Below are 127,109 nucleotides of genomic sequence, written 5' to 3' on the forward strand. Positions count from 1 at the left end.
AATGAGGGAGTTGAGAGGGGTATTCTTGTGGTAAATAACTCTGGAATGAGCAACACAGGCTGTAACTTTACTGAAAAATCATGAGATTACTGAAAGGGAAGTCTGAAAGGGAAGAGAAGCTTCTTTACTGCCTTTCAATAGGTTAAAGAGCCAAAATCATTGCTGTATATATGATGAACGATGCAGTGCAATAGCCACTGAATACTCCCAAGCTTGCATGATGTAGTACAGCTCAGGAAGGCACTCATGCTCAGTTGCCTTCCATGTTTTCCTTCTCTTTCTCTGCAGACAGGACAATATAGATCCCTCACTCTTTGTACCTGTTAGTGACATCAGTACACTGTGCAGATGAACTGATGTCAGCCAGGCAAAGGACAAAATATCTGAAGTGCTGCTGTGGTTTCCTATTTGACAAGACATTTTAACGTAACAGCCTCGTGCTGTTAGGTTGGAAAGCACGCAATTGTTTTACACTTGCTCTTTGTAAAAATCCTGGGTGGAAGTTGTCAATTTTAGAATTGATTGTCTGGGTCTAGGTGGGATGAATAATGGATAATATTGTTAGAGCTTTTCAATATCAGCCAAAATTGATCTTATCATCTTATCGAGTGTGCTGATCTGCTTGAAATGTGGTTTTGGGTGCAGCCTGTGTGCTTCTAAATCTGTATCCGTGTCACCACTGTCATCCACCACTGCCGCAAGAAAGTGCTGGCGGAACTGGAACTGCATTTTCACTGCAATGTGTTGGATCAAAATTGAGAGAGAACAGCAAACCTGCACGAACTGTCAACCTCCATGTTGTTCTTTGATCTCAGAGGACACTTCACCAATACTTTTCACCCTGGCTAAAGAAACTGCAGTACAATGGAAACAGCACTTACAAACCTGGCACATTGTTGAAAAGAAGAGGGAAGCATTATTGCAAAGCTGATATAAAAACTGGAATAAAATGGGAAATTTGACAGAACCATGATGGAACTAAAACAATGTTGAGCCCTTGTGTAACTAGGAAGTTTTCAGGAGAGCTTTAATGTTCGCTGGTTGTTTCCATAACATATTCACAGCCCCAGCAGGGCTCGTGTTTTAGAATTATCAGCAGTCCGGAGATGAGGGCGCTGCTGTCTGAGCTCATGGAGTTGTTATTTCATGTTTCTGAAAGGACCCCTGAAAATTCTGTTTGGACTCCTTTTATTTCCATGAGAAGACTGTATAATGAGTATCCATTGTGATCTTTACGTTAAAGAGAAATGCAATGTAAAATGTAGAAAGGTAGTGAATTCTTCTCAACAAGAAGCCACACTGACCCCCAGATCAATGGCAGACACTTATGAGTATACCTAGCTCAGGTTACCAAATCTTTTCCTTTTTTCCTTTGGCTTTTCTCCTCTTTATTCAACGAAAATAATTGGCTACACCACGCGTGCATGACAGAGGCCTGCCAAACCAGGCAGGGCTGAAGGCAACTCCAGTTTAACTAATCCTGATTAGGAGATTTATGGTAAACACCTTGGAAGTATTTAAGATCTTTCTATTAGAGGGGTGTATATCTGCTACACTATTAAAGAGGCTGCTGAAACAGCTTCTAGCTTGTGAACTCATGTCTCTGGTTAAAATGGTCGCTTTATCATACGATTATGTTACAGCCATAGTGTCCCTTAGAAATACAACCTGCTTTTATGCACAGCTTGTGGAGAAAACTTGCATCAACGTGTACTAAACTCTCAGAAAATGTACTCAACCTCACAAGAAATGTTCAGCATGTGAAGATAAATTCCTTTGCCATTCATCACCTGTTCCTGTATTCATGATATATAAGTGTGGAAACCGAGACAAAGCTTGTAAGTTTGGGTAAACCAGATGTGACTTTTATTCAATGTGCAGTTTTCCCAGACACTCTGAAAAAGCATCACATGGATAAAATCTCCTGTGGCCAACTCAAAACTCTTTTTTTTTCACTTGAGAGGTACAAATAAGGCAACTTCTGACGATACAGAGATAAGACTAAAACCAAACACCTAAGTTTGGTGTCCGAGAAAGCTGAGAGGTGACATGTTTTTAACATGCTAATACATAGCGCACCAGGAAGCAATCAGTGCACAGAGGTGGCGATGCCTCACAGCTCTGCTCATAGGGGCTGTCTCACTGACACGATTCATATAACTCTGTAAATAGAAATTCAAGAAATGCACATTAAACTTAAAGAAATGGATCTGGTTAGTCCATTTTTTATTTTTTTTTACTGCCTTCAACATCAAAACAAGGCAGGTTGGAATCTTATAATCTAAGTGTTGCACCATAAATCTTGCTGTAGTTTGATCCCTGAAAGGTACACACTCTCCAGTATCTCTGTGAGTGTAGTACCATTTTAAGATGTGCAGATGAAATCTCTTCAACAAATAGCCCTGTGACAAGCAGTATCACTTGTAAGCAGCAGGAGCCTGAGATTACATCAAGCACAGTAAGAAGTGAGCTTACTTGAGCTGTTTAAGGAAGGGACAAGGAAAGGTATGAGGAAGTGTTTCTTATTGGAACTGAAATTGGAAATGCTCAATCATTGCCTTTAATCTCTGTTTTTATGTGTTTTACATTAGCAGAGGCTTCTGAGTTTGTTTTGTTGCTTTTGTCACGTGTTCTTGCTGTAAAGTACAGCAGATTGTATCCCCCACCATTGACACTGGTTGGGTGGGTAGGATTTTGAGTAGTTTGCTTCAAGATTTGGCAGGGGAGAGGTAAGAATGAAGCCTTCTGGATGGCACAAAACAACTAGACCAATTTTTGCTGATTAAAAGAAAACTGATTCCTTAACTGATTCATTTTGCTGAAGACCACTTTGTTAGCTGCCAGTCTGAGCAATGCAAGTGTAAAATGCAATGGGCACGAGAGAAAACATTAATGATCCTCCATCTCCTTATGCTGGAGTGCATTTATACATGGTAGATGAAGGCACATGACTAGCAGCTGAGTGAGGAGCCTATCCTTGCCTCTGGTACCCACATCAGACCTCTGCTCTAGGGCTGCCAGCATACACCTCTGTGTCCCCATAGCCAGGGCTGGGTATGGCCACACAGCAAAAACCAGCTTGGCAAAACGCTATCTTAGAAGATAAAGCCAAAGCAACTGCTTTAATTCTTTAGCAGAGGACTAAATGAATGGAAATTAGCTGCAGCAAGTGGGATGCTACCCTGCGTACCCATAATTCAAGCACTGCTGAGCCTGGTGCAAGGCAGGCTGGTGGAGCTCCAGTGGCTGGGTAACCACCTGTGGCTTTCCCAAGACAGCATTTGCTTAATTCCTGTTGGGATAAATGTTGAACTTGATTATCTTAAAGGATTTTTCCAACTCAGTTGAATCTATGATTCTGTGAATTAAAGTGGCTTGCAGTGGCAATAGTAGGAATGAGGCCTTTGTCTCTCAGGTGTGGTCCTAAAACAAATATGGTCTCTCTGAAGCTTTCAGGTGACAGAGGGAGGGAGTCAAAAGGAAGAAGAATAAAGAACAAGACTTGTCTTGAAGCGCTACAGCATAAAGCCCTTAGGGGAAATAATTTGCAATTAAAAATAAACTTACCAGTAAATCTGGTAAATCTTCTTACAGATTTCCAGCTTTTTGAAGCACATTTTGCAGAGACAGTCAAGTGATAGGAGGCTTTAAATCCTTTTTATACAACTAGTGTGATCGTCATGTACCATTTATTTGTGTACCCTTACTCTCAGCAGCATTACCTCTATCAGAAATAAATTTGAAGTGCTTATGATAATATGAAGCCCTCAGCAGATGGCAGCATACATCAAATTTTTGTCTGCATCCTCTGTTTTAGAAAACCCCAAACTGAACAGTTCATACCTCAGCCATTACAAGCAGGTAATGAGAACATGGTTATGGTCCCTATCACACTCTTGGCTGTTCAAGGAAAGGTTACTGGAGAGATAAAACTCCCTGATCAGAGCAGGGGACTCTCAGGCACCTGGGAGCATGGTGAGAGCATCCACAAGCCTCCTCATGTCTCTGGTGAGTGCTGGCCCTGGCTTCCCTAACTGTGTAGCTCTGCTGTCTGCTAGTGCTGCTGGGTCCTCATGCTATAGGATGCCCTGGAAATCACAGCCTTAGGCCTTCTCATGTTGTGATATTTTTAAATTATTTGATATTTTAAAATAATTTAATGTTTTTAAATTATTAAAAAGTTACAGTGGAATAGCAGTAAGATGTTAACTGCAGAGCTGATCTAGAGAAGTCTGTTGTACAGAATACTATCCATATCTCCAACAACTTGGCTATTCTCAGCTGAGACTAAAACTGTGACTAAATAACAGTGAAAAAAAAACCTTTTCCCTGCAAATTAGTTTGTGTCACTCACCAGTGGCAGGAAGAAAAAAGTTTATTTAGAGGTGTAGTAACCTTCCTTTTTACTAGCACTTTTACTAGGACCAGGACGGCATCACAACTTTACCAGCCTCAGGGCAAAAATATCACTGCCACATAACAATATTTCTGTGCAGGTACCCTGTGCTGGACGCTTACAGCCATGTACAGATACCCATCGGCTTAATTTTAAGAAACCCTTAAAGCCAGTAGGAAAATGGAAGCTAAGCTTCTCCAGAATCAAAGGACTTTATCGCACTGTGGCTGCCGTGAAAGTAAAAGGAAAGTTGTTTAAGATTTCCTTCACCTTTTTCTGCTGCTTCTGCCTGCGGGAGGAGTAAAGGCACGGAATGTGCCCTCTGGAGCCGCAGCCAGGCTCTGCATTCTTGCTCCTCCATGGGTCTGTGTCCCCACATCCACACACACCAGAATGATCCCTGCTTTTTATAGTGCAATGCCCCTAGATCCTCTCCACCTCTCAAGACCTCTTTCTTTTAAGCCTTTTGCTGTCTCCACCCCCCCTGTGTCCCTAAATACCCGTCTTCCCTCCCCTGGCTGCCCCTCATGTCCCCTAACCATGACATCTGTCTGGGCAGGAGGCAGGACAAGCAGAGCCAGCCAGTCAGCCCAGCATCTGATGTGCTGATGGCACACCAAATCCTGAAACCTCCCTGCTTCTCCTTCAGTCGGAACAGTCAGTCAGATCGTTTTCTTCCTCCCAGCTTTATCTTTATTGCTGGCAACCCTGCCTGCTGTCTAATGCCAGATATACTGCATGTGCGCTACACTGGGATCAGCATTTCCCACCTTTCTGAATCTGAGGGCTATGGAATCATTTTAAACAAAGCTAGGGACCATCTGGCACCATGCAGCCAAACTGATTTTACACTTACAAGTAGAGATGCTTCTTTATTTATGCTGGTTTCTTTTCCTGTTTATCCACTTGCTTGCTTGGGCATGTGCTCATATTTATGACTTCCCCTCCTTTCTCTTTTGGCAGTTGCTGGTGCAGTTCAGCCTCCGATCACTAACAGGCTGGGACTGGAGACTCAGGAACACTGCTCCAAATGATGAATTAATTCCCCTTCATGCTGCAGTAAGACAGTAAGGAAATGCTGACCACTGACTCTTCTGGGACCTGAAGCTCCTCATCCCTGCCCAAGACATGAATGAGCTGGAAGGGAGAGCAGTGACTGCTGTTTTCAGCAGCCCTCTGAGTGCTGTGAGCATCCCTTTGTGAGACACCAGGGATAACAGGTATCTACCTGACACAGTTAGAAGAAAGGAGAGGTAATAAAAAGCCCCTCTGCAAATCCATTTGCATTTGGCTCTATGCTTATATGCCTCACTAAAGAAGAAATCTTATTTGTTGCTTTTTTTCCCAACACTTCCAGCCTCTGCTCATTTTGCCCCTGGACTGAGCATTTTTTGAAGGCTCCCCATTACTTACATAATTTAAGAAGCAAGTAAAAAATATTGCTGAACACACACACATAAAGGCGTTGATTTGGTGATTCACCATACTGCAGATAAGTTATTTAGCAACTGGCAGAACACACACCCAGTGATGCGCGGCAGTACTGTACAAAACATGGAGAAACAGTTCCCGCTGAGGGTCTTAGAGCCCAGGCAGGGTGCAACAACTGTCGTGACTCAGACATTCTGGCCCAACCTCTAGCACCTGGGGCATCCTCAGCGAGGTGCCTGCAGCAGAGCATTTCCAGTAGATGGAGGGGGAAAGGCCTGTTTTTGCATCAGAGGGGTCTGAAGGCAGGCACCCCAGCGATCAACCCCATCATCACCGCTGCACTAGAGCTGAGACTTTTTGTGTGAGCCCCCTTTGCTTTTCACATGGACCCTCGCTGACACATTGCTCACAGTTTCAGGGGCATTGCTCTCATCACAGTTAAGTCATACCCTGCTTCATGTTTACACCTAACAAGTTCTTAACACCAGGTGTTTACAACCTGTCACCACTGCCAGCAGTCTGTTTCCACAAGGAAGCAGAGCAGCACAGTGTCACCCCCTCAGAGGCTCCTTGGGGTGACATTTAGAGGCAGACCAGTCTGCACAGCAACATTATGGTCATACACACAGATAGGTGCCAGGGACTAGTGTGGAGAGACCATTAAACTAGGAAGATTAGCATACTCCAATTCTGGTAGCTGGCCAAGACTAGATCCTGCTTCACTAAGTAGCCCTTTGCTTAGAATATTGACCTACGTTGGGCCTATTTGTAGTAGAAGGCACTGAGTTCACAGCTATTTTTGATATTTGACCAAGCAGATCAAATATCACAGGCAACCCTTGAGTGGCTGCACTGATTAGTTAGGAAAAATATTTCTATTAACTCTATGCTTTTACATATTCTTATATAAATATATGTATTTATGTGTATGCATATGTTTGTGTGGCATATTGGTATATTTACATGTTATTTACCTTATCCTGTGCTTTAGATAGACTGTAAGTACTATGGTGTGCACCCAAAAGCAAGGGAAAATCACAGGCTTCTGGGCATCACAGAATCATCACAATGCTTAAAATTGATGTGTTGCTCTGAGCCAACCATCTCAGATGTGCCCTGGTACTTCAAACCTGTCTCCAGGCAGTCAGCATTCACCAGAAGCCTGCCAGATGTCCTCAGTTTTTAATGACAGGCCTTCCTGTTGTGGGTTTCTCCCAGAGCTGTGCTATGCTGAGGGCTCAGCACTGATGATCTGCATTTTAAGATCAATGCTGGACCTTACAGAATGGATCTCAGGTCAACTAAACATCATACCACCTGCAGCTGTTGCTCTCTGGCTGGTGGCACAATGCCACAGTTTGAAGGAAAGCAGTATGCGGTGTAGGAACACGGTTTAGTGGTGGACTTGGCAGTGTTAGGTTTATGGTCGGATGAGGGGGGCCTTTTTCCAGCTCAAAAGATTCTGTGACCCTATGATATATCTACATGGCTACCTGCCTATGTGCACATTAGCGAGGGCAGGTATGGCCCTCCCTGACATGAATGGGGGGCCAAGGAGAGGCTGCTCCTTCCCCTGTGCTGATGCTGGGCCCCTGTGACATGCAACTTTCAGGTCCTGCCAAGGCGACAGCCTGTGATGTGGTGCAACCTCAGTGCTTTATCTACCAGGCTTGCAGCGTGGGAGGAGGCACTTGGGAGGCAAATCCCACTGTGTACTCCAAGCAAGTACAACTGAGGAGCAGGAACAAGTGCTGGGAGGAACTCAGGGTTATCCATGTACTGACCCAAGCCAAAGGGAACCAGTGCTACCTTGAGCCCATGAAGTATACAAACTAACCAGAAACAATTGATTTCTTTCTCTTGCAGCAAGTGGTGTGGCTCAGGCAGGGCTGTGCTCAGTGGGTGGTGGAGGGAGGGAGGGAAAGGGAAGAACAGGAGGATGGTCCTTCAGGACCCTGATATCTGGATTATGGGAACCATTTAAACAAGCAGCATTGTGTGCAAGAACACATGACAGGGAAGAGGCAGATTGGGTTGCTCACACCTGGGTATTGGGTGCCCGACAACAAGCACCCCAGGTCCTGTGTGATACCGGCCATCATCAAGGAGTGTTGAAGATGCCATGGGGTAGTGCAGCTGGCACCAGTGGTGCAGACAACCAAACTGAGCCCTAATACAAGGCTCTCAGAGACTGTAGCATGCCCAAACTCACAAGCAAGTACTATCAGGGTCATTTCCACAGCACAACCCACGTAGTAGTGGGGTTTCTGCTTCAGGAGACACCCCACTGGGGTCCGCGCCTATGCAGCTGGAGCAGGAGTTTCCTCTCAAAAGAGGCAAGTAGTTTGCCTTACAGAGAGGAGTCAAAGCCCCTTTGGGTGGGTGAGGATGGCTGGGGAGAGCTGGGGCCAAAAGGGGCTCAGAGCAGACAGGGCTCCCCATTGCCAATACCTGCAAACAGCTAGCAGCCCTTCTGCAGGGGACCACTGCCACTGTCCCTCCCCTTCCTCCCTCTGCACAGCTAGTCCATATGCCAGAAGAGGGAATACAAAGCCAACTCACAAGCAGGGCTCCGTGCTTTGGATGATCAGTGCTTCCTAGATTCAAATGTGCTCAATTTATAAAGACCTCTATCTCTGGTAAGTAATCCTTTCATATTTCCTGTTCCAATATCGCTGACAAAGAAAAAGCAGGAGGAAAACATGGGGTTTGCAATTACCAGCCATTCCCATGGAACCCTGAAGTGCCAGCCTTCAGGGTTCCATGGGCAGGAGCAGCTCTCTGGAGCTGCAGCAGCTCTCCCGGACCATGGATGGCCCCGAGTCCAGGGCTGCAGGCAGGCAGGCAGGCAGGCAGGGCTGTGGGCAGGGAGGTCAAGCTACGGCTGGGGAAGCTTCTGCCCTCCCTGTGTCTCAGTTAAAGCTGAACTGCTGCTGCCTTATCCCTGCACTCTTGTTTTCAGGGGAAGGGGGGCAAAAACACTTAGACAGCACATGGAGAAGACAGATCTGCTGACATCCCCAAAAGCTGGGAGCCTGTGGTCCTGGCTGTGCTCTCTTCAGGCAGCAAGGCATTGGAGCGGGCAAAGACTGGGGCAGCAGAGCCATGTGCTGGATGCAGGGTTAAACCTGCTAAATGCAAATACTGTGACCCCATCTCTCTCCATCTCTTGCAAGGATCTTGCATTTCAGAGAGGGTTTACTCTTATGACTTCAACTCTGAATAATTAACCCTACGCTACAGCCTGTGGAAGAGGATTTCACAAACAGTTTTGCTAACTTTTAGGCTCAGGAGGCTTGTTTCAGATGACTGGAGAAGAAAGACATCTTCTATGTTTAACTGAATGGGAGGGGTCTGAGGTAAAAGACCTGCTGAAATCCACTATTCTTGTGCTCCTTTCTTGCAGAGGGAGCTCGCTGTCTATGCCCTCTGAGCACACTGGGCTATGCAAGACCTCAGGGGAAAAGCTAGCACCCAAAGCTCAGGGCAGAGGCCTGATCCAGCAACTGCAACCTTGGTCATTCAGAAGCGAGCATTGACTCAGTGTGAATGAAGGGTCTTGAGACACTGCTGCTGCCCCTGGTTTGTGAAGGCAGGTGAGAAGGTGACTGCCCATCTAAGCCTGAGGTTATGGTTGCCTTTCCCTGGACACTAGTCCAGGGTGCATCAGATGGAAAGCCACCAGCCCAAGCAGGAATGAGCCAGCAGTATTAGCACAAGCCTTCTGCTGGGCTGTTTGAATTGAGATATTGGCAGAATTTCTTCCTACTGCTAATGTAAATTTACTAAGTAAAAGTACTTTAAAGGGGCAAAGGGACTGACCCAGGAATTTACCTCCAGTCCAGGACAGAGGAGAGAATGAGGGGAAAACCCCCAACCATAAAACCATCAGGTGAAAGCATCTGGCTGGGGCTCCCAGCTTCCAAGGCTTTGTTCTGACTCATGTAGTTCCCCTCTCAATTTTTCCCCTTGCAGCTGGCCCTCCTTAAGGCAAACAATTAAATGGGCATTAGGTGAGAGTGGCTGATCCTATTGCCTAATGAGAAAGGCATTTGGCAGGAAGGTGACAGCACCTGGCTTGTTCAGAAATCAGGCACTTTCTTATAAGGGCCTCATGTTCTCCACATTTCTAAAGTTCTCCTTTGTTATCAAAGAAACAAATAAAAAGGTTTTGAACCTCTACAAACAAAGTTCAGCCAGCCTGAGACTAAAACCCAGAAACAGTGCATGTAGAACAGAGTAACAGTGGGTTCCAGCAACCAGAATTTCACTGTCCAGTTTATATGTAGTTGAATCTCACTGGCCCTCTCATCAGCAATGAGTGCTGCCATTGCAAAGGCGTCAGCTGCAAAGGGCTGAGTGCCTGTGCTCTGCACTTGTAACTGGTTCAGGATGCGGCACAGTGGGACTCTAAGGGTGTGGATTGGGACATCTGCCGCCAAGGAAATGTTTTCAGTGGGGCGGGACTGGTGAGAGGTCTGGGCTGCTTTCCGTTATCTGCCTGGTGTGAACATGCCTGTAATGGCTGGGCAAGAGCCTGTTGCCTCTTTGAGAAAACTGATTTCACTTTGGGAGAAAAGCAGTCTTTGATCTCTGGATGGTGAGATGGGAAATGCCATGGGCTCAGCCTGAAGTCCCTTGGGATTGCATAAATTTCGTCAATGAAAAGCCTGTCCTCAGTGCACATGTTCCTTCACAGAATTTGTTGCCTAAATAAGCCATCCAGAAGCCTCAGTAGCTGTTGACAACAGTCACTGGATCTCAGCAGCGCTTCTTGTCTAACCTGGATGTGGTTAATGTGCATTAGCCTATGAGTAAGATGCAGCTGAGAGCTATAATGCAGATACTGCAGGTCCTTCGGATCAACAGGAAAAGGTTGGGGATGGATGGGTTTCTGCACAGAGCTGATTGCAGGAGCACTGTCCACATCACCCGCAATGATGTCCTCCTTCAGCCCAGGGTGAATGTGACTCCCAGCAACCACATTTCATGGTATAGCCTTGGGGAAGCTGCAGCCCCTGAACTCCCCAGAAGCCTTCTACAGAGCCTGAGCTGAGCCAGGCTGCAGCATGGGCTGTCAGGAAACAGCTACATGTTGGGTGACTGCCTGGGCAGCCAAATGTCCCTGGAGGTAAAAGGGAGCCCACACGGTCTGGGGCTCTGTTTCAGTACTTATCATCACCTTTCAAGAGGGATCTGTGATGTTACTGGACAGTGATGCTCAGTGGGGTGGTTTCCTGCCCTTTTAGTTCACCAAAAGCACAGACGCAGTCCCTCCCTTTCGGAAAGGTAAAAGCCCACAGGACATCTCTGATTATCCCACCAAAAACTCTTCCGGAGCAGCATTTGTTAGCACTGACACCAGCATACCCCCAGCCCTCTTCCCTCCTCAGCCTCCCTGCACACCAGCATCCAGCTGTCTGAAACAGTGCCCAGCCTACTGCCTTTTTCCTTTTTCTCTCTCTATTCTTACTTGTAGTCCCTTCATCATTAGTTCCCAGAGGACTATCAATAGCGTATGTGTCTGACACAGACATTTTCACTGCTATAAATTCTCCACAGATCATTGAATAGAGACTTTTTAATTAGGTTTTAGAATTTTTCCATTAGCAGAAAGACATTGAGATTTCTGGTCTCACTTCTGAAAAGCAAAATATGATAGGCAGGGAAGCTGCTTGATTTATTGCAACATTAACATTTTCCTTCCTGTATTTATGGGCATGAATCAATTGCTGTTTTGCCACTGTGGACATGAATGTGTTTGGCAATTTATTTTACTGTGCAACAAAAGAGAGATTTAACCTAGTGAGCTTTCTTGGGCTGCTGTATTGTCTGTATAACATATACAGAAAAGATGAACAATGTATTTTATCATCAAAACACGACTGTTTTCCGATTTGCACCAAAATGTCTATATGTTCTCGCTATTAAAGGGTTTTTCTGGCTTTAGCTCTCAATTTTCCTCACAGATCTGAGATAGGGCTCTATATGAAAGTAGAAAACATTGAGTTGGTGCCACCTCCTCTACGAGTATGAAAGAGCAAAGCTGTGCTGCCTTTGGCCCTAGACACCAGCCTCCATGATCACGAGGAGAGGGCAGACATTTTTTCCTAGTATATTCCAGGTGGCTGAGGATTCCAGAGTGAGGGAATTCATGAACCAACTGTGATATTTTGGGGTTTTTAAAAAGCCTGGGTGGATTTTTCCCTTCCAAGAACTGTTGCAGATGTCTTTGTATTGAGCTGAGAGATAACTCTCTTGTTTACTGTCTGTCCCATCCAAAACCACCTTCAGAGTGTGAAGAACTGTCATGGCATTGTTTTGCCAATGAAACCCTTGCAGGCATCAAGGTTTTATTTCGATCTACTCATCCTGACAAAACTTTATGTTTTCAAAAAATCCCAGCCAACTCTAACGAGCAATGCTTTGATCCTGACGAATACATCTCATCCAGTTCTTGCACCTGTTCTATAGACCAGTGTGTTGCATCATCTTTTGTTGGGTTATACTGGGTAAGAAAGAGGCAGCAAGGGCAGCCTCAGGTGTCGTTTCATCTACTGTGGCATCCTTCCTCCCAGCTGGAGACCACCAACATGCTCGCCTGGGCCTGAGCTAAAGAACTTTGTGGCTTCTGCAATGCTCTCACATGCAGTAACAAATGATAAAAAACACGGTAAAGAAAATGTTCTTATTGAGATTTTACAGTTTCAAGAAGAGCAATTTTTTTTTCCCTTTTCTGATTCTTGACCAAACTTTATTTCATATGCTCACTCACTCTCTTTACAATCCTTAAAAGGAAAGCTTTGAAGGAATTTTATAACTAGCCTTCTTTTATTTTTTCTTCTGAAATTTCTACTTTTTCTGTCTGCTTTTAGATTTCATTATTTTGTTAACTCCTTTAGAGAATTTAAGTATATAGACATTTTTCCTCTGAAGTAGCACTCCCGTTAATCCTCATATACACTGTCCAGCATTAGAGCTTACTATTTCTCCCTCTAGTTTTAACCGCATATAATTGGTGTAGGAGAAACACTTCCTGACCTCCACTCACTGTCATCAATGGAAAAAACAACAACTGAAACTTGCTAAAAGCAGCAATTGCCTTAACTCCTCTCTGCCACCACTGCAGGCAGTTTTTCCTAGCAGCTCAGCTGAGCCAGACTGCATCGCTTCCTGCCCTCTGTTTTTTTCACAGACCCTGACACACTGTACCTGCCTCTAAGCCTTCTCCAGTCCTCACCGTTATTCACCGGAGACAGCGGTTTAGGCAGTATCTTCTTGCTACCCATTTCTGAAACAGCTAGGGTGAAACTCCTCTGAAATGGCCGTTTCCTCCCCCACGGTGTCTTAAGCCTCGCTTATTATTTTCCAAGTTTCCTGCTACTCCTATTTCAGGAATTTCTTATTTGCATTTATCTCTTTAACTGTTTGTGCCAGAAATAACCTAACAGCCCTTTCCATGTGTCGCCTGGTTTTCAAAGTTTTGATCACTCAAAGTTCCCATGGGAGAAAATGAGAACTATGGATTACTTTCTTTTCCTCATATGTCCTGAATGATATTCAGTCCTTGACATGTAAAGTGAAAACCAGACTTCACAGTCTGCTTTAAGAGTCTCGAGAAAACGGGGAGCATTTACCTTTAGCTTTGCAGGATTAATGGCTGCTAACTCCTGCAGTCTCCTGTTTATGTTACTACTTGCTCTGACATTAATGAATTAATTATGCTAAAGTGGTACAATATTTATCAGCTGTTCCATGCCATTGCCCTCAGCACGTCAGTGTTTGGAGCTCTCTTGATGCCTCCCCAGACCTTGTGCAAGTGAGAGCTGTTGGCCTGCTCATATGCCTTTGCTATCTGCATCACAGGCAGTGCACTTTCACTGCACCTCTGAGCATCCCTCCCTCCTGCCAGTCACCACGGAAGGAAGCCAACCCAGAGACCCTCCCCACTTCACACGTAGTGCTAGATTTGGGGCTTTCTTCTGGTAATCACAATCAATTCACAGGTGTGGGTTTACTTTGGGGTTTAGTGAGTTTCAGAAGCATCTGTAAACCTCCACCTATCCCAGCAGTCCCCATTTCTCCAAACTGGGACATTTCTACCAGATTCAGTATTAAAACCAAACTAGATTACCTTGGGTTTAGGCTTGAAACTTTCACCAGGTGATTCAACTCATCAGTTCAGGAGAGTTTGAAAAGGTGCTCCTGAAAAAAATGATGAAAATCAAAACATGCAATGGTAAAATCATAGGACAGGCCACAGTAAGCTAAATCCATCTCTACCCCAGTTCCCCATGCCATGCATAGCCACTTACAGATGCTTACAAGAAAACTTCAAGAAAAAGCAGAGAGAATACAGTCATACACCATATTCTCCTCATTTACAACACCTGCCTTATCATTTTATGGAATTTGTTTTATTCTGAGAAATTATGAGTAACATTAACTAAAGCCCCACAGCCACAGGCAGTGATACTTGCACAGGTTATTCTTCCAGTCTCCAGTGATTTGCAGCTTAGACATCTCCTGAGATAGATGTGTAGTTTGGGGGTTTAATAGCCCCAGTTTTTCTTCAATGGGTTCATGCAACTGTTTTTCAGGCCTGTGTGACACCTTAGCATCCACAATGTCCTGCAGAAGGGATCTCCACAGAGGAACTGCATTGTACCCACATGCTCAGCAAAGAACCCTCTTTCTTTGTGTGTTCCTAACCCACCACTCAGACTTTATGTTAGATGAGACAAGGACCCCTGCCTCCTGTGGCTTGTATAGAGGTCATGATCTGAAGAGACCTAGTGTATGTGGTCATTCCTGGTGTGGATGCTGTCCCACACTGCCATCTCCATCATGGGACCTTTTACGGGCTGGAGATTGAGAACACTGCAAGAAAAAGTGGCTGTACTGTGAGTTTATAAGATGGTATAACAGTGTGAATCTGTGTGAGTCTCTGTCCCTTGCCTAACAACTGTTAACCTGTCACTTGCTTTTCTTGTGGTTGCTAAGCACTGAGCTGGTATTTTCATAAAGCTGTCTGTTACCCGCCATATGCTCCTGTCATATTACATTGCACTCACGTGTACCTGAATGATCATACTCAGCTCAGGGCCCACAATTTTATTTGAAAAGGTAAGATTGCTCCTTTCCCAGGTGTGCATCACTTCATGTTTAAGGACATTAAGTATCACCTGCCTCTTATTCTGCAGTCATTCAGATTTGCACAACCCATCTGAGCAATTTACTACCACAAAAATATGTTGCTAACAAATCTTACCCTCTTACCTCTTCTTCCAGATGGTTTATGAGTTTGTAAATCTGCAAACATCCCACCATAACACTCTGCCTATTACCCCTTATTTATCCAGGAGAAAATAGCTCCTGGGACAACTTAGTCCCTAAGATCTTTACACTCTACAAGATCTTTCTTTGTAGCTCATTTCCTGATCCTGGGACAACTTAGTCCCTAAGATCTTTACACTCTACAAGATCTTTCTTTGTAGCTCATTTCTCCTGTGAGCCAGAGGGCTTTTCTCAGCATCTCTTCTAATTACACCTTCTCCTTTTTAATTTGGTGTGACTGGGACACCACAGAGTGATATAGGCACGGGAGTAGCAGGGATTGCCAGAGAATCAAAATGATGTTTGCCACTTTGTACCGAGTCCCTTTCCTAACAACTACTAAAACTCAAGTTGCCTTTTTGACACTTTGAATATTCAGTTGGCATATCTACAGCAATGCAGAGCTATGTGAGTGACAATAGCTAATTTACAGCCCCTCTTTGTGTTTGTATAATTAGGTTACTCTTCCTCCATGCACTTCACTTGGCACTTACCCACAATACCTTTCATTTGCCATTTATCACCCAGTCCTTAAAGATATTTCTCCAACTGTTCAGTTACCTGCACTTTTGAAAAATATGAAAAATAATTATGAATCATCAGCATATTCATCACTTTATTATTCCACCAAGCTTTCCTGATCATTTCTGAACAACAGAAATCCTCTCCTCTCCCTTGTGATCGCTAACCTTTGTCTCTTACCTTAAGAGAAGTTATTTATTTACCTTGTTATGATATTACTTACCTTTGGTCACATTTTTTTTTTGTTTTCTGTTTTGTTTATTTGGCTTTGGAAAAAAGTCTTTCTTCTATAGCTTCCTTTCCTCTCCCATTTAATTTTGCTGGGTCTATATGTGTGCCTGAGGACATTCTTTTCATATTCTTTATTTGATGGTAAATATTTACACTGAATCATTCTTATTGTGTCTTTAAATAGCACCCTGCTGTTTGTGAACATTTCACCCATTTTACTCTTCCTTGAAGTTACATTTAATAAGTCTCCTTGATTTCTATGTTTCCCTTTTTAGAAGGTAATAGATCAGGAGTTGGTCTCTCTTATTGCTTGGGGCATGGTAAACTGAAATGCATCACAACCACTATCATAAAGAGACCTTTCAATGGCCATGTCTTCAACCAGATCTGCATTTCTCGTACGGAAGTCTCTTCCTCTCTCTGGGTCATTGCAAAACTGATAGAGTACAGAAAAGAAACAAAATGCATCTTTCCCTGCCTTACTTTATTTGTCTTTATTTCATTTTTTCTAGGTTTTAAAAGGAAGCTCATCTCTGTACCATGCCTTGGAAAGGACAAGCAGCATGTGGGAATGTGCCTATTGAAAACACAAGGCTCCACAGAACAGTAGCTGGAAGAGACCAGTGCCCCTAATTCCAGCCACACCATCTTGTCCAGACATGTACATTGAGATGAGTGTCCCTATGTCAGGAGCGCAGACCCTGCCCAGAGATGCAGCATCTACCTGATCTACCTGTGGGTACCCTGAGTGTACACACACATAGGTGGTTTGTGTTGGTGCCCTACATGTACCACCCATATAACTTGTCTTGGTAGAACAGACCCACAACATGGCTCCACAGGCCCTGTGGGAAGTACACCCTGAGAAATACACCCTTTAAACACTTTGGTGAAACAAGTCATACCTGTGCTGCCTGTTCCCCACATCAATCCCCATGTACCTCCGAAAGGAATGGAGGAAATGAGATATAGCGGGGCATCAGAGGCTGTCGTGAAGCAAGCAAACAGTAAGCCTGAACAATAATGATAAGGGAGGAGAGTACTACTTATTTCTATGGCTTCTGGAAACACTCATAAAACGCAGTATTACAGGGAATGAGCGGCATGTAGTGAGGTTGACCTAAGAGGTGTTGTCAGACTATCCCTGCTCCTGAGCCTGTCCTCCTGCTGAGTGCCCCTCACACAGATGGAAGGCGCGAAGATTCCCCCTTCCTTTGTTTCTGATTTTTTTCTCTTTTATGATGGCTTAATTTAGGGAACCCTCAAAACTTGGGATTTAATTTGTGAGCTCACAAGTAGTGTTGTTGGTCCAGTGACAGATTTCTCAGGTCAGCACTTATATTGTTACCGAGCAAGGAAATTCCCTTTAGGACAAAGAACACCCTTTGGGATGTAAAACTAAGTTGTACTATTGGTTGCTAGTTCTTTGTTTTTAAGTTAAAGAAAAACAAAAAACCAAATCCCTTAAAAGTTCTGCACTATCAGAATAAAAATTTGTAGCCTGTTACTGGCCCACAGCAAGAAGGTCCATACCAGCCATGGTGATTTCTTCATTTCCTTGCTGGAAAAGAAATGAGAGAAAGCCCTGTGGGACTGGAGGACGGTGGTGAACATGTGGGACATGGAAGCTGAAGAAGAGGAAGGAGCCCTCCAAACCCCCTCTGGCCATAGGAACTTGCCCTGTGGGCATCCTATGCTGAGTTACTAAAAGATCTAAGTAGGTGCCGGCCTCAGGGAAGGAAATACATTTGCAGGGAAACCCCAGATACTTTTCAAGGCTTTGCTATATAAACATATTAAAAATCTGAAAGTAATCCGCTGGCAGATAGCAAGAAGCTTATTTCTGTCGATGTATTTGTCTTAAGATAACAATCAAATGCTCTTTCCGCAGCAAAAAGTCAGTGCTGGATTTGTTTTCGTGCATGCAGTTGGGATCCCGCCCAAGAGGTGACAGCTGACAGATAAGACTTAATTAATGTCCAGTAAGAAGCAGGAGGGATGAATGTTATCAGCAGTTCCACCTGACTCATATGATGTGCTGATAATCTATTGAGAACTCCATGGAGGTCTGAAAGCAGTGGGTCCCCTCCTTGGGATCATAGAATCATAGAATGGTTTGGGTTGGAAAAGACCTTAAGATCATCTACTTACAGCCCCCCTGCCATGGGTAGGGACACCTTCAGCTGACTGCTTTCCTAGCATGCACAGGCAGTGTTTCAGCCAGTCTCACCCCCTGCACCATGAGAAGAAAGCTGATGGAAAAATTAGTAATGACTTGGCTGGATCAGAGATCAAGGTGGGCCTTTAGGAGAGCTGTCAATTTTGCACATAAAGAGAAAACCAGGCTTTTAACTTGTAAGTTCGATGTTTTCTCCCAGTGATGGAGATAAAAGCCATGACATGAACTGCTGGAACACAGTCCTCTTCTGCAGCTTGGATTGTGTGAAATGAAGGATACACAAAATGTCTGGTTTACAAATCGTACTTTCCATGAGAAGTGCCATCAACATATTGAATAGGGATGAACGTAAATGAAGTCCATAAAGTATTAAGTAAGTTAAACAGTAGGAAAATGAGCTCTATTGTATTTTCCCCTCAGACCAAAATTCCTAAATCCTCCCACAGGGTTCAAAATACTTTTCAACAGATGAATTACCTTAAAAACACAACCATAGAACTTCAAAGTTCTCACTTTGAACTTTGTCAAGGAAAGAGGCACAAATCAAATTTGTACAAAAAAAAAATCAAAGGCATGAAGAGACACTATCACAGATTAAAAAAAAATGCATTTAATCCCTGTTTTGGTGATAAACAGGAAGAATTCCATAGTGGTTTTCCCATGGGAAAAGGGACACTGCAGAGCACCACGGGGGCTGCAGCTGGCCCTACCAGCTCTGCAGGTACCTCCTCTGTGGAGGGTGTGGAGGTGTTCCATCCCACTGCTCATCTCCCCTTCCCTGGAACTGCTTTGCTTGTGTTCAAGCATTGGGAAGTAGTTAAAAGTTTTCCTATTCCAAACTGGTGTAAATTGCCACATGTGTGGAAACAAACAACAGCTTCAGCCAGGCTCAGTACTTCATAGTCACACCTTCCACTTTCTGTGTTTCTGTATTTCTTCAGGTGCATGGTTTGCCCTGTGGTCTCCTGGAGTTTCACACCTCCAGATCTCCTGCCTTACCTATCTCACATTAAGCATAACCAAAATCTTAAGGCCAGGAAAAAATTGAAGCAGAATAGATATACTTGGGTAGGAAATAACTCTATGGATATTTCAGTAGTAGCAACCATTTAGCACTGTCCAGAGGTCTGAAACACTTTAATGGCAATGAAATCATCTGGGGTTGCCAGAGGCACCTAGCAGCACCGATTTAATAGGTTATGGCATCATGTAATAGATACGTATCTATAGGTACGTAATAGATATGTAACCAGCAGCTCATGAAAGCCCCAAAATTTATCTCAGATATATCAAAATAAGCATGGCAGGATTTCCTAATTAAGCAAAAGAAAAGCAAGCCTCTGTGTGAAGTGTTGGATGGAACAATGTTATCAGACCTCTCTGGGCAAACACAAAGATCGTATAAAATAGGCTGTTCCCAGGGAAAGCAGCACGTCTCCTCCACCCGCCTTCCAAGAGCAATGGATCTCAAAGTGACCTGTGTGCTTTCTGTTGTTCTCATCATAGCCCTCAGCACCTTGGCAGGTGCTGTACCAAGTAAGTACATTCATCTGCTGTAACCTTCACAGGTGTGTATGTGGGCCTCATCCTATAACTGCGACAAGAGCATGGTTCCAGTTTACCTATCAGACAGTGAATGTCTCGCTCTGGTGAACATCCAGCTTTGCCAAAGCTGGAGTCTACTTTATAATTTTTTAGAGAGCTCTATGGCAAAACAAAAAGGCTGCAGGTGAACTATTGTGTTGCTGGAATAACCACAAAGGCAGAGGAACAGACATCCCCAGGAGATTGCCAGGACTAGAACAGCAACTAGCTTTGTCTACAGTCTGCCGACATTTATTTTATGCTACTTTGCCACGTTAGTGCAATTGCAAAAGAATCTATCAGCCTCCTTAGTGAAAGACAAGTCCTTTAGGCAACTTAAGAAAGCGAGTAACTATGACAGACACCTAGGATATCGCTAGAATTTCTTGGTTGTGGATGACTGTGCAGCAGACTTAAAATGTTTAAAGTATAGTGCAACTATTTGCATGTAAACCTATGTTTTTATAGACACCTGAGGAGAATGCAGATATTTTCTGTCTTTACACGCAAGAGAAGCTGTGGATGCATCATCCTTGGAAGTGTTCAAGGCCAAGCTGGATGTGGCTTTGAGCAACCTGCTCTAGTGGAAGGTGTCCCTGCCTCAGCTAATGGTTGTGCAGACTGACAATCAGTAACTTGCTACTTTTGTCCTGAACAGCAAGATGCCAGTGTAAAATGGAGCCCAAGGAGCGGAGCAACTGTGGCTACCCAGGAATCACAGCAGAGCAATGCAGAAAAGCTGGGTGCTGCTTCAACTCTTCAGTCCCTGGCGTTCCCTGGTGCTTTTCTCCTAAAGCAAAGAAAGGTAGTGCCTCTGACTGTGTGAAAACGTGTATAACTGCGGAGCAGCTCTGCTTTTCTCTTCAGGCCAATGAAATGGCCACAAACCTCTACTAGAAGGCCACCGGCAGTAGAATGCAAAGTCAAACCTTGCTTACACATGAGTCTTCCGTCTCATCCTCTTCACTTAATATATTTTGTCTTCCTTCAGTTACCAAATGTTATCTCTTCTCTTTCTTCTATTTGTCAAATAACCCATGCTGATTATTCAAAACCTTTTTACTGCCATCTGTGTTCTTGTTCATCATTAGAGCAGGGGATCCTCAGCACTTATTTAAACGGGTTTTCTATGTAGCTGAGGAGGACTTTAGCACTACGTGTCAAAGTCCTGAGTATGTGAGTCCCTCTGTAGTCTTTTGACGCCTGTACAAAAGACCACAGGCATCCTGTAACTTCTGGGTTTCTTGCTCTTTTCTCCAGCCTGTTTTGATAATTGCTACTTCTTCCTCTCTTCCTGTTTCCCAGCCCAAGTTAACTTGGTGGTTCTTTTTTTTCTCTCCCATTTTTGCTCACCGTTTTAGTTCAATGAAATCTCAAAAATACCCCTTGGGAAATCTTTCTCTCCATTAGATTTTTCCTTATGAAGCTTCTTAAGTCCTGCTACTGGTTTTTGCCTTTGTTTTCTCAGAGGGTAAGAGCTGCTCTCGAGTCCTTCAAGGAGTGGGTGTATGTTTTACATTATGCTGAATGGAAGCCACATTTGCTGGGCTGACTGCGTGACTTTTTCTTAGGAGAACTTCAGGGCAATCTCAGCAGCTGCACAGGTGAAAGGAAAGGAAGTGAGAGTGCAAAGGCAACATTACCCAATGGAAGAACTTGATATGAATCAAGATTGGTCAACAGGGCTCAGAATTGTTGGAGGAAAAATTAATTGTGCTTTTGAACACTGTTTGCATTTAATGAAAGAAATGAAAACCAAATGGCAGCCCTTACAGTACCATTTTGTAGACTTGCTTTTCCGAGCAGAACTGTTTCAGGAGAGGAAAACTGAATTATTCAGTCCAGATAGTATAACCTCTTTACTTGTGATTTTACTTTAAATGGCCTGGATGAGCTGTGACTTCCTCCTAAATGACCCACATCCTCAACTTGGTATGCTGAGGAGGCTGGTTTTCCTCTCCCCATACTAGTCAGGCTGCTCTGAGGTTAGCATTGGGTCAGATCATGAATACAGCCTGGTCTGAGGCCAGCGTCTGTGGCACCATTATGGAAGACATATGGCTTTTCACCCCATTGCTGGATCTAGGAAAGGTAAAGTTGGGTCAGTGCCTACCAGACACTTCTGGGGGAAATTTTGCACTCTCTAGCCCCACACTGGCAAATCCACACCCCTTGGTATTTAGTTTTGCCTATTAGGCACGGTAAGGATTTGGGTGAACCTGCTGGCTGAAACTGGTACGGGGAAGTTCATCACGACTGTCATGCTTGCTCACTGACCTCACCTTTGTGAGTTATGCCACCAGGTAAACAGAACATAAAGTAACACTGCCTCCTTTCTTCCTTGGTGTTGGCTTTATGCAGTTAGGAAAGTATGTCCCGCTGATTCTCGCGCCAGGATAAACTGCGGCTTCCCTGGCATCACGGCGAAGGAGTGCGAAAAGAAGGGGTGCTGCTTCAGGTCACATCCCGCTGGTGTCCCCTGGTGCTTCTACCACCGCGTGGTGGAGGAAGGTAACATCCTGCATGAGACATTGTCCCCACATCCCTTTGGATCATGATGGCTCCTGGCAGGGTCCATGCTGAGCCCAGTCATGGTGTGCTCTGCCAGTCTGGTGCGGCAGGAGGGAGCAAGAAGGGGTGTCCCACTCTTCCCAATGTGGCTGCAAGAGCTTCCTCACTTAGAGCATGAGTGGGAAAGAGGTGGCTAAACTCTAAAAAGCCTGGCTTTGCACAGAGGGGTGGGTGTTGCCAATGCATCTGAGTCAGGGACTTGTGGCCAATGTGGCTAGATAGGTAGTCCGGGATCATATGTGAGCTCAAGCCCTCAGCGAGAGCAATGATAGAGGTGCAGCTACCAAACTCACACCTACTTTATCACAAGAGATAAAAAGCTTTGCTTTAGAAATGTGGAATGGAGCACACAGAAACGTCTGATCCCCTACTTCTATTTTTTTAACTGGGATTGACTTTTCATCATATGTAACATAGATGACCAATAGCCTCAGCCAATTCCAACCCACCCCACAGTGCATTTTGAGGAAGTGTATTCTGGGTAAGCCATCACTAAAAAATCGACATTTTGGTGTCCTGCACCTAGGCAAAACACTTCTGAGCACCCTGTGTAATTTGTGGAGAAAACATGTCTCTTAATCTGCTTCTCCTCTTTACCTCCCCAGCTTGTTAAGAGAAACTTTCATCAAGAACCCTGTGATAACTGGACCTTCTCTAAAGGGAAATAACAGCTGGAGGTCCCAACTCAAACTTTATAGTTTGCAACAGTTATGTTTTCTACATATTTTTACCTTGGATTGACTCCTTTCTGACAAAAAGTTACTTGCAGCTTTTATTCTTTTAGTAGGCTAGTACCATGCAGGTTTTCACTGTAATAAAAGAACTATGATGTAATTTCTTTGTTCTCTGCCATCTTTATTTTTAAGCAGTGTATTTCTCTGTTTCCCAGGACATTTGGCACCTTAGCAACACGCCAGTGACAGAGTAGTCACTAACACTTCCAAAAGGAACATGGCACTCGGCTTTCTGTGTTAGCTATACTTCACACTCGCAAGTGACTGCTTGCATTTGTTAGCTGATATGTGGCTTTGCATGGGTGCTTGCTCTTCTGAATACTGACAACATTCAGTGTTCCCTTTATACAACTATAGCTGTGGGTTTGGACTTTTTTTCCCCTAGAGACACAGGGAAGAATGCCTTTGTTATCTGACAACTGAGCTGGTCTGACTCAGATGCCTCCTGCTCCTCTGCATCACCATGTTTCTGGTGCTGCCAAGCTCTTGGTGCTGTTACCAGTAGGACACGGAATAGCTCAGGAAGGCAGGTACCCACCAGGTACCCTACCCAACCCAACATAAGCCCTGGCTGCTGGTGCAACATGCAGCTGAATCACTGTGCACTCTCACTGTTAAGCAGTATCTCCACAAGTGGGTCTCATAGGTCATGCTCAGGGAAGGACTCTGCAACACTAAGATCAAGACACAGGTCCCCCTGGCCCTGACCTATACCTGAAATAGAGCCTGCTGTGTCCCACCAGACACAGGAGAAGCTCCTGGTCTCCAGGCCAGTGTGGCTGCTTTCTCCTGGGTGTCTTTATTGGTCAGCACAGCAGCTTGAATGCTTTCCTGGTTCAGCTGAGTGAGAGCACAGTGAAGAGTCTCTTAAGAGCACCAGTGGGAACCGAACGGGTATCATGAGGCTGCCACAGCAGCAAGCCGTGCTTGGGGCTTAGCAGGAAAGAACAGTTGTGCAGGGTTGTGCTGCAAGGAGGGAGAAAAAGGATGGAGACATGTGCCTCCTTCAAGATTTTGCCAAGTATGTTTTTGTGATAAATAAGTTTATCCAAGCGGTAAAAATCAATCATTCATAAAACTTCATTATCTCGTACTTAAAATAGTTTCTATACTATGATATGAATATGGTAGGATATTGGGTATAATTTAAGTGATAAACTGGTAAGTCTACCGAAGGCCTTTGAAGGTCTTTGCTGAGGAAGGTTTGGTGCTGTAGCCTGGGTGAATTTGGAAGGCGTATGCACAGTGTAATCACTGTAATACTGTGCTGCAAAATCTAGTGCCACAATTGAGTGCATTCACCAAGTTAACAGGAGTCTCACTGAGACAAAGAATGAAAACACAGCCACACTGACAAGGGTAACCCTAACTAGTGCTGTGGGAAACCATCTGCAGGGACTGAATTTAGGCTGCCAGTTAGTGCTTTTCAAGGGCAAAGCTCTCACTGAGCCACACGCACTCACCAGAAGGCCTTTCCTTCCACAGAGGCACTGACACTATGTGCAAGAGAGTGTAAGGGGGCATGCAGGGACTTCAGAGGGAGAGGCTCAGATGAGTAACTGCTCCCTACTCTTGTCTCACCCTCACAGATCTCTCTGCTGGGACTGTGGCAGCGAAGCAGGTGGAGGTCAATGGTCTTGCTGAGATTCACAGCATTCTGGGGCTGTATTTGGCTTTGCAAGAAAAACTATGAACAGAAATGTTTTAGTAAGGGGGGTGGTGGGCACTGTGGTGTCTTCCACTGCAAAATCTGATGGGGAAACTCAGCCTGGCAAGGCACAGCAGCTGAAACTCCTGGGAACTGCTTGAGCCCCTCTGTTGAAATGGTCTGTGTGTTGGTATGGAGAAAACAAGCACTGACTGTTCAGGAAAGCCATGCTGATAGCAATCTGACCCCAAAGGGGTGAAGCATGAAGGGCTCAATTTGCTCACTTGCTGTCCCTGAGCATGGTGTCCCCTGCAAAACCCATTAATTGCTATGTGGTGAGCATCAAATCACTACCAGCATGCTCAGCCAAGGACACTGTGTCATGCAGGTGCTCCAGACATTTGAAGTTAAAAAACAGAGTTAATTGTTTATAGCACAAAAAAATTATGACCTAAGAATCTGTCATCATCAGTAAGTGCTAAGGGATGATGGCTACTCTGGGAAGTTAACTTAAGGAAGTGCTTGAGGTCTCTCTATGTAGACTTTTATTCACACCCACCCAAACGCACTTGAAAAGACTGCCTAGAATTCTTAAAATTAACATTTTTGGTGAGAAAACAAGCTGACAAAACAGATTAGAAGACACAGCTGCTGAGGATTTGAAGATGACAAGCAGAGCGAAGGTAGAGCAAAGTGAGATCCCAAAACAGGCATGCACACCAAAAATGAGTGTGCAGAATGTGATTCTTGCTTTCCTAGCCAACCTGGTGGCAGATGCCCAAGAAAGAGAAAACACTGCATGGTAACAGAGGCATCCTGGCTGCTGGTAACTGACTGCCTTTTGGAGGTCACAGTCTGGCCAGCAAGTAGACACAAGTAGATACGTGCAGTTCATTCATTTATTTTGCATTAATAGATTGACAATCTTCACTATCTAGCATGATTGAGATAGCTTCAATTCATTGGATTGTGCAAAGTCTATCCTTTCCTGTCCCTTCTCCGTCTTCTTTTTCCATTCTTTTTGCTTGTACTTAGCTTTATCTGGCACTAGGAAGAGAAATTAAAAAAGAAACTTTAAAACTGTTTTTTTAGTGTTTCAGGCAGCCTGTTTTCAGGCTGACTACTCTACCTACTTGATCTGTGTAATGGAAAGAAATCTGAGTGTATCCTCAGTGCCTTGAGACTGATGAGTGACCACACTGGGTCATTTCAGATGTCCATCTGGCCCTTCATCCATCACTGACCAAAAAGGTTGCCTAGGGAGAGGTGGAGTATAAGCATATAACAAGGCTTCTTTTCTAACAAAATGCAGAACTGTCACAAATGTGAATCAGTTTTAACAAGCAAACGTGAGAAGCCCAAATGAAGACTTACCCTTTGTAGCTCTGCAATTCTACTTGCACAGCCACATCACTGTAAGGTGAGTGAATAAGCATATAAAGTTCTGAATATTTTCCTGGGGGGGAGGAATAAAAAGTAGGCCAGCTTCATGGTTTTTTTTATCAACAAAGGTACCATTGGAATAGGAATCAATCTCTGTGACACAAAGCATTTGTGATGAGGAGGCTATTAACAGATAGTGAATGATGTTTAAAATCACAAATGACTGGTAGTCCTAAACTGACTGCAACCATGACAGCTCTGTGCAACCAATGCTTCACTCCTAATAAAGGCTGAATAGAAAATGTTTGCTATTGCACATTGGTTGCCTCTGTGGTTCTGCAGTGTGTGAGGATATTCTACTGCTTTTTAAAAGCAATTGTAGCCAAGAAAAAGGTCTTGGAAATCATTCATTTTGAAGCAATGTAGGAAAGTTGTGTTTGGCTGACACGGAGAATTAACAGGGGAGAAAACTAGGACAGACAAGGAGCACAGAGCAGGTGGGTGCTAGGAACAAAGAACAAACCTGTAGCAATGTGAAAAAAGGGATGTAACTGAAAACACCTCCAAAATGGTATATTTTCACGTGCCCACTCACTCAGGAGCCCATTCCCAGATGTCTCTGCAAATGGTATGCTTTCTGCATAGTATCTGCAAGTATCACACACCTCCTCTGGGAAAGCTCCTGCTCAAAAGGAATGTTTCAGAGAGGGTGCTAAACCCAAGTAAAAAAGAATACAGAAACTGAAATCTTCCTCTGTTGAGAGCAGCTAAATTGTGTGGTTCTGTCACAAGTCTCTAACGAGCTACTTGTTTCACTAAAGCTTGAAAACTTGACTATGATGCCCTCAAGCAGCTTGAAAAGCAGAAGGTAAAACACAAGAAACAAATCTGATTTCCCGTGTTAAAACCAGGCAGAATGATGAACTCAGGACCCAGATTCAGTTACTGGGATGTTGCCCTTGCTTCCAGGCTGAGTCCAACAAAGGCGAATGCACTGCTCTGAGGTGCAGGTTGCAAAACCTTGCTTGTGAGCAAAGCTCAGGTGAGTTTCAGAAGCTCTCAGGTGACAAGTTTCCCAAGCAGCTCTCTACTGGAAACAGAAGTCATCTTTAGGCAGATCAGCCCATTACTACTCTGTAGACTTCTCTCCTCTGAGCCTTCTTCTAAGGCATTTGAAAACTGACAGTGTCAGTATACAAAACAATGAACTGCCTGACTACCTAAGACAGCATGCATGGTCACTGTTCTGGTACACCCTGTCGGGTATGCAGTGGGAGGATAAGACTACAAATGTGATCTCATTACTGGAAAACAATGGCCAAACAGACAAGACTTTGCTTAAAATGTGTATGCTGCAATGCGTAATTCATTCAAGTGCTAGAACTAATGGGTAGAGCTTGTAGATGCTATAGAAGAGGATGCTGCTTTGTTCAAGTGTTTGCAGTCATTTGGTGCTACAGCCCTTGCTAGTGAATGGTAAAACTTCTGTGTGCCTATCAGAGGTGAGCCATGGGAAAAAATAAAGTACTCTTCTGCTGGAAGAGTGGGGGGAGATCAAGTACTGACTTCCTTCTCAGCCCTCCTATGTGTGTGTGGGCAAAGACACAGAACCAAAATATCAGGTATCCAGCAATGCTGTTGCACAAAGTTAATACTACACAAAAAATGCACAATGTTGAAAATATCTTCAAACCGAAAACATAAAAGAAACTAAATAAGGCTACAAAACTGAAAATAAAGAAATTGATGCAATTAGTACCAATTTGACTAATCCATCCCTTGACGGCCCTTCTGCCCTAAACAGAGACTTTAACATACACTTCCCTGCCGAGCCCTTTATTAAGGCTCTCCTAAGTCGTCAGTGCCAGCACCTGACAGCATGACAGTTGCTCATTGCTCACCTGGGCACTGCACAGGTCCTTATATCTTCCCATGCTGAAAAACGTGATCATTCTTACCATAGCAGCTTTTCTGGTTGCCAATGGCTTTCAACCTGCCTTATGAAGCAGGTTTTAAATGGATAGCTATTAGAAAATACAGTATAAATTGTCCTGTATTTTCAAAGACTCTTTTAGTGTGAATCCATTTGGAGTACACAGTGGATGGTAATGGCATGTGAGGTATATGAATTTTTGTGGCATTCCTAATGAGTAGTTTATGGTTGGCTTATTTCACAGCATTGGCTGTAATATAAAACACTTAAAAGTAATTTGAGTTGCTACTCAGGCTATGAAGGACTCCTGTTCCTTCTTTTCTCCTCCTGTTGGCATGGGGAGGCATCTAATTCCTGGGACTGTAATTCCTTCAGTCTAATAAAAACCACAGCATAAAGTATGATCTTTGTTATCACGAGAAAAATGTCTAGACATTACTTTAGAAAATGCAAGCCTATTGGATCTTTAGGATAGTTTATCTCTTAAGCATCACTGCCCACATCATTTAGGACTGGGCAATTACCTAACTTGTAAAATTTAGGGCTTTTATCCTTGAACCGTGGTGACCACCCCAGGCAGTGTTACTGTGGTGGTCAGGAGGGGTGGCACAAGGACAGTGATGTCATCCAGGTGCTGTGCAACACAGACCTTTGCTCTGAGCCAGTGTGACTGCACTTAACATTTTAAGAATTCTCACTGCGTATTTCTGTCACCCGCCTGCATTAGGGGTTACCTGAAACCACCACAAGGTACATCTGAAACAGGCAAATCGATGTCCTTGCTGGCTGCCAGAACCTAGGAGCAGGCAGAGAAAACATGTCCCTACAAACTCACCTGCCACTTTCCCTTGAGAGAACAGGGACAAAGGCATCTGTCTGAAAATAATAACACTTTATTTGATTTTATTTTTTTTGTTACATTATCATAAATGTTCTCTAGTCTCAGAAAACAAATCCCTAGTTTGGAAAATAATGCACATACAAATCTCTTCTTACGGGTATTAAGTATACAGAAATATACAAAGATTTCTCTATTATTGTAATATATCATCAGAATGCCCACATCCCACATGTTTACTCAGGTCAACTGTACCAGTAAGCATAAACTACAAAGGTAACAAGCAACCTGAAAAAGACATGGTTTAGATAATATAATTATATATATGTATATATATATCTACAACAGTGCAAATATATCACAGCGTGCAGGCAGCAACAGTCTCTAAAGAAGCATAATAAAATTGATTCATAGTAATGCAAATGCATTACAGAAACGAGAGACAACAATGACATATTAGATATACAGAATATGCACACTTTAGCACGCTGATTTAAAATGATGCCTTGCATTGACTCTTGCTTTAAAAACAGAACAGATGTTAAATAATTCAATGACAGATTCGAGGGCAGTATCTCACAACAAAGTCAAATGACTCAGATAAGGTATTTCACAAATCTTTACTGACACAGGTAAAGGCTTGGCTACACTGCAGGACTTGTCTTCTTTTTAGATTTATCAATGTAATATTTCCCTTAAATTTAATTTACTATTACCATAATTTAAGAGCATTTTTTCCCACTTTTTTTTTTTTTTAAATTGCTCACAACTGACTCATATTTGTGAAGTTTGGTACAATTATCACAGGAAAGCTGGTTCTTGGAAGTAATAGAAAGGAGTCTGTGTAATGATTACCCTAAATGGGCTACTAAAATAAGCTACAATGGGGTCAAAAAACCCCCAAACCATTACAGATGCCACAGAAGTAAAACAACCCCATCAACCTTAAAAGCCAAGACTTCCATGTTGCCTTGCAATCTGCTTAAAAAGACATTCTAGATTTTCTTCTTCTTCGAAGAGTAAAGCACACCCATAGATCCAGCACATTATGCATTCAGTAGCTCAAAGAAGCCTAGAAGTTACGCCTCCACCTCTAACTACCTCGCACAGTTCCCAAACAGCCAATTTTGACACCCCACGTGGACAGCAACAATGAATATCTAGCAATAAGGACACAAGCAATTGGTAAGAATGGCCTGAGCCGCATAGAGGACCCAGAAAGAAAATGGGTTGACAATATCTTGATGTATCTCAAAGGCACGAACAATGCTGCCAGAATGCAGGCTTGCAGGCTGAGTCATGGGGATTTCTTGTGCCAAAGGACACGGATTTTGACTGGTCACCTTTTGTTTTACTGTGCTGGCAACAGGTCTCCACAGAAATCTAGATCTCTTACAGGAAGGTTCTGTGGTTGACAACTGCATGAAGTTATGGTTCATTATAAGATTCCAAAACAATAAAAGCACTGACGCTAGATTCCGTGCTCTGCAGTACCATTTCTCCTTCACAAACTCCACATGAAATCCATACAGAAACACACTAACAAACACACAGAATTAAAGGAAACTTGTTATGCCTGCAGGCTCAACCTGCAAGTTTTGGGTATGTAATATGCAGAATGACATCTGGGGTTTTAAAAACCACTCAGTGGGATTCGTTACAACAACCTCTTTTTGTATTATGAAAACAGGCATTTAAGAACAGGACAGTAGCAGTTGATCCCTGAAAATGCTGCTGCCCCTGTCCACAAACAGCAGAGCTCATGATCAACCTCAGTGACACTCAGCACTTAATTTATGACTCATTAGTGCTGTGTGGCAGTGTCATGGGCACAGCAATGCTCAGCCTGTTATAAACTGTTAGGGAGGACATGACACGGTGTCATTTTCTGCCTACTTCTCATTCCCAGCAGCTTTTCAAATTGTCATACTTCATAAATGGCTTTCCACAGGGAACTAAAGGAAAGAAATTCCTGAGCAATTGCACCCTATCAGCCTGATCTGGTAGGAAAACGGGCATGCATGAGATCATTTTCTGAAAGAAAAAAACTACGTAGGACAGTGTTTCTGCAGCTACCACTCAGATCCCCTCTGCAGAAATACAGGCCCCAGTCAACCTGCTCTAGCGGAGCCTAAGGCTAGCTACTGCCACAGCCATCCTCGATGTTTTCTAATATTCCTGCCTTTAGCATGGATCTTTGCTGCCCTGTGTGAATGTTAAAGCGAACAACAATCCTAACACTTGAGAGCTCAGGGTGAAGTCCAGACCTTTTCTAACCTACAACAGGGCTACAGAAACAAGGTAACTTCAAGAAACTCATCTACTTGTTAACTATGCTCTCGTATCCACAATGCAAGGCCGGATTTAACAAGTTTTCCTTTCCTCGTGACATCCTTGTAGTTCCCCTGAGTTGGCTGCCCCTTCTTCCAAAGGTCATAAACTCAATTTTTTGTCCTGAGTTCTAGGTAAATCTCTCTGTTCAGACAAGCAGGTCTTCTTCCCCGCTGGCTTGTCTCTTGGCAGATGGGGATGGCCTTCAAGATTTCCTTCTTGAAGCATGTCCAGCCTTCCTGGTCTGCTTTGCCCTTCAAGACTGCCTCCCAAGGGACTCCATCAACCAGGCTCCTCAACAGGCCAAAGTCTACCCTCCAAAAATCCAAGGTAGCAGTTTCTGCTGAATCCCTCCTTACTTCTCTAAGAATCAAAACCTCTATCATATAGCGATTACTATGGCCAAGATGGCCTCCAGCCACCACATCACCCACAAGTCCTTCTCTGTTTGCAAACAGCAGGTCCAGTGGGCTGCCTTCCCTTGCTGTCTCACTCACCACTCTTGTCAGTATGTTATCATCTTCTGCACACTCTAGGAACCTCCTGGACTGTTTTCCTCTCTGATGTGGTGTATTTCCAGGAGTCATCTGGTAAGTTGAAGGAGTAGCCCTCAAGAAGCAGAAGCTTTCTCTTCACAGCTTTAACCTGGACCCTCAGTCAGCAAAGCACTTAAGCCTAGACTTTAAAGACATTAGTTGTTCCTTTGATTCACATGAGACAATACAGATGTGAGACGTTATTAACATTAGGCACTTTGTTGGAACAGAGCTTCAAAGGATCCCATCAGGGCCACAAACATCTATATAGTGTTGAATAAATAGGACAGGGCCTCCTCTGTAAGGATCACAGGGGTGGTACAAGTCTGCATGTACTACACTTCTTTCCAGAAACAAATGTTTAATGGAACATTTGCTTCTGTTGACAACATAGACTTTAATACAAAAGAGTAGATTTAAATGCCAGTCACCTGATACATCATAGAATCACAGAATGGTTTGGGTTGGAAGGGACTTTAAAGCTCATCTAGTTCCAACCCCTCTGCTATGGGCAGGGACACCTTCCACTAGACCAGGTTGCCTAAAGCTCCATCCAACCTGGCCTTAAACACTGCCATGGATGGGGCAGCCACAGCTTCTCTGGGCAACCTGTTCCAGTGCCTCACCACCCTCAGAGTACAGAGACCAGTACATCCAGTAGTTGGACTCAACTGTTTATTACCTTCCACTCATATAACCAGCCCTCCCTATTACGTGTGCATCTTTATTCCTCTCTTTTAACGAAAAAAAAAGATATTTTGGGCATCAGATACTAAGAAGTAAACAGGATTTTAGCACCAGATAATCTTCTGTTACTCCCTTTGATCTGTAAAGATGAAAATTTCTCAATTTCTTAAGTGAGTAGAATCTGTTTTCCAAATCTTTTATTTAATGTTAAACAATGATTTAAATACTTTTGAAAAACTTTCAGTGTTTTTCAGATTATATGCAGGTTTCTGTGAAGAAAACCGACAAAAATACATATTAAAGCACCTAAAATCTTAGCTGATGCAAACAGTAACCAAAGCAACATGTCAAAAATAAGTTGAAATAACACAAGGAGGCCTACAGAACACTGATGTCTTCCTGCAATCCCAACAGAAATCGTACATTCAGTTTTCAAGAGACCTTTAAAAACCTTTAGCCTCTTAAATAAATCTTAACCAGATTGTGACTGGTTCAAATAGTAGCAATGGCATTGATTTAAATCAGTTTATGGCTATTAATATATGGCTATATAAACTGAGGATTTGAAGTCTTTAGAATCTTGGTGACCTCATTATTCTTCCACATGAAGCCTCCAGAGCTTCACAATGTGATTGCTGAACATTACAGCACATGCATGCTTAGTCCATTAACCTAGGAATGTGTTTTATAGCAGCCTGCTAGAATTTATTTCCACATAAACAGAAAAAAGCCAAGCAGAGACTATGCTAAAAATCTTTGAAGTGTAAAAGCATAATTGGGATGGACTTTAAACACTTCTGTTCCACAGTAGTGAGAAAAGAGTTATCACTGTTTGATTTCAGAGCTAAGGAGGGGAAGAATTATTATCTCATCTATGTGTAGCACTGTCTTTCAAGAAAATTCATTTATTTATTTACTAGGATACTAGAGTCTGTAAGTGTTCCTTAGAACAGTAACTTTCAGCTAAATGCTACCAGTAGATGGATGGGAAAAAGGCTATCTAACAAATAAGGGAGTGATAAAAATATTCCAGAGCATGTATTTTCTTAGGAACACCCATGGAGGACCAGACCTTTTGCTACCACAATACAATACAAGGTTATGGTACAGGAGGACATATTGCAGACTTGAGAGGTAAAATCTACAAGGTAAAGTCTACAGAGGAATAGGCACAGATAATAAGATAGTATCAGAGGAACTCATACCGCTAAACTGGTCTGGATGGGAAAATGTGAGCAGAGTTACTTCATTTAATACACTGCAATGGATTTTCAATGCTGTATTTGGTAAATGGTGCTGGTAAACACAAAACATGAACCCTGAAGGTATTTAACGCACTGGACATCAAACTCTTTCACATTCAGCTAGCCTACAGCTCGACCAGCAGTATGCAACACAAGTACTATGGCAAATGTAGTCTTTTGCCTGCTTGCAATCAGCATTTGAACTGTCTGTAACATTAACAAATATTTTGAGAGTCTTGAAATAATCAAGGCATGCTGTGCCAAGGGATTTCAGCTTGTGCCTTATTTAGAAGCACTTCATAGTTACAAGTATTATTTAGAATAACCAAATTCTTAATTTCTCATACCTGACAGCCACATAGGTCCACATCTGCTTGTGGTTATGCCTGGAAAAGCTGCAGAACTGCATAAAAGCTTTTTGTGAAAAAAAGCAACAAAACTATGCAAAGAGGTTGTGTGAGGATTTTTCTGTTTCCTCCTACAGTAAAAGCTGACTTTGCTTTCACAGGTGAATCTCAGTTTCAAGGAAAGTTCAGCTAACCTTCCTAGAACACGTGACTTGCCTTAAAGTCTTCCAGAACACAGGCTTAAATTCAAATGTCCTGAGTTTAACCGATACACATGCCCTGCGTCTGTACTGGCAAATTAAACAGAGCCCAGGCATGCGCCAGGAAAACTGGGAAACAGTTGTCTTCACTGCTAAATGACAGAGCTGCAGCCCAGCACAGCCAGAGCTTTTCCAGCTATGTTTGGGCTCTATTTAGGAGTTAGCATAGTACAGGGACCATTCCTGCTAGTCCCAGTTGTCTGAGGACTAACAGGGCTGGCCCTGGCACTATTTAGCATGAGTAGTGCAGAAGGGGTAATTTCATTTAACTGTAAGTCGTATTTGTGTTTCAGAATAGAAAATGTGTCTCAAGAGACAGATTCCTGGGTGGCACAAGCTGCCAGAAGGTCCCCAGCTGCTACAAGGGCTGTCCCCCCTTTCTTCCCTCCTTGCGAGCCATGCCATCTTGTCCTGGCAGTGACAGTCCTGCAGCCCATGCAGGTAGAAATAAGCCCTTTTTGTTCTTAATTTCCCAGGTACGGTTTCCAGGTGGATGGGCTTGAGCTATGTTTGGGCTCTATTTAGGAGTTAGCATAGTACAGGGACCATTCCTGCTAGTCCCAGTTGTCTGAGGACTAACAGGGCTGGCCCCGGCATTATTTAGTTTAGTAGCCATGGAGTCTTCAAAAACAGTCTGTGGATTGTGACTGTGTGTGGTGGCCAGCAGATGCACAAGATCTACTTTACTGCCACAAGCTGATGAATGTTTTGCTGACATTGAGCTGCTTCCAAACTAGAAGACATCAGCATCCTGATACACATTTACAGAATGCACTGGTCTGACTCAGAGGTCTGTGACACTAAGGTGAATACACAGTAAGAGCAGAAGGTAGTGGAATTTACACAGAAGTTGGCCAAGGTGTCCCACATGAGTATGGGCTCTCCATAATTTCATTTTGGGTTGAAAATCCAAACCATGAAAATCAGTGACATGAGTCACATCAACTTGGAACCAGAATTCCCCCTGCCTAGTTCACAACGGTGAAACATGCAAAACAAATGCATGTTTCTTTTAATGGTTTCATTGGTGTTTAGATATATTAACTACTAATTCCCACGTCACACATGTAGACTTCAGGATGAGAACAAAACTGCTTGGCATAATTCGACTTGTAGTATTACAAGATCATTTGTGTATTTTGAGGAGAGTTCTAAGTGTAATGTGTTGCAGATACAATAAACACTGCCAGGTGAGGCAGTCACAAGTGTTTTAACACAATACCCCAAGCTTTGAGCTGTGGATAGCTCTCGAGCTCCATCAGGCTTTAACAAGCTCTCAGGCTTCAGGGATAGATTCTGCTTTCACAATTTAAGAAAAAACGAGCCTTGGAGAGCTTTGATATTTTTCATTCACAGGAGGTAGATCAAACAGACTGTGAGCAGAGATATTTTAAATATCACAAATATTGATTTAAAAGACACTGCAAAAGAACGTTTTTTTCATTCATTCAGCAACAGCTTGAATATGTCTGACTGCCTGTGCTATCTACAGGCCACAGGTTTAGTGCAGACTCTGAATCTGCCTTTTCCTCCCATCTTTACAGTTTTCAGATATGAGACCAGCTCAACAGGTAAAGCACCAGAATCCTAAATTTAGACAGAAACAAAAATGATGACTTGAATCGCTTGAGGTTTGTTTTTAAAAAAAAGTGCCCATATTAAAAAGGTATCTTTAACTAATTAATTAATACATTTGGAGACTTTTGACCAGAAGGGGTAATTCTGTGGAAAAGAATTGCAAAATAATACATAGAAAACTGCAAAGATGAAACTCTGAATTTAAAAAGATGAGAGAATCCTATTTTCTTTGCATTTCCCATTTAGCATCTCATTACCTTGTCAACTATAGACGACATTATACTCTTCTGGCTACCAGGACTAGTATCTTAGCGACCTTAACCCAAAATTGGTTTTCATAAGGAAAGTTCCTGCAGGCAGATTTTTTGTTACAGTTACACTGCCTCGGTTTTGATATTCTGTGGTGTAAAATTCCCTTCTATTTCTTCTTCCTAGTTAAAGCTAGAAAGTGTAATGAAAACATGACCCAACCCAACTGGACTGATTGGCTTAACACTGTATGTCCACTATCCCATTGTGGTTCTCTATGGGCTAGGTCATAACAGCATCTAGCTGGGCACTGGAGACTGGCCTGCCACAGTGAGACAATGTCAAGTGCCCTCTATTGCATGTCTAAAGATCTTCCTACTGCATTGTTTTAGCTGGTTTTCCTTTACCTCTCTGCTCGGATTTTGTATCTGAGAACAAAATAGGCAATTAGGCGCAGAGAGAAGAAGAAAATTCCAAGAACAATGAAATCCAGGTAAAGTTTGGCATTTTCTACATCCAGTTCTCTCAGAATGGCCTCTGATTTTTGAAAATGGCAAGTTTCATCTTTATCACAATGCAGGTCTTCTCGATCCAGTCCATAGATGGAGAGAATAACTCCTTCAAACCCGTATCTAGAAAGAAGAAAGATGGATTACAAGGAAAAGTCCTGATGATCTGTTTAGAGGTACTCCACCAGCAATAAAATCCCTATGAGAGCTCGGCTGAAACACTGAACTACTGAGTAGTTCAGTATTGCTCTGACATGTGTCTCAGGGCAAGTTCTACCCCTGTTACAATCAAGCAAATCACGTCACTGGTATTTTATGTAAGATTGAAAAGGACAGGAGTTTTGCCTTTAACTGCTTCCAGCTAGTATATAATGCAATTTCTCCAAAGAAAATGTTAAAACAGAGGGCAGACTAATTTCAGCTCTTATTCAGAAATTCCCCTTTTAGAAGTGACATAATTAATTCATTTTCCTCTTAAATAAGCAAAACCAGGAACACAATTATGGTTTGAAGTCAGAAACACATTCAAACAGGCATCAGTCTAGAATGCTGCTTCTCTTTCCTTCCATGCTCTATAGTTTCACTAACAATGCACAGTTCCCACATGTCCCCTGGCACGGGCTGCACTTACCATTTGAGTTTGTGAGCAGAGTGAAGAGAGGGCTTCAGGAGACCCCACATGGGCTGGACAATGGCTTACGGCCTCATCTTGAAGTCTAGCTACTAATTCAGGGTCTCATTATCTCTTGTAAGTCCCTGTATAAGACCTCACTTGCTAAATGAGAGATTACTTTAGCTTGGGCTTTCTCAGTAATAGTGCAGCTTGGGCAGGGTGAAGGAGGATGAGAAAATTCTCCTCACCTAATTTCAGCTATAAATATTTAAGTGTCTTGTCTAAACTAACCCTCCATGCCAGCCTCCAGAGGTTTCCTCATGGCAATCATCCTATCTAAAGATAGCTGTCTCAGACTACAACAAAGACTGACACAGATGGGATATAAGGTGCCTATGGTTCTTAAAACACTAGTTTAGATTAGAGATGACACAAATCCCACACCTCTTGTGGTAGTGCTACCACAGGTCTTTATCCCACAAGTCTACCTACAATATTGTCTTTCAATATAAGATGCTGGCATCAAATTCTCAGTTCGGCATACGGTCCCTATTATTTCAGATATCCACTACTGCAGAATCTAGGCAGATCTGCATGCTGTGCAATCTCACTGAATTCAAGGAGACTGACATGGACTTATAGCCAATAATTTTGGCTACAAATACTAAATGCTCCTATTTATTTCATGTCATATACAACATAAAATGCAGTGAGAAAATGTGTCATGCATCACATGTGAATTTATACTCTAAAAGAATGTGCTGTGAACATACCCAAAATAACCAACCAAGCAAGCAAAGGTAAACATACAGCATTTCCAGATGGGAGGTTAATGGCCTCCCTAGCAGTACCTGACATAGGAAATGTAGGACATCCATTGGAGGTATGTTGGGATGGTATCAAAGCTAACAAAAAACCCAGAGAACAGAAGCACCGGGATTGCAGTAACTGGGCCCACAAAAGTGGCCACCTGTGAAGAGAAGGAACAGACAAATCTCTTGTCAGACAGCCACAGAAAACTTCCTCTTTCATCTGATGTCCTGGCCTTCAGTGAGGAAACTAGCCTTTGACAGAACAGTCTTTCATTATGGCAAATCCTCTGTTCTGTGCCAAAACCAAACAGGCAGTGCAAACTTACTTTTTAAGCAGTGGGGACTGAAGCCATTCAAGTCCTTCTTACAATGCAACTTCCCAAAATTATCACAGTTCCAAATACTAGGAAATTACTGACTTATTTATTTACGCAGACAAGATTTCTTGTGAGGGGAAGGGTAGATGCTGTTAATGGAGAAAAAGGAGTTACTCTCGTCTTCCTAAACCCTTTACTAGTTGACAAAGCTGCTGTGCTGGGATCTGTCCTTTGAAGGACTTGAACCCATCAAGAAGTTTACAGAGTAAGATGTGCACTCTGACTCACTTGCTCCTCTGGGTTTGAGACCCCTCTTTCTAAATATTATCCTTTATCACTTCCCACTGAGGACACACAGACCTCCCTCCTCATTAACCCCACATGAACAGTAGCTTCAACCAATTGGTCCTAAAATGTTGCGAAGAGGATAAGGAGCATCTCCAGCTGGGTGGCTTTGGTGGGGAAGATAGATCTTGACCAAACTCCAACCTGTCCTCTCTATATCCCCTCCAGGGTAAAGGTACAGGTATCTGGGGAGAGCAGAAACACACAGATTGCACAACAGGGCTATGGTGGTCTCCACAGGGTGGCACAGAGAGGGAATCAAATATTCTGCTGCAGAAACAGCACCAATGGTAGCATCAATGTATGTTAATGTCAGCATCACCTGTTATTATAAGCACTACAAAACGGTTCTGCTGTGGAATGGTCACCACAGCACATCTGCTGCCAGGAAGCAGAATGAAGCTACATGGCCAGCTTCCAGTGTGACAGTCCTACCAACAGCTGCTTCTCTCCCTCCTTCTGGAGAAGCTGAGTATCTTGGTCAAGCTTTTTCTTATCTTGCCTCCTGCAATCTTTTTGTGTGTGTATGGAAGAACCCTCTCCCAAGCTCCCGATTCTCATGGCTTACCTCCACTTTGTAGATGCATAGAAATGCACCAGTCCCACAGTTCTAGGACCTACTCAGCGTGGGATGAATAGCGAATGACAACCTACTCAAGGAGGGACAGGCACAGCCCCACTCAAATGGGGAAAGGAGCCTCATATCCAGTGCGTATATATGCTGTTTAAGCTGATGCCAGTGGAAAGCATCAAGCAGCTGTACCAGACCAAGACAACATTTTGCCTGTCATCTCTCAACGAATGTCTTGGGGACACAGCAGCAGTCATAGCAACCAGTGTTAGGAGACAGCGGGGTTCCTGTGAAACCACAAAACACTATCAGTACCTGGAGGGATGTAGAGGCTGCCCCTATGAGAAGACCCAGTGACTGAGCCACCAGGGATGTCATGGTTCCCAAGGCTGCGAAGAGGACAAATCGGAGTGCATCAGATGGCTGTGAAGTCATCCAGTACACAATACTGCAGTAAGCCACAGGAAACATGATCTGCAAGGAGATACCCTTGGAGTTAGTCTATTAAAGCCAAATATTTGCTGTTACTATGACTAATAACAACATGGGGATTTCTAATGAATCCACATCTCTAAGCCTTTCCATTACATGACGCGAATGGCTGAGAAAAATACATATATCTGCCAGAGACTGTGATACCTATTGTATTACTTAGGCAATAGAAAACAGATCCCATTTGCTTATAACCCTCTCCAATTCCCCTTCTGCAAAAAAGAAGATACTAATCTGTTTATTAAAATAATTGGGTCAGGTCTAGGTTTTTGTGAGGGTGCTTCTGATTTGGGCCTGAAGCTTCAGCACACACATATGGACAGTTTCTCCACCATTCAGATGAATAAAGTAGCAGTACTAATCTTTTTGGCAAGTTGACTTGCCATGAACTTCAATGGTTCTTGTTTTATTGAAGAGTAGAGCATATACCTGAAAAGGAACATCAGCCATGGTTTTGGCGAGATAGTAGGCTTTCAGGCTGTACCAGTAGTTCAGATGCTCTCTAAGAAATACTCCCATCTCAAGAGGAACTACAGAGAACACAAATTAGTAAATTAGGTCGTCAGTATGCAATATTGTTGCACATAATAACATAGTTTATCCCTATCTAACCCTGACTGCTGCAGTCCCATAGTGGGACTGGAACTCTGAGGCCTTTGACAGACCAGCAATAGTTTCAATGGTCTGTAATGAAATATGAGAGGTCAGGTACTCACATGTAAGGACAGTTGGCATCAGCGCAGCAAACATAAGAAACAACATGGAAAAAAAGAGGAAGCCAGAGTTGCTGAGGACTTTCTTAGCTTCATTGCCAATGCCTAAGTAAAGCAAGCCGATGAGCAGCCCAATACCAATGTGTGAGGTGATACGCAAGTGCGTCAGGACCTACGAGCAAGGGAAGAGTAGTATTTCTGATCAGAAAGTCTAAACTCAAAAAACAATGGTAATATGACTGAAATCAGATATACAGATTGCAGAAAAGGAGTATTTACGTCCAGAAGAGCTTATACAGAAATTACAGAATCACAGAATCATAGAACAGTTAGGGTTGGAAACAACTTTAAGATCATCAAGTTCCAACCCCCTGCCACAGGCAGGGACACCCCACAAGAGACCATGTTGCCCAAGGCTCTGTCCAACCTGGTGCTGAACACCGCCACAGATGGAGCATTCGCACTACTCATTTCCTTCTGGCAAACTATGCTTCAGCTAAGGAAAACTTACTGTAATGAGCTTCCCAGTGTCAATCAGACACCTCAGTATTAGAGTTCAGAAAATTTCTTCCTGTAAACTCAGGCAGAAACTGCAAATGATGCAACCTGAAACCTTCCTGACAATGTCATGGAGCCACTGGCCCTCATTCATCAGGAGGAGGCTTTCTCTCTAACTAAAAGATAACCTTCCTAGAGGAGAAGAGAGGCAGAAAAGGTATTTCAGGCTTATCTAGACCAAACTAACTTAATCAGGCATAAAATATCCTTCTGTGCCTTCTCTGCAATACAGCATTCCTACAAGAAGTATGGAAAAAAAACCAACAAAACAACATTTGGAACAACTGCAAGCCTTTACAGTTGAACAGAAAAAAAAAATAAATAAAACCAGCACTGTTCTTCAATGTCTGCATCAGAAAATAAATTACAATTTCCCCTTGATGGGGATGAGGACAGGACCATATGATCCATGGTCAGCGCTTGCACACCTATGAGATATGCTTTTCAAGTGTACCAGAGACTCATCAGCTCATTGAACCACGTGGAGAATGTGAAGCTGTATGTTCGCTTTGGATTACAAAATCCCTCCCACAGGCACATGTCAATTTATTTTTGACCAGTTGCTCACAACGAAGATGGTACAGTTAAAAGCAAGACTGAAAGATGAGTCTCTTTCTTTTGAAATTCTGTGATGATCTTCATGTATGGACTGTTGAACAGGACCTTTAAGGTGTATTATACTACCTCAAAACCAACTGAACAGACCTTCTGGATACAAAAGATATTATAAAGGCAGTCTTACCGAATCCCTCATGATGGTGAGAAAAGTTCTTTTGAAGAGGATACAGAACTGGGTTAGGCAGCTGGCAGAGAAGCTGTGGCAGCCTTCTGTGGAGGAGGAATCCTGTAGAAACACATAAACTTCTTTCTTTGCAGTATCTTGCTTAGTTTTCATTCACAAAACCCTACTCCTATCAGTTACGTGTGCCCAGAAGCCTCCCCCACTGATCAAGGATTTAAACTCTCTCCCCCTCCCAGCTTCAAGCCATGCCCATTAGTTGTGGTATATAAAATACCTCTTCAGAAGGCCTGTGCCAGAGGAAGGGATTCAACTCATTCTCACCACCAACATCTCTCTTGTAGTCTGTGTCACATATCCTTTCCCGTACTGCCCTTACCAGCCGGCCATTCTGGTCTCCATATTCACCAGATGCTACTTCCATAACTACAAAAAAATAGAAAGCAAGTGATTGATTTACACTACCGACTAGTTACAAGCCTCATTATTAGATCCCCATGATTCAGCAGCATTGACAGAAAGTTTTGTCTAGAACAGGCTCTAAAATGCCACACAAGTTCATACATATAAGCACATATTGTAAATGTGTCTTTCTATAAATCTTCAAGTTTTCATTCTGGAAGTTAAATGAACCATTTTAGGGGAAAGGCAGTGAACATGGGACAGTCTTGGTAACAGCAAATGACAAAAGCCTATTCTTATGGTCCTTACTGATTCTTTGGAATTAAGAAACAACAGTCAGAAAACCTCACAATGCTATTAGCTGTACAATACTACAGCAGTATTGCTCAAGATGAAAAAAAAAACCCAGAATACTGGAGCCACTTTGAAACCACTAAGATTAATTACTAAGAATTTATCTTTAGTTTCCTGGACTTGAGAGAAATACTGACTAAACTTTGCCACTAGATGGCATTCGAATTACTTAGAAAAAAACTAAGATTTTGAATATTTTGAATTTTGGTACATATATGTATGTATAAATGAATGTATGTATACACACATATATACACATATGTATACATGTACCAAAGTATAAAACACACCATGGACCCTATTACCCTGAAGGTGTTAATCAAATACAAAATATATACTATTCAAATTGTTCTTACCAAAATCTGCTGGATTGTGGTAGGTTGGGCAATTCAGACCCAAATCTCTCAAGTAAGGGACAAGGTTTACTACTTTCCCACGGTAAATGCATTGGCCTTGACTTAAAACATAGAGCTGGAAAACAAGGCAAAGAAAAAGATAAAACCCCATGTAATAGTATGCAAATATTTGAACCTGCTACCTGTATGACAGCAATCCATTAACATAGTGACCTCTTCCTGTCCCTCTGATAAGAAGACCTCGTGAAGATCTGTCACCACTTGGAACTACCTTTGCGTAGAATTATAACTAATGGGAAATTACACGCTTAAGGTTTGACTTTTGCAAACATTCCCTTCAGGACTTAAAGCATATTAACACAGAAACAGACTAATTGCAGACAGACACATGCTGAAAATATGCAAGAAATACATTATGGATATTTTGCGCTGGAAGACCAGGCTGGTGAATGCAAGAATGGAAGGAACAGCACAGCAATGGGAAACAGCTTGATTATTCTTACTTTTAGCCACACTATTGACTTTCAATAAATTTAACCTAAGCACATGTGGTCCACATCCTGTTGTTGGGTTGGAGAAAAGATCTCCAACTGACTTCACTTCAACTATTATTATCTCACGTGAATAAACTCTTTTGAATTTACACCTGTGTAGCTAGGATGAGAATGTGTATCAGCAACATTGCAGACACTGGCACTAAAGCTCCCTTGCTCTTAAATTAATCTAATTTACTCCACTGGCATCCCTGTGCCCAGGAGCAGTTGTGGGTGAAGGGGTAAAAAACACAAGTGTAATAATCATAATTTGGGAAACGTACCAGCCAGATTCTTTACAAACGTTACATGTAAATAATGGAAATGGGTACAGAAGAAGAAAAAAACATGATCAAAAAGTATATTTTGCTCTTATTTAACTTCTTGATTTGATTTGAACCACAGACTAGAATTATCCATGATTTTACCTGAAGAGTGAAGCCTTGAAAATACAACCTATCTAAACCACACATAAAGAGTCTGAAAACAATACCTGATCGAACAACTCGAACAGTTTAGCACTGGGCTGGTGAATCGTGCAGATGATGGACCTGCCACCCTGAGCTAAAGCCTTCATCAGAGAGACCACCTGAAAACACGATGCGCTATCCAAACCACTGAATAAAAAGAAATGTTTGTTATCCACAAGTCCACAGGCACCATTCAAAGCTAGCGCACGTATTTGCTACCTCTGCCTCTCACTATTATCCTTTTATAAATTTTCTCTGTAGCAGTTTAATTTTATCATATACCAACCTTATGCTTTTATTTCTCCATCAGTCTTTTAATTAAGCTGGAAGCATGCCTGAGAATGAAAAATAGACTATTCTCAAAGCTGCCTTAAGGGACTTCTACATTTTAGGATTGAAGATTTAAATGCTCCCAACTTTAATGAACAGATACGTATTCATAGCTCTCCCAGCCTTTCCAGACTGGGATCACAGACTTTGATTCTAAATATGCCACATTCATTATTAAAAGTCACACTTTAAAATGCTTATATTCAAGCTATCTTTTCTTGAAAAAAAAGAAGAAAACTCATGCCACAATCTGGAAATATTTTCCTCTCTCCCTTCCTGTTTCAGTTTGTGTCTCCCTTAAAAATCATTTGTTGCATGATCTGGCAGTTACAGCAGTGACCCAAGGCACTAAGCACCTAAATCAAATTACTTCTTGTGGCATCACTCAGTTCTTACAGGCAACACAAAATGAGCCTTTTCCAAGGACTTAAGAGGTCAATAACCTTTCTGCAGCACTGTTCTACCATATAAAGCAGTATTTGCCTATCTTTAATTTTTGGCAATGAAGTACCTGGTTGGTTCATCAAAAAACATGACAGGAGGATTGTTCACCAGCTCCAAAGCAATGGCAAGACGCTTTCTCTGGCCTCCAGAAAGACTCCCAGTCCTTGTATTGGCACATGTCAGCAAACCAAGGGCTGTCAATATTTCCTTTACCTAGAGGAAACACAACAATGCATCATCTAAATTTGTTACACAGAAGAAAAGCCTCTTTACTGATTTTCATGGAGTATGTAAACTAGCTCATGACTTTGTTTCACAATCCATATACCAAAGACTTTTTCCACCTAATGTAGGATTTATTAGATTCAGTGGGGCTTAACAATCTACCGTTTACTATTTTGACCCAAATTCTACTTGTTTGCCCTATATGACCTGTCTCAGTAAGGAAACTCTGGCTGTGAAAATGAGAGGAAATCAGTTCTTCTGCATCATCCCCTGGATATGCTGGATATGGCACAGATATCAAAACAGCTCTGCAGCATGTGAGAAGTTACTATATAGTGAAACCAAGAAGCTTTTTCAATAGAACTTCTAGGCTCTATGTACATGGGACTGGAGAACTTTGTAACAAAAACAGTGGCTTCTATGGAGCAATGACTTGCTCTTATCCCATCTGTTCTTCACAGACTACTCTTTAAAAGGCAGACACTGATTTTAAGTGTTTCATTCTCCTCAGAGCCAGTTCAGTTATCACACAGGCTTTCAGACGTTTGGGATTTCCTCAAGGCACAGCCCCAGGAAGGGCACAGCTTGTCCCAGGATCTCAGGAGCAAAAGAAGAACAATCCCAGCTGCTATGAATTTCTGGTTTCAATGATTGTAGATCTGGCCTGGTAGATCCATATGAGGAAAATAGCTCTTTGGCATCAGTAAAAACATGAACATAAAAGTGAGCAAATCCAAGCCACCTTGCTCATGCAATTAAAAACTCTACCACTTAAAAGGTAGAAAGAAAGCCCAGATATTTAACACTTCACTGAAGTATGGGAAGAGGAGCCTGTCATTTTTTTGAAGTAATGTTGTTTGGATGGAGGGAGTTTTCAAAAAAGGGTGGCTGACATGGTAAAAAAAATCATTAGACCAAGTAGGGCCTGACCCTGCATTTGTCCTGATTTTCATTTCTAGGAGCTTTCAGTGATAGGGAGTGAAAAAAAGAACAAGCCCTACTAGCCCTCGTCCTCAGAGGGAGGATCCAAATGACATCCTTCCCTTTATCTCTAGGAAAGATGCTAAGGGACATGAGCAGCACTAGCTAGGTCAACTAGAAACATAAACTATGGTTCAGTGGAAGATTTTTCACTTGTCTCTATTTCAAACAAGCATCTGTAATGGTGATAACACAAGTGCAAAAATTCGTAATATTTATCTATGGTAAACATTTACTTTACAATTTACAACAATAAAATGAATGATGTAGTCCAGCACAGGCCAGTAACACTAACCAGAAAATGACTGCCCTTCTCGTATGTCTTGAATAAAGGCATACAGCAAAGATTTTTCCTCAAAGAGTTCTTTGTAAATACAGTAACAGAGTGGACAAGTGAATTGACCTGCTTGGCCTAGCTTACTAAAGTGTAAATGAATTAAGACTTTCAAAGTACAAATAAAATTAACAGCTGTTTCTAGACAGATGTATTTTCCAATGAGAAAAAAACAAAATCTGTGGTTAGCTTATGAAAAAAATAACAATAAAACTTGAGAGAATCGAAGCAATCTTAAACTGCCAAAGATACGTTGATTCTTTTAAGTTTCCCTCTCTGGAGCTCTTTCTGGTTCTTAAGGGTCTCTGAGACTGAAGAAATGCCAAATGTTCCAATTTGGAAATAAATATATTTGAGGTTATGATTTATTCTACCATTACAAGTCCACTGCAATTCAATATTAGATAAAAATATCTGCTTTACAGATCTCACTTCATGGACTTCTCTGACATCCCCAGAAATGCTCTGTTTGATGGACACTATACATACCATTTCTCTCCTGCCTTCATCCTTCTCTTGAAGTTTCAGATGAGCAGATACCTGCAATGCAACACAACGGAATTTGATTTTTAACTGGTCTGAAGCACAGCAACCAGTTAAAGCAGATGTCTCAGGCACAACATCCCAACGTACTGTTGAAACAACTTTCAACCCAGTCAAGAAAGTTTAAGTTGAACTATAATGTTCAAATTACAAGAATCACATATGCCTGTGCACTAGGTAACTGAGTATAATCTGATTTAAGCAACCACTCAAGCATCTGACAAAAAACATATTAGAAAGAAAGGCCATTCTGCAAGTCAAAGAGCTTGGGAGGAAGATGAGGGAGTCATGTCTTTTGCATAGCCACTGACTTCCCAGGCAATGCTAGAATCACAGTTTATTGGTGCTCTATCCATATTCTAAGGATAACCAAACTGCCATTCTCCAGCATGTGAACAAATAAGTACAGAAATAAATAATCTTGTAAAAGATGTCATTGGCTATCCTAAGAGGCAGCTCCACAAAACATTATGACTAACCCTTATTAGAAGCAAATAAACTGTTAACTAATTTATTTTTTGTCAGAGCCCTGACTGATTAATTTAGACAGCAAGTATCATCTGGGACCAATTCTACAAAAGTGGTCCTATGGGATTCTGACTAGAATGTTCACATAAACAAAAGAGAAGAAAAATTTCCTCACAGAGAAGAGCCTTTGCAGAAGATTAGCCATATAAAAATTACTGTGATTTCTTCTGGCCTTAAAACTTGTGAGCTGATGCTAGCATACAGTATGAGCAAGCTTAGACTTATTTTGATAACACCCTCTGAGAAAAACTGCCTCATTCTCTCAAACTGATCAAAAGGCAATTCTAGACTGCTTGGTCAAGCCAGCAATTAGTAAACTTCTTAATGCTACGAAAAGCAGTAAGAAGAATTTATGTTCCCTGTAAATCTTGAGATTATTCTGTTCCTGTTGGCTTCCTGCGAAGAACCAGGAGAGATTTTATACAATACCTTTATTTTAAAATGGGCCCAGAGGAGTAGAAGTAGCAGAGAGACCATGCTCAAGTCAAAATAGCAGTCAGAACATAGAAGGTGGGGAGACAGAGAGAGACAAGGATACTCATCCACCACACTAAAAAGCCTCATTCTGTGCAGCATTTCAGGTTCCACTCTCTAGAAGGTCTAAGGAGTAGAGCTGTAGATCTTTCAAATCCTACTGCTGGTCACAAATTGAAAATGGTAAAGCTAAGGAAGCTCAGACAACCCCCCTAGGAGGATGAGCCTTAAATGGAATTCAAGGCATCATCAAAGTCCAAGCACTTTCATTGAGTGGGATTAGACAGAGATAACAGCTCGTGCCATTACCAGGCATAAGAACATAGGCACAGGACACAAAGATTTTTCCATTTTCTCCATCCTGAATGAATGAAAAAGCTCACCATCATAGCTTCCTGGACAGTCAGATGAGGAAGGAGCATGTCATCTTGCATGATGTAGCAGGAGACTTTGCGAAAAGAGCGTAAGTCACGAGGCTGTCCATTGATGAGAATTTCTCCTTTCATTCCTGTCTCTCTGAAAGGAGCCAAGAAAACAAACAGGGGTGAATTTTGCCTTCGCTTGTGCTGTTACAGGCCTCGCTTCAAGTGTGTATAAAATGTGATTTAAAAAATAGCACAAATGTAAGACATTGAGTCAGATTTGTTACACAGCTAGAAAGGACATTGTTTTTGTGTGTGTTTTGGACTTTAAATTGCTTCTCATCATTGGATCAGACCTGTTAACAGATATATCTAAAGTGACCAGAACAGGACAAAAAGAAAAGATATAAGCAGTAAGAATCTCATTCAAAATCTGTGAAATACATGTTTTCACCATACACTGGGGTAAGATTTCTTCTGCTGTTTTCCCCAGGGAGCCATGAGGCTAGCTGATCTTATTTGGGATTTTCATTGTTACTGACCTGTATCCTGCCAGAATGTTCATGAGTGTTGACTTCCCAGCTCCTGAAGGACCCATAATTGCAACAAGTTCTCCACTGCTGAATTTCCCTGAAATTCCTTTCAAAAGGGTCTTATAGCCTGAAAGAAGAAATAAAAGTTTCCTGAACCCTTCACAATCATGTTTGGGGAACAATGAAAGTTCATTTCCACTAAACAATGATGACAAACAGGCATTAGCAGATACCTACTGAGAGGTTGATGCTAAGATCAACACACTGCAATAACTATCAAAAGCCAAATTCTGAGTGGCAGCAGCAGCCTCCTCCTGCTACACAAGGATCATGTTAAGATTCCGGGATCACACACTCTTGATTCACTCTAGGAAAATTTTCTAACAGGGCTAAGAAGCCTTGCTGCCATTTTATAAGTATCTTCTCAGACTATTTTACTAGGAGGTTGGCATTTCCATTAAAATACCTAGAACCTCAAAGGTAACATTAACTCCACAGCCTTGGAGTAGACTGCCCTCCAATCACTGCAGTTTCAAAGCCAAAATTCTGCCCTCTCATCAATACAACTACTTCTTGGAAAGTAATAGCCACAATCTCAAAGGCAAAGCCCTACGTTTTTCTTCATTCCCCCCTAAAAGAGGTATGACAAGAAACACAGCAAAAAGAGACATACAGATGGACCATAAGGACTCTCTTACCAGAGGAACTGTAAAGGCTTGTCTAGACAGGGAGACTGATCACAATAACTCTGTAAAAATAATTCCTAGGGAAATACTTACTCCAGATTAAGAACATGCAAGGTTTTTTCTCATTTAGATTAATCCACCTCAGAAGGTCATGCCACAATAATAATGTCCCAGGCAAAGCTGCTCCAGAATAACCAAATCCAAATATCTCACCTTATTCCTGACTAAATTACCTTTGTCAACAAACCTTAATTTAAACCCCAAACTCCCTGTTGCTCTAGGTGTAAGCAAACTGGACTCCAATGAGAATTCTAGATTTGGACTTAGTTGCTTTCATCTTGTCCTGTATGATTCCCATTTGATGGCATAAGCACACTGGGGAGGGTGGAAAGAACCCTGACTGGCATCTAAATTCTTAAGGATCTCTTTCCCTTTTATTTTTTTTGCTTGCTTACTTTAATTACCAGTGTTTTTATTTAAAACATTTAATAATAAATAAGTTAAATAAGGTGTCACAAACCAATCTCATATTAAAACCAAAAAGAGTAGAAGATTCATTTCAACTCAGTGTTGTGATCTGGCAATCCATTTTGCATACACAGGCAACATTTATATTCCACATGTAAACCTCTCCCAGTCCTGCAATTATCATTAGCATAGGTTGTATCTGGATATTGAAATGCTGTAAAAAAAGAAAATCACATTGTCTGCAAGCTCCTAGAAAATGAATGGTGGATTATATTCTTTTGATTTCTCTTTCTTCCCAACTCCACAATTTCTTGCTTTCCTTTCATCCTCTCTTAGCACTCTTTATTCTTTCTCTAGTCTCAGTTCACTCTTTCAATGGCACAGTAAGCAAACTTTTGCACCAAAACCATTAATGTTATACTGCCATGAAGCCTCCCAAATCCACAGCAAATAATTCTTGAGTATTCCCCAGCCCAGGGGCAAAGCAGCAGCCACAAAAACTCTGTCTAGAAATATCTGATCCTATTATTTTCACAGCAAATGTCCTAGAAAATGTGACTGACCAAATCTCTCAAAGTAACCAGTTTTTTAAGTGCCTTTTTTAAAAACAGTAATTTTTCATTCTAAAATCCTGTCCTGGACCTGAACAAAACTACTTGTTTGGAAGCTATGCGATATTAGGGATATGTAAACAGCAGCGTAGTCACACTGCCTGTTAATGGCACAAGTCCTAGGAACAAAAGCAAAGGTGATCTATCAAAAGGAACAGCTATTTTGAAGAGAGAAATCCAAGAGAACTTATCCCTCATGCCAATGTCACCACCCAAACCAGCATCTGAAGGAAAAGTGCAAGGAAGAGATGAGACATTTCAAACATGACAATATTTATTAAATAAATTTTACAGGGGCATGTGGTGACAGGACAAAGAAGTGTGGTTGTAGGCTGACAAGGGGGGGAAATTGGATTAGATGCTGGGAAAAAGGTCTTTACTATCAGGGTGGTGAGACACTGGCACAGGTTGCCCAGAGAATTCGTGGCTGCTCCATCGCTTTCAAGGTCAGGTTGGATGGGGCTTTGAGCAACCTAGACCAGTGGAAGGTGTCCCTGCCAATGGCAGGGGGCTGGAACTGGGTAAGCTTTAAGGTCCCTTCTGACCTAAACCATTCTATGATTCTATGATAAATGTGACCTACAGAGACAAAGTCCTTTATACTATCCCTTAAGTGTAATGACAACCAGTTACCTCCCAAGCCTATTAAATTTGTAAGGGACACAAACACTAGACTGTACCACCAATTATTTGTATGATGCACCCACCACATGAACAAGTTATGTACAGCTGGGAAACTCTCACACTGGTCAAAAGCTGGCCAGGTTGGCCTGTCATTAACTTCCACTGGGATAGGGTTTCTTTCACTAGGTCCCACATGTAGTGCACAGGGTAAAGCAGACACTGGTGTCCATCTCTGGTCCCTGTCTGCCCTGCAAAGCAGTTCAACAGGATAGAATATCCCATGGCAACTCCATTACAATTTCTATTATATGGAAATCTGACCCAGATCACCAGGGTAAAGACTTCTTGTCAGTTTCATAATAGTCAACTCATGGCGAGTTTCACTATCACGACAGTAAATATTGCTCAAACTTATAGGGGAGCATAAAGAATGCATATTGCCATGAACACTGAGGGAAGTACAACCTAAAATACACCTCACTGTCTGAAAACATGTATCAACATGCATACCATTACCTAAAACTGAAGCCTTTCCTCTCACTACATATGAGATTTAACATTACATTCATTAAAGTCACTTTTCCAAACATAATTTCACAAATGATAACCAGTTTACCTTTAACTGCAGTATCTTCCCCCTCATTGCCTGCACTTGTTTCTGCCCCTCTGGTGTAATTTTAAGTATCCTACACACAATGTTAAATCAGAGAAGGACAAATCTCAGCAACTCATTTGCAAAACAGCAGAGGAAGATGATTTATGAAGAAACAGAAAACACTTATGAATTTTAGATCAGGATCCCAATCACTGGCATTTTAACTTACTACAAACTCAAAACCATCTCTTCTTTTGACTGGAAGCACGTAAGAAGCCTTTCCATTACAAAGGTTAATTTAGCAAACCGACAAAAGGATTTGACATTGTAGCTGCAGTGTAGTGCCCAGTATAATCCTTTATAAGGAATTAGTCCATAAGTAACTACAGCCTTCTCTTTCAGAATATCGAGGCTAATCTTTAACTGAATCAGTTGACCTAAAACTTCTACATCAGCCACATGTCTTTCACGAGAAACAGATTATGCATTCAGAGGGGATTGTATTCTTACAGTATAGGGACTGTTTTATAGCCATCTGCCGTATATTAGGAATTTCTGACAACCTTCAATCCCAGTTTACCTGACCTACCTCGTTTTCCTTAGGCCACCAGTACATGATCTGTGCAGTAAGTTTTGGTACCCCAGAGTTTAATGAGAGGCTGAACCTCAAAGCACACTCCCCCCAAGATAAATGCATATTACAGGCCGTTCAGTTTGAGCACCACAGTGGCTGTATCCTTTTGGACTGGACTTACATCAAGACCAAGTTTAGCATCATGACTTTCAGTAACTTCTCAAAAACCTGTTTTAAATTACAACGCAAAAGAGCTTGGATGCTTTCAGTTTTCCAGAATTCCCTCCCAGAGTTACAGCGACCTCATCCTCAAAACTGTATTTAGGGACTGAGGTGTAAGAGAATCCAAATGCCAGTTTTCATGAACTACTTGAAATACAAATTTGTCAATAGGACATTAATACACCATCACCAACCAGAATCAGCACTCAGCATTTTCCTCAGTCCAACCCACTAAATATAGAATACAAAAAGTAAGAAATCAAAGCTGAAACAGAAAATTCAAGTGGTGCAAAGTTTTCTGGTCTTAATTTCACCTCACATTACATTCCGGAGTTCAACTGCTTCTCCTGAAAAGTGAAATATGTTTCGTTTTCCCGTGTTACAATTTCCCATGGAAAGCAAACTCCAGGCACTATGATATTAGACCGGATTCACAGCCAGAAATATATGACTAGCCTGAACAGACCCCTATTCAAGAGGTAGATTTCCCTCACTGCCTGGCTGCAGCACAAAGCCCACAGCAGCCCCTTCTTTAATGAGTTGATAGGGTGACCTCTTGCCTTTGATGAAGATGCTAAGGGAGTTGTCGTTGCTCAAGTCACCAAAGTTTTTGCTAACGTATTCAGCAAGGGAGAAATGTGTTGATGGTTTTATCTGCTTCCTTATGGGTTTTACAAGGATTTCTGGGAAGATGTGGTTTTACGATTCTCACAATAACTATGATTAACCTGGAAAGAAGTAAGCCACCCCCTCCTCATACTTAGGGTAGGAGTGCATGTTTATGAATGTGACTGAAACAGGACCAAAAAAAATCATAACCAGAACTCACTCCTGCTCTTACAGTGAATCTCCTCAGGTAAATACTGTCTCTAGGTTTCTGACTAAAATGCTTTAATCATTTGCAATTCACTGAAAGTAATATACTCATCTGTTACTCAAAGAAATGTCACGCAGGCTGCTAGAAGTTTCTAGGTGTTGTAGCCTAATTCTGCATCCATCAATAGGCAGCAAGAACACATCTTTGGTCCCAGGTGAGCACTGCAGGCTTTCCCTGCTCACTGCAATTAGAGCAGGATTTGCCCTTCCCCATACATCTGAACTGTTTTATCACAAACTCTTCTGAAGGTAGGAAATATCTGTCAGTGCCCTCCAAAAAACCGCTGGCCTGAAATTGCTCTAAGGTTTTACTACAGAAAATAAGGTAATATAGGACATTCCATCTCAAACAGCTCAAGTTTGGCAAAACTATAAACGACTGAAAACCAAGCCAAAAAATAAGCAACATTTGACACTTGTATGTCAAAACTGAAGAAATCATAGCCTACTCTTTCCACACTCTCTACCTGAATCCAGGTAGAAGTGCACAATTTCTTTATTTTTAAAAAAATTATATGATAAATGTATTTCTGCATCTTTTTGTGGTGCCTTTTAAAATGGGGTTTGATGTATTCCCAATTAGAAACATCCAGCTGGATATACAGAAGACACGTCTGGCAAGTACTATGTTACTAATGTGCCTTACTTTGATACCTTCAACAAGCAAGATGATTTTTAAACAACAATCTAAATTTCAATACACAAATTTGTTCTTTTACAGCACCGTCAATCAAATTGTTTATTAAATCATGATAACAAACTGCAGCAGTTTCTCGGCCCTATGTACTGACCCTGTTCCAATAAAGAAACTCAATTTTCCTATTCTAAAATTTATAGGCTGAACTGTCATCTCATTTTCTTCACATTTCAATCAAAAACACCATGCCAAAGTCAAGGGAATTCTCCAGCACAAAACCTGAATAAAGGAAAATGGAATCAAGAGGTCACATCCAGATCTTTCCCCTTGAGGCAGGAGTAGGCAGTCCTCCTATTATGGAAGAATGCTCCGAGCAAATTCATGACTTTGCTGCTCGACAGCTGAAGACATTTGCTTGGATTACCTACTGCACAAAAACACAAGAAAGGGAAAAACAGGCTAACCCAGTCATATATCATATTAAAGGGAAAGTTAGTGACTTACAGATGAGAGAAAGCTTCCAGAAGTCCATCCAGACATAGAAAAGGCCCTCATATCTGTCAGATATTTCATTTATAGACTCTTTAGATTTAGATCAGAAAACTGAACAGCTGAGAAAAGCTGGCAGAAACTCTACTGAGAAAAAGAGAAGCACAAGACCAGAAACACCACGCACACACACAGAGATAACAGCCCAAGGCCAGATTTATACTAGAAACATTTGTAGATGTAATAAAACATTGACTAGGAAATGTATTTCTTTATAATTTTTACTTCAGCAAAAGCCTTTTCCATACACCTAGATCTAAATATGTCAACAAAAAATCCTCTTCTCTGATCTTTCTCAATCTATTATTCACTTTGTACACCTCAGCCCCTGTTCGTATTCCTGAGAAAAAGCCACCATCATAGCAAAACATGCTTGCTAGTAGAGACTACGCCAATCTGCTTCATCTAATAGTGTTTTAATCCTGTGGGGCAGGCACAAGCAGGGAGTGGCAGCATAGAGATTAATGTGAAGCTCCTCGAGAAAACTACACCAGATCACTGTCCCATGGAGTCTCTCTTGGTCCCCTCATGCTTTACTTCCTCTGTTTCTCTCCTGCACTGAGTAACAACCTTCTTAAACCCCAGAAGCAAGTATGCATTTAGGGTAGACCAGCAGGCTGACACTGCAGAGCACTGAGGGCAGTCACAGTAAATATCTTGCATTTATTCTGCTGCTATGGAGCGCACAGTCATGACCACATAGTCTACCTGCCCATGTAAAGATAGGTTCCTTTAAGTAATGTAATTGTGTATGTAAATTCATTCCTTATGATCAATAGTTCCACTCTACAACTGAGCAGTCAGCCAGCCATCTAGTCTGTGCACGTAAATATGACAGCTGGGAGATTCACAGAGTGACTAGTAGCTGTTGCGAGGTCATGGCCCAGTTTGTGGGTCTGGGCTATTCAGAGCAGTTTGCTTTTATACAGTTTAAGAAGTAGCAATAGAAGATGATATTGCTACTGAAGCGAGCAGTGTACTTCTGCCCTTTCTCCCCAGGACACATTCCCATCACTTTGCCTGAGCTGACTTTCAAGTGCACCTACAGAACCAGTGAGGACATCAAGCCCATCCACCTGGAAACCGTACCTGGGAAATTAAGAACAAAAAGGGCTTATTTCTACCTGCATGGGCTGCAGGACTGTCACTGCCAGGACAAGATGGCATGGCTCGCAAGGAGGGAAGAAAGGGGGGACAGCCCTTGTAGCAGCTGGGGACCTTCTGGCAGCTTGTGCCACCCAGGAATCTGTCTCTTGAGACACATTTTCTATTCTGAAACACAAATACGACTTACAGTTAAATGAAATTACCCCTTCTGCACTACTCATGCTGGGCAATTCAAACCATTTAATTTCAAACTGGATTGCTTGTTTGCTTTATTTTAGTATGAACCAAAAATTAAATCACTTCCCATCAGTAAAATGAAGGCACTTGAGGCTTTTCACCTAAACCAAAGTTAGTTCAAAGCCAGGTTGTTTCCATAAATTGGCATATCTTCACAGAGATGTTTTCCATGTATTTCTAATTCTGCTATTAACTGTACCTCTATAAAGCCTGGGGGGCAAAGTCATACTAGAAACAATAAACATGTTTCAGGTAACTGTCTACCAACTAAAACCTGTATGTAATCTCACAGGCCATTGGTTCATGGCTTCCACCATAATTTGTGTATCACAAGTAAATTAACCTTTTTATGATTCATTTTTCGACTTTAGCTTTAGAATCCACATATCCACATATTTCTATTCACATGTCTCTCAGGGATGCAGACATTCTAGAACAGCATTTTACATTGTCTAAGCCCTGAGCCCTGCTTTAGAGCAATTAAGGGAATTTACAATTGTAATGCATTCTTGTACCTTGCCTCAGAGAAATGACCTTCATTATGTAAATGTCTATAAAACAGCAGGCCAGGCACCAAACCATCAGGACAGAGAGGGCAGAAAAGCTAAATGAGTGCTTGAAGTAACTAAATCAAGTTTCACTGCCTCTAAGTCCTTTCCAACTCGGAAATGAGGAATCCATTGCTCTCAACCTAAAAATACGTCTCTCAAGCTTTTTGAAAAAGAAAGAAAAAAGGAAAAAAAAAAAAGAAAAAAGAAAAAAAATCCCCTGGGCAGCAAAGCTCTTTCTTTGTGGTGGACTAAACTGCATTTCTTAATATAGCCCACAACCAGACCTTCTTAAACACATTGCTCTTGATCCACAGCCGATTTCCCACTTAGTGATTAGGGATGGATTATTTGTAACTCAGATGGAGAGCTTAGCCCATGCTCACAGCGAGCCTTGTAGCATTTCATCTACCTAATTTTATATACCTAAAAGTTTGATGCTTAACCTAATTCACTGTTTAGGACCCATAAATTACCAATAAAGAGAAACAGGCACACCTAACAGATTATTAATTCTACCTATTTTGCATTCCTCTTCTGGGAAGGCATAAATAACCCTCTGGAAGCACATCTTTCTCTTAACTACAGTGGGAGTTCAGGATAATTAGCTTAGACTAGATACCAAACATCTAAATGCTGTGACAAATCTCATCCTTTGCCAACAAAATCATGGCTGAATTCAGGATCAGTCACAAATAAAATGGACATCAAGACCTCTTCTGTGTTATTTAGATGTCAATTTGATCATAGTCCCTCATTTGCTTGCATGATTGCTGTAATCAAGCACACAAATCGCACTCAAAATCTTCAAGTTGGACTGGCACATGTTCAGGCACTTCCTATCAAGAAGAGCATCCTGCCCATGTTCAGGATGTACAAATATATCAGATGTTATGTTTTTACTTTATCATTAGTATTTAGCACTTACTCTGCACTCTGATATCCGGGGACAGGTCAAAATTCTACACATTTCTGCTTCAAGTTATTTACTAGCTCAAGAACACAGCACTGCATTGATAGCACTTGGTTGAAACTTAACCAGAACATCTCAGTGCCTGAGAAATCCAAACATGCTGTGGAAGATTACATATTAATCAAAAGCTAAATGTTAGAGAACAAACTTTAAAGCAGTTTTTTAATTTTGTTTGTGTGCATGTCTAAGATTTGACTTCTACCAGCGCACTTCCTTTGTACTAAACATATCAACTAACTTGCCTTCTGTGGCAAGTCAGTAAAACATACAGTGAATTGGAGCCTATAGACAGATTATAAGCCTCCAAATCAAGATTTATTACATTAAATCCGTAGTTATTGTAGGCCACGTTGTATAATAAAAGAGAATGCATTGATGAGAAGATGGCAATCCAGATGAGGAACTGCGTTCTAGCAGAGGAAGAATCTTAAACCAAATTGTAGGTTATAAAGAATATGAAAAATCCCTTTAACGGCATTGTTCTTTCAGATCCCTGGACTAGATGTTGAACTCGTCTCTGACAGTCCACATGGTGCAGCCAAACAAAAAAATCCCTAAGTAAAGATTTCACTCTTTTGAAACTTCAGAATAGCAGTTGTGAGTTGGATGCACCATGTTCCTTCTCTATTCTGTAGGCTGCTCACACATTGTTTTAGTATCTGAATACTGCTTTACTTCAGAATAACTAATCAGATATGACAGTGTTAGCCCTGCAACCCCCTGATTTTCAGTTTGAAGGTTTAATAGACTTGCCTTGTCTGGCTGTTTCACATCTATAAACAAGATGTGTTTTACGTACAGAGAATCAACAAGTAACAGGAGACTGAAATGCTTGCAGGTGGATGCAGAATTTACAGAATTTCTTGTAAAAAGAAACATGCATTTCTGCATCAGTACAGAGGAGCAGGAGTCAGTGGCATTCTGAGTACTTGCTTCTGCAACTGCTGATTATACCTCACCACCATGCTGTGAGATGAATGGGTTTTGTGCCAGGCCCCTTTAGGTCTACACTCTGTACAGCTATGAGAAGGCAGAGCTGAAGTATGTAAGTAACTCATCATACCACTAACAGGCCCAGGTAACGACTAGACACCCTTCCTGTTAAAGGAATAAATACCTCATATGGGTTAGCACCAGTCCCATTGGAACAGCTGCCCTGAGACTTTCCTTGTATACATCTTTTCTGTATAGTCCCTTTACCCAGTCCTACAGCAAGGTTACAGCCTTCTACTGAGTCTTACAAGATGATTATCATTATACATGGGTCCTGCCTATCAATATTAATCAGACACATCCACAGCAAGATTCAGTTCTTATTGGTTTCTCTGTTGAATGTTTCTGCCTGAGAGAGTCAAAGCTGTTCATCTTCCATACGCATGCCCATGAGCCATATGCCTGCAACTGAGGATAGAGAATGACAATTAAGTGGGTCAATGAACGAAAGTAACCTTCAAAGATGAATGCAAATAAATCTGTACTTGCAGCAAGACCTGATGGCTTCAGAGGCAGTATTTACATGTTGAAGCGTTTGGAGATCTGGGGCATAGCTTCTACTTTGGCTGCACAGAAAATAGCTACCCTAATTTATCTTCAACCCTTAGGAAACATGAAAGGGAAAAAAAAAATCCCATGTATGAATGACGTACAGCTTTGTCTTTCGTCTAAATCTAGTGGAAATATCTTTTCAAAGCAAAATCCATAGCCTAATACTTGTTTGATAATTGCTTTTTGCTGCCTTTTTTAATTGCCTTTGTTTCTGTTGAAAGGTCTTTCCTGACTAAAGAAGAGCCAACACAATCCAAAAAGAAAGGCTGACACATTCCCTCGAATGACAAACTGAAGTCACGAGCTTGATACAAACACGCTGAGATGAAAGCTGTTTACGTATTCCAGTCAGGCAGAAAGCAATTTCTCGTAATTGCAGTGCCTTTATTCCTCAAAGTACAAATAGTATTATTCACAGTCTTACAAACAAAACCAGAACCCTTTCCAACACCCTTTCCCTCCTTTTAAAAAATCTTCAAGTAGGAGATACTCCAAAGTAGCCCAGCAGCTTTTATGAACTAAACTGCCCCATCTGCCTTCATTTCAAAGTGCAGATCCAGCTGGGTCATTCTGCAGCAAAGAAGGCAGAAACACTTCCTCCCTCAGAGAAGACTACTTTGGGTCTCATACGGTGATGCCCAGAGTTACCACATTTCTGACTGTTGCGCTCTCTCTTCCTCCTCCCAGCCTTTCCCCACCCACGTGCACAGAGAATGAAAGCAGGACGGTAAAAAAGCAGAAGTAAAACTTTGGCTCTTTCCTCCTATCTGTGTAAACGCTAGAGAAGGAGGCCCTGGAGTTTTCTAGAGTTACAGTTGGGAACTGCTGAGCACTTCAGCCATCTGACCTTCTGATAACCTTTGTACATCCTCCTCCTGCTTCTTTCCATCCTCTCAAACCAATTCTGCACTGCAAATTTCTGCACTTCCACCTCTCCATATTCCTGCTGCTCCCATCCCATTCTTTCCCACCAGTAGGCCGAGGAACACTGGGAGACAAGAAGATCCTTCGAAACACATTCAGAGGCAAGTATCAGAAGTGTTTTAAAACATTTTAAACTCATGCATTGAATCTTTAATTCCACTTTACACACCCAGGATCAGACACAGGGATAGATACATCAGCAACTGACCTCCAAAACCGGAAGAGCTCAGTAAATGAGAACCAGTCACATTCAGAAGAACTGCTGAGGTTGAAGAAGCTCCTACAGCAGCAGGACATCCCTATGGCCAGCCAAAAGAACTTCTGACTTCAGAAATAGCCATACTGATTCTGCCCACTTATCCTCAACACTCTCGAGAATTTCAAGAAATAGAAACACAGGATATGTTTACTCTATTCTAGCACTAATCTAATAACAGAGAAAACGTATGTTACTGAATGTAAAAATGAAGGAAAACCTGATGTGTGTGTGGAAATAAACCCTGGATTACCTCCAGTTCTCGCATCTTACTTGGAACAACTGTGTTTTTATCTCTCGTCTTGAATATTTACACTAATGAAGTTGCCCAAATTAAAATACTTTTTGTTGTCAGCAAACTAAATATAAAATCCTCTAAACATCACTGAAGTAATTATCATCTTCTGTAGCATGTCAGTGCTGAATATGTTACAAACAAAACCCACTGCACAGGGCACTGCTGCTTCTGGAATGAAAATGAGTTAGAATGAGAGCCTTTCAGCAGTCTAATTTCTGCTTTTTTCCTCAATTCAGAACTGGAGGAGTTGGCAGCCTTGCAGGGACATACATCCATCGACTACCATAAACTATGAAATTTCTACCTGTTTTAAAAAGCTCCAGCTTTTTATATTATGGATTAGCTGAAGTTTATAGAGTAGCACGAACAAAGCTTGACTCGTGGTGCTAACCATATATGCTAAGCAATTAAATGTTCTATCAAGAATATGTCCCATGTAAAGATGAGAGTTTTCAAGAGGAGAACTCTGACATTTCACACAAAACCTAGAAATGATTTGACAGATGCACTTAGATTGCAGTATAAGTATCATCAAATTGATTAGCTCATTTCACATACCAAAAAAATTTAAATGTACATATTAAAATTATGTGACGTTTTGAAAAAAGGCTAATGAACTTTAATTCCCAATTTCAGAACATACTAAATAAGCCATCTGAATCATCCAGCTTTTTGGAAATCCTGTCTTTTCTATTTTATCTAAAAAAAAAAATAAAATACTAGTAAAGCAAGTTGGGAAGCAATAACTCATTTCACAAAAACAGGACTTCCACCTCAAGTTTCCATTTTGTTCTTATTCTGAGGCAGAAGGAAAACTCAATTTTGAGTTTTGGTGGCAGATTCTTTGATTGGCTGCGTTTTTTACAAACCAGTAACATGTCATTCCAGGGACCAATGGAACACACTGAGATGAGGGTGAACCAAGTCTAAGCCCCTGAATCAGACCAAGAACTACAACTTGCATCTCTTAGATTTTCAAGTACCCTCATCATCAGCTTGATTGCGTTTTCTCTCTTCCTAACTAGAAAGCCCTCGACCTAACAAATCTCCGTGAAAATATAGTCAGAAAAATATAGTGAGGAAACAATGTTTCTACTCTGATGCACTACCATTTTCTAATGACATGAGGATATAAAAAATTTCCAGATGGATTTTCATTACTATAGGTTCATTAGGAGACCCTCTTGTGCTAATAGTATTTTCATTTAACACTTTATCTCTGCATTGGTTTATCTCCCAGTAACACCTGTAACTTCTTTTGACACTTTGTCCTTCTTTAGAACTAGGTTATTCAACTGCTCAATAAAATGGAGAGGGGTAAGCTATGGACTGACTTAAGCTGGATGTTGGAAATCCATCAAAAGAAATTAGCTATGTTAGTGGCCTGAAGACTCATGTATATCACTAGTAAGAGACACTTAGATAAAGACTATTGGTCTTCTCACATCCTTATAATTAGATGAAACCACATTTCAAAATATTTCTGTTTTCTAAAGTCACAATATTTCCATTTTTTCCTGATCACCAACTACACTGACAATGACATTAAAAAAAAACACAAACAACTGGTTAAATACATTACCAGAGAAATTAAACTTGACTTGTCTTGAGGTTTCTTTATTCTCTTACCGTATGACTTCTATATGCCTGTAAGTCACACTTCCATAAGTCATTTATTAACACACCCATACATACAAGAAAGAAAAAGCAGATGAGAGTCCAGGCTGTTTACATGTTTTTTCTTGCAAATACTGTCACTTTAAACGAAATAATGAAGAATCACAGCTAGAACAATATCCTTGTCTTCTCAAAACCCATGCTTTAATCCTAAAAACCACAAGACACAGTTCCTGTAAAACAACAGGGTACCACTAAAATCAATACAGCAACTGAGGTTTAGTCTAGCTCAGTAGCTGACACAGGTGAAGGGATCAAAAGCAAGGATTCGTGATAATCTAGACACACAGTAATACTGCAAGATTCCAAGACTGGAAGGTGGAAAACCTCTACATAGGAATACTGATATATCAGGAACTCGTATCTCGGAAGTTTGAACTAGATAATCTTAAAGTCCTTTCCAACCCTAACCATTCTACGATTCTGTGATTCTATGGGGATTTATTTTAACCAGCAGCAAACATCTGCAATGTAAACATTTGCATGAGAGCTATTCTACTGGGTCTGGCTGGGATGGAGTTCATTTTCTTCAAAGCCACCCCTGTGGTGCTGCGCTTTGGATTTGCGACTAGAACAGTATCGATAACACAATGTGTTTTGACTATTGCTGGGCAATGCTTTCACAAAGTCAAGGCTTTCTTTTTTTTAGAGTAGGTTGGCATGCACAGGAAGCTAGAAGGGAACACAGCCAGGACAGATAACCAAGGGATAACCCATACCATATGACACTGTGCTCAGCAATAAAAGCTGGGGGAATGGGGAGGAAGGGGGAATGTTTGAGGTTACACTGACCCTTCCACATGCTTTCCACAAAGCAGCTAAACAGCTGCCTGCCAATGGGAGCAGTGAATAAACTCTATTTTGCTCGCTTGTGCGCACAGCTTTGCTTCACTTTTTAAACTGCCCTGATCTTGATCCCTGAGTTTTCAGCTTTTGCTTTTCTGACTCTCTCCCCTGTTCTGGTGAGGGGAACTGAAGGAAGGAGTTGTGGCTGTGTTGGGTGCTCAGCTACTGGCTGGGGCCGCCCCAGCACAGGTATTACTCCTAGTAAATGTAGAGAGCTGCTTGTTCAAATAGTTTTGGATTAAATGAATTGTAATGTACACTCTACTGCCAGTGAAATCTTTTGTCTATAAAGAGAGCCTAGGCTGTTGTCTAACATGGGCACAGCCTCTTACACAGTAGAAACCTACATGGACACAGGTGAATGTGACTGTCAAGCCTGTCTCTCACTGCTATGAGATGTCCAAGGAAAAATGAATGTTGGCTACTATCTATTAGGTATGATGGTTTATGCAATCCATGTTTTTAAAAATAACTGATATACCTAAATCTCAGTGTGAGACAAGCAGCTTCATTACACACAGTGATAAAGCAATTGTATGCCACGCTACCGGGCAGTCCTCCTACGGGCAGTGCAGTCAGTGCCATACGGGAGATGCACAAGCATAAAGTTTTCATGCATTTTTTCTAAGTGTCTGTGACAAACCAAGGGAAAGTAATGACAGATGTACCCTGTGCACAAATGGAAGAATAAGCACAGCTCCAATAGTCAGTTGCTAGTTTTCAGTTCAGTGCTGGCTAAATGCTTTCAACAATCACGTACAAGGGGTGAATGCACCACCAGTGTCTTTTTCGTCTTTGTGCTAACAGGTGAGATTACATTATGCAGACAGGGCCTGCAACCATCTGGGTAATGGCACAAGTACAGAACATTGCTCTACCATTAGATCACAACATTTTCAACGTAATACCATTTTCTTACTTTTCTGTATGTACGTGTTAAAACTGTCACCACTTCCAATGAAGACCTAAGTGAAACTCAACTAACTGCTTTTAAGCTCTACTAGCACCCACAAGATGAGTTTCTACTACTGTATTTGTAATATTTGTAAGAGTTCTTGTGTATCTCACAGTTGATATTACTGTTACACAGTAGCCTCCACATGCCCTGGTCAGACTCATGGTCCCATGACATCAAATATCAAGATTTTGGAGCAAGGACAGAATCTATCTACTCCATTGTTCTCTCCCCCATTCCCCACTTATCTGCTAACAAAAAATTTTCTCAATACAATGACAGGGTTTGCTACCATATGTTTTTCTACAGGAACCCAAAGCACTGCCGTAAGACCCTTACATGTCAGTAAAGCCAAGGTCACACCATTGGGATTAGTTTCACATAAACTCAAAACTTAATCAAACCCCCAGTTTGTCTTTGCCCACAAAAATCCCACCATCTGTTATGTTAGAAGACTGCTTGGGAAAACTGCACAAGACATGTTCTTCTAGAGGGATGCTTCCTGAACCTAAACCAGAAATTTCAGAACTGAAAACTACCCAAATCAGAAAATCAGACATGAGTCCCAGCACATATAAGCCTCAAGAATGGGTCCTATGAATTGTGTAGCAACAGCCTCAGCTGCAGCATCTTCATATATTTAAACTATCTTGGCCATTTTCTGCAGTAAGGCAGAGCAACTAACTACTGGGTGACAAGACTCCTTGTTCAGGTAAATGGCCTTTTCTGGCAACTGGGAAGAATTCTCCACTCCCTCCCATTCCCACTCCCTCCAGCTTATCACAGCCCAAATTCCCTTGATAAAGGCTACCTGTGTTGGCGATAAAATAGCATGGGTGACTCTAAACCAGCAGATCCTCTCCTCAAGGTCTGACCCACTGAATTCCAGCAGAGCTGTTCTATCTCTGCCCCAGCAGCCCAGGGACAGCAAAGACAAGGGATCCCCACATGGATCATCCAAGAGCCAGTGGTTCAGGAGGCAGGAGTCTCTTTAAAGACAATGTGCAGAAGGAGAACATTCAACTGCCTTTGGGGAGGTTTACATCTGTCACTTTTTCCATCTTCCAAAGCCACAAAGAAAACGGTGTAGGTGGACGGCTGAAGATTGCTCTTCTTTTAAGGCTTCCTCCTGAAATGGGTGCCTACGCTCTGACTAAGCCACAGGGCTTTGCTTCTGATCTAATTAGATAATGATACTGCAGTACAAAAGGAGAGGTTAATCTTGACTATATCTTCAATCTCCTTTCCTTGTGTACAGTTGTAAACACCCTGGAAGCATTTGGAGCAACATCTTCCTATATGTTCTAGTGTCAGAATGGCTACAACTGTGGATAATTAGGGGAGCTAGAGACAGAAGAGACAATCTTTTCAAACACCCTGGGCAATTCACATAAATCCTGAGGTGTATTAGTGACAGTGTGACTAGCAAAAGAGATGATTACAGCAATGTCAGCTCTTGCCACCCTATTCCATTCCATTCCCTTCATCCCTGTGAAGAAGACACCACAGAGTACTTCCTGCTCACACCACCAAGATACGCCAGGTGTAAGGGCATATCCTTACACCTGGCAGATCCTCTCAAGGCTGACCATAACCAGCCAATATCCCCACCAGCCTTTTCTCTTCCCCACATCAGAAGTGCTCAGGGAAGGCAAATGCAGCCACAAGGGAACACGGACACCCACCATGTGCACACTGCCATTTCTGGGAAGTGCCCTCCATTTGCAAATCTTGGAAGCTGTTATTTGCCCTCCTTGGTGCATGCAAGGTGCATTTCTAGCCCCCAAGAAACTCAGCCAGGCGAACACCTCTACCATATTCCTGTTCTTCGCACCACTGTCTCCACAGCTCTTGCAAGTCAAAGCACATGTTCCCAGTCGTCTGCATAAAACCTTTGTATTTTCTTTCTGCACCCCAAGATACACATTCCTTCCTAGTTTTCTGTCAACAGCAAACCACTATTCAAACAGAGAAGCAGCACACATCTGTCACGTAAGCATACTCTCCGTTACACTCAGCAGGAAAGTGAGTTGCAATAATGCTCAGCTATTAAAGAAGGAAATTCAGATAATGATGTCGGCAGTTATAAACAGGCAAAATTGCCCAAACACATACGAACTGGACCCACTGCTGATACGCACAAGAGCTCCAACCCATTCTTTCACACAACTTCTAAAGAAAACAAGAACAAAGCATAAGCAATCTGATTACGAGGGAAATGACTGAGAGCAGTAAATAACTTATGTAATGCAGTAAGTCCTATTGAAAAGCACCAGCAAAATGCTTTCTTTTCTTTATGCCATTCTTTACACTGCTGGCATTCAGGTAGATAAAACAGCTTCCATTTTGCAGTCATTTTTCTTGCTATTTTAGCTTGTTATGCTGTTAATCCAGTAGCAACAGCCTTGAATCACTTCCAAGCAACTAATATTCTCTTGTTTTTCATTTAAAAAAACATCAGGTTGTTACTGCTTTTCTTTAATTGTAATATGATGTCACTACAAAGCAGGAGGAACAGGCACCTCTATAAATTGTTACCTTCAAAATATCTGTTATGGTGATACACTACACAGTGAGTTTTTGTACATAAATAAACATACCTGAGTGTCTGACCATATGTGCATATATACATATATGAAAACAGAGATAGTAGGCATATATACACCCACATGCTTATATTTACACATATCTATATATTAGATGCATCTATACATTATATTGAGCATATTTTTACATAGGTAAAGACAATGCATATGCAGTATACTCACAGACCACTAAGCCAAATTTACAGTTCTTGGTAAGAAGCAATACACTACTCTTTGCACTCTAAAAGGGCGGTTTCCGATGCTTTGAGACATGCCTGTATCAGATGTTGTCTCCTGACACATTTCCACCCCCATATAAACATGCCTTGCACTCTTTAATTTGTAATGCTGAGTATCTGGACAGCAGTTGCAGTCCAAGTCAGGACAAGTTTTCTTAGGTTAAAAGTATGGGTGATAAGAAGGAGTGGGAAAAATATGTTGTTTGCTTTATTATCTTGATAGTCAAAAGCCTGGTTTGGCTCAAACAGCATAGTGGTTGCTCTCTGACGTTCAATTCAACACTGACATTTCATGTGAACTGCGTTAGCTTCTGCATTATTTAGAATGCAGTTTTAGCAGAAAACCATACTAATAAGTGAAAAAGTGTGATTTAGGTATTACTCTTCCTTCAGCAAGCTCTACTCATTTTGGTTCATTTATATCAGGGATAAATTTGGTCCAAAATGTTCAATCATAACACAACACTCCTGGCAGACTATCAGTAGTTGTTACTTGAGTAAACTATCCACTATGCTATTGTGGTGATTTCAAAGTTCAATTGGCCCTGTACTTTAAAAGTGGCATAGTATGAACATCCGAGATAAGCTGTAGGTTGGCTTCAAAGTCAGTTTTCTTTAGTGCACAATGTGTGTCACTTTTTGACCCAACTCACTGTTCTTGGGGAGTTTATTTTTGCTACCTATCAATAAGAATGAAATGCTGGGGTTTAAAATGCCTCCGCCATGTCCTGTATGGGAGGGCCTGCTTATTTTTATTTATTTGTGTGTTTTTTCCACAAGTACATGGCGTACTTAGAGTATATGGGTTTCAGGAGACTGATGCCAATACTTCTGTTTGGAGGCTCAGGAGTATAACATATTTTCATATTAATATATAAAGTTTAATATATTGTTATTATGAATATTCTGAAGTTTCATCTTCCTTTTGGTGTCCCCAGGTGTCATACAATTACTGGATGAGACACAATCATTCTCTATGAACACTTAGTCTTACAGTCATCCTAGGATTCATAGACTTACGACTACTTCAGGTAATGTATTTCTCCTTGAGGTTTACATCGTCTTTTTCCCAGACAAGAAATCAAGTAGTCAACCTTCCTCAGGAATATCTGTCAACCTCCTCTGACATTTCTGATATAGCAGCTTGCACACATAGTCGTAACTCAGCCTTTAGGACAGCAGAACCTGAGTAATAAATCACAAGTGGCAGCAACTTGATTCCCCATTTGCAGTTACTCACAACTTCCTGAAACTTTCACGCATAATAATGTGCTGGTGCAAGTTCCACTTCAATGATGACTTACATCAGAGGGAAACTTTCCATAGGCTTAAACAAGTGACTGGCCAGCCAGCCAATTTCATTTACTTTTAAATGGAAAGCTTAGAAAAATCAGATGAGCCAAGATCTAAAAACGGTCTTTGCTCAGTTACAAAACTGAAGGCCAGTCAGACTGAACACAGAGACCAAGTCGAGGCTCAGAGCAACAACCATACTAATGTACCCAGCATACACAGACCCCTGAATCAGTCAGTCTGAAGATGCGCAAAGGAAAAGTACAGGATTGCTGCTCCTGGAGGAAAGCCCACCAAGACATACGAAGAGGGAAACTCTCTCCCTGGAATCCCAAGCAAGACAGAGGGGGCAATGGCCTAGCTGGATAGACTTATGACATCATGCAGGGGGAACAGAAATTTGGGATGGTGTAAAACTAGCCATGGGCTGGCTATTTAGGATATTAGGGACAGTGAGAAATACTTGTGACAGGATGTTTAGGGGAACTGTCAAAGGCAGGAAAAGGGATGGATCAAGGACTGAGGAGGAACAAGCCTGAAAAAACAGACGGAAAAGGAGATTAAAGGAGACAGATGCATGAACAGGCTCTACTGTGAGCCCATGTGCGTGAATGCTAGCAATTATGACAGTTTCACCAGTGAGTAACAGAAGTTTGCATGTCAGCTACTGGAGTGAGAGACTGCAAATCTGATGGTTTGCAGGTCCAGGTACCAACAACTGGGGAAGACCGGAGTCTGGGTCACTGACTGGATTAGCAGCTTCCAAAACTGTCCAGAAACCTGTCTTGTGTTTGTGTGCAACCCACAAGCAGCCAGTGGGGAGGAATGGCAGTGAGCCAACAGTTCACACTGTTGTCAGGTTTGCACAAGTGCTGTCTTGTCTGTGTTTAGGTGGGTGCTCTAAAGGTACTTCTGTCCTTGTGCTGGTCCACATGGCTGGCTGAGTGCACTGCATGTATGGACATGCACGTGTGCCTGCTGGGAATACATAGCCTGCCTTGTTATCTGCTGGACCTGTAAATACAGAACAAGGCTGCCACATACTAATTGGGCTGGGGCTGGAGTAATCTTCTCTAGTCCCAAAGCCCCACCAGATCTGGCTACTGCCAATAGTCTTGTTTTACAATCACCACAATTAGAAGCTCTCACAAACTTCTTGTTGTGAAGAACTTGCAGTTCTGATTACAAAACAGATCTGACCCAACTGGTTTTCAGAAAGGTCTCTGATCCAGCGTATGCACGCTTAATATTTACTGTCAATTTGCTCCTCTGGGGCAAACTCTCCTTTAGTAATTCTCCAAGACTCAGGGTAAAAATCAAAACCCAAGAGAGTAACTTGACATGGCTTCACCTGTGCACACATGCACCCCTCCACTTTTTAACTTGCCTTTCTGACTTTCACATTTCACTGGTGGCAGCATACGACCTTCACCTTTCCGAGTGCAGAAGAAAAAAGAGCTCCATCCCAGACAGTCACCACATGCTTCAGCTTCATGAGCCTCAAATAGTTCTTGTAGACAGCTGGGTCTCAATATTTGTATTCAATAAGCTGGCTGAAGTTCATCATTTTTTGACCCAGAAAGAAAACACCTGACCTTCCTCTAACAGCAACTATTTATCTTCGATCCCTTACCTTTTAATTGTGTACTCATTTACCAATTTTAGCCCTACCATGCTGGTGCTATTACAGTGTTTAATTTCTGAAGCATTCAAGGTAGTAACGGAATCATGACTGAAAAAATTATACCAGCAGTGTTCTGTTGGTGCAGCCTCATCCATGACTGCTTCCACAAGCAGAGAACAGATGCAACAGGGCAGAATTTAACTTTATTGCTTAAAAAGAGTATCAAAAACTTCAGATTTTTGCTCTTCAAATTTTATATTAACTGGGTGCACCACTTCATCTGAAATTCCTCTTGTCTGCAAGAGACAGAGCACAGGTCTTAGTTACCCAAGAACCTGACCACTGCATGTTCCACCTTCTCCTCTCTCCTGTAGCAGATGTACTGCAATTATAAACAGCATTTGTTATTATTCTAAACATGCAAAGCAGGAAGAAGTATGATTCTTATACAAAAGATGTAGGCTGTAGATTCTAGATGAGAGGCAGATGGTAAACTATCTTGTAAAGCCAAGGTCTCTGCTGTTATTTTTCTTTGGAACAGATACGTAACAGAAAATGAACAAACAAAGAAGTGGTTAAATCAGTTTGACTACTATATAATTCCACATACTTCTTTCTGATCAGAATTTGGATGGCTTCATCTGTATCGACTTTAAAGAGAATTAAGTCTTCAGGGTGCACCTGGTTCTCCCCCTGAAATCAGCGACATCTAAATGAACTGTAAATGAGAATACAAGCCTAACGGCAACAAGGAAGTTAAATTGGGAAATGCAGTTACAAAGGTTCCCCCAGCATGACTCAAGACATTCTGCAGCATGCGTTTCCAGCGACATCATTTCCTAGACAGAACTATTTTGTCCTCAGTTCCAGAGAAAATTACACAGCAAAGGTCCTCCTGTATGTTATATTACCACTTGTATTCTGTATCAGATATTCATTCTAAAATCTTCTTCTCTTATAGAGGAAGTATCCAAAGACCAAATTAAACGTCTACACTAAAGCACATAATTCACAAGGGAGCATTTTCTAATACCTGAATCATCACCGATGGGATATTTCAACAGGCCTCCTGATAATTATTTCAGGAACAGGTGAAATACATATAAGAACATCTACTTGTAGGAAGCTATTGAGATTTAAATAGGTACTGAAAACAATTAAAATTGCTTGGCCTTCTATAACCCTTTTCCATCACACTTAACATGTTGTTTCAGGGATGAACAAGTTAAAGAATTGTTTGAAAAAGGAAGTAATTCTTCCATGCATATTTTATTATATATTCTTTTCATATATTTGAAGATTGGTGGAAAAGTGACTATGTTTGAATAGATTTGGGGACCTTCAGTCTTTCCATTTCCTACTTAACACAGGCTTTGAGATCAAGACAATGCCTGCTACACCTTGGTCTTGTACTTGATTGAGGAGGATTCTGCCAGTCCTAGGCACGAAAACTGTGCTTGCAAATTACCTTCTATTAGATAACTAAATTTTCCACATAGTGCAATGTAAGTAAGGGATGGTGGTTTCACTGTCCTCTGTACCAACAGTGGTAAACAAAAATTGCTAGCTTCTAGGTTCAAAGCCGGCAGACTGGTGAGGCAATGGGAACTCCAAACACCTCAGCTTGCTACTGTCCCTATGCTTTTCATAGAGAAAAAGAGCAGATCTTATACAGAAGTCTCTGGTATTACTACAGAATTCTGGTAAATTACAAGATTTCTTAGTATAAATTGCATGCAATGCCTTTTGGAAGTAATACCTAAAAAAAGAGGGCCATTTTGTCATCTTACATGAATGACATGTTTCAACAAGTTCTGCTATTAAAGTTCTTAAATAAATTAATCTGACAAGAAGGTAGAGGGCCAGTTCTCAAATAAATGAGACAGCAGATAAATCAACAGGAAACAAAAGAGTAGGGCTCAATGGTCAATCAATAAAGAAAGCTTACCCCTGAGTCTCAGGGAATCTTTACTGGGCTATGTTCTGTCCACCTTACTCCTGAATGGTTTGAAAAAGGAGGTAAAGAGCAAGGTAACAGCATGAACACTAAAAGCTCACTTAGGTTCAGAGAGCAAATTAATGGTTTTACAATAGAAAAATCCATCAAGAGCTAGTAAACACAAAAATACTACACCTAGTTCAGAAAAAATCTCTGAGCTGCAAGCTGCAAGAACCCTGGGAAACACTGCCTGCAATGGAACTCTTCCCCAAGCATTTGGCTCTACCTGCTGTCAAAGAAAGGACATTGGGCCAGGTGGACTTTCTCTAACTTGTCACAACGGCAAGCAGACCTAAACTTCCAGCTTATTTTTGTCTTATTTTGTCATTTATATGGCTTATGTTAGCCATATATCCTTACATACTTCAGAAGCATGTAAGTCACAGAAGTTCTGGGGATAAGGCATGGCCTTTTTGGCTACTTCATTTAGGTTTTGCCCCATGGATGTTCCTCTTGAGACTGAGCACCCAGTTTGCAATGCTTTAATTATAAATCCAAATCAGTTCATTGCCATGTGCTAAACTACCATGCAAATTTTGCTGGGCTTCTCCTTGTGTGTTGTTTCAATTAAGTCTTGAGATGATAATTTTAATAGTAAGACCAAACACTGTCTTCTAATAGAGGACAAATGTAGCCATCGGTTTAGTGAATAGAGTTGTGAATTATAATGCAGTTGAGTAGTCCTTGGGAGGGTCTGTCATGTTTTGAGTGGTATCATGTGTCCTCAACTCTGACTTCCCAAAGCCAGCAGTTTACCTACAAGAACAATGGTACAGCAAAGTGTGAAGCAATTAATTTTTTTTAGAGAATACACAGCTGAACTCTGAGACATTAAATCCCCTGAGAACAAAAGACCTACCTTAGTAAGCAGGTAAGTTTAAACACCCATGCTTCCAGAAGGCACTTTCCAAAATGGCATGTAAATACGCATGTAAAAATGGACTCTCAGCAGCACTTTTACTCTTGAGCTAGCTTCTGGTCATGGTTGCTTTTGTGATTTCTCTTTTCTTTTACTGATCAACCAACTGATCAACCATATGATGGCTGAAGCCTTCAATTGCAAAATGACTCTTGCCTCAGTTTCCTTCAGACTTCAAGTATCTTCAGACCGTGCTACAGAAGCTTCAGAGCACTACTTTGAAATATGAAAAAAGGACACCCATACAATGGTACATGCTGTCTCTAGCTCCTCAACACCTCGAGCAAGACATGACTGTGTATGGGCAGAGGACAGCAAAGCATGTCATCAAATCCCACTCAGTGTACAGGAAGTTGTAGTGGAGGGTTGTCAAGGTGAGTTACAGCCATCCCACATGCTTACTGTGAGATGGAAACAGCAGAGACCACAGCTCAAACTCCTGACAAGTCATCATCACCACTGCCATCACCATGTCCCTGGCATATAAATTCTGACATGTTTTGCTGGGTACAGCTCTAAAACTTCCTTCCTCGGCCAAAAGTTTTCACAATGGCAACTAGTATTAAAACATTAGCTAGAATGAAAAACAGGTCATTGTATTATTTAGTTCAAATAAACTAAAAAGCAAAAGGAAGAAGAATATGTTCGACTCACACAAAGTCTCAGTGACCCAAATTCATGGAATCAAACTCAAACACATTTCCAAAAAAAGCTCTAGGTACAAAAAAAAAAAAACAACCACCACAACATAAAACAAACCCACAACAATAACAATGGATTCTCCTTGGAAGAAAATAAGTAATGCTGAAGTAAGGTCATACTCAGCTGGGAAACAGTAAAAGGATCAGAGAAAGGGGCTGACCAAGACTTGTCCCCAGTAACCTCTATTTTATACAACCCATGCAAGAAGTTGCTAGGAAGAGTTATATATCACTTAATAAAAAACTGTGAACAATTCCGGTAACAGTGACTACTCGGTATATTTTTACCACCATGAGAGAGCTTAAGTGTTAAAAGAAAAACTGCACAGATTTTAACAAGGTTGAAACATGCATTGAGAAATCTTCTTGCTAAAAATCATGTTAGTGAAATTAATGAAAGTAGTGAAACATTTTAAGTCACTGAAAACGAATCCACAAAATATTTGCTTGAAGGGCTTTTTATTAGTACTGCAGTTCATTTCAACCAGCTTAACTTGTTTATTCCTTCTAACATACGGGTCTTAATTTGCATACATCCTGCTCTCCAAGATGAAAACACACTCTCAGACAAAGCAGTCAAACAATACAATCCATCTGTCAGAGAAAAGGCAGAAAAAACCCACCCCAACCCAACCCCTCTCGCGGGAAGTGGTTTTTGCTCTTTACTGTTCTGCATCTTCTCCTCCTATCTTAGCAACAGCGCGTGCATCAGCCAACCGGGGCCCAGGCAGCACGTTGAGAGCATCACCGCCGGGTTACTGCAGTGCATTGCCCGCCAGTAACCGCGCCGGGAGAGACCCAGACCGTGCATGCGGCACCTCTACCGCAGTGCACCTGCTGGGCATGAGGACAGGCTTTTTCCGACTCCTCCAGCACGGATTAGCAAATAATTTAGGGCAAATCCCCCTCTCCCTTCCCCCCCCCTTCATTTGGGTATTCGGATATCTCGGATATCTCGCGGGGGGGGGGGCGGAATCTGTTAAATGAAGTCACAGTGAAAAAGCCTATCTAAAAAGAAACAGGTCTGCTTAAGTGCGTGTACCAGAACTAATTTGTAACAGAGCACCGAAGCAAATCAGCAAAACCCAGCCTGTTTAAATCTCTGATGATGATTTGACAGGGGGTTAAGTTTCCATCTTATGCAGGAATCAGTATTAACATAATATACAGACCTCCTAGCTGAAATGTAGTCATGCTCTCATGACACTAATTCAGACCGTGATGACCACTTTTCGCATTTCATGAATATCAAGCAAACTGCCAAAGGCTCCATGCTTCCCATTGGACATAACAGAGTCATCCAGAATAAGCCATGGTCCTTCCTTCCTCTCCTGCCACTCCTGCTGTTTAATGTGCTGAATCTCAAAGCTATGAAGCAACAACCTTGACAGAGAAGACAGCACCTCTCTGGCTGATTGTTTCCACATGGTCTGAGCCATTAGAACAAACCCAAATTAACAGAAATATCACATTTTCTGCTGAGCATGCATTCTGAATTGCTACTAAACCACTCCAAAAAAAAAACCCTTGACTGCATTTTGTCTGTCCAGATCCCGTTCCCTCAAAGGTTACTACAGACCAAATCCTAACAGAACTTACACTCTGTGAGTGCAGCACAAATGAGTCATTACGGTACTAAAAATAACAATGGAGAAATTTCCAACTAAAATGTTGCCTAATTAACCATGAATACTGACAAGTATGAGAGAAAAAAAACTAATCCCTGAGTTGTGGAGTTTTGAAATTTATTACTACTTTCTTCCTGGATGCACTCAAGTTATGTAGAAACAGTATTTCCATTTCCATCCTACATTATATATAGCAAAACCACCTAAAATCAACAGAATGAATATCCTCTGGTGGGTATATAAAATGTATCTATCTTTTCAAAGTAAAGCTAAATGAGTCTGACCAAGCCAGAAGGCTCCAAAGAACTTGTGATGCCCTATTCATATTTGGGACTACCCCTAATTTCATCCCCAAAGCACTCATTCTATTCAGACTACTTTATGCTGCTTTTAACAAAAACAGCAGAAACCTAAAGCGCTAACTTTTCTCCAAAATCCTCTTGCAAACAGTTTTCAGGCAGTTCTAGTACCAAAACTTATGTACCTATAATTCGTTTATAAACTGGTAAAACCAGTATGTTTCTGTGGTTTGCATTTCAAACTGCAGCTTAAACAAACAGTTCAGAAGCCCACGTAAGATCCACTTTCAGATCCCCTTCTCAACCCTTAGATAAATGGCTCTGTGACAAGGCAGTGAAACTTTGGCCACATTTTGTTCTGAAGCTCTGCAGATCTTGTTTTCCACACTCAAGCAGCCCACACTGGATCTAACACAGGACTCTCTCTTCCCCTCCAAGCCAGCTGGCTCCCACGTCCTAAAAGAAAGGAGAAGGTATTTTCGGACTAAGTGGCTCTGTATGTGCTGAAGTTTTGTTTTTCTGGCTTTACCAGTCTGTCTTGATCTTGATCAGTGTCTCCACTCCAGGACTCCTGTAGCTTTCTTAAGCAAACCCTGAACCTTGCTGACCCACAGGAGACCCCTGGGACATGCCTGAACATAGGCTGGATTCAAAGACTGAGACACTCTTCCAGTTCTAGAAGACCCTTAACCTCCCAAGATCTCTGGATCAATCTCTCTCCTTCAAAACTGAAGAAATAGTTGATTCTACCAGTTGACTGATTCCATAAAAGCTCTATGGGGAAAAGTCATCCTAGACCCTGCGAAACTTTTACCTCTGTAACCTTTTCGAAATTTCCATACTGGTAAGAACTCCTGCTGAATGAAATGGGACATATACAGCTGCTCTGATCAAGGACTGACGGGCCAGATTCCTTCCCTGTTAATATCGCTGACTTCAAGAGGAATTACATCATGAGTGAATCAGGTCCAGAGTCATACCAATCTTTGCTATGAATCTGATAAAACCTCATTAAAATGAATAAAGTGGCATTTTTCATACAAATCCGAGAATGAAAATGCCCTTATTTTTGAAGGGAAAGTGAGATTTAATAGATAAATTTGGCATTTTAAGGCTGAGATACAAATCAATAAAAATTCTAATTTGAAGTCTACTATGACTTATTTAGCTTCTTTGTTGTTGACAAGCAATGCAAATTCATGTTTCGCTGTGCTTTTAATAAAAAGTAAATGATGTTACACACCATGAGTGTCATTGTCTGAACAACAAAACTAAGTACAGAACACAATAGCAGCATTACTAATTATTCTTCCTTTTGTTAACTTAGAGCCTAACCTTAACATTACTTTGAAATACCATTTTTACTGACGGGAGTACATTTTTCTGTTGCTCTTTAGTTGAATTCCTCCCCAATGTGCTGGCACAAACTGTCTTTGCAAGGAAACTATACTTCTTCTTTTGTAATCCAACACTCATAAAAGGTTTTAACTAATTCATTACAGTCATGGAGGATGATGTATAAATAGCAGAACTTTTTTCCAACCTCCACTTCAGAACAGAAACACCATTCATTTAAAAGGCACATTTTCGTAACAGCATCCCTTATTGCTCATTGCCACAGCCACCACCCAAGAACAATGCGAGCTGGAAGACACCACTCTTTTTATTTTCATCTTGTGCATACAAGTGTATTGCTTTTTAAAAATCAGTCATATTTCCTACACTGGGTTTGTACTTTCAGGACTTTGTTTTCTGCTATTCTTGTAAAAAAAAAAACAAAAAAACCCAAAAAATTTAAGTATTTCATGTCACAGCCATGAGAGATCTTTTTAGCAGGGGAAACCCACAAGAAGTGTAGAGCTACAACAACCACCAGTGTTTGGAGGCACAATATTGCCCTTCTGTTGAGCAGAGACAGATTAAAGCCCATTGCTAAGTCACAGTTTCCCATTGGAAGAGAAGTGAGTAAGAGACATTCAAAACAGTTTTACATGTAAGGCATTCATCTGCAAGCCCGTTCCAAATTACACACAAACAATTCTACTTGCAGAACCACTAAAACAATTCAAGGAAACTGATAGTTTGGTCATTACCTTCATTTGAGACCAATTAAGCAACTCAGTTTTGTATTTCTCTGATGTATTTCTATTAAAACCAATGTATTGTGCCAGTTCCTGGAGTAGGCAACATGGCTGGGAGGAAAGTTTGTTTCTGGCACATATCTCTAGTCTGACTAGCAATTCATTGACTCATAGATGGAAGAGACCTCTGGAGGTCACCTAGTCCAGCCTTCTACCCAAAGCAATATGACCACCACCACCAGATCTGGTCAGCTGTGGCTCTGCACAGCCAAATCTTCTACATCCCCTCTTGCATGGAGAAAGCACGCCAACTCTGGGTGACCTCTGCAGTGCTGCACCAACCTTGGGGTGAACAGGTATCTCATAAGGACTACCATAAGCCATCCAAACTTCAGTATGTGGCCACTGGCTCTTGTTACCTATCATCTAGTGCTACTGACAGAAGTTCAGCTTCACTGAGCTGCCCTCTAGTTAGTGGTACGCCAAAATGAGATCATCCACCAGATTCCCCTTCACTAGACCGAACAAGCCCAGCTCCCTCAGCCTCTTTTTGTAGGCTTCCTGACCAATTTTTAACCTCTCTGACAGACCCTTTCCAGCTTCCTAACACCTCTGTTGATCTGGAGGTCCCAAAGCTGAATACGTTATTCTCACTGTGCTCTCACCGATGTTGAGAAGGGTAACAACTTGCCACATCCTTCAAAGGTGACACATGTGACACATGATGTGGTTTCTTTTGCTTGCAGTGAGAGTACACTTTGGCTCATAGTCATCTTGGCATCAGCTGTGCATCTCCCAAGTCTGTTCTAGATCCCTGGTGAGCAGAAGAGTGCCAAGACCTGCTGGCAGGCAGTATGCCTCACAGCCACTCCCAGGCTGTCCTTAGCAGCCTGAGGAAAGACATATGGTGCAAGACCAGGTAAGTAGAAAATATGAACTCCTGCTTATAGATGGCAAGAAAAGTTTAATCTCCTCTTTCCTATCTAAGCATAGTGACCTACTCATAGACACAACCTAAATACCCCAACAGGTCTTCTTCAGCAGCAGGACATTTTGCCAGGATGTGCCACTGTGTTCAAGCCATGTCACTCAGGCATTTCAGCAAATGTGGACAGAGGTTTTTGGCATAGAATCCCTCAGTCATTTCAGGCCAATGAGAAAGAGATCCAGTTAGAAAACTCAAGGTTTTAAATCTTACGTGAGACACTTTAACCTAGCTCAATTTTTGAGGGGAAAAAACTTCAACACTTGAGTTTGTTCTGCAAGATAAAAAATAATCCTGAATGTACAGAAGTTGCTGCCAAATCAGGTTGTTCACCTATGGACAGTATGGCTACACACAATTTTAATCAATAATTAAAATAAGGCAGGTGTGTGTACATACAGTTTGATGTTGAAAAAAAAGCCATTAAAGCCTCAAGTCAGCACATCCTTCAACAAATGTATAATTGTATGCACAGGCTGTCCACACACAGTAGCACTTCCACGGCCACAGCTCCAGTGTTTTTCATACCACACATTTTTAGACTATTCAAGGCTTGGTGCTGTGATAATTACACAATTTCCAGACAGCAGCAGTGTACTTTATGAAACAATTTCAAGTAGAACCTTTAAGCCAGTGGATTTATAGATTCAGAGCAAGTGCAGGTATCAAGTATGGCTCACATAAGCAGCATACTGGCAGGGGCTTATCTCTTAAAAAGAACTAAAGCACACAACCATACTAATTTACATTATTAAGAGAGAATTCCTGAAGGAAAAGCAGTTACACCATTTAGTACACAAAATTCTCCTTAAGATTTCAGTATTTTGTCTTGGGCTTCTTTGTGCCAGCAGGAATTTACTGCACAACCTAGCTTTCATTTTGGAGATGACTAGTCACACACACAAATCAAAAACTCAACGAAACACATGGCTACACAAAGCAGATGAAGGTGTAAAACGAATGCAGGAAAAGCAGATGAAAAAGGACGGAGCCACCTTACACCTACCTTTCAGAACTGGAATAGACCAAGAGCATATAAAGAAGAGAGCTGAATATGCCTCCCTTATTGCCATCGGTAAATCAGCACCAGAAGAACTGTTTCAGAGCCACGGTAAGCGCAACTAGATTGTGAAAGTGGTAACACATCCCTTCCTTGAGAAGCATCCATTTGATGTGCCTTGTGTTGTAGACTGTGAACTCTTTGCTGTGTATTATTAGCAAAGTAGCTAGCAAAAGAACATCCTAGTCCTTGACTAAATTCTAGGATTTACTCCTAGCTATTTTGGAATATGCTAGGATTCATTCCTAGCAATAGCCAGTGCTTTCATCAGTTAAAAGAAATGGTAAGCTTAGAGAGACCCATCATAGAACATCAAGAGATAGGCATGGTCTGACATTCCTATAACTCACAGCATTTACTTCCAAACACAGCACTTTAAGAGAATAATTTTTACCCTGGTTTCAAATGCCTTCTGAAATTCTGCGACGCTGTCTGTTCTGAAATAGTATTGAAAAAAATAACCGTTTCACAAAACAGCCAATTGCAAAAGTAAAAAAAGCATCTTCTTTCCCCTCACCCCCGTCTTTAAACTACTGCATGCTCCACCCACTACCAACAATAACTTGTAGACATACAAGATCACAGGACAGATACTTGGCAGCACAGCAACACTATAATTATTTCAGATACTTTAGAATTAGGAGGCAAAAATATGCAGTTGTTTGAACTATTGTACCTACAGTTTCTTGGGGTGCAAGAGGCCACACACCCTACTGCATCAGGCACCAGGAAAGTTCCCCGGTGTCAAGCGGAAGCAGTGAGCATATTAAGAAGCCAAGCAAAAAGCAACTCTGAAAATGTGCTTCCTCTACTTGCTCCACAACAGATTCATTACACCTAGCATGAGCACTCACATGGGCAATAATGTTTATACGTTAGCCAAAACATTACATTTTCCTCACCTTTCTTTCTCCACCATGGCCCTTCTTGGATAGAGTATGACAGTTCTTTAAACTCAATATTCACAGCCGGTCTGCGGGGTAGGTAGGAGAAACGATGAGCTTCTGTCAGAGTACTGTCCACTTTTTTAAAATGTCCATTCATCAGTCGAATGTCTTGGATATCTGTGCCATTGGACACTACTTCATCCACTGAAACACACACCGACTTTGGCTCGGCCATGGCACAAGCAGAATTGCTGCCGTTCTAGAGAGAAGTTGGAGAATGGACAAAGTTCACAGACTTTTGTTTAGGAACGTGTTTCCAAACCTTCTGCACTAGAAGAATTATTACTTAAGTAACACAAGAATCCAGCACAGTAATGCACTGAAAGGTGAAAGGGGAAACAAAAATCAATCTTTTGTTTGTTCTGCCAGTGTCTTGACAGAAGAGGTAAAAGAGCTCTCGCATTCAGCAGCACACAAAGGGCAGTTCCTTGAGCACCAGTTACCCTTCAAAGGGTATATACACAGCACACTAGTATCGTCAGAACAGAGATGCTCTTTCACCAGATTAATACATTTATAAGTTCAGTCCCCATTGCGTTTGGTTTCTCATGCACCCAACAGAATTTGGTTATAGTTACTCTGATTCCAGGGCTTGTAGTGGGACAGAGCTGAAGGGGGAAGGGAGCTGCCAAACAATTATTTGTGCAGACATTTCAAAAGACAACCACTCAAAAAGTCTAAGAGCTGTCATTCCTTTGGATCAGCATGTAATTCCATAAATGTGAAGCTGCACAAGCTATATTTCTGTGAATTTTAAAATGTATGATTTTGTGCCTTATTTGCTCCTGCGCTGATAGTTCTGGAGACTTTGCAACTTAGAACAGTAATTCTTTCCTAGGTGTCTGTTAGAAAAGCACAGTGCTTTCCACCCAAAATCCTTGCACGCTTTGCTTGCTTGACAGTGATTCCTAATGGAAATCTTATCAGCTACATAAACACATTAAATCTTGCTAAAGTACTCGCACTGTTGACATTGTAAGGTCAATGCTCCATGCTTACAGCCATACTTCTTACTACGCTTTGCCCATTGTAGCACTCAGTGTAATTCCACTTGGCATTTTTTGGACTGAATCTCTTTCTCCTCCTCTCCTGACCATGATGATGGGCTGCTGCCTGCCTTTCTCTTCTTTTTTATTATGCACACAAGACTTGAACTTTTTCAATTACTTTCACCTGCATAGGCACCTTGCACCAGTATCAAGAGGCTGTGTATAAAGCCAAAAGTGAAACAATAATGAATTTTCTTCAGCTAAACACAAGTTTGAAGAGTTAGGCTGTTTGCTGTCATCTGTTGTTTGGAGTATGTTCTAAGCAGGGCCCAACATCTGCACCGTTGTTTATTAGAAAATATTAGTATTTTTAATGTAAATCTGTATTGGAGAAGACTTCTTTTGTGCTAGGCTTTCCATGCTGTCACATGTGCCCAATAACCTACATGTCCCCAAAGGTTAACTGTTGGAAAACCTTGGAGCTGCACTACTTTTCAAGGCATTAGTGTTGGAATACCTCCAGAGAGCTGTAGGTCAAGCCACCGTCTCCCCCTATTTATCCTCCAGTGCCACAGAGAAGTCACATTGCCCCCTTTTCTCTGTGCCAGTTTCATCCTCTGTCACGGTTATTGTTCCTTCCCTTTATGTTGTAAAAACAGTGCTGCTCAGATCAGTCACTTGACATGAATGCAGATGAAAAATATTTTTTAAAAAGTCCTACATAACCACTGATGAAAAATATTTCAAAAGTAGCCCTAAATAAACACTACATAGCAAGGGCCATCTTGCTCTCCATGCACATGCCCCAAGTTCTGGATGTTAAAATCAGCTCTGCTTACTTCATTTTCTCAGGAGATTTTAATCATGCCCTCAACTTACTTAAAGGTCAGGTATCCAGTAACACTCCTAATTTCTTACAGAGCTGACTGTAATGGTATGTAATTTGAACATAACAAGCATAACGTAAAACATCCTAGAACTGAACAATTAAAGCAGGGGAACCTCCCTCTTCCCTAAAAAATAAGAGAAGATGAGTTAGCAGTATTCTTTCGTGAATGTTTTCAAGGTTTGTCACTCATAAGCTGTTTCAGAAGAACCACTTCACACACCAAAGGGAATATCCATAAAAACAACTCTCAGTGAACCAGTCACCTTGAGCATTCAGGTGACAGTCAGAGTTTCTCTAGTTCAAATCAATTCAAATAGAAATATCCTTTGGACAAATTCCTTGTCCGCCTACTTATTCTTCTGGCAGTATGAAGCCAAAGGCTTTTATTCTGGGCACATAAAACAAACCATTTCAATCACCTAGCAGACTGAAATGCCTGTTTTCAGTGAGAGAGTCCTGCCGGTACTTGGTCACAAGCCTGCCTTCTCCAGCGACCACCGGCCAGGGGTGAGGATCCTTCCAGGGCCTGGGGTGGCAGATGCAGCTCCCAGCCACGGGATCATCTTTGTTTGCAAAGAGATGGGCAATCCCCATGGATATGACAGACTTACCCAAGCCCTGTGTAACGAACTCCTCAAGCACACCCCAACTCCCTTCCCACAAGGGCTAACACCAACAAACCCTTCAAACTGATACTCACTTGAACCCCCCTGCGCATCAGACACGAAGAGCGCTATGTTCTCAAGCACTACGCTCACATCTCAGCCGCTTTCGTACAGGTTTACTTCCCCTATAGTTTTACTCTGCCGCTAAGGAACTGAACCGCTTCCCGGCGCCCACTGTGCAAGATCCCACCGCCCGCCCGCAGCGGCAGGACGGTCCCGCCGGCTCTGCGCCCTCCTTGCCCAACCGCCCGCCCGCCTCATGCCGCCCCGGCTGTTATGCAAAGGTTACGGTCCCTCTGCAAATCTGTTTTGAAAACGACGGGGCGCAGCAGCGTAAGGAGCATGCTCGGAGCAGCCGCTAATCCCCCCGTCTTAGCGACAGCACTGAGGTAACTAGCGGTCAAGCGCCGCCGTCCCCTTACATTCCCCGCCGCCAAACGGGGGCTGCCCCGCACCCCGCTGCGCGACGCAGCCCCGGGACCACCGACCAGCCCCGGTTGTCCCTCAGGGACAGTGGGACATTACCCGCGGAGCCCTCGCTCCGTGTCCCCCCAGCTCCGCACCTCGCCTGCCGCGGCCGCGCAGCACCCCGCGGAGGTGGGCAGGGAGGGCAGGGCGCGCCTTACCAAAGCGGTGCCCAGGGAGAAAGCCGCCATCAGACATGCCATGTGCTCCGCTGCCCGCCCGGCTGCTGGCTGCTGCTCCAGCTCCGCCGGCGGCGCGCCGAGCCCTCGAGTGCCGCCTCTCCGTCCGGAGTGGCTGCGGGAGGCAGGCGGGCAGGGAGGGAGCGGCCTCCCCCCGCGATGGGGCCGCCTCCGCCCGGGGCTGCCCGCCCCCCGGTCCCTGCTGCGAGGCTGGGGAGAGCCGGCGGCGCGGTGCCTGGGGGCCCACCCGCAGGGGCCGTCACCGTCCCTCTGCCCAAACAGGCGGCAGACGCTTCCCCAGGGGACTGCGGGCGAGCAGGGCTCGCCGGATCACCACTGGGGAGGGCTGCCGGAGTTGCCTCCACACCCGTAACTCGCTCAGGTCCCGGCCAGGCTTCCTTATGGCCTCTCGGAGGGGACGTGCGGTGACGTTCCCCGAGGAAACGGGGAATCGAGGCACTTTCTGATGTTGTTTTCTGCCATCCTGCCCGCATGAGGAGGAGATGGCTCTTCTGGCCCTGGGACTTGCATGCCATTGATTTATAAGCTGTTGGGTTCAGAAATAGGGAGAATGAAGGTTCTCGCCGAGTTTCCATCTTCATTCATTTTCCCATCAAATCAAACACCTGCATTTCAGTATGGTCCTGCAAAGATGGGGCCTAAACCCCATGTTTATGAAGGGCAGTGCGTGCTGTTCACCTGCTGTTGGGGTTGTTTTAGCACTGCTGACTCGAATCTAGATCCATGATGAGGTTGCGAGATAGATTCATGAGCTGTGCTACCCAGTGGCAGGAAGCTCTGCCCAGCCGGTTCACCAAGAAGCCAGATAATGGAAGAGCTGCCAATTGCTTGAAGTGCTGGAGAAGTTACATACCTGCTGGGCCGGTTTTTGGTGTGTGCTTATGCTCCCTCTCTATTCCCCAGGAAGTAGTAGGAAGAAGTGACAAATTATAGCAGGGGTCCAAGAGCAGGATTCCAAGTGTCTACCAAATGTTCTACACGAGTTCATCATCTCTGCTAACCAGGGGCTTGCCATAATGCTTGGTGCTCGTTTAGCATTGTAAAGAGACAGAGGTAATCTTTACAAAGCCCCTGGAAGGTAGTTAAGTGTTTTATCCTTGCTGAGCTGTGGAGGGGTGTTTACTGCAGGAGGCACAGCGCTGCAGGGAGGCACCTGCTGCACAGAACATCTATGCTGGGTCAGATGAGAGTCCATCTTCCACTGTACCCTTCCTCCTGAGAGTGGCCGGGAGACGGATACTCAAAGAACTTAAGCTCAGGCTGGCTTATATTAGGTGTCACACTGATACTCACCCAGCCTACAGCTGATTTTGTCTCTTCTTTCAGCATCTACCTGCTCTGGAATACCAGACCAAACACAGATAGGCGCATACTCACTGAAGGCTTGAACTGTATTTGAGAAGAAATTTGAAATGCAATTCTTTCTTAATGTTAGAAATAAAGAGAAATTATGAAGCAGTCTTCCAGTGAGGGTCCAGGGTTTTAATTAACATGATTTGGAGGATGTGTCGATAGCATCTAAAATTTGTTCAAGCTTGTCTCATTTATTTTCCCTTAGAAACATTGAGAAGGCTGCATTATCTCCCCACAGGGCCTGAAAAAGGCTGTGAAATACAATCAACACAATGGTTTGGGTTGGAAGGGACGTTAAAGATCATCCAGTTCCACCCTCCTGCTATGGGCAGGGACACCTCCCACTAGACCAGGTTGCTCAAGGCCTGTCCGACATGTCCTTAAACATTTCCAAGGTTGGGGCAGCCACAATTTCCCTGGATAACCTGTTCCAGTGTTTCAGCACACTCATAAGTGAAGAATTTCTTCCTGATATCTAATCTAAATCTGTCCTCTTTCACTTTAATTCCATTTCCCCTTGTCCTGTGCAGCTGTATATGTTTAAGGCATTTACAGAGTAAAATAAACTGCTTAAAGATATCATTTATTTTAACTGTGAAATGGAACAACATACAGAGAGCAAGAGATACTCTGATCTTAGTGAATGTGTGATACCGATTCAGCATGATGCTTATTATCCTCTGTTTTAACTTCGTAAAGGCTTAGGGAGAAGTAAGAAAAACAACATAGAGGCTGTAACGAAACTCAAACACACAGTAGTGAAATCTGCTGCACAAACAAAAGTTTTAGCTCCGTCTGTAAGCAGCTTACAGCACTAAAGGCTGAACTATGCCTTTCACAGCCCAGTCCTTCACAGGAAGACATGCACTGCCTGTCAGCTGCAGGGCTGCTTGCGCTGCCCACCTGGGCTCACCCGTGTCACCAGCTCAGTTGTGTTACTGCCCCTCCTTCACAGCCCATCAGTGTGCAAGGAGGGGCATTGCTCCAAGTTCATGAGACGTTGGATGCCCCTGATGAATGAAGTGACAGTTTCTCAATCAATGTCATGGCTGAAGTAGCGTGGGCTCAACCATGTATTTACCATACTTCTTTTAACGGTGTATCTGAAAACTACCTTTCACTGTATGAAGTGTCACAGAGGCACAGGCACTGGGCATGATATGAAGACAAGTGATGGCTCAACCCTGCAGCCTCAAGCACCGTTCCTGTCACCTTCCATGATAGTTTTTCCTGAGCAAGAATGCATGATCAGATCCTGAGGACTTACTTTTCCAGGGTGGCCACAGTATCAGTATCTAAGGGAGCTGTGTGTGAAAAACTGAGACATAAAACAGGTTTCTCAGAAACCCAAGTTCTGTTTGGTATCTATTTTGATACCGCACAGGCAAAAAATGATTACATAAGACGAAGCATGATAAAAATAGCAGTCTCCTGCATTCCTACATTCCCTCATTAACTCTTCTGTTAACTTTACCAGTGATCCCCTAGTCCCTGTAGACAAAAAGATCAAGAAGACAACTCTGGGGGAAAAAAAATAAAAAGAATAATAATAATTAAAAATTATATATATAAAACCATGTTAAAAAAATCCAGGACAAAAAAAAAAAAAAAGCTGCAAATGAAGGTGAGGACAAGCAGGCAGGGACAAAACTCTGACTCTTAAAATAGAATAGGAAATAGTAGTAGCTTCCAAGCTTTACAGCAGGGTAAGCATTGCAGGCAGTAGACTGATGCAGCTCACAGGAAAGAAAAAGGACATCCATTGCAAGCAGAAATGCACTGGGGAAGGGCATGGTGAAGTGGAGGCTCATCAGTGGCAGGGGACAGCAGGTTTACAGCACAGCCAGGGGAGGTATTTCAACGCAGTACTGATAGCTCTGGTGCCTCTGTACAAGAACTAGTTCATAGAAGTAGCCTGGGGAAATGCAGAAGCCAGCATGGACTTAACTGCTGAGATGCAACATGTAGGAAAAGTTCAACTGAGAAGTGTTGAAGAGGCAGATGAGAAAAAGAAAGTCTCAACTATTGAAGGCAAAATGTTTTAGATGGAGTGTTCGTAAAAAAAACCAACCAGAACAAAACCTTGGTTTTAACTGTTTGCAACTTGCCATTAATTTATGCTGGTCTGGGCAGAGCTGAAGGAATTTTGTGGAAAAGATTTAAGGAGCTTTTGACAATAATGTCCTGTTCTTAGAAATAAAATGTTTATCAAAGAAAAACATTTGGGGTTTTCATTTCAGAATTGTGCTTCTAAGTCTACCTAAAAAGTCGAAGGATCAGAGAACACAAAGAAACACATCTCATTGTGAAATGCTCAGACAATTATTGACCTAAATAAAGCCCCAGCTATAACAGTTTATCCCAGATGGAGTGTCACTTTGCCATTTGAAAATATACACTGTTTTGGATGGTTTCTGAAGTATAATTTCTCTCTTTTCATGCTCTACCCCAGTTATTTCCATAGGTTTAGTGAAATAAGAGTTGAAAGGACATTGGAAGGTTTGAACAGTCTGAAGATGAAGTTGAAAAAAAACTTATGGTCTGATTCTGAGAAAGGCTGGGTTCTGGCAGCCATGAGCCTGCATTGTGCTTTAAAAAGAAAGGACACAGGAAAGGAAAGCATCAAGAGGAAGAAAATCAGTATGCTACTGGAATATAATTATTTTAACTAAAGAAATACTATTCTCTGTTCAGGTTCCCATGTATTAGGACTTGTAAGACACCAACATATATATGACTTTCAGGTGATACATCAAACAAATCACCAGTGACATATCAAACTTTACTACTGGAAGTTATTAGCTGTTTTGCACCCAGTCTCCAGCTAAAAAGTATATCCCAGTATTTTTGGCAGTGACTGGAAATTTGAAGAAGCATCTTACTAAAATACATTAAATCCCTGACTTAGATCACATTTTTCTTCTCCCTTCCTGTTCCCCTTCCATATTTGTTGGAACAACAGTTATAACCCCTCTCAATTTTGTCATGTCTTCTTGTACATGACACTAATATATCCCTTCTTAAACTGGAAATATTCACGTAACGCTATTTGAGCAGAATGTGTTCAGTCAGTTTAAACAGATCTGCCTTCGGATCTCTTTAATATTGAAGAACATAATCAGTCATTCCTTTCAGGTTAGGTATACTCTGTATAATGGGTGGGATTTGTCTCTAATTTTAGCTGCCTAGAAAATTGGTATCAAAGCTAGTCATGCAAACTCTCAGTCAGTGGAAAGAAATGGGCATACCCAAAAGAAAATTCAGTCTCTCCTTGAATATTTGCCTTGCTTTGGAATGGATTCTGAATCCATCTTGGCTTCCCTATCAACTGGGGAGGGCTCAAGATACCTAACTTGGAATAGCCATGGCCAGTGTTATAGAGACAGAGACCACCTAAGCTGTATTCGTATGTCATTTTTGTTTCAGGTAACATTTCCAGGAATAGCACAAGAGGTCTCACCTGTTTATTTTCCCTGAGATTTTGTCAATTTTTTACATTTGGGTACTCAAACGTCCCTCTTCTGAGATCCAAAGGCAAGAAATTCAAGCAAAACACCAACCTATTTCTGGCCAGTTTTAGCTGCAAGTTTAGCTGAAGTTAAGTATTCTGTGGGGAAAGCGTTGGGTGTCTTTCCCCTTGCAGTTGTTCTGATTTGAAAAAGCAACTACACCAGCTGGGGAAGGGTTGTGAATGCCCCCTCCCCTCTTTCTGTGTGGAGTGGAACAGCTTCATGGAGTTTCACCCCAGGGTACACAGCTCTTCTATAAAGGACAAGGGACTGAATAAAGCCCACTGCTCCAGGTTAGGCAGAGCAGTTACTGTGCCTGCCAGAAAAACACTGTAACTATCTACATCAGAAGAAAAAAAGAGTCCTTTTCCCAACCCTGTCTGCCTCAGGTGGTTTTGTACAGGACTGGCAGCAGAAGTGCAGAAGATGTGGGATTTTAGACTCTTTCTGAGAGAGATGAGACTCAGCAAAGAAACCCCAATTATTCCACTTGACCATGCCATCTGACACATCTCAAAGTTCATTTTATGAGTGACATGAACCTCCTTTGGTGCTCCCTGCAGCTATATTACATTTATTTCCTGCAGCACTGAAATTCCTGGGAGATAATGACCACAATTCCTAGGCAACAAAACGAGCCTGTTAGTCCTATAGAGAAGTTGCATGTTCTCCTTTAGCTCAGGAGAAAGAAGCTACAAACCCTGTCAAAACTGTATAGTTACTAAGAAGGCATTGGAAAAGTTGTCCCTCTCCCTCCTTCCAGTAGCCCACATGAGACTGAGAGGGGGAAAAGCAACAACACACTTATATCATCCAATTATCAGGATTACATGCAGAAAGGAGCGTGGCAGGAGCTCGTAAGCTTAGGGCATGCTTGTTTGCTTGTTACATGTACTTGGCAATGCTTTTGTCCAAAAATACATCTAGAAACAAGAAATAAGTGCAGTGCACTCTGCGAAAGGTGCCTGGTCACTGGAAGGCTCCTGAGAAAGCAGCTGCCATTACCCGTGAGGGAGCTGAATTGCAGGCCCTGAACTACATACAAATTTGTCATGGTTATCAGAGTGACAGTCTGTCAGCTTGGAGAGATGAGCTCCTCGGAGTCCCTGGCACAGCTCACAGAGGTTTGAGACTGGTGCACTGGGAACCCTGCAAATAATTTGGCACCATCACAAACCTCACAGCCACAGCATTCAGTAGCACCCGACTTACCTAGTCAGTCTGCAGACCTGACATGAAAGCCTTTCATGGTGAGCCTTTCCTAATTCATACATATTTGGCCATCGACAAGTTGATACATGTCAGACTAAGAGGCCGTATCTGCTAGTCTGGTCCCTCATATGTCCCCAGCCCTTCAGTCAGTCTCCATTACCCTGTATGGGAGTTTGTAATGTTCAGCTCTCTTCTGTACAGGTATTCTAGCTTTATTTGAAAATACCAAATCAAAGAAGGGCAAAGTTACTTTTGATAGCTTATTCCACCAGGTTTTCATTTGCTGTAAAATCATTTGTATTTACATGTCTACTCCACTTCTCATCTATTTATTTACATGGGTAATTAGCCAGGTTAATAAGCCATTTACAGTTTGGTACTTTTCCATCTGCTGTTCCCAAGAAATTAGATACTTAGACTTAAAAAGTTTTATCAAATCTTTTTGCTAAGCTATGCACACTGAGCCATTTAAGGCTCTCTGTAAGCCAGCTGCCATCTAACCATTTTTGGGTCTTTTTTATACCTTTTCAGCCTCTCCATAGAGTAGTTGATGCCAAAACTTGATGTAGCATTCCAGTGTTGACCCTACTAACGCCATGTTCAGAGTTAACATTATCTTACTTCTGCCCTGCTTATGTGCTGTTAATCCAAGCATCTCATTAACCTTTCTTGGCCACAGTGAAACTGTGGGAGCTCCTGCTGGTTTGCTTATCTTTCAGTTGCCAAATCCTGTTCTGAGTCCATTTCTGTTGGGATACAGCATCCTATTCTGTAGGTATGATCTTCATTCTTTGCTCCCAAAAGTGTACCTGTGCAGTCAGCTACTTAAGTATATTTCACTTGAGTCAAGTTTATCAAGAAGTCAAGATCATTGCATGCAACAGTTCTAGCCTCTTTGTTTACCATTCTGCATAAGTCACACACCTTAATCAGCGGAGGAGTTACATTTACTGCTGAATCACCGATGCAAATATTTAATCACTTCAGGCCTAACACTATCTCCAGTGCAATCTTAATCAAAACATGCCCATTAGAAGCTTCCCCAGTGATAACTGCTTTGAGGTATGTTAGTTTACCAGTTGCTAAACTATTTATCTTATTTTATGGTATTGGACAGGACAATAAGTCAAACCTCACAAGAATGTAGCTCTATCACTTGTGAACATGCATACATTTTCATAAATCAGGCTCATACCTCCTCACAGAAAAGAGCAGTCTTCTCAGTGCATGGCATTGTGCATCTTGTTTGATATTGTAGTTCATTATTAAAGCCATTCCGTTACTGTGCTGTGAGCTGGTGTCACAGACCCCAACCTAATCCAGCCTTTGCTCTGGCCTTTTCTGTTTCTGGTGCAACATTTTTAGGAATAACGACATTTCCCCAGGACTCCAAATTTTATTCAACATGGTCAAGGTTCTCTGTAGAGATATTTTTAGAAATCACAACTGTAAATAATCCAGGCTAATGATTTAGCAGTTTAGTGCCAGCAAGTGCTATGTAGCATTATTTTCCATCCTAAAGGCCTGAAAAATACTTCTTTGTCTTCATTGATTTACACCATGCAGCTTCTTTCCAAATTCCATTAAATTACTCTGCTGTTTTCTGCACTTCTATGAATCACGTCACATTTACAGTGGATCTGTCCCATATGTGGAGCACTACTGGGACTCTTCTGTTGTTGACTTACTTGTAAACAGGCAGACTGGTATCAGTGGTCCCGCAGCAAACACTGGCTTCCAGTCCAGTGAGAAAGAAAGTACCTAGCTACTCTACATTGGGCATAATGCTTTTAAATGTTACCAAATCAGTACTTTTTAACATTCCAGGGGTGGTTCATTACCAACAGCTGCAGAATACAGCATGTCTCCCATGTTAAAGTCTTTCTACTTTCATTTCCACCAAGGTACACCCAGTGTAGTGCATGGACACTAACACCCCTCTTCCCTTTTTCTATTTTGAACCATTCAGATCTACTTTGTGCATCATCTGTGCGTGCACTGTGGACAGCTGGAGTTCCCAGATGTAGAGCAGCCCTTGTGAGAAGCTCCTTGCAACTGTGCCTGCATATGCTTCTGGTATAACATCTGTTCAGTGGAAGCAGGCTGTGTCATTAAGGGCAAGACCACATACCTGGGCATCCCAAACTAACACAGCAATTCCTCAAACTCAGATAACTTTTCTGCATAGAAGATGACAGACCTGAGAGACATGAGAGATCTTTACACCTCTAAAAGGATGACTACAAGGGGGAATGGCTTTACGTCTTAAGAGGGGATATCAGATAAAAATTCTTCCCTGTGAGGGTGATGAGGCACTGGTACAGGTTGCCCAGAGAAGCTGTGGCTGCCCCATTCCTGGCAGTGTTCAAGGCCAGGCTGGACAGGGCTTTGAGCAATCTGATCTAGCGGGAGGTGTCCCTACCCCTGGCACAGGGGTTGGAACTGAATGAGCTTTAAGGTCTCTTCCAACCCAAACCATTCTGGGATTCCATGATTTTATGGCATGACAAAGTAAACCTAGAGTGGATGGATATGCCTCAGAGTCATTTTATTCAAGATATACTTTATGTTTTGTAGCAGCCTACTAGATTTTTGTTGGGAAAGGAAGGTGAAGAGGAGTGTTAGGGAAAGGAGCCTTCAGGGAAGTCATGGCGCAGTACAGTGCAGCCTCCCTGGCCAGAGTCTGAGCAAGCTGACAGGAAAACAAGCGGGATCCTGCAGAGCCTTTTAACTTTGGCAGTTTTCCAGTGTAATGCTTCTGGTCTGAAAAAATGACATCTAGTTGTGTACTCTGTGTCAGAGGTAATTCCAGAATTGAGTAGCCATTTCACTCTCTTTTAAGCCCCTTAACTCCCCCAGCTCTTTTAAGAGCTGAGTAGTCAACTAAAAAAATAAATCACTAAACGTGGTGCTTATAACCTTAATGAAAGACAGGCTAATTAAAGTCATCGTGAAATAATTACAAACTGCATTGTACAAAGTTCAGAATGAAAGGGAGACTGCTCCCAGCTACCCATGGACCAATTATTTGATAAAAGAGAATGAGACAGAGACAATTGCAATACAAGCTGTAGGACAAAGCAGGAAACTCCATTTCCTCATATTTAAGATATCAATCATTTCTGACATTGCACAAGCAGAATAAAATCAGATTATCCTTTACAGTGACCCAAGAGCTTCTTTTGCTAGTTTTTTTTTGGCAGTGACAGCTTAGACCATATTTTCCTTTAAGGGAACTGTAAATATACCTTGCACACATTTGCACCATTCTGTTGCAAAAGGCATTAAGGACAACCCAGCAAATACAGAGTTGTAGTGAAGCAGAAGCCAATTGCTAGCACAAGACTGAACAACTCAGGGAAAAGGGAATTTTCAAGCATAGCATAAACTTCAAGCTCACTCTCTTCTAACTATGTTTTCAGCACTTTTTGCTAGAATTGAAGAAATTGGTCACAGAGCAGTATGACGACACTCATTATTAGAAACAGGCCAACCACAAGGCTTAGAAACCATACAAAATATAAAAGAAGAGGAGGAGGAGTTTATTTGGTTTCTATCACGCTACTGCTTGAGACATCTGCTGCTGCCAGATTACTTGTCCAAGGCAGGTTCCTAGCAGCAAGAGTCAGAACAGGCATCTCCTTGTCAGGGTTGCACGGTAATAACACATTCCTGCTTTTTCGCAGCTCTGAGTACCCCATGCAGTAGGCACAATGAGTTTGCAAGGCTGGGCAGTGATCTGTTGTCAAGGAGTGAAGCAATCACAACTGTCCTTAACTAGTTTCCTTAGCTCTACCAGTATGCACTGACAAATTGGCATTAAAGGAATTATCAGCTTTTCTTTGCATTAATCCTTTTTTTTCTGTCTTCCTTACTCCTCCCACATAATTTGCACACACACATAGATTTTTTTAGGTCCAGGGTTGCCCAGTCTTTGCTGATAGACATGGTCTGGCTGCAGCTCTACATGCAGGCTGCATCAGAGTGAAGGCAGCAGCACTGCGATAGAGACAAGGACTTGTGCAATAGTGCACTTGTGCCACTGGTGTACATCTTCTCTAATATGCATGTTGGGGTCAAGATGCATTCTGCTGAGAGGGATACAGGATGGAAAGACATGAGGGATATCTTCCTCAAAAGCCAAAGTCTTGTTATTGAGACCTCCATCCTGGTTATACTTGAACCGAAGAGGGGAGGAAAGACGCAAGTCTTGAAGGTTGCTGCAGTAAGTAAACCTTAGGGGCCATTATTGACGAAATCCTGGAAAAGAGAGAAAAAACTCTTGTACCAGCTGTGTGCTTGCAGAGACACAGGCTCCCAGTTAGGTGCTGCTGCTGCTGAACTCCCAATGCTTGCAAAAATTGCTGCCTTTTCACCATGACCCAGTATAATGCCCTGCCCAAGCCTATAATGCCACAGATCTGCTGACCCACCTCACTAGGCGTTGGGATGATGGACAAAGTTGTTAACTTCTTCCAAGGCATGAAAGTTGTGGAGGGAGCTTTCTTTAGAGCACCTGCAGCTGTCTTACAGTGTAGGTGTCAATGAATCAATGTTGCTCTAGGTTGCCTTCAGTGGAGAGAAACAGACATTTCTGGGTGATTTCATCTTATCTGAAGTAGACATCTAAAACAGGGCAGATGAATCATGTCCTGAAGGTGCTCATTTTTCTCTGTTGACAACAGACGCCAGCCCAAGGCAAGACAAATGGCTTCATCCCTGTCACAACATCACACAGCAAATGCAGCTGCTTCTCTGAGAAGGGACAAAGCTGTGGTTCCTGCAGGGAGGGCTCCTTCCTTCCAAACAGACCTGCTACGTGGCAGCCCCAGTCCCCACCACTGGCCAAAGGTGAGCTACTTTTCCTGAGTCCACTTCTTCTGGAAGGACAGAAAAGAGGGACGAGAGATTATACCACCCATCCCTTTGTCCCTATAGGGCTGTTCACTAGAACGGCTATAGGGTTATAGCACATTACTTCCCTATAGACTGAAACAGCAGTGACAAGCCTGAGGCAAGCAGATAGCCTCCTGTTGCTATGTATTACTGATCATGAATTTCCGTATTCAGGCATGACTTCAGTGAGTACCAGACACAGATTTAGACACCGTTCAGCAGAAGTAAAGGAAAAGGATCTTTTCCTTAAACAGTAATTAGGATTTAAACCCAAATGGCACAATGTTCAGCCTTTTGTTTGATACTCAAGAGGAAGAAAGCTCACTGCTAACTGGCACTCTGCAGCTGTCAATTTCCTTAGACAAGAGGAATGATCAGACATGTGAAATCACCTTAGTGATAGTTAAGGAAAATGACAGTTGAAATATCACATTTTTTAATTAGCTGAGAGCTAATATTTAATTACATTTTTGATTGATAGGTTGTTTTTTACACAGATAATTTGTCCATGCTCATAAAATTGTGGGGGGGTTTTAATATTAATTTCCTTAAGGCACTGATTCTGTGAATCCAGTGTAAGACTCTCCAGAAGGAGTAGCTGAAGAGATGAAGAGTCCATAAACTGCATAAGCCATCTGAATGTGAAAAGAGTAATCAAATTAGGATTTTGAATGAACTTGATGTCCAAGAATAGGATGTTCATTGTTGCAATCAGATAAATACAAGTTTAGGAGGTGCTATCAAAACTGGACCACAATGACAAGAAGGTGGTGATTTACATTGCTACAACAGCAGTGGAAAAGTCCAAACGCATCAGTCCTTTGCCTCAAGCTGCAAGTGACTGCTCATTGATCCCTGACTGCTGCACTGGCTTCATGTGTTGCTGTTGTTCTCACTTTACCTTGCAACAACCCAGAATATAGAAAACCAAACAGAATCACAGAATCATAGAATAGTTTGGGTTGGAAGGGACATTAAAGTTCATCCAGCTCCAACCAACCTGCCATGGGCAGGGGCACCTTCCACTAGACCAGATTGCTCAAAGCCCTATCCAACCTGGCCTTGGAAGGAAGAGGAAAGCATGGAGGAAACAAAACCTTTTTCTTCAAGTGTTTTCACAGAGTTCAGGGCTTTGCTTTAAGCTGATATTTAGGCACTCAAAGGGACAGGTAGGATCACTCTGATATTCCCACAGACACCTTTATCCCTTCCTTTTTTGACGGTAACTCACCCGTGAGCTTAACTGCATGTGTAACTAGAGCTGCATGGCTCTTCGTGCCTGTGACAGAGTCTGCAGCCAGGGCACAGCCAGGGTTACCTGCAGGCAGCAAAAGCTCTGCTCCCTGTCCAGCACCTCTTTGCTCCCTGTCACCTCTTCAGAGTGATGAAATTTATTAATTTCCCAACTCTTTTGTCATTTTACGTGCTGAAAAAGAAGATACTTGGATGCCTTTAAGATAGGAACGGAGTGCACTTTAGCATTGCAAAGGCCGTTGAAAGGGAAGTTAGTTTCTCGGCTGCCCTGTCCGACAGCCAGCCAAAAATTCGGAAAATAGTGAATACTTAGTTCAAAGAGGTGCTGGAGCAGCTGATACGGGTACAGGGAGCACCATCTGGTGGCTACTGCTGCACAGTGCAGCATCTTCTTGATCTGATACCTTCGTGAACGGCTAGTTTCCATGCATGTCTAATAAAGGTATTAACAACTTTTTGGAAGTCGGACGTAGTGTTACATTCATGCAGTCTTCTCATTAAAAAAACCTTTGTTTATGAAGTCGGACGTGTAGGAGAGGGAATAATTATCACTAAAGCAGCTCTGGAGTCTCCCCCCAGCCTTTTCTGATTAACTCTAGATTTTTTTTCCCTGACTGCACATCTGCTGTGGGATCGCACAGCTGTGCTTACTGCAACAACTCGAACCGAGCTGGTGTAGCACAGAACTGCAGAAGCGAACTGAACTTCTCTTCAGTGACTTGAGTGGCAGTGTAGGCGATGGTCTAAACCCCTGCAGGACCCGGTCTTGCTAAAAGCAACCCGAGTTGTTCATCACCCTGCGTAATCTGCACTAATGTTGCTGCCAGCTGTGCTAGTTTTGGCTGTGGTAGAGTTAATTCTCCCAATAGCAGCTGGTACGGGCTGTTTTAGATTTGTGCTGGAAACAGTGTTGATAACACAGGGATGGTTTTGTTGCCACAGAGCAGTTGCTTACACAGAGCCACGGCCTTTTCTGCTCCTCACACCACCCCACCAGCAAGGGCTGGGGGTGCACAAGGGAGTTGGGAGGTTACACAGCCAGTACAGCGGACCCAACTGACCCAAGGGATATCGCAGACCGTATGGGGTCATGCTCAGCATATAAAGCTGGGGGAAGAAGAAGGAAGAAGGGGGTTTCCAGAGCGATAGTGCTTGTCTTCCCAAGTAAACGTTATATGTGATGGAGCCCTGCTCCCTTAAAGGTGGCTGAACACCTGCCTGACCCTGGGACATGGTGAATGAATTCCTTGTTTTGCTTTACCTATTAAACTGTCTTCATCTCAACCCAGGAGTGTTCTCACTTCTACCCTTCAGATTCTCTTCCCTATCTAACAAGGGGAAAGTGAGTAAGTAGCTGTGTGGGGCTTAGATGCTGGCTGGGGTTAAACAACACCAGCACAGGATCATGGTGAGCTTAGAACATGGCATTTACAACACCATTAACAAAAGCTTGTGTTTCTCTGAATTAAAATATTGATTATTGCTACAGTTTCTAGCACAATTTCACATATATTTGACCATGGAAGGTCAGGTGTCCCCGAGCAGCAAGAGTAATTGAAGAGAGATGTGACCTGCAGCACAAATATGCTTCACCTGCTCAGGGCAAACTTTTAACAGGGGCCAAGAAGCAGCCAAGTGGATGTGAGCTGGCCAGATCCCATTTTCTCACTGCAAGCTTTCTAACTGCAAGTTAAGCACAGCCCTAAATTTCTCAAATATTTGGAAACTGAGTCCTTAAAAGAACCATTTAACACTGGAAACAGTTGGTAAATGGACATGTCTATATAGCAAAAATGTTTAAACCCTACCCTTTTGCAGCAGCTGTGCTGTATGACTCTTCTCATGAAGTGGAAAATGGGTTTCCAGGAGTCAGATCCACAAGCTTGATCCAGTTAATAGTAGATAAACAGGTGTGTCGTAGATTTGGGTCCCCAGAATGTAATATCTCGGGACAACCCAGCTCTCAAAAAGTAGAAATGATGCAGATCTGCTTGGATTACCAATGGTGATATTTCTATTGCTAGATTATTCCCACACTCTTACACTTTAAAGCAGATGTCAGCAGTTCCTTTATAATAAAGTCAATCATAATGACTAGCTGCAGTCCCTAGTCAAACCAGGCAACATCACGTGCAGGTAATGTGGGCCTGAAGGGCTGGCTGGCTGATGTCACCGAAGCTTGTGCATGCTTCCTGGCACCAGCTGCCAAGGTCCTACCCAGGCCCAAACCCTGCATTTTTCCAGGCCATACTGAGTGCATGCATGCACTCCTTGGTTTATTGGTCAATATATAATTAGGATATCCTGAAGTCTTGGGTAAGGCATATTACTGTTGGACTAAGCTGTTGGGCTTAGATCATCTGGACTCTTCTTGCTGATATTTTGTCTAATTTGACTGTCTTTAGATGCGTTAGTGTCTCACTTCAGTGTCTATTTCAGCACACAGTAGATCCAGCAGAGGGAAATTCTGGTCCAGTGGCTTCCCTGTGTTTATCAGCCAGTTCCTTCCGTTCCTCTGGTACCTGGCTCACAGGCTGGAGGTAAGAAGGCAAGAGATGATATTCCTGCTATTGCCCAGGCCTCTCTTGTTCAATCTGAGAGCATGTCCTATTGCTTTACTCCTCCCTTTTAAAGAAGGTGCAGTTCCCGTTCTCCATCACAAGTCTACAATGACGAGGGCACTAAAGGAAATTCCTAGCATAGCCCACACAATCCAAATGGGATAGAAGATGGTGACTGCACAAGCTGCTCTTCCACAGCATGACTCGATCCAGTCCCAATGGGTGCCTATGCCCATGGGAATTTTGTGCAACAGCTGAGTATGGTCCTGGTTTCATAGTACCTTGTTTTCATCATGTCTCATAACTTACTTATGAAGCTGCAGCAAATCTTTTGGTTATTGACAGCAACTGGAATTATAAATTGTGGGAAAGGGAAATTATTTAAAACACAATGGAAGACTTGAGTCTCATCAGTTCCAGGGACATCACATGACAGAGGCCAGAGGCTGGCTGGGACCTCAGTCTCACCAGGAAGTCAGCTGGCAGACTGCTATGGCTTTCGGTAAGAACAGAACACAATATTTCCTGAGATCTCAGCCTTGATGACAACATGCATGAAGGGAGCAGTAGCTTAAGTGACCAGCACTTAGAAGCTAGCTAAAAACTTGAACAGCACAGACTAATACCACCCACCATAGTATTGATGAGAAGGTGCATCACTGCAGTGATGGGGTATAGAGCATGCAGGAAGTCAGCCCCTAGGAAACCAGACTTGTGTACTTCTGCTGTTCAGACACTGGTTCACCCCTGTCTCTTAAAGCCAGAGCAGCTCAAGTTTTTCTGGGTGATAATGTCAATCAGTTCCAGGGAAAAAAATGTGTGTCTGAAACAAGCAAAGTGCCTTTTCTTAGTTGTATAGACCCTGACCCACAAAGATTAAAGGGCTGCTTAAATCCCACTGATATCAACAGGAGCCAGCTACTTAGATACCCTTGAGTATCTTACCAGCAGACTGATTTATTTCCCTGTCCCACTTACTGTGTCTGCATCTCTCGGAGCAGGGAGTGTCTACAAGCCTGTCTGAATGCTGCTTGGAAGTGAGGAAGCAATCCCCTGTGAAAAGGGGAGATCTGGCTACTCCTGCTGTCATTTTTAGAGAGCTCTCAGAGTCCAGACACCACAGTATGGGGGTAAAGGGATTTTTGTTGGAGTAGGGGAAAAATAGGCTAGATCCATTAGATCTGGCTTCTCTTGTATAATCTAGTCCAGAGAGCTCATACCTCTATGTAATCGTATATTGGAACAAGGTTAGCTCTGTTGTTGATAGCGGCCACAGTCTCCCCTCCTGCACGTAGAAGAGGCTTCGAGTTACATGACATAACATAACAGTAGATGCCTTTGGAGTGCAAAAATTTTAAAAACAGAGATTTTATTTGTAAAGACTTCTTCAGAAAATCATTTAAAATACAACTTTCTTCAGACAGCTTAAATATATTTTGCATAAACAAGTCCAGGTTTCCATACTACAAGCCTGCTCTACACGGTCTTTATTTCAGCAATATTTTGCAAGAGCGTCAGAAAGGTTTATTAACAATGAGAGTCTGCTACTCAAAGTAGAACACTCTCCCCCCAAAAAAACACACTGAAAAAAAAAAGAGCAAGAAAATGGTATTAACAGAAGCAAGAGATCTGATTCATATTTTCAGGAATAGCTCACTGGATAACTTGTGTTTACAGACAGAATACATTGTCAAGTGACTGCTCAGTGAATATAGCACCAGAGCTAGCTATATTTAAAACCCATATAGAATAAATTTAACAACTGCTAATCACACTGACTTCCCAACAGTGAGGTGGGCTGTGACTCCATAGCCCAGACATGAGCAGAGGGACAGCCAAGCTGATACTACATAGAAGGAAAGGGAGAACAAGTCATGCAAGACCCCTCTTTCATTGGTCTCTGCAAAAAAAAAAATAATATTCTGAACAGGAACATAAGCCACCAACAGAACTTCGTGTGCAAAGACACCCCAGGTATTCACACAGCCTTCCCTTCTCCACCAGCACAGCCCTCTGGCCTCACAAAGTGACACTGCTGCTAAGCCAAGGACAGAAGAGCAAGGCTGGATGTGACTTTTCTCATCAGGGTGATGATACAGCCTGAACTAAATCAACCTTTCTACAGTAAGGCCAGCTCATAAGATGGCTTCACCCTTCTGCTTAACTAGGGTTCTCAGCAATGTTCCCTTAGGAGCCATACTGTATGCAAGAAAGGAGGTATAAAAAAATTAACACCGGCTGGATCCAGAGGACAAAAGAGTTTCTTGTACACCACTACTCCTGCTGAGGTCCTTTGTCTGCTGTGTCCCACAGCATGCTACAGTTCTAGATGCCTCCTTACTCTAATCCATGTCAACTAACCATAACATAGTCCACAAAGGGCCCAAACTGTTCAGGAATTATAATCCAGGGCCTTAACATAAATGCTGAGCACAGGCATACACGCAAAATACACAGACACACAGAGAACTGGTTTGAGATGAAATACATAAATTCAACTGAAAATATGCACAGCAGTCTACTTTATCATTTGTTCAACAACATATCCCCAGCAGAAAAAAATGTTGTCGTGGTTTAAACCCAGCCATGCAGCTCGTTCACTCACTCCCCCCCCCCCCCCCCCCCTTGCCCTCCCCCTACCCCCAGAGGGACAGAGAGGAGAATCGAAAAGAATGTAACTCCCACGGGTTGAGATAAGAACAGTTTAGTAACTAAGGTATAACACAAATCACTGCTGCTACCACCAATAATAATAATGATAAGGGAAATAATAAGGGAAGAGAATACATCATCTCACCACCAGCCGACCGATAACTTGCACCACCCCACCTGACCAAGCACTGACCAATACCTTGTCCAACCCCGCAGTGCCCTAGCCCTTCCGGGTAACTCTCAGTTACATCCCTGGCATGACGTGCTGTGGTATGGAATACCTCTTTGGTCAGTTTGGGTCAGGTGTCCTGTCTCTGCTTCCTCACGGCTTCCCCTCCTCCCTGGCAGGACATGAGGCTCAGAAAAGTCCTTGGCCAGACCAAACATTTGAGCGTTATCAGCTCTGTTCCCAGGCCAAAAGTCAAAAACACAGCACTGCACCAGCTACTAAGAAGGAGAAAAAATGACTGCTACTGCTGAACCCAGGACAAATATATCACAGGAGAAATAGACTGTAACCTCATCAGGACTGCAGTTAAGAGGGGTGAAAAAAGATAAAGGTCGTTTCTTTTCAGTGCCTGAAAGCGCAAGATCTGGTCCAATGCCACAGGATCCTTCAGGCTGCTTTAAGCAGACACTACTTTGGGATCATTAAAAGCAAGGCAAAATGGCACTGTGTGACACACCCTCACCCAACCAACCATTTTTGCCCGGCAAAAATAGATGAGCAAAATACTTTGGCACAAATTAACCTTTTTTCTCCTTTCCCCCATCTAGCAACATGTTAAGGCTGTCCAATTACATACACCTGTATTTAGCATACTATACATTTTTCACATAAAGGCAGTTGTTTCTTCATAGCCCAACAATTAAAGAAACTATTGAATTAAGAAGCTTCCAGATCAAACTCCTGCTCCTCCAGAAAGACCTACAACAGGCCCACACAGCCCAGCTCTATCACTCTTCCTTTAAAGACTCCTAACCAACCTGCATATGCTAGAACACTAATTATCCTGAACTCACTCTGCAGTCACTGGAGAGAAAGAGGCATCTTCATATGGTAATAAATATCTCAGGTGAGGTGAATCACCCAAGTGCATAAAGCCTCACAGGATGACTCTGGGCTCAGCTGTGTGAGCTTAGGTGCCATAGGTACTAAGATCAGTTGCTGCCTTTGCTGTGTCATCTAAGTATGAGAATATTGAGTAGTTTGTATTATATCACTCTTCATACCCAATGGTTAGGAATCATTGCAATAGCTATAGTTGATAGTCCAAACAGAAGTTTTTCTGTACCTCACTCTACCACATGCACAATGGGGAAATTTCACCACTCCATACCTGAGAGCAATGTTAAAAGGATGACTCATTCATTAAAGGTTGTTAGGCACTCAGGAATTTGGTGATGGACATTGGGAAGGAGCGGGTAGGGTTATCTTAAGTTAACATGCACAATTAACATATAATTTAAGAAAAATATATTCATTTTCCCCCTTACCCAAAATATGAAAATGAAACTGAACACTTTTATTATGAGTGCTTGTAGATAAAATTTCCCAGGAGTCCTTTAGGTTCAACCAAATATGCATCCGATCTTTTCTTCATATGAATGTAAACCAGTGTTATCAGAAATATCAGCAGTAATGAAACTCCAAGTAAAACTCCAAGGACAATCACTGCCACTTTCCAAGTGGAACTTTTTTCAGTTGATGACTGAACAGAAGAAGCTGGAAATTCAAACCACAATTTAGAAATGTCAGCTAGAGACTAGTAGGTGTAAGAAAGCCTGGAGCCTTTCAGGACAGCTGCATTTTACTCTTTGGCAGCATTGGAAATTTTGAATGATATTAAAAATATTTTTGTATGTAGTAAAGATTTGATAAAACTTGAAAATTTTATGGACCCCTCTCTATGAACATCCCTGTGGTCTACTGGTGATATCCATAATCATCAGTTCTGAGGATTTGCTTGATGAAAAATATCCAGAAGGTTCTGTGATGAGAGAGCTCCAGTCTGTACCTCAACAAAGAGTTGCTCCAAAGTGTGAAAAAGGGCCGTGAAATGGAGCTGTACATAATTTAACCCTCACACTCCTCCTTATACTTGCACAGGGAACTCTGTGAAATTAATCAGGACCTGATCTGCCAGATGTACTCACACTTCCCATTACTTGCTCCACAAGACAGTCCACTGAAACCAGTCTCTAAACTGGTAAGCCAAAACCAGAAAGCTTTCTGATTTCCAGATAAAGGCAATGAAAGGTCTGTAGCACATGTAAGCACACCTCATCTCTGTGGTAGAAATGCATGTAGTAATGGTGGAAAGGCACATAGACAAAATAATACTGCTAGCCAGTGTTTTATGAAGAAAGGGTATTAACTGGAGCAGAAGGAGCATCTGTGTTGCATGAAAAGCCGCCAGCTCGTAGGAGCTCAAGGCAATAAGCATATTACCACTAAAATGAGCATGACTGATACTGTATTTTGGATTAATATCCTGCCCAATTTCTACTTTACCTATAAGCCTCTCTGCATCTCTGCAGTACTTTGTGTTGCTAAACCCACACCACCTCTGCCAAGGAAGCAGGGGCCAAAGACGATTGTCCAGCAGAAGAGCTGAACCCTTCCATCACATCTCTATCTAGAGGGAAGTATCACAGATGCCACTACAGAATAAGTCTCCTCATCCCCTTCTGCACTGAAAGCCAATCATTTAAGATCATCATGGAGGGTAAAAAGGTGATACACGCTACAACAAGAAGCTCACCTAGCCCTCCTGTTATGTGAAGAGAGCCCACCAACCCTTTAAGTCTGGAACTGGGTGTATGTTGTAGCTCTTTAAAACAGATCCGTAATCTACATGACATCTAGACTATCTATTCTGTGACTGTTTAAATAGGTCATCTGAAATACTTGAATCTTTTAAAAGAAAGAAACTAATTTATCATCTTTTGTGAAGAGCAGGTGATATGACCCTTTAATCCCCACAGCATCACAGAAAAGCTGTTTCAACAACACTTACATGGTATAGTTACTTCAGTTTGGTCACCAGACTTGCTCTTCAGTATTTGACTTAAGTGTGTCTGCGTAACATTCACACCAATGGAGTCTTGGGTTTGCAATAGAGAAATAAAATCAGCAATCACACTCCCAGGTCTGAATCCAAGCATAATGATATTGAACTGGTCATCTTTCAGTCTAATGCGCATTTCTCTAACAACCTGTGTAAATTGAAACCAATATTTGTTCCCTATGTCAGTCAACTGAGGCAGCACAGGATGCATGCATCAGCATACAGCAGGATATTTATTTTTTCCATTTTTATAATTCTCTAAAAAAATTACTGAAGGAGGATTCTGGAACAATGCATAGTTTGTGATTGAAAATATGAAATCTAAGTTTGACTTTCAAAGCAGTAAACTGTTTACCTAGTTATCAATGAATAATGCACTGAAACTAGCAATCGTCCTCCACAGGCTACAAACCCATGTGGGACCCTGATTGTACAATATTTGAAATTATTGGGTGTTAGGTGTACAAAGTGCACCTAACATTTCTAAAGATACCTTCAGTGTCCCCTAGCTTTTGCAACATGTGCAGCTAAACTTCAGGCATAGTCATGCACACACTAACAGCAAAAAGCTTGATGTTAGAGGTTTAGGACAGGTAAAATGCTTTGTCACCAGATCATCAAAATCATGACATTACACAATAACTATACAGATAAGGATGTGATTTGTCTCTCAGTCATTCTATCACAAACTAAGTAGAATCCCATTACACCAATTGAAATGATTTAGGTTTACACTGATGTCTCCAAAAGTACAGTTTTGCCCAGTGCTCATGTGGATATAGAGCAAGAACAAGCAGTCCTCCCTTCTAACTATGTAAGACTGGTTGAAACATTTCTGTCAGGACTAATCTTTACAGAAAATTAGGTATTTGACTCAACCCACTAAGAAAAAGGTATATTCTTGCTGCGGATAAGTGTGATATTTTACCTGAAAAGTCTGAAAGATTACTGTGTTCATTATCATGGATGATAATGAACCTTGTTTCTGAGTCACTGCTGAGTTGTCTACCTTCATCTTTCTCTGTGGGATAAACCCTCACCCCAAACTGCATGTCACATTAAGTTCGCATTAAAAGCCAACACAGAAATTGACTACATTTTAGAATCATAGAATCATAGAATGGTTTGGGTTGGAAAGGACCTTAAAGATCATCTAGTTCCAACCCCTCTACCATGGCCAGCGACACCTCACACTAGACCATGTTGCCCAAGGCTCTGGCCTTGAACGCTGTCAGGGATGGAGCATTCACCATAATTTTCAGTGATGTTAGTACAGCCACTATTTGGTTTAGCCATTTTATAAAGAAAAGTGTAATAAAGGTCATGCTGACATAGTGCACAAGACCTGAGTGAATCTTATTAAAACACAATAACAGGATTCTTGTCGCATTTAGTGAGGTTGGAGGAAGCCTCTTAAATTTACTAAAATAAATTTTGACCACGATGAAATGGAGATGCTAGCAGTCAAAAGACAAGGTTACCTCTGACTTTGTGTTATGAGAACAAATTAAGTACTGCTTATGAAATCTGTGGAGATTCTTAGCTAAGAGGTATGATATACTAAAAAAACAATTTTCTATGCCAGTTATTGAAAAGCAGTCTACCCCAATCTTACAGTAGTTTTACCTTTCCAACAGGCTTATTATACATCAGGATTCCTGAGAGATGTGTAAATTATTAATCCTTTTCTTTAGCATCCTGATATAGACAGCTAAGTGGCAGACAGCTGCTTCTGCATGTCAGCTTTACTAGGCTCACCCAGGCTCTGTAAGCTTCCACTTCCCTTCCTTCGTTCCACCCTGATATGGGCCCCTCAAAACTTTCTCCAGTCTTGCAACTGCTACCATGAAGCAAAATGACATTGATCTGGACAAACATTGCGCACTTGTAAAGGTCTCATATTTCCAAGTATGTGTTGAAATTTTGTTTTTGAGTACTCTTCTTTTTCCTTCTCGAAGGCGTGTTTTTAGTGAGATGGAAGAAAATAAACAAATGGGGTGTTCCTTGTGCTTGCAAAAAGAGAATTTTAAAGTGCCTTTCACTAAATATCGGACATTTGAGAAAGGGAGAACATAAACCTTATTGGACATCAGCCTTTCTGTCCTTCAGTCAAGACAGTTGTTGTGCTTCCTATACTCTTTTATCAAGGAGGGATTATTTTTTTCTCCTGAGGGATTATATTTTTCTCTTGTCACAATACTGATTTAACAATGAATCTAGGAGACTATATTGTTAATCATAAAACTTTTCTTAGTTCATTCATGATGGCGAAGACGATTGCAACAACTTACTTCTGTTTTGATACTTTCAGACATTGTTTTGTAATCTTTACTTTCAGAGTCATAAAGTGTATGATTAAATGTCTGGCTTTTAACAAAACACTGCAGGGAAATACTTGATAATCAGAAAAAAAAAAGAAATAATTAGGTGCATCTCAGGATGTCACTCCACAATTGCTTTTTGGACTTTATTCTCTCATGTATTCCTAATACCATTTGATAAAATCAGAAACTAATCAAATAATAAGAAAGTGTATCATATATGTCTAATGTACTAGATTCTGAACCTCCAGAGTTGAATCTCTTTTTCAACTGTCAGCCATCACAATTCTCACAATTTGTTAGTCATTCCTGTATTATTCAGGATGCATCTCCCTAAGTCAACAGCCACTCTCCCATTGATTTCAGCAGAAACAAGATTGGTTTATGACATTTTCCAAGGCACTGAGCATGTTTAAATCCTCTTGAGGAGGTGGATAAGCCCTAAGCCAAAACAAGTAAGCTTTACATAGAATAGTCCAGACTAAAAATAGAACTGGAATCTGATGCTGAAGTTTGATGAAGGCAGCTTCCTTACCAAAAAAAGTGTGAACTTCAAGCGCTATGTGAATTGACACAATAAAGCTGATGGCAAAATACTCATGAAAGGCATTATATATTGTGAAATAACATCCCATAGTTATGAATAAACAAATTTTAAAATTCTGTAAAACTTACATGAGCATACCATATCTTTTAAGTCAGGACAGGCAGTATTCTATGGTAAGCAAAGATCAGCTCTGTTGAAACAGGAAACAGGATCTGTAAAATAAATTTAAAAGTCAAGATAATTGCCTCTGTACATGTGTGGTTGTTGCTAGTAAAAAAATGATTAAATAGGAGAAAGCATTTAATCATGGCCAAGGAATCAGTTAAGCAGCAGTTCTTTTTGCCCTGGAGAACTTAGAATTGCAGATTATAAAAATGGAGCATATCAAAAGAAAGGCAGGTGGTGGGTGGATAGGTGGCATTTGAGAACTTTAGTGACATAATGTTGAGAACTCTAATTTCTTATAGGAGTTAAAGATACAGGTGCTACTGTTACGTGCTTGTGCAACTCAGGTAAACTAGATAGACTTTTCAGAAATAAAAGTCACCTGCAGTTTCATTTGAAAACAATATGCATCATGGAGTCTCAAAACCTCAGTACTCTTGTCTGGACTGGCTAATTTGAATTATTTATAATGGTTCAAAACAGTAGTAAAGAGTGGTACTGCAGTTTTTACATGGTTAGCTCACTGGGCGTAGCACTAGTTCTCCTCACAGAGTTGAACATAATTTTAACTCCACATAAATTCCAGGTGACTTGGTCTTTATTGCTCTTTTTAATTGGCTCTCAAATGCTTTTCTGGTAGGGCAGATGCCTCCAGATTGCAAAAGAAAACAAAAGTTTGTGGGTTTGTTTTTTTTAAGTAATGAGACTAATAAATGAAAGCCACTGGACTGAGATATTGAAAGATTTGAATGGAAATAATAATTCCCTGGTTCTGTGGTTCTAAGGCCTAAGACAGAGGGTAAGTCACTAAGTGGAACCCCACACTTAACTGCTGGAATAATTGTCCTAGAAAGGTTTTGAGAATGATCAGACAATTCACTAGAGAACGGAAAAAAGGGTTGCGAAAAAAGACAGTTATATTTTAGGTCAAGAAATGCTGAAAGAAAGCAACAATTGCTAAAAGGCAAGTTAGAACTTTCCAAAGATATTAAAAGAAATCATGAACATTTTCTCAACCGCTGACCAAGTATGATAAAGTTCAATACAGTTCTACCAAAAGAGGATCATGCCAAAATAACCTAGTAGCTTCCTTTGACAAGCTGACTTTCAGATCTCTTCCAATAGGAAGAGTTAGGAAAACAATACTATACAGTGCCAAGTGGTGAATTTTTAGTGGAAAAAGGTTTGTCTAAAGAAATTGGCTAATGGGGAGATGACAGCTTTAAAAGAATAAAGCTTGCTTTAGTGGGATATTACTTGTGGTGTTCCTTGAGAATCAGTCTTGTTGTAGAACTTGATCAACATTTCCATTATAGACCTTGCCAGCAATTGCATGTGTTTGCTCATAAAATTTGTTGATGACACAAAGTTAGAAGGTGCCATTAACACAGGGGAGAATTGAGATCTCTTCCAGAAAGAATTGGTTGAAGCTAAGGTTGGAGATGCAGCACTGGGATGACATTTGCTGAAAGTCGTGCATTTGAGGATTAATAATAAAAATGCCTCCTCTAACCTGGCAGCACAAGCATTGAAGAGAAAATAACAGTTAAACAGCCTGTTTTAATGTCTATGTCCTAGGATGAAATTAAAAGATGACAATGACAATTAAGGACTGTCTGCATTCACAAAAGCATGTACAACCTAAACTTCACCAGAATTTCTACCACAAATGCTAGCAGAATATTTACTGTTAAATTCACAGTCAAAATATCCTGACTTCCATACAGAATTATCTGGTTTAGAAATAGAGCATGGTCATAAATTTTACAGAATAAGTACTTGCTCTTGTAAACTTCTGTTTAATGCAAGTAGTCCTATCCAAGTGAGGGGATGAGTCAGATAAGTGAAGATGACTTACAGGAATAATAGTCTATGAAATTAAATCCAAATCATATTGCAAAAAAGATATTTTTAGTGTATAGTCATTAGAAAGAAATCACAGAATGATTGTGGAAATACCTGTTCGAACACTCACTGAAGTCCTGCTATCCCCAGCACAAGACTGTGCTTCCACAGATACCGTGTATACATGACCAGGAAGTAAATGTTCAAACACAGTTTTTGTCTCTTTTGTAGTTGTTTTATCTCCTGATTTCCATCCATGAGGGAGATGGTGTGGAGGCTGCCTCTCCTGCCACTAGTCCAGCTGAATTGTATTGCACCCCCAGTCACATTCTGAACTTCGATGGACACTGGCACTGCAAAGTGAAAATTTCCATAAAGCTGAGGGTGGTTCATTTAGCTTCTGCAATTCTACACTTTTAATATTGAAGCAAAAAATTGCAAATTAAACTAATACCGTTTTTTGTAAGTTTTTGTAGGGCTTGTTTCGTCCTTTCCCCTCATTCTCCCACAAAAGCAAAAAATAAACTGTTTGCTCTATAGATGTAAATCATACATTAATGTACATTATTTGATTGTATATTTTTGGTGGTTCTCTCAGGTTTCCAATTCTGAAATTATATCCAGAGATTTTATTTCACAGCTGATTTGACTGATAAACCTGATTTTAATAACTCACCTTAAATATTTTTTCTCTAGTATTGAATATCAAATATTTACTTACTACAAGGTCCTGATACAAATGTGGTGGTGAAAATTGGATTAGCTGTGGATCTTGTAAATCTAGCCATAGCACTTTTTGGAGGGACTGTGGTCATCTGTACTATAAAATAGTAGTTTGGAAACAATGAGTAGAATTTCTTTTAAAGTTTCACCAAGTTTATACTATTTATTTTCACAAACCACCCATGTGCATGACCTTGCACTTCACCTTGTTGAACTTCATGAAGTTTGTACTCAAGCATGTCAAGGTCCCTTGGGATGGCATCCATTCCCTCCAGCATGTTGACTGCACCACGCACCTTAGTATAATGAGTGAACTTGCTGAAGGTACATTCTACCCCACTGTCCATGTCACCAACAAAGATGCTGAACAGCACCAGTTCCAATAACAACCCCTGGGGAACACCACTCATCACTGGTCTCCACTTAGACACTGAGCTGTTGTGAAATACCAACTTTTACCTTATGCATATCCGTATCTCCCACTTAATTCTATGACAGAGCTATGACTCACAATCAGGGTACAATTAACTCCTTAGATCTGCATTCAAACTAGAATACAATTATGCTATAAAAGAGAAAACAGCACCAGTTTTGGTTTGGGCTTGGGGTTTTCTGTGGTGCAGAACAGAAAAAAGCTTCATTCTATTCTTTTCCATTTTGTTTTACCTTTCCAGTAAAAAAAAAAAAAAAAAAAGACACATCAGTGCAGACACTTAGCAACTTGGAAAAAAGTAAAGATATACTAAAAGAAAATTACTATTGCTGGTAACGGCAGGAGTGGAGGAAGGAGCAGAGGACACGAGTGCCGTGGATAGGTGGGATATGGTGGCCAAGCTTTCCTTGGTGGTGCCGCTGGTGCTGCTTTGCTGCAGGGTAGTAGTGGCGGCTGTGAAGCCATCAGGAGAGGAGAAGGAGGAATGGCTTGTTGCCGCTGAGCTGGGAGCTGGACCGTGTGTCAGAGCATTTGTTGACACAGTGCCTGACCCAGCGCCTGTAGCAGCAGGAGTGGAGGAGGAAGCAGAGGATGCAAGTGCCATGGACGGGTGGGATGTGGCTGCCAACTCCTCTGTTGCCACTGGTGCTGCTTTTCTGTGGGGTGGTAGTGGCAGCTGTGAAGCCCACAGGAGAGGATGAGAAGGAGTGGCTCGTTGCTGCTGAGGTGGGCATGAGGGACAAGGGAGGCAGCAGTGCCACTCGCTGTGCCCATGCTGATGCCAGTGGTGCCGGGCCTGCGTGTTGGGAAGGTGGCGCTCGTCGCCTTGCTCCTGGCAGACACCTTGAGTGAGCTCCCTTGCCAGGCTGGTGGCATGGGTGCAGCCTCTGTCTTGGTATTTGCCTCAGCCTGTGTGCTTGCTTCCTCCAGTGCTGTTATATTCTTTGTACCTGGTACAGTTTTATAAATGTGAGTTGTGGACATTTGCAATATAACTGTACTTTAACACTCTACCAAGTATTACTTTTTTCCTGGGTGAAGATTTCATTTTTTTTCTTATCTATGATCTTTTTTTTTTCCTTTCCTTTCCTCATTTTCATGTACATTCCTTGTTCAACATTCTTTAACCATCTTGAAATTCCTATGCTTTTTCATTTTTCATTTGCATAGAGTATTTTTTTACCTTACTGATTTTATGGTAAGAATGTTTGTTTGTCAGTTAACAGTTTTAAATTACCGTATTTTATGCTCTCCTACTGCTTTCTACCTAGTCTTCAATTTATGTTCTTTTTTTTTTTGTCTAAATATAAGTTCTTGTACAATTAGGTACATATTTCAGTTGTCATCTTGCAGTGCTATGGTAATGGTTGGACTCTACTCTAATAAAAGTCCTTTCCAACCTAAATGATTATACAATTCTATCATCTCTATAAACTGAACTATCTTTAGAATAAACAAGGAAAATTAATAATGAATGGAATGCATTTTTTCAACATCATTTTCTCCTCAGCTTTTTGTATATATTTTTATTATTTCTTTATTTTCAAGGCTATTTTGTCTTTCTTATGTACTGGTTGTCAGGCAGAAAATAAAGCTTTTTACAGCTGAACCCAGGACACTTTGCATACCTTTATGTTGATGTCCTAAATCATAATAATCATGGGAGAAAATTCATTGCTTTCCTGTCTTTACCTGTATATTTATTAGTAAATCTTAACTACATAAGTTTGCAAGTATGAAGATGACAACATTTCTAACACTCACAAAATTTCTTCAGAGGGAAAATCAAATCCTTTTTTTTTTGTTGTGATTAAATACTCAGGCTAATTTGGGCTTATTTCTCTTATTTGGTCAAGTAATATAACCTTGATTTTGAGGAGTGGTTTTGTCCCTACTAAAACCAAACACAGCCTTCGGTCTCATACTAATATTACTCTTTAGAAACAGTTATTATCCTATGTCTTTGCTTTTGGATGTATAAAACTTTAATGATTCTTGAAGAAGGTATACTGGAGTACCTCTATCAAACTCTTAAGAATCACATTAATTAATTTCTTTTGATTTTACTTACCTGTAAAACCAAAGTTGTATTTTCATATAATTTAGTGTATACATAAAAGCCTGTAATGTAACATTAGGTATTTTGCAAAATTTTTCCTACAGAGTGATATATTTTCGTATTTTCTGCATCCCAATACAGTTTGAGTTGTAAGACCCTGTGCTTATATCCTTTGGATTATTAACAGCAAGTATTCATCACACAAGAAACTTATAGTCATCTGCATTGAACAGCATGAAACATGACAGGAAGAATGAAATAATGCAATCTTCTGGATTTCTAGGTGTTATTTCAAAGACTCTTTGTAGTACAATGAGAACACAGAATAATTAATAAAAAAATTAATAAACAATTAATATATGCTTCCTTATGAGTCTTTTCCTAAAGAGTCTCTCAGGGGAGAAAAATAGGCAAAATGGATCGTTTACTGGCCTCATATCTAATCTTAAGGCTAAAAAAAGGCATAAAATTGGGTCAGACACTGCATGTTTAATCTTTTAGATGACAGTTTTCCAAATACTTTGCTTTCATTCTTTTATCTACTTACAGCTCTATATGCATACTAAGATACCTGCTGAAATTCTACACGTTCAAGAGAAATTTTAAAGAACCCAACTGTAAATATTCCATGCTACTGCATTTTACATTGATTTTTAGCTCTCTAGACCCCCACCCCCAGATTATCCAGTGTATCTCAAGGTCATCCTTTAAATGTATGGCAATGGTAAATAATCAAATACATTTTAACTTACAGAGAAAAACAGAGAAAATGAAATGCCAAAAGTAGTTCCAAGTTCCCGTGTTGCGTTTTCACCTCCTTGTGGTACTCTTTCCATTTGTGAAACTGACATTTGGAGTTGAAGACTTCAGTAATTTAAACAGGGGTGAGGCTGCATTGTTACATCTCAGCCTCAGCTAATCCTCACACAAGTGGGAACAGTGCCAATGTAATGAAATTCTTGCACCTGACCTCTACTGTAATAAATTTTGAAGTTTTCTGTTGATACATGCTTGCTTTTCTGTAATAGAACAAAGTGCGAATGTGATCCAAAGGCTAGTGAGTCAAAAGGAACGACAAAATTCAGTGGGCAGTGCATCATACATGAACATCTTTTTGTTCAGGATATTCAATAAACAGAATATTTTATCAACCTTGGACCTGGGCAACTCATGACTAAGACACAGAACTGAGGAGCTTTGAGTCTGAAAGTCTTGCCTTTACGTTTTCCTGTATTTTTAACTATTTAAGGGTAAATGTTGAATTATTCAGTTATAACTTGTATTTTTATTGTATCAGAATGGCAAATTAGTAGAAGTGCACCAAGAAGACATCAGCCTTTGGTTCTCCAATACTATAAGGAGGCTGGAGTGGTTGTAAACCTCTACTACTTCACCTTTTTGAACTATGTGGAAAATACTGGATAACCAAGCCTTTCACTGTTAGCTGAGTTTACCCACATTTTCTTTAGCAAGTAAGCTCTTCCTAACTATAGGCATTTGATGTGGACAGTCACTGCTGGTCTTCTGCTTTGGGTCACCACCTTACCTCAGTGATACCATACTCACCTTCCTTCTCTTCACTGACAAATCATTATAGAGACCCCAGGCCTGTGTGCCTATGGGCTCATCAGTGACTTAAACGTTTATGTTATGTCATGTTTTTAATACCCTTTCCTCCCTGGGGTTTATGCTGAAAAAGGCCTTCATAAATCGTTTTCAGTGAGACTTTTTCAGCCACGCTGTGTTCAGAGGAATGCTGCTAAACAGGCAGAACACTTGTGGTGCTTTTGCAAAGGGAAGCAGTTCCCTCTTACTCTGCAGCACACCCGGAGTTAATACGTGCCTCTCTGGGGGATACTACCAGTGCTGGCACATCAAGAGCAGTGAATGTACTCAAATTTCCTGCTCTCCCTGTCTGGAGTGGAGCGGGGTAGAGTGAAGCAGACTAAGTCCTGAAGAAGGAAGACCACTACTTATCTGAGCTTTTTTAAAGCTTTTTATATGATATGCCAAGATATGCTAAGACCTGGCACATCTGTAACTACAGAAACTCTAGATTTTTCTCCAACAGCTATGTTACTAAAATTGGTTTCACTTTGGCAGGGAAGTAAGATGAAAGGAAATAGTCCTTGAAATGAACAGGAGAAAGGGGATTGTTGTTCTCTGATGAGAGGTAGCAGCTTTCAGGTTTGTGCCTTGTTTGATGTAGGAACTCCTGACACAGTCAGATGTTTTCTTAGCAATCACTTAACTGAAATGCTTAGCGAATGCATATGAGCTATTTCCTCTTGCATAAATAATTGGAAATCCTTTTACAGAGGAGGCCAATGTCTTCATGCTGCTCTCTCTCCTGGACTCCCACCAGCTTAACACCAGCCTTTAACTCATACTCAGCTTGTGAGCTTATGGTGGTACCATTCTACACATGAGGGTATTGTTTGGACCTAATCTCCTCTCATGATCTCTTCAGGTCCTACTCATCTGTGAACACTGTTTGAGCATCAGTGCTCTTGGCCAGCTATAGCCTTCCGTCCCTTTCAAGGAAAAGGCAGGATGCGCCCCTCCCTACCTTTCTTAACCAGGATCATCTTCTGTGAAGTGACAGCCATAGAAAATTGGCTGCAAAGTCTACTAAGTCAGGCTTTAACCACCTTAGAAGAAGCACCAGTGATTTTTTTAGCCTACAGTGACACTTAACATATGTGAAAGGAGTCCTTTATGAATCAAGAGAACAAACCAAGTTCTGATTTAGGAGAGTAAGCTCACTTTTACTAACATACAGCAAATGACATATTAACTTTAAAAAACCCCAACTAAACCAAACTTTACTTTTCAGGGGAATAGACCCAGCAGGGTGGCTGGTTGTTTCATTACAGCCTATCATGAGAGCTGAGGTTCAGATAAGCTTCTCTGTTAGGCAGCCTTGATTCCACACTTTCTCTTTTTACACTTGTGACAATTTATGCCTCAAAATCGTGTATTTTCCATTATGCCATATATTTTCCCATCAAATTTGCTTTCTGGCAAATGCAGAAAAGGTTTTACCGCATGCCTTGAAGATATGAGAGTTCCCAGTAACAAAAGGATGACCCTTCCAAAACTTTTTAAATTCTTTTTGATTCATCTTACCAACCTATAAATCTCAACTTCTTACATGTATCTTTTAAAGCTTGTGAGGAAACTTATATTCCACCTAGAGGTGGGAGGTGAAGATACACAAGGAAATAACAAGACTGAAATGCCATATAGTTCACTTTTTAAAACCTTGGCATTTTGGGATGCTCAAAGATTCTGGACTTTACATAGCAAAAAACCCCAAAACCCTAAGATATTAATTTCCATCTGCTTAAGAATACGTTGTTAAGAACTTATGTTTAATAAGGCCTTAGCTTGTTAGCTTCTTAGCTAAAAGAAAAACATAAGGCAGCTTAATTGGCAAAGGCAGTATCTTTTATTAAGTCAAAGAATACAATGGGGAGAAAAACAAAACTCTTGTGGGCATCCAAGCCCTTCAGCCAGCTTGAACCACAAGCAGCAAATATTGAAGAGAAATGCTAGTTATTTCACAGCTGAAAGACAACCTATTTTGAGGTACTCAGTTTTCTAGTGCTCCCTTCTGCCAGCCATCACCAAACACTTCCAGACTCTCCCTTGCCCATTTATTAGTCAAATATGGAATTTCCTGTGGAAGTCACAGTTTAGGAGAAGAGGATAATACTGGTTTTAACTTCTTTTATCGTATTGTAGAACCAAACTGACATATCCAAGTGCCTCCAAAACCAGATCAGTACTGTCAGTGAGGATGTGTAGTGCTCTGTGGGTATTGGGAGTGAGAGAAAAAGGGGGGCTTAGGTAGGAATTCTACTTTCCACATTGATAAGAAGATTGTGAGGCCACGTAACTGTCATTGCTAAAAATCAAAATCTGTTCCACCATCTTTGTAGAATAACACAAAAGGAGCTCTGTAATCAACCCGCTTCCGTACAGTAGTGCCTCTAAATGAAACAGCTTTTGTTAGAAGCAGGATGTCCTTGCCTTGTCACAAAATGCAGCCATAAGCATTCAAACTCTCCTGCTTTCTACAGCCAATCAAGAGGTTTTTGCTACAGGGATAGTTTATAATTTTTTTAATACTAGGTGAGGGTCAGTGACATTTCCAGCTGGCATTCTGTACCATTTACAACTTCACTTGTGTAAGAAGTGCCCCATCACTGAGTTTTTTCAAGTACGTGAAAGTGTGAAAGTCATTTCAGAGGGTTCATCCCACCTGAACTGTGTAAAGCTACATTATTCAGTGTAAATCACGGTGTTTATTCTAATGTCAGTCTATTATATAACTCAGGACTGTCAACCTAAGGAGGTTGTTATTTTATGTTTGCTTTCTCATTAATCATAAATTGAAATGAGGTTCATCCTTGCTCAGCTTCCAGAACTAACTTCTCATTTTGCGATTTCAGAGTCAGAGAGAATGTGTTTTTCAACTTCACCTATTTGCAACTGATTCATGCATTTCTAATTCAGTGTGATTCCAAATAGCACAGGTATATTATGTATTTTCTACTGGTCCTAAAAGTCCAAAACCATTCAAAGTGTATGGGTTTAAATGTGCACTAAAAATTTATTTGCCATGAGGCTTTAAGGTGTTCCAGACCAAAAATGTGAGAAACAATGAGCAAAATGCTGAGAAGCATTGTATATTAATCAGATATAAGGATATTAGATGGTATTAGCTCTAGGCATTCAAAGAGTGTAAACTTTCTTGACCAGAGAACTAGACAGCATGTCATGTTCCGACAGGACCTACGCTCCCACATCATCCATACTGAAGACCTGGTTGAAACAATCTGGATTTCCCCTTTGTCTCTTTACATTTGGTGAGAAAGCAATCAGAGGGAGGTTCAGGAGTATTCCTATCCCTCACCTTCACAGGAAATCTGTAAAAAGGGGGCATTTCATGGAATATGGAAACCATGTAATTCTCTCAATATAGATATCATGCAAATACGTACTGAGAACTCTGAGAAGCTACTTGCTTTTTAGCACACAATATGAGCTGTGTGTTGTAAGACCACTCTTATACATTGACAAACTAAGGGCTGAAGGCATCTATTTACTCACAGCATGATTAAGATAAAAAATTTCTTACTGGAAGGCCCCTGAACAATCCATTTGATAAAAAGGAAGGAAATTTTTCCCTTATGCTACACAGGACTTCCAGATGCCTTTAGAAGGGTTCCTACTCACTAAGGCTCACCTATTCTCCACTAAAGATAAGGCTGTCCCTGCAGTCACCCTGCTTGTGTGTGGAGGAACTACAGAAAACAAAGTCATTTATGATCCCTCAGACTGTAAACCGTGCTACCTGTTCTGAAATGACCAGTCAATACTCCTTGGCAATGAATCACAGTATGCTTTATGCACAGCCCATGTCCATAATATGTAAACGGTGAGACAATTCTGAGGCATACTTTGTGAAAACAAAGACCCACTGAAAAACAGAATTGCATGCATCTTGGCCATGTGGGTCTTCATGCAATGTGGAGAGAGGGAAGGGGAAAGACACTTCCAAGTGGCTAAAACGACCTTTGTGGGTCCCTGACCACAAAATGAAAAAAATAAATAATAATTTAAAAACAAAAAAGACAAACAAACAAACAAGGAAACGCTCAGAGAAATAATTCACAAGAGTCCAGAACCTGCTTGATTTCCACCTCCCCTTACCTAACTATCCAAAACTCAGTTCCATCAGTCTAAAAAAAAATCATTATCTGGGTTTGAAAAAAAAATAAAAATAACAAGAGAAACAAAAAGGAAACAAAGAAGGGCAAGAGGTGCCTCTGTTTGCCTCCTAGGTTTGGGGAACTTTGAAGTTTAGGTGCTTTTGCTGCATTATAATGATTGAAAATTTAGGGTAGAAGAACTAGGAATGCTGAAGCTCTATGTTTCTATGAGAGCTTGTGGCTTAGAAGCCCTCAAGTGTCATCAAACAAGAAGGCTTGCAATGAAAGAAAAATGGTTTTCTAGAAACTATTTTGTTTAAAGTTGGCAAAGCAGAGTTCCTTTTGTGGACGTCTAATGAGGCAAGGTGCAAAGTAGAGAGCTGCAGGGGTAGTAAGTGTGCTTTAATTTGCTCTTATGAGATAAAAACTACATTTTTCTTCCCAGACTTGCATTGGCTTATCCTGGAAAGAGCAAACGTGAGAGAAATCAAGAACAAAATGAAAGGATGATAGCAAACAGCACAGATAAAGAGTTGGAGATGCAGCTGAAACAAACTGATCCCCGGAGTTCACAATCCAACTTGGAAACACTGTGGCTTCCAAACAGACATCTCATGGATTTGTCAAAATGTCTACTCCGGAAATAAGGATAGCAGAAAACAGAGAGAAGCTTTCTGTGCAGAAGAATAGGTTTGACTTCTTGGAGAGCAGAGGTATGCTCTGCATTTGGGCATTCCACAAAACCAAAAGCACACCATCTTCAGAGACTATGTCTATCTCACCCAGTAGCACGCCACAGAGGGATCATTGAGATAGGACCAACCAAGGTAGCTCTAGAACCAGAATCAGAAAAACTCTAGTAATCTTGATGTTTCACTACAGATAATTAGTCCTGAAAAAAAAAAGGTAGCACTATACCAATGAGCCTATGCTGCTTCTGAGACTTTATTAACAACTTTTCTTGACTTCATTCTGTGCTGTGCAGTCTGTGAAATTAGTTCATTTTCCAGGTCTGTTACAACCATCTTTTGAAACCCTGAACATACAGTCCCATACTCTATCTTTGAAAGGAAGATCTACATTTTCTATATGGGCTATTTGCATCTTAAATGCTATTTAAAGCGGTTTTCTTAAAGAATCAATATTCTTTAAGATAGCTGCTGGGACTACTGCTTCCATGTATGAACACGTATAGTTTCTAAGCTTGTGTCTTCTTGCTCATTGGGGATCTCTTTCTGTTCAGAGAGGACATTTGTAGAAGTTTTTCTATGATTTTTGCAGGTAAAGGTGCTGATCATGCTTTTTCCATTGTCTCACTGACATGTGCAAGATCTGGAAGATTTCAGGACCAGAAGCAGATGATGACACCACCATGAATAAAACATCCTCATGCTAAGGGTATGTGAAGTTCTCTTTTGGCTGAGGAATACTGAACATGAATTAGTCATGGCATTAAATAAGCAATTTATTTCCAATAATTCATTCTATACCTTTGGCTTAACCGTGTGTAGCAGATAACTATTTCCTGTCTGAACACCCTTGGAATTCAGTTGAGTTCTTAAAGTCTGGGTTGGTATCCCCTGCCTAAATAGCACAAGGCAATGGAGCTGCTCCCTGCTGAACATTCAGATCGTCTGACCAACGCTGTATTTCTCACTAGTCCAGCATGTAAAGGAACCCACAGGTTATTAGTTAAATTTTATTTCACTGGTTTAATTTGTCTTTAGCAAATAATTATTACTTTTGTTCACTAGCTACAGACTTCTTTTCCAGACAGGTAGCCCTTATATAGAAACATTCCAGAGGAAGTCTTTATCTTTCCTTCTTATTTACAGTAAGTAAATGAAGGCATAGATCAGGTAAAAAACAACATAATGAACATTTTCAAAGGAGTGAGCATATATGAAAATGACATAATGATTCATATAATTATACAAACATAAATACTATATGCATTATTGTTGTATGGATTCAGTTAGCATGAGTCGGGCTTCTCAGTTAGCATAAGTAGAGCTTCAGTTAGCATAAGTAGAGCTTCTCTGTAAGTGGAAAAATACTAGGCCAGAGGGGAGGTTAGCCAGAGATAGCAGTGGAGGAAATGAAATTGCAATGTTAGCAATGAAATTGCAACATTAGCGATGTTATGAACAAAAAACAGGGTGTAAAACTGCAGTGTATGGATGTTGAGGTTAGTGCTAAACATAGGTAACTGTTGTATTAAGCAATTTTGTGTAAAACCCGATCAGAAGCTTGTTGGCAAGGCATGTTAACCAATCAGCGTGTAATCAATGTGTGGATAAAAGACCATGTCTGATGCTCAATAAATGGCAATTGCGTGATCACATTGATCGTCTCTGCGTTGCCCACGACTCCCGCGTCAACACATTATAATATGCATTACCTTGAAGGTGTGCACATCTGTATAAATGTACAGTATGACTCTCCCACCCCTCTGCCTATCCTCAGTACCATGACAGAATGTCAATGCCAATTACTACAATCAGCGAGAAATTCCCTGAGCATGTGAATTATTGAATGCTTCCAGCTGCTTTTTTGCTCCCTATGAAATAACAGCCCCAAGTTTTGTGAATTTTGAAAAAATAAAAATATTACCTGTAATGACTGCTCAATGTACCTGGCATGGCAACACAATCCCTTTTTGTACTCCAGAGCTACATTAAAAATAACCCTATGCGACACAGCTGTGGGAACAAGAAGTCTACAATGTTTTTGAATAGGATACAGATAGTTTAAACAGCTTTGGCTTGCTACCATCCCAACCGGGATAGCAAATTTTTTAGTCCTCGCATAGGTTCATGGAGGATGATGTAAGTTAAGGAATGACTTTTGATTTTTCTGTGACATTGATTGGAGCAACTCAAAGCCATCAAGCTCGTTTTTCTAGGTTAATATATCTTGCAAGGCAACGGCAGCTAGGCTTTAGCTATCCATGCCTGTTTCAATATAACTTGTGAGGAACCATTTTGCAAGTCAGATATGGCACCAGTAAGGGCTTAGCTGGAATGCAAATTACTCTTCAGCAGTCTGCCAGAATTAATGGGTGGAGTAGGGGATCAAATTCTTGGTTTGTTCAGCTTTGAGATTTAATATAATGGAAGGCTCTGTTTCCTCATTACTGTCTTCCTCTGCAGACTCCAGCGTGAGATCAATGACTAAGATTTATCCCCTGCTGTTATTTCTTTGTATCTCAGCTTTTTAGAATGCTCTTTTCTTTCCTCACTTTCTTTAATTTGGTCTGATTTGCTTTCCAAAGGGATATTAATTTAATACATTTCTAGCCTACCTTTTGACTTTGGAGACTTTCTCCACAAGCCTATCGGTCCATAGCTTTCAAAATACACATATAATAATTTGGCATCTTTATCTAGAAAGGATATTCCCAGAAACAAAGGCATCTTATTCTAAACAAATTTAGCTATTTATCCTTCTCTAAAACATAAATTCTATTTAAAAAAAAAAAAAACAACAGAAAAAAATCTTCAAATTCCTATAGGAGCCCTGAAAAGGAAGTAAGCCTGAGAAAGTGCAAATGAAATGACAAAATACCTGAATCTTTTCTGCAGATTGTGTATTTGAAACTACTTATGACTACAGACCTCCTCTTGAATCCCTCAGGTATTTAAGCATTTTGCTGCTTTTTGAAACATTGGTAGTTCAGCCGAAATACTGAATGCCCTTCTAAATAGCAGCAGTGGGGAAAATTACACTGGTGGGTGAGGTGAAAGGGAGCAGGAAGACAAGCCAAGGAAGGAGCCTCTCCCTCATTGTATAATCCTGAGTGCATACCTTACTTTGCAGTGCTAATAGTGAGGTGAAAGCTGCCTTCTCACCTCCACTTATCCTGTGACTCAAACAGCATGTGAAAAAAATTTACAGCAAGGGTTTATATACAAATGTGACAGAAAGTACATGTCCAGGGTATTTAAAGAAATACAAGTACTCTTAAAGTATAGTTCTTTACAGGTTTTTTCTTAGTTAACTGCAGGATTTTTTTTGACTGAGTTAAACTGTTTTTATAAACCTGACTCCAGCATTCACTGTAGGGACTATCCAAATAAGCAACACTACCTGAAAGTCAATGTCAAGTTTATAAAATTAACTTACAAATGTCAGAACCTGCATTCATTTAAGGAGATAAAAACAATGCAGATGCCAGTTCTGATCTTATTGCTGATCTGTGGTAGGGTTTATATCAGTACATTTTTTTCTCCTTCCTCTTGGAGCTAAGACATGTCTAAGTACCTCATGACAGCATGATTGTTGAGGGCTTTTCCCATTGTCCATTACTATGGTGGCATGTTGTGGCTGACTGAACTTCATTGGCACAAGGTATACATGAGGGAAGAAGGAGAGGACCAGGACTACACTACTTGAGAGTGAAGTGCAAGTGTGGTTAGATGAACGTGAAGGTGGCTTAAACCGGGAAAGCTTCTGCCCTTTCCCATACAGCTCACTAGCTCTAGTTTGAGTGCATTCTGGACAGGTGTCTTCTGCTTTCACTACTCAAACACAAAGAAAGATGACAATACTAGTATACAGAGAAAGGACATTTTTGTGTTTAGAGAAGCCTTAGTGGGTGTCTTCGCTAAGAAAGACCATCAAAAGTTCTGGGAAATTGGGGGTTGCTATTCAGAAACAGTTATGTGGCCTCTACTGTTTCCCACATACCATTACTCTCCAGCAGGACACGTCTTTGTGAGACCCACTCCACCTTCCTTCCCTCCTGCTCCCCCATGTTTGGCTGTGACTGACATCGGAATGGAAGTCATGCCTACACACACCAAAAGCCTATGAGAAGAGATGTCAACAAAACAAAGATTAGGTTTGACCCAGAAAAAAAAGTTGTCTGTTTTTTCTGAATCAGTCAGTGCATCAAACTTATAAATATGTGTTCATATTTCTTTTTTATTTCCTCAGAAACTGCCTATTTGTTTTGGTGAGTTAAAACACTGTCACTGCTTTGGTTTGTGTCTGCTTTTGTTCCTGTCTACGTTACAAATTTATTCTCTACAGGACAATTATCTGTCTGTATCTACAGGCAGGCTTCTTGTTTTCCTTGTTTCTTGTGTAATAGCACTGGAAAACAACACTTTCCCAAACCCTATTTTACCATGTCACTTGAAATTACTAGTTATTAATACTGCTGTCAATCCAGAAATGAGCCGGGGGGGGGAGTTAGAGGTTCATTTTCTGACTGGAAAGGCAGGTTTTCTGTCTTCAGCTAATCTTCTAAGTTCTTAATCCAAAATCATCCTCTCATAGGTTCCCAGAAAGGTCTCACTCTTATGCCACGAAGCCTGAGATTTGGCTCATTTGGTTATATCCCCAAACTTCCTTAACATCCAAAAGCTTTTCCCCCTTTCCCCAAGAAAGTAAAATCTTCACTTCCCCAAGCATCTCCCTTGCTGGATAAGATAACACAACGATGGAGAGTTCTGGTGAGATTTACCACCTAAACTGTGGTTTCTTGCCACCATGAATGGATTTATTTGACTGGTGAAGTGAACATATCTGCTACACTCCAGCCTTGCCAGAAGCTCAGTATTCTAGATTTTGAAAGTATTTTCATTCAAACTATTGCTGGCTGAAGGTGAAGAGTGTGTCTACCCAAAGGGAAAGGGCGGAAGAGAGGAAAAGGGAGAGCTTTGAATCAGGCATGAAAAAAGCAGTTTTCAATGGTGATACAATCACGCAGCAAGTTACCTCAAAAAGGTAAAATTAGAAATGCATTCCATTTTTAATTAAGAAGTTCCTGCTCGCCTTCTAGCTGGTCAAAACTGGAAAAAAATGAACAGGTGTGGGACAGAACAATCTCGATGTTGTCTCACTCATACCCTTCTTTGGCTTGTTCCCCTAACCTGGGGAAATTCCCTTTAATGGTGTGAGTAGACAGTTAACAGCTTTGCAGATGGTTATCAGAGGAGAAGTAGAATGGTGTCATTTTGTCATCTCTGAAGAACAGTGACAAATAAATGTTTTATTGCATATAAATATGGGAACGTGCATCCACATCTGTTGATGCAGAAGAACAAAAACACCGCATACGTTGCATCAAGCCTCAAACCGTCTTTAGGCCATGGGATGCTTTCCAGAGAGGTTATGGGCTGCAAATACATTTAAGAGCACAGCAAAGGCAAAGCTATGTGAAGGAAGGCTCACGCTATCCCTGCCCTCCAAAATTTGGGCCTTCAGTTCTACCTAAAGTCTTACTGTGTGCTACATCGGGCCGCATTTCCTCTTTGATTTCAACCCTTCTGACCATAAGTGCTCAAATCGTGCAACTAGCTGCAGTAAGAGAAGAGTTATTTGAGTGACTTAAAGCTATAAAACAGGATTTGTATTACAGACACTATTTCCATTGGAAGAAGAGTAGAAAATACTCAGAATCCGGTTCTGTAAAGAAGTGGTACGGCCTTTGATCTGTATAGCAGTGTATAGAATGTGTCATTCACCACAAGGCAAAAAAAGAGAAAGCCATAATAGACATTGTGTATTTCTCAGATGAAACTACACAGCAAGCAGCAACAAACTGTGAGCAACTAAATTACGATATCTGTTGCTATTTTAAAGGAGAGGTTGAGGAAGGTGTAGACGAATGAGTGAGAAAATTCCTTCCTGAGGTCAGAACCATCTGCACAGACCTAAGAGGTAGTTACAGATCAGGGAGCTAGGGAAAAAACTTTTTACACAAAACTTTTTTTGTGTAAATGTTTTGTGTGTGATCTGTGTATCATATATCACACATGGATTATCAATGATGAGTGTTTTGTGCGTGGCTCTGCAAATGCTTTTGACAGCTAAAACCACACAGAGAATTTACTTGCACCTGTGGTACCAAAGAATATGGCATATATCATGTGGCAATAAATTCACCCTGCCAAGACTTGTCGAGTCATTAAGCTTTAAAGTAGGTGTTCAGCTTTCTCACAAGTACAAGAATTCTTCCATACTCAGCCTCGGTGATTCTTAAGTGCAATGCAGAAAGTGACTCAGTTAGAAATCAGAAGTTAAACTTCTCCAATGAAAGTCTGCTTTTCTTAGTATTAAATGTTCCAGTTTTTATCTTAATTCACTTACAAACCATCCGCATAGCCAGGAAATAAAATTTAAACATGCATTGATTGATATATTTGGGGCATGGTTTTAAACTACTTTGAACAGTTAGTTATATATCCTCTGCTTAGTGAATTAACAGGAATAATGTGCCAAATCACTTGAAAATTCTCACTACAGTATTTCATTCTGTAGTGCAAATGAAACAATAATTTCATTTCAGATACTGAACAGCTTCCACCTTGTGCTGGGAAGGAAAGTGCATCAGTGCAAAATCACACAAGGAAATAACAAGATAACAGTACTTCCTTCATGCATAAGTCATTGCTGGCTTATCTTAGCATGTGTAGTACAGTTGTCACACCTTGGTTTTGTAATTATGATATCTGGAAAACAAAAGGAGGCAACTGGCTTTGCAGTGTTACACAACAGGGTAAGAATTAAACATAAGAGATGAGCTTTAGGGCTTGTTTATGCTTCTGCTGATCTGAAGAGGAAATTTACATGCTTTCCACACCAGCCTTTCTTCAGCTGAAGAGATTTATCTTGCTATTTATAGACTCAGAATAGTTTGGGTTGGACGGGGAAAGGGTTCCTTTGGGAAAATCCAAGGGAAAAATAGGAAAGCTTGATATAAGTACTGAGAAGTGTTGTGGAACCCCAAGTTCCACTACAAGCTGGCATTATGGAGCTACTTTCACTGATATTTGGAAGCGGATCAGGTACGGTGTGGTAAGTTATGGGACAGCAGTATTCTCAACAGGCTAACACAGTTTTACCCCCAGTCACCAAGAAACTGTGAAGGTGACTCTGAATTCCAAGAAGAGACTGCCTTTCTGTCAGACACATTTGGGTAGAATTTTCATTTAGGTAAAATCTTTTCAGCAAACAATATCACTATATCCTTGGGAATGTGCTGGCAGCTAATAACACTGTTGACAGTGCGGATTATTCATGGCTAATATTCAGTAATACCTGAACTCTTCAAATCCACTCAGGAAATATCTGGTTTTGCCTCTTGTACTGTCTAGAGCTTTGATATGAAATGCCAGCCACAAACAATGTTCCTATTTAGTAGCTGTCTTTGGCATCTGGCAATTTGAAAGGCTGGATCAGCAATATTTTGAACAAATGTGGCTATTACTAGTATGTGAAAATAGAAGGATGTTGTGTTTGTCCTAGTGCCAACTTTGGGAGACTAAGTATTATATATGAGCACCTGTCTTAAACTTAGTCTAGCATATTTAATTGTGCACTGCATCACACTGCTCAGTGAGAATATAACATTGTCCCCTAAGTTACTCAGCAAAGGATATGAAAATAAGTAAACGGGATGTTTACTAAATGTGACATTACTGAATCCAACTTTTGATTTTTACAGCTTTTCTAGAGCACAAGACAAAACCAAATGTCACAGCTGATAGGTTGGTTGAGGCTACATTTTGCAGTCCATTTAAAAATCAGCTCATAGATACTAGAGATACTTGATACTGCTGGCAATTTCCTGAGTTTCCCAGCATTTATTTGACTACCTTTTTGCTTGTTCTCCTCCTTTTCGCTTGTTTGGCTACAGCCGTAACATCTTATCCTGTTGTCGTACAGATGTATCAGAAGTACCACCTTGTTACCTGAAATGACATCTGACTCTCACCTGACTTCTATGAAAGCCAAAATCTGTATGCAAGGATGTCCAGACTGTGGTTCTTGCCCTATATACTGGATGTCCTATATCCTGGGCTTCTCTTATGAGACAGTACTTCTGAAGATAAAATAGTGTCCCTCTTCTGCTACTTACTGATACAGACCACTGGAGATTTCATGGCCTCCCTGGGAGCATATACGTTTAGTAACTTCCAGGTTTGTTATTCTAGCACTTCCCCCCAGAGCTGTTTCTTAAACTAATATTGGTATTTTCATGGACTAAATCCACACACATCAGAGAAAGGAACACCTGAAATGGCCCTGTGCTATTGACTTACTACATTCCTTTGTTGTAATCAGAAATGTAGTGTCTTCCCACTGATAACAACAACCGGTATTTGTGCCATGTCTTGGTACAGTGCATCTTTGCTTTTACTGCTTTCAGCTCCCCAGCAAAGCCATTCATATGGTGAGGAATGTGAAGTTCATTCATATGGTGAGGAACGTGAAGTTCAAGGGCAGCCTTGGCTGCAGTGACCATGGAATGGTGGAGTTTGAGATCCGTAGGATGCCAAGGAGGGTGCACAGCAAGGTTGCTACCCTGGACTTCAAGAGAGCAGACTTTGGTCTCATCAGGGGTCTGCTCGGTAGAGTACCATGGAATAAAGCCCTGGAGGGAAGAGGGGCCCAAGAAGGCTGGTTAATATTCAAGGATGACCTCCTCTAAGCTCAGGAGCAATG

The 127,109-nt window shown here is 41.5% G+C and overlaps 2 protein-coding genes and 1 long non-coding RNA gene across 4 annotated transcripts; 1 reads left to right on the forward strand and 2 right to left on the reverse strand.

Annotated features, from left to right (window-relative positions):
* Positions 1-19,502: 19,502 nt before the first annotated feature.
* LOC133269752 (trefoil factor 2-like) lies at positions 19,503-24,677 on the forward strand. Its single transcript, XM_061454417.1, has 4 exons — positions 19,503-19,631; positions 20,338-20,484; positions 22,041-22,190; positions 24,574-24,677. The coding sequence occupies exons 1-4, from the start codon at positions 19,556-19,558 to the stop codon at positions 24,675-24,677; spliced, it is 477 nt and encodes a 158-aa protein (XP_061310401.1). The 5' UTR covers positions 19,503-19,555.
* Positions 24,678-34,703: 10,026 nt separating this feature from the next.
* ABCG1 (ATP binding cassette subfamily G member 1) lies at positions 34,704-83,506 on the reverse strand. Its single transcript, XM_061453513.1, has 15 exons — positions 83,294-83,506; positions 80,080-80,323; positions 48,566-48,683; positions 48,045-48,177; positions 46,606-46,656; positions 44,644-44,789; positions 43,826-43,949; positions 42,800-42,914; positions 41,965-42,113; positions 41,691-41,792; positions 40,394-40,562; positions 40,107-40,207; positions 39,501-39,659; positions 37,992-38,110; positions 34,704-36,650 (listed from the first exon to the last, which is right to left on the reverse strand). The coding sequence occupies exons 1-15, from the start codon at positions 83,333-83,335 to the stop codon at positions 36,422-36,424; spliced, it is 2,001 nt and encodes a 666-aa protein (XP_061309497.1). The 5' UTR covers positions 83,336-83,506; the 3' UTR covers positions 34,704-36,421.
* A 22,833-nt stretch (positions 83,507-106,339) lies between these two features.
* On the reverse strand, positions 106,340-110,592 carry LOC133269824 (uncharacterized). Of its 2 annotated transcripts, none has more exons than XR_009743570.1 (4): positions 110,504-110,592; positions 109,440-109,538; positions 108,833-109,071; positions 106,340-106,920 (listed from the first exon to the last, which is right to left on the reverse strand). It is a non-coding gene; the product is annotated as an uncharacterized LOC133269824 (long non-coding RNA). The 2 variants fall into 2 exon arrangements; XR_009743569.1 differs by lacking the exon at positions 110,504-110,592 and adding an exon at positions 110,199-110,376.
* Positions 110,593-127,109: the final 16,517 nt, after the last annotated feature.

Source organism: Pezoporus flaviventris, unplaced genomic scaffold (assembly GCF_033815535.1).
Source record: "Pezoporus flaviventris isolate CSIRO_AGI_PZ_B2104156 unplaced genomic scaffold, CSIRO_AGI_Pfla_v1 ptg000015l, whole genome shotgun sequence".
Taxonomy (NCBI): domain Eukaryota; kingdom Metazoa; phylum Chordata; class Aves; order Psittaciformes; family Psittacidae; genus Pezoporus; species Pezoporus flaviventris.

Coding starts and splice junctions, on each gene's coding strand:
- LOC133269752 (XM_061454417.1), top strand. CDS start 19,556: ATGGATCTCAAAGTGACCTGTGTGCTTTCTGTTGTTCTCATCATAGCC. Junction 20,485..22,040: donor TTCTCCTAAAGCAAAGAAAG/GTAGTGCCTCTG, acceptor GGCTTTATGCAG/TTAGGAAAGTATGTCCCGCT. Junction 22,191..24,573: donor CCACCGCGTGGTGGAGGAAG/GTAACATCCTGC, acceptor TCACCCTCACAG/ATCTCTCTGCTGGGACTGTG.
- ABCG1 (XM_061453513.1), bottom strand. CDS start 83,335: ATGGCATGTCTGATGGCGGCTTTCTCCCTGGGCACCGCTTTG. Junction 41,793..41,964: donor GGCACAGGCCTTCTGAAGAG/GTATTTTATATA, acceptor GTGTTTCTACAG/GATTCCTCCTCCACAGAAGG. Junction 40,563..41,690: donor TCACCATCATGAGGGATTCG/GTAAGACTGCCT, acceptor CCTTGCTCGTAG/GTCCTGACGCACTTGCGTAT.